Source organism: Spermophilus citellus, assembly GCF_964194105.1.
Source record: "Spermophilus citellus genome assembly, chromosome: 12".
Lineage (NCBI taxonomy): Eukaryota > Metazoa > Chordata > Mammalia > Rodentia > Sciuridae > Spermophilus > Spermophilus citellus.
Window position 1 is genome coordinate 122,348,205 of NC_138198.1, and position 130,878 is coordinate 122,479,082.

At 37.7% G+C, this 130,878-nt stretch overlaps 3 protein-coding genes and 1 long non-coding RNA gene across 13 annotated transcripts in view; 2 read left to right on the forward strand and 2 right to left on the reverse strand.

Moving 5' to 3' along the window:
* Positions 1–2,601, reverse strand: part of LOC308631591 (uncharacterized protein) — an 89,638-nt gene extending 87,037 nt beyond the window's left edge. For 3 of the 7 annotated variants that reach the window (XR_014018277.1, XR_014018279.1, XM_081262950.1), the window contains exons 1-2: positions 2,482–2,601; positions 1,210–1,283 (exon numbers count right to left, since the gene is read on the reverse strand). Coding sequence is in view for 2 of the 7 variants with exons in the window: in XM_081262950.1 (XP_081119076.1) it covers positions 1,210–1,239 (30 nt within the window). In the remaining 5 variants the exon portion in view is untranslated. The remainder of the gene's footprint in view (positions 1–1,209; positions 1,284–2,481) is intronic. The other 4 variants (XM_081262951.1, XR_014018276.1, XR_014018278.1 and 1 more) reach the window with 4 other exon arrangements.
* Positions 1–6,307, forward strand: part of LOC308631593 — a 7,195-nt gene extending 888 nt beyond the window's left edge. The window contains exons 2-3 of the long non-coding RNA XR_014018281.1: positions 2,538–2,609; positions 3,549–6,307. This is a non-coding gene — a long non-coding RNA (uncharacterized lncRNA). The remainder of the gene's footprint in view (positions 1–2,537; positions 2,610–3,548) is intronic.
* Positions 6,308–22,653: 16,346 nt separating this feature from the next.
* Positions 22,654–24,048, forward strand: LOC308631677 (sperm motility kinase 2B-like; the record flags this gene model as incomplete). Its single annotated transcript, XM_081263063.1, has 1 exon — positions 22,654–24,048. One exon carries the CDS (start codon positions 22,654–22,656, stop codon positions 24,046–24,048), a length of 1,395 nt encoding a protein of 464 aa, XP_081119189.1.
* A 12,822-nt stretch (positions 24,049–36,870) lies between these two features.
* TMX3 (thioredoxin related transmembrane protein 3) lies at positions 36,871–111,139 on the reverse strand. 4 transcript variants are annotated; one of them, XM_081262955.1, is made up of 16 exons: positions 110,994–111,139; positions 110,050–110,104; positions 107,002–107,041; positions 105,352–105,475; positions 97,895–97,940; positions 96,542–96,622; positions 94,195–94,294; positions 93,416–93,493; positions 89,462–89,528; positions 85,140–85,238; positions 83,394–83,451; positions 83,158–83,211; positions 81,815–81,871; positions 80,263–80,392; positions 78,827–78,895; positions 36,871–36,976 (listed from the first exon to the last, which is right to left on the reverse strand). In XM_081262955.1, exons 1-16 carry the CDS (start codon positions 111,046–111,048, stop codon positions 36,950–36,952), a joined length of 1,140 nt encoding a protein of 379 aa, XP_081119081.1. In that variant the 5' UTR covers positions 111,049–111,139; the 3' UTR covers positions 36,871–36,949. The 4 variants fall into 4 exon arrangements, with proteins under 4 accessions (XP_081119081.1, XP_081119079.1, XP_081119080.1 ...); XM_081262953.1 differs by lacking the exon at positions 36,871–36,976 and adding an exon at positions 75,964–76,684; XM_081262954.1 differs by lacking the exon at positions 36,871–36,976 and adding an exon at positions 75,964–76,684 and having other exon boundaries at positions 110,972–111,054.
* Positions 111,140–130,878: the final 19,739 nt, after the last annotated feature.

The window sequence follows — 130,878 nt, forward strand, 5'->3', positions numbered from 1 at the left end:
GTCCAAACTACCTGACAAGAACAACTTGGAGAAGGAAAGGTCTATTTTGGCTCACCATTTCAGAGGTTTGATCCATGGTGGGCTGACCCATTGCTCTGCACCCGAGATGAACGAAACATCTTGGTGGAAGGGCCCAGTGGAGGAAAGCCACTCAGCTTGAAGTCCCCGAGAAGCAGTGAGGCAGTAAGGGGTCACGGAGAAGATACCTTTCCATGGTAGGCCCTGGGGCCTACCTCCTCCAGCTATGCCCACACCTGCCTTTCACTTCAGAACTATTACTGCATTTACACAGGAGTTCTGGGGACCCCACAGATCCAAACCAACTCCCATCCTTCCTCTAGTGACTCGAGTCATACATATTTAGGCAGCTGGAAGTCAGTGGACAGCTCACCTATACTGTTTATTCTTCATTTATTTCTCCGAGTTTCATTGAGATAGTTTCTTTTGCCGTCTTCAAATTCACTAATCTTTTCTATTCAATGATCGTTCTGCTATTAACACAATACAATGAATTTTTATCTCAGAGTTACATTCTTCTACAGAAGTTCAATTTTGTCCTTTGTTAGACTTTTGATGCTCTACTTAACATGCCAGTCTTTCCTCTAGCTCTTTTATATGTAATCCAATTAAAATAACGTTTAATGTTCTCATCTGCTAATCTTACATCTGTGCTCATTATACATTGTTTCAAATTAATTAAATTTTCTCATACTTTGGTCATATTTTCCACTTCTTTACATGAGCAGTGTTAACATTATGGTTTGGAATTGGAATGTTCCCCCAAAGTTTCATGAGTTGGGGGCTCCGTCCCATTGTACCAATGTTCAGAGGTGAGGCATTTGGGAAGCGATTGGTTTATGAGGACTCTGACCTCATGAATTGATTAATCCATTGGTGAAACTGCAGGAGGTGGAACCTACTTAAAGGAATAGTTCCTTGGTGGCATGCCCTTAGGGACTATAACTTCTCCCCAACCCCTTCTTCACCCTTTCTGCTTTCTGTCTTTGGGGTAGGTGAGCAGATTTTCTCCAACATGGGCCCCTGTCATGAAGTCATGTCCACAGCAATGGGGCCAAGCAGCTGTATACGATTTCTGAAACCTCGAGCCAAAATAGATTTTTCCTCCTTTTAAGATGTTTATGTCAAGGACACTGTCACAGTGACGGAAAGCTGAATGACATACATAGCAATCATTTTTAATATCCTTACCTTGGTGGGTATTGGATATTTTGGGGTCATAGAGCATTCTCAAGATTTCTTCCAGGATGTAGAGTTAGCTTAATCTCAAACAGTTTGATCCTTTAGGGTCTTGCTTTTAAGGTTTGTTAGACTTAACAGTCTATTTTGAAGGGCTAATTATTCATTTGGTTGCCAAATTTAGAAAATAGATATATACTATGCCTAGTTAAATTTGAATTTAAAATAAACAACAAAGAATTCTTTGATAAAAAGATATCTCGCACTGTATTTAGGATAGACACAAATGACAGCAACCCATTTCTACTCGTAGCAGCACTATTTGTAATGGCCATGTGACATCTGGTACATATTTATACTACATATCTATTAGCTATTTTTTTTAAATTCAAATTTAACTGGATATACTATAGTTTATCTGACAACTAAAATTATTCCCTATAATTGAAGCAAGACCTTCAAAGGTGTACGTGTGAGTTATAAAATTTTGCAGTCTGGCTGGTAAGAACAAGCTCTCCTATTTGTGCCTTGTGAATGTTGGGTGCTGCTACTTCTCAAGTTGCTGTGTGGGAGCTCTCTCACCTGCAGGCACCCATCAGCACTCTGCTGAGTGCTCCAGTAAGACTCTCTAAATAGCTCCAGAGGCCCATCTACACTTCTTGGCTCCCTCTGGTACTCCGTTTCACAACCTCCACTTTTATCCCTGGATTCTCAGATCCGTTTTCACAACTCATGGAGTTTTTAGTCTCCCCTGAGGTCCTCCCTTCCTTCAAAAATGCTGGAAACTCTCAAGAGAGGAAGCTAGCCAATGCAGGGTTCTCCTATTTCGGTTCCTGTTCCTCAGGGATTGCTGTACTTTATAGCTTAATATGTAATGACTCTAAAATTCTCATATACTTTGTCCAGTTTTCTTTTCTTGCTTGTTTTTGTTTTGTGGTGCTGGGATTAAACCCGGGACCTCATGCACGCTGGGCAAGAGCTCTACACTGAACTACATACCTAGTCCTCACCAGTGTTTTTGATGTTTTGAGTGATACAGTATATGTCGTTTTGCTACTTCAAATGGGCCAGAATTGCTTAATATAGAGAACACAAGCTATAATAAAAAATGATATGTAAATAAAATGTGTTACATGTAAAATACAAATGAGCCCCTACAGATAAAAAAATAAATGCACAGACAACCAAATATTAGCAAATTGGTAAAATATTTGAACAGACAAAACACACACACAAAAATGTTTAAATGCAGAATAAGCATAGGAAAAACTCTGGATACTATACCTCACCAGGGAAATGAAAGCTAAAACAATCATGAAATCTCTTCCACCACCAGAAAGGCTCAATTTTAAAAGACTGGCAGCATCTGGTGTCATTACAGATATGGAGCAACTGACATTCAGACTTCTAAGGTGAGTATAAGTTAGGAAAGAGTGTAACGTTATCCACTGGTTTGAGCTAGCAAATCAACTACTAGATTAACAAATAAACATCCAAGCACATGAGCACAAGAGACACAAAATAATGTTCACAAAAGCATTATTTGTAATGGTTTAGAATTTGAAAAATCTCAAATAATTTTCCTACCACAAATTGAAGAAATAAGATGCGTTATAGTTGGAAATACATCAGGGCAATAAAAATCAACACACACATTGATACAGAACAAGATGACCAGGCACAGTGGTGCACGCCTGTAATCCCAGTGACTCAAGAGGCTGAGGCAAAGGGATTGCAAGTCTGAGGCCAACCTCAGCAACTCCAGGAGAACCTGTTTCAAAGAAAAAAGGAGGTGGGTGGTAGCTGGTGATGCAGTTCAGTGGAAAAGCAACAGTGGGTTCAATCCCAGTTACAAACAAAAAATAAATTCCCCGCATGATAAGGAGTAGAAGCTAGACAAATAGTCTATATTTAAGCCTGAAAACATAAGAGTTCTATGGATGCATGATTAATTGGTAAAATTATAAAGTAAAGCAATAAAAATGATGGTGATAAATTGGATACCTTCATATGAGAGGGATGAGGTATAGTTGGAAAAGGGAACACAAGGAGTTTCTGATATATGGTAAAACTGTTTTTATAATATGGCAATCTATTGAACTTTATATTATGCACTTTTTTACATGTCTTTATTTCACTAAAAGAATATATGGTTAAAAAAATCTCTTCAGCTCAGAAGGTATGAATCAGTTGTCATTCCATCTGGTGTGTGCCATAATCTCTGTCACAATTGCACCTATGGAGTGAAAAAGATCAATCTCCTCTACCATAACTTAGGTATTCAGAAGAAAACTGGATGTTAAGAAATAAATAATTTTTAAAAATTACATGTTTCCCTTGTTTCCCCTAAGTGAAAACCAAGCGGAAGGAGTGCTCGAGGTCCACTGGCAACGCACATGTCGCATGTTTGCATGCACAGAGAGGTCCAGGGAGCTGCATACCTTCACCTATAAAATGTGTTACATGTAAAATACAAATATTTTACATATAGTCTTTTGCATTCTTTTTATTTTTAAATTAAAAGCAGAGGTTCTGGTCCAACTTGGTGTAGAGGGAAACATTTTTGGAGGAGGACCCACCAGGCTTTTATTTTCAGCTCCATTGTTCATAAATTGTGTGACTTTGGACAAATCACCCAGCATCTGTGAACCAATGGCATTGTTTAAAAAGGGAGACTTGGAGACTGTGTACAGCACCCAACACCCTTGCCTAAAGTCAGCGATTGCTTATGAAATGCTACCTATTGGAACATGGCTTCTGCAGAGGTGACCAAATCATCCCACATCTAAAACATAAGCAGTAGCCACATCAGGTGATCAAGGGGCTGTCCTAAGCCATCCTGTACCCAACCCCAAATTGGTTGATTCTATTACAGTAGATCACAAGAAAAGTGAATTATGGGGGAAACAATGTCAGTCTCTATTTTAGGGCAGCACTACTTGATATTGATAGTAAGGAAGATATCAGACTGGCAGAGATTGACAAGTGCCAATCAGATAGGTTTTAAAACTAATTTTTCATGTAGATTCAATTTATATGTTTATGAATCTTCAGTGACCTATTTGGGACCTGGGAGGCTGAGGGAGAATATAGTGAAGTAGAATGTCTTTTTTTGCTTTGGGAACCTATAACCTAGGTAGGAGACAAAAAATTACTATAAAATAACATTAAGCAATATATATAAAAGTGTTGACACTATTTTAGAGGTTTGGCCCAATGCCAGAAAAACATGTAAAAAATATCTTTATATGAATGATTACTTATAAAAATTTATTTTGGCACATTTTAAAGTATATCATTAAAGTGTGACTTGGTTGGAGAACACACCACAGTGCTTTGCCCAGGGTGGATGTTTAATAAATCCATGATGACATTTGCCCCAGGCAACTTATACAAGTCTAGGTCTGCATACAAGCATCTTAGTTGTAGTAAACTGTCCTCCTGACACCATTCTAAGAGTGAAGCATGCAATTAGATCCACCTGTTTCATTACTGCAGAGGCAGGAATTCCAGTTCACAATTATTCCTTCTCAACCTTAAATAAACTTACCATCAAGAATCCAAAAAAAAACCATGACTGAGTTTCCAAATATGTCTACCTTAAGCAACTGAAATTGAACAATAAACATACTCCCCAGATCTCCTATTATGTTTCCTTCCTCAGTCAGTTATATAGAAATGTGGGGGAAAAAAGATTATTTAAAACTGTACTAATACAGGGAAATGAATAAGAACTATATATTGCTTATACTCCAACAGTTCATTAACTTTGAGTTAACCCCCAAACTCAATATCAGCTGAAATTAGTTATGCTCTCATTAGTGAAATAATTACAGAGAAAAATCTACAAGTTTAACAAATGTTTTGTTTTGCAAGAAAAGATGTTAAGTACACACACACACACACACACACACACACACACACACAGACATGTATAAAATAGGGAGTAGAGAAAAATTGAGTACCCCAATTCAAATATCTAAAATTTGACTTCCTTAATAAGAGTCTTATAGCACAAGAATTAAAACCAAAAATCAATAAATGGGATGGATTCAAACTAAAAAGTTCCTTCTCAGCAAAAGAAACAATCTGTGAGGTGAATAGAGAGCCTACTAATTGGAAGCACATTTGTACCCCTCACACAGAGCACTAATCTCTAGGGTATATAAAGAACTCAAAAAGCTATAAACACCAAAAAAATAATAATAATAACCCAATAAATAAGTGGACCAAGGAACTGAACAGAAGATGACATGGAATCAATCAACAAATATATGAAAAAAATGTTCATCATCACTAGCAATTAGAGAAATGCAAATCAAAACTACCCTAAGATTTTCTCACTCCAGTCAGAATGGCAGCTATTATGAAGACAAACAACAAAAAGTCTTTGCAAGGATGTGGGGAAAAAGGCACACTCCACACTGCTGGTGGCACTGCAAATTGTTGCAGCCAATATGAAAAACAATATAGAGATCCTTGAAAATTTTGGAATGGAACCAGCATTTGACCCAGCTATCCCTCTCCATTTAAAATTCAGAATCCTCCAAAATTCAAAACATTTTGTGCACCAATTTATACAACAGGTAGAAAATTTCACACTTAACCTCAAGTGACAGGTTTAGTAAACAATAAGCAGAATGCACTGAGTTTATTCAGTGTTCCCAGAGGGTAAAATACCCTCCCCCAGCCCCCTTCTGCTGTGATGCATGTTTTCATGCACATCCACACCCCACGGGTGGCCAAGACAGTGACTTGTTTTCAGAGGGTTCAATGTACACAAACAGTTCTCATTATGCACAAAATTATTTAAAATTGTATAAAACTGTTCAGGCAATGTGTATAAGGTATACATGATACAAATCCTGTGTTTAGACATGAATCCCATCCTCAAATTATCTCACTTTATGTATATGTGTATTTATATTTACATATATTACATATATATTTACATGTAATTAAATGTATATATGTGTACATATTCTTCTCAGATTTTGGACTATTTAAATATCTAAAATCAGACTTCTGGTTTGAAGCATTTTGGATACAGGGTATTTAACCTGTGTGGGAAGCCACTCCTGAGCTATTTAGTATTTTCACTTGGCCTTGAGCCAAGGAGAGTTTGGTCTGGCACTGCACAGTGTTTTGTGGCACCTCCCACTTAATGGATTACACAAAGCATGGGACTTCAGTCTGCAGTGGGCTAGAAGACTGATCTTCTGTAGATCTGGAGTTGGGCGTGACCCTTTGGGACAGCCCACCTCCTACCTTAAATGGCTAAGAACTTTCTGTAGAAAGCCTTTGAAGTTCCCCCATATAAATACAGCAAACAGGGGCTCTCCTTCCAGTGTCGAAGCTGGACCCTTAAGGTCAAAGAGCCACCCTGCCTCCCCCCTACAACTTTAAAACTATTTTCTGTATTGTGTGATTTTTTCACGTATTTCTCAGCCAGCCTACTCACACAGGGGAACTCGGCTTCCATCGCCCGAGTGGGCCACAGGCAAGATACCTGGGTGTTGGGAGTGTATTAAACTAGTAGGCATTGTAGTTTGATGTAGGATCCATTTAAGTCAAAATTAATTTCACTTTTAATAATGGTGCTTTTCTCAAGACAAACAACACTACTTGTAGTCATCTTCTAAATCTCAGAGCAAGATCTGTGTCTACTGCAGAAATTTCATAGGAACATCCCTCTAATTTAAAATTTTTATTTGGTAGGAAAGATACATATTTGGTTTAAGAAGTGTAAATGGTGAAATGCTTTGAGAAATATGTTTTCCATGTGGTTGCCTGATAGATTTCTGAGGAGAGTTTGCTCTTCACTGGCCAGTGACAAGAAGCCAAGAGGAGGCAATGCTTACGTGCAGTGGAAACAAGCAATGTCTAAAGATGTATGGGATAAAAATTCACTAGAAGTCTAACTGTGGGCTGAGAAGTACTGTAAAAAATCTGTAGCCTTCTAACATCTTTCATTTTCAAGAAAATACTGAGGATAACCACTCCCCCCAAAAAATATTCAGTCATGTCCTTCTTTATGTTATTAACTTTTAGGTGATTTCACAGATAAAAATACCAATTTTTAAATGTGTATATTACATTTATGAAAACAACATAAAAGCAGTATGCACAGAGGAACAGTTAATATTCCAGGACCTAATTAACATTCTAGAGGTTAACAATATGCACCTTCTCTTCTCCTTGATACCATCTCTCTATTTACATAAACTGGATGCTATTTTCACACAAATCATGGTATCTTTAATGAAATGTCTAATTTTCATGTGTCTCTTTGTTACTTTGCACAAAACTTTCAAATGCATGATTTACATAAAGAAAATTCTGCAACCTTCATTGTTGCTAAAACATTCGATACTTAACCCCTGACATAGAACCATTTCATTTAGTAAGTTGCCCACAGCAACAGCTAATAACTTCGAAGTTCTTTCAGAAGATGAAAAGCTCCCAGCTGGGCTGTCAGATGCTGCAAGTACATGGAGAGATGGGTGTGGAGAATTGCTTCCTTTTCCTGGGGTGATTGACCTCCAGAACAAGACATTCCCTCACCATGCAGCCTCAGCCTACAGAACTTTCCAATACACAGCACTTGCACAATTGTAAGATGAAATTAAAGGGCCTGTGATCTACTCTCCTAAAAATTATAAAGTTGTTCAATTTTATTTTTTTCTTTGAATAAATGATTTATCTCCCATTTTCTCTGAGTAAATTTCTCTAATAATTATTTGCATGATTTGTTTTAAAGACAAAATTGATCTCAAGTAATCTAATTATCTATAACATTTCATATTACAAATAACTTTGAAAACTGCTTTTCCATAGTCCATAGGAGCCAAGCTTTACCACTTACCAATTGCATGTTAGTATCTCCTTTGTGTTTGTGTCATCTTACACTGAAAAAAAGCCGATTTAAAACATCTCTGGTTTAAAATGAAAATGGCCGGTAGAAATCAATGTTAAAAATTGTTAACACTTTATTGTTAATAGTGATACACTAAATTAAAATATATATAACAATAAACACAATGATGTACTCACACAACAGAATATTATACAACATTAAAAGTCTTTGAGATTTTTAAGGTCACGAAAAGTGTTGCCAATACAATACACAGTAAAAGCCAGCACTGCTCAAAGCAGATGCAATAATTATGACATTAAGAGGTGGGAATGGTGTTTTCAAGGTGGTGGAATAGAGGAGGTCACTTTCCTAGTGGCTCCATGGGATGAAACCAAGAAAGCAGACAGGCACCTCATCAGCAAGTGAGGTACTGGAAACATTCAGGGACCCTACAACTCCAAAGGGTAGAAACTGCACTGCCTCAGATACATACTATTAGATGGGTAGACACACAAACAACAAAAAAACCAAGGGAACAAATCACGCCAAACCAAGATACTCCAATAACAGAATCCATCAACACAATAATGGAAGCAATGTCAGAGAAGGAGTTTAGAATGTACATAGTTAAACTGATCTGTGAAGTAAAGGATGGTATAAGGAGTGAAATCAGAGAACATACAGGAAGTGAAAGAACCCTTCAATAAAGAGATTTAAAAAAAAAAAAGAAATCCTCAAAATGAAGGAATCAAAGCCAAATTAAAAAGTCAACAAAAAGCATCACCAACAAACTATATCACTTGGAAGTCAGAGTTTTAGACAATTAAGACAATATATATAATCTTGAAAACAAAATTGACCATGGAGAAAAGATGTAAAGAGACCATGAATAGAACTTCCAAGATATGTGGGATATTGAAAAGACCAAATTTAAGGATTATTGGGATAGATGAAGATTAAAAAAATAAAGAAATGCAAAATATTTTCAATGAAATAGAAAATTTCTCAAACCTAAAGAATGAAATAGAAAATCAAATACAGAAGGCTTATAGGACCCCAAATATACAAAATTATAACAGACCCACTCCAAGGCACATTCTTATGAAAATACCTTACATACAGAATAAGGTTAGAATTTTAAAGGCTATCAGGAAAGCCACAGGTAACATTTAGGGGGAAACCAATGGGATTTCAGCTCATCTCAGCCCAGATCCTCAAAGCTAGGTAGTCTTGGAATGATATATACCAAGCTCTGAAAGAAGACGGGTGCCAGCCAACAATAGTGTACCCAGCAAAATTAAGCCTCAGAATTGACAAAATAAAAACATTTCATAGTAAACAAAAGTTAAAAAAAATACTCAGTAAGATATTTCATGAAGAAGAAATGAAAAATAAAAGTGAAAACTAGCAAAGGAGGGCACTGTACTAAAAGAACAGTAAGTCAATAGAAAAACCAATTCAAATGTGAAACCAGAAATAGCCAGGTGCTATTTCTGTGGTTCACACCTATAATCCCAGGCTGAGGCAGGAAGATCATGAGTTCAAAACCAGACCCAGCTACAGTGAGGTACTAAGCAACTCAGACTCTGTCTCTAAATAAAATACAAAATAGGGCTGGGGACATGGCTTAGTGATTGAGTGCCTCTTAGTTCAATCCTGGGCATAAAAATGAAAAAATAAATAAATAACTAGGAATAAATCAAAATGACAAAATAAAAGTCATATCTCAATAATAACATTGAATATAAATGGCCTAAACTCATCAATTTAAACAGATTGGCAGATAGGATTAGAAACCAAGACCCAAAAATTTGCTGTCTCCAAGAGATTCACATCATAGTCAAAGATTTCCAAAGACTAAAGGTAAAAGGATGGGGAAAAAAAACATATCGTTCCCATGGATCTCGTAAACAAGCAGGGTTTTCTATCCTTATATCCGATAAACTTTGGCTTAAAGTCCACTTTATCAGAAGGGACAAAGAAGGACATTTCATACTGCTTAAGGAAAGAATACATCAACAAGACATAACAATCATAAATATTTATGGCCCAAACAATGGAACATCTGTATACATAAAAAAAAAAATCCTTCTCAATTTTAAGAAGCAAATAGACCACAACACAATAATACTGGGTGAGTTTAACACACATCTCTCCCCACTAGACAGATCCTCCAAACAAAAACTGAATAAAAAACTATAGGACTAAAAATACAATTAATAATTTAGACTTAACAGACATCTATAGAATATTTCATCCATCAACAAGCAAATATACTTTCTGCTTGGCAGCACATAGATCCTTCTCTAAAATAGACCATACCTTAGGACCCAAAGCAACTATTAGCAAATACAAAAAATATATAGAAAATACCTTGCATTCTATCAGATTATGATGGATTGAAATTAGAAATCAACAATTAAAAATAGAAGCTACTCTAACACCTGGAGACTAAATAACATGCTATTTAATGATGAATGGATAGCAGATAAAACTCTGGTGGAATAAAAAAAAGAGGTAAATGAGAAGAACAATAAAACATTAAAATTTGGGCTGGGGATGTGGGTCAAGCGGTAGCGTGCTCGCCTGGCACGTGTGCAGCCCGGGTTCGATCCTCAGCACCACATACAAAGATGTTGTGTCCCCCGAAAACTAAAAAATAAATATTAAAAAAAGTATTCATTCTCTCAAAAAAAAAACATTAAAATTTCTAGGACACCATGAAGGCAGTGATAAGAGGAAAGTTTATTGCATTGAGATTATTCATTAAAAGAATAGAAAGTCAATGCATAAATGATCTAACATTACATCTCAAAGTCTGAGATAAAGAACAAATCAACACCAAGAGCAGAAGACAGGAAATAATCCAAAAATTGATAAAACAAAAAGTTGGTTCTTTTAAAAAAGGAATCAATAAAGTTGATAATTCTTTGGACAAGCTAACCAAGAGAAAGAGAAAACTCAAAATAAATTTGTAATGAAAAAGAAAATATCACAATGGAAGCCACTGAAAGAGATGATAATCAGAACCCATTTTTAAAATTTACACAGTAAAATAGAAAATCTTGAAAAAGGAACTGAATAGGCCCTTTACAGAAGAAATACAATAGACCAACAAATATATTTTAAAAACTGTTCAACATCTCTAGCAATTAGAGTAGTTTTGATTTGTATTTCTCCAAGATTTCATCTCACTCTAGTCAGAATGGCAATCATCAAGAATAAAAGCAACAACAAATGTTGGCAATGATGTGGGGGGAAAGGTACACTCATATATTGCTGGTGGGACTGCAATTTGGTACAACCATTATGAAAAGTGGTATGGGAAGTCCTCAGGAAACTTGGAGTGAAATCATCATTTGGCCCAGCTATCCCACTCCTCAGCATATACCCAAACAACTGAAAATGAGCATACTATAGTGATATGGCCACATCAATGTTCATAATATCCCCAATTCATAATAGCTAAGCTATGGAACCAACCTCGGTTCCCTTCAATAGATGAATGGATAAGAAAATGTGGTATATATACACAATAGAATATTACTCAGCCACAAAGAATAATGGAATTATGGCATTTGCTGATAAATGGATGGAACTGGAGACTCTCATGCTAAACAAAATAAGCCAATCCCCCAAAACTGAATATTCCCTCTAAAATGTGGATCTGACTCACAATAGGTAGGGGTGGGAGGGAGGAAAGGAGGTTCTCCAGATGGGACAGGGGGAAATGGAGGGAAGGGAGAAAGGATGGGAATTCTCTTTAATATTCTTGCAGTTTTTTTTTTTTTTTTTTGGCAAACTAAAGATTACTAAAACAAATAGTCAAAATGGATAGTCATAGCAACCTGGTCGCCTGGATAACTGGAAAACAAATTTTGTCTAAGATTTCCTTCTATGTTCAGAAGTTTCTTCTGTCATATGCTCCTCCCCTAGAAATTTCAGTGAGTATCCAAGGATTGATCTGTTCTACGTATCTGCCCCCAGGGACACATATCACCATCTCAGCAAGTCTCTCTCCACACCTCTGACCAGCTGGAGCCCACAGACCGCCTCGTGCTTCTCCAGGATGGAGCCGCTTTCTCTGCACCATTTCCATTTCTCCTCGAGTGCTGTGATGGAGAATTTTAGGAGCCAAGTTAGCCCAGCCACGCTGGACCACAGTGCCCAGCTTTTAATCAAAAACTACTCTGGATACTTCTGTGGGGGAGTTTTTGAATGAGATTTTCCTGTAAATCTGTGGACAATGAGTAAAGTGTTTTGCTCTCCAAAACGTGGGTTTGCCTCCTCTGATGAATTGAAGTCCTTAGAACAAAGACTAACCCTCCCTGAGCAATCGGGAACTCTGCAGCAGACAACCTTCAGACTTGCACTGCAATATCAACTCCGTCTCTGGGACACCAGCCCATGGGCACGCCCTGCAAATTTTGGATTTGGCATTTTCTATAATCCTGTGAGTGGTTAAAGTCTGTTTAAAATTCTCTTCCCCCGCCCCAGATAGAAATATGTTTATATAAATATATACAAATGTTACATGTATGTACACATACATAGATGATCAACGAGATGTGTGTGTGTGCAGAAAGAGATAAAGAGATATAAGACACGCAAATCCTGTAATTCTGTTTGCTTCTTTGAAAAAAATTGTACTGGGGATAGAATTCAGGGGCACTCAACCACTGAGCCACATCCCCAGTCCTACTTTGTATTTTATTTAGAGACACCATCTCACCCAGTTGCTTAGTGCCTCACTTTTCCTGAGGCTGGCTTTGAAATGGTGATCCTCCTGCCTCAGCCTCCGAAGCCACTGGGATTACAGGTGTGGGTCACCACATCCAGTGCTCTGAAAAGCTTTGACCACTACAAGGGGCTAGCAAAAACCCAAGAATACCTGGGTTGAAGTTATTTACATACCTTTTCTTAAGCTCAATGTAATCCCAAAAATAATGATTTACAGCTACTAGGGTAAGAGGCTGCATTGGGACCATGAAAGGCTCCAACCCTGAAGCTCTGTGGAGGATAGGAGGCAGTTATGTCCTGAATGCTTCTAACACCATCTGCCTTGGATCTTCACTTTGTAGAAACTGCACTTCAGGGAAGAATGGAGTCTCCCTTCCCGTGGTCTTAAGGTCTTTTCTACCCGATTGGCAGTAAAGCTATTCGTGTTCCTTTAAGGAAAACTTCTATTTTCATTCAAAACTGTAATCCAGCTCCATTTCTCAGGAAGGATACTCCCATTTTATTTTTAAATTTTTCTACATTTCTCAAGTTTTCAATAATAATCATACAGTACACTTGATATCATAAAAACATTTTAATGAGATGCCTCTGCATTAAGTTTGAGCATACCACTCAACAAATGGAAGATACTTTTGTAACTTTCCTACCACATGGACCACAAAGTAAACTGTGTAACTCCTATTATAGAATTTAGTTATTTATAGACTCTGGTCCAGATACATTGCTGAAGCACGAGTGCTTTCTTTACAGCCCATAAATCTTGTGATTCAGAATATACTTCCCATAGACTCTCCAACAGATTGCAACAACAAAACAGGTGTGTGTCACTCAGTTCAGCCCCCATACATAGGGGGATTTCGCATAAAATCTCTCCTAGACTTTCAGGGGAGGGAGTATCACAGTGAGCCTGCATAAAGACTAAAGGAGAACTAGAGGCACCTGACCTCCAACTCCCCCTCCCAACAGCAGCCAAAACAAAACCTGTCTAGCCAGCGCTGGGGGAGGGGCAAGCAGAAAAAATCAAAACCATAGAGTGCCGGGGATCCCAAAAGCCAACGGTGTGACCCCGGGGATCCAGGCTATCTGATTCTGGCGGCCTGCCCCGCGGCTACAGAAGGTGTGGTGCTGCAGAGAAGGGATTAACTAGCAAGCAGGGAGATAAGTGGTTGCCACAAAGTGGAATCCCGCCAGCCAAGCCCGCACTGACCCCCGGGCTGAGTACGGGATTTCAGACGGGGAAGGAAGCGGTACAGTTCTATTCCCCACAAGGGAAACAAAACAATAGAGTGCCGGGGTTCCCAATAGCCACCCTCCACACCCAACAAACGGCAGGCCGAGAGTACAGTTTGAACTGCCGAGAACCATCACTCAGGGGAAATCTGGTCTAGCAGGAGAAACCAAGACTAGCAGGAGAAACCAGGAGACTAGAGGCAAGGCCCTCGCGACTGGGCAGCTGTAAACTGCAGGCCCGCCGGCGACAGCTCACCCACTGCCTGCGTAACTGGGCGGTAGGAGAACGCCCACCCGCTGGCGTCTGATCACCTGCCCGCGGCCTGTGATACTGGGCGGCTGGAGACTGCCCGCCTGCCACGACAGGGAGCTGGAAGCAAACAGAGACAGTCCAGTCACACCCCCCCATTAGGGCACCCCGGCAAGGAGACTGGGGCCCATCATAGCAGAGTAGTGTCGTCACTGGAGCTCGGATGTCGGAATTCCTTCCCAGGGGAATCCACATTAGCAGGCATAGTTTAACAACACAAAGGAGAGACATCAGAGTAATACAGAAACAAAACAAATCTATAGAAGAGAACAGAAACACGACAATCAAAAAGATCTGGAAAGTAACGTGGACAACAAGAGAAAACAAGGGAAAAAAGGATTACAAACAATGCAAGACAACTCAATTCTACAGGAGGACATAGAAACATCAGAAACAGGGATAGGGAAAGAACTCAAGGCATACCTAACTCGAATGGAAAGGAATATTAGAGAAGACATGAGACAGCAAGTCCAAGAAATAAAAGTATATTTTGAAAATGAATTAAACAAACAAATTCAAATGGCAAAGAATGAGCTCTACCAGGAGATAGAGATCTTAAAAAAAAATCAAACAATAATCCTAGAATTGCAGGAAACTATAAACCAAATTAAAAACTCAAACGAGAATATTACAAATAGACTTGATCAAGTAGAAGTCAGAACATCAGATAATGAAGACAAGGTTTATCAACTTGAAAAGAATATAGTCAACACAGAAAAGATGCTTAAATCCCACGAGCAATCTATTCAAGAGATATGGGATGTCATAAAAAAACCAAATCTGAGAGTCATAGGGATAGAAGAAGGCACAGAGTTTCAAACCAAAGGAATGGACAGTATATTAAATGAAATAATTCTAGAAAACTTCCCAGAGATGAAAGATGGAATGGATTGCCAAATCCTGGAAGCCTACAGGACCCCAAACATTCAAAACCATAATAGACCAACTCCAAGACATATAATTATGAAGATAGCCAACATACAGTACAAGGAGAGAATATTAAAAGCTACGAGAGAAAAGAGGCAGATTATATTCAGGGGTAAACCAATTAGGTTAATGACCGATTTCTTATCACAAACTTTGAAAGCGAGAAGATCCTGGAATAATGTATTTCAAACGCTGAAAAATAATGGATTTCAACCAAGAATACTATATCCAGCAAAATTGAGCTTCAAATTTGACAATGAAATTAAAATCTTTCACGATAAACAAAAGCTAAAAGAATTTGCAGCAAGAAAACCAGCTCTGCAAAGCATTTTGAACAAAACACTACAAGAAGGGCAATTGAAAAATAGTGCCCAAAACTAACAGCAGGAGGTATCTCAGTAAATGGGGAGGAAAATAACCAAAAAGCAAAACTAGCCAAACTAAAATAAATAAATAAAGAAGCATGACTGGAAGTACAAATCATATCTCAATTGTAACCTTAAATGTTAATGGCCTAAACTCACCAATCAAGAGACATAGGCTAGTAACCTGGATCAAAAAAACAAATCCAACAATATGCTGCCTTCAGGAGACTCATATGATAGGAAAAGACATACACAGGCTGAAAGTAAAAGGTTGGGAAAAATCATACCACTCACATGGCCCTCGGAAGCAAGCAGGAGTGGCCATACTCATATCGAATAAAATCAACTTCAAACCTAAGTTAATCAAGAAGGATAAAGAAGGTCACTATATACTGTTAAAAGGAACCATCCACCAACAAGACATAACAATCATCAATTTGTATGCACCAAACAATGGAGCTGCAACGTTCATAAAACAAACTCTCCTCAAGTTCAAGAGTCAAATAGACCATAACACAATAATTATGGGTGACTTCAACACACCGCTCTCGCTATTAGACAGATCCTCTAGACAAAAGCTGAATAAAGAAACTATAGAACTCAACAGCACTATCAATAACCTAGACTTAACTGACATATATAGAATATATCAACCATCATCAAGTGGATACACGTTCTTCTCAGCAGCACATGGATCCTACTCAAAGATAGACCATATATTATGCCATAAGGCAACTCTTAGTAAATATAAAGGTGTGGAGATAATACCATGCACCATATCTGATCATAATGGAATGAAATTGGAAATCAATGATAAAAGAAGGAAGGAAAAATCCTACACCACATGGAAAATGAACAATATGTTATTGAATGATCAATGGGTTATAGAAGACATAAAGGAGGAGATGAAAAAATTCTTAGAATCAAATTATAACACAGACACAACATACCGGAATCTATGGGACACAATGAAAGCAGTTTTAAGAGGGAAATTCATTTCTTGGAGTTCTTACCTCAAAAAAAGAAAAAACCAACAAATAAATGAACTCATGCAACACCTCAAAAACCTAGAAAAGGAAGAGCAAAACAACAGCAAATGTAGTAGAAGACAAGAAATAATTAAAATTAGAGCAGAAATCAACGAAATTGAAACAAAAGAAACCATTGAAAAAATTGATAAAACTAAAAGTTGGTTCTTTGAAAAAATAAATAAGATAGACAAGCCCTTAGCCATGCTAATGAAAAGAAGAAGAGAGAGAACTCAAATTACTAACATACGGGATGAAAAAGGCAATATCACAACAGACACTACAGAAATACAGAAGATAATTAGAAAGTATTTTGAAATCCTATATTCCAATAAACTAGAAGATAATGAAGATATCGATAAATTTCTTAAGGCATATGATTTGCCCAGATTGAGACAGGAAGACACACACAATTTAAACAGACCAATAACAAAGGAAGAAATAGAAGAAGCCATCAAAAGACTACCAACCAAGAAAAGCCCTGGACCGGATGGGTATACAGTGGAGTTCTACAAAACCTTCAAAGAAGAATTAATACCAATACTTTTCAAGCTATTTCAAGAAATAGAAAAAGAAGGAGCTCTTCCAAATTCATTCTATGAGGCCAACATCACTTTGATCCCAAAACCAGACAAAGATACTTCAAAGAAAGAAAACTAAAGACCAATATCTCTAATGAACTTGGATGCAAAAATTCTCAATAAAATTCTGGCGAATCGAATACAAAAATATATCAGAAAACTTGTGCACCATGATCAAGTAGGATTCATTCCTGGGATGCAAGACTGGTTCAATATACGGAGATCAATAAATGCTATTCACCACATCAATAGACTTAAAGACAAGAACCACATGATCATCTCGATGGATGCAGAAAAAGCATTTGACAAAGTACAGCAACCCTTTATGTTCAAAACATTAGAAAAACTAGGGATAACAGGAACTTACCTCAACATTGTAAAAGCTATATATGCTAAACCTCAGGCTAGCATCATCCTAAATGGAGAAAAACTGAAGGCATTTCCTCTAAAATCTGGAACAAGACAGGGATGCCCTCTATCACCACTTCTATTCAATTTAGTTCTCGAAGTACTAGCCAGAGCAATTAGACAGACAAAAGAAATTAAAGGCATAAAAATAGGAAAAGAAGAAATTAAACTATCGCTATTTGCGGATGACATGATAATATACTTAACAGACCCAAAAGAGTCTACAAAGAAGCTGCTAGAGTTAATAAATGAATTCAGCAAAGTGGCAGGTTATAAAATCAACACGCATAAATCAAAGGCATTCCTGTATATCAGCAACAAAACCTCTGAAATGGAAATAAGGAAAACCACTCCATTCACAATATCCTCAAAGAAAATAAGATACTTGGGAATCAACCTAACAAAAGAGGTGAAAGATTTATACAATGAAAACTACAGAACCCTAAAGAGAGAGAGAGAAGAAGATCTCAGAAGATGGAAAAATGTACCCTGTTCATGGATAGGCAGAACTAACATCATCAAAATGGCGATATTACCCAAAGTTCTCTACAGGTTTAATGCGATGCCAATCAAAATTCCAATGGCATATCTTGTAGAAATAGACAAAGCAATCATGAAATTCATATGGAAAAACCCAGAATAGCAAAAGCAATTCTAAGCAGGAAGTGTGAATCTGGAGGTATAGCGATACCGGAGGTGAAACTGTACTACAAAGCAATAGTAACAAAAACAGCATGGTACTGGTACCAAAACAGGCAGGTGAACCAATGGTACAGAATAGAAGACACAGAGACTAATCCACAAAGTTACAACTATCTTATATTTGATAAAGGGGCTAAAAGCATGCAATGGAGGAAGGATAGCATCTTCAACAAATGGTGCTGGGAAAATTGGAAATCCATATGCAACAAAATGAAATTGAATCCCTTTCTCTTGCCATCCACCAAAATTAACTCAAAATGGATCAGGGAGCTAGATATCAAATCAGAGACACTGCGTCTGATAGAAGAAAAAGTTGGATACGATATACATATTGTGGGGTCGGGCTCTAAATTCCTTAATAGGACACCCATAGCCCAAGAGTTAACAACAAGAATAAACAAATGGGACTTACTTAAACTAAAAAGTTTTTTCTCAGCAAGAGAAACAATAAAAGAGGTAAATAGAGAGCCTACATCCTGGGAACAAATTTTTACCCCCCACACCTCCGATAGAGCCCTAATATCCAGAATGTACAAAGAACTCAAAAAATTAAACAATAAGATAACAAATAACCCAATTAACAAATGGGCCAAGGACCTGAACAGACACTTCTCAGAGGAGGACATACAATCAATCACCAAGTACATGAAAAAATGCTCACCATCTCTAGCAATCAGAGAAATGCAAATCAAAACCACCCTAAGATACCATCTCACTCCAGTAAGATTGGCAGCCATTATGAAGTCAAACAACAATAAGTGTTGGCGAGGATGTGGGGAAAAGGGCACACTTATACACTGCTGGTGGGGCTGCAAAATGGTGAGGCCAATTTGGAAAGCAGTATGGAGATTCCTGGGAAAGCTGGGAATGGATCCACCATTTGACCCAGCTATCGCACTTCTCGGACTATTCCCAGAGGACCTTAAAAAAGCGCTCTATAGGGATACGGCTGCATCAATGATTATAGCGGCACAATTCACAATAGCTAGACTGTGGAACCAATCTAGATGCCCCTCAATAGATGAATGGATAAAAAAAATGTGGCATCTATACACAATGGAGTATTATGCAGCACTAAGAAATGACAAAATCATAGAATTTGCAGGGAAATGGATGGCATTAGAACAGATTATGCTAAGTGAAGCTAGCCAAGCCCTAAAAAACAAATGCCAAATGTCTGCTTTGATATAATGAGAACAACTAAGAACAGAACAGGAAGGAAGAGCATGAGGAAAAGACTACAGTAAACAAAGACGAATGGGGGGAGAGCAACGGGGAGAGAAGGGAAAGCACATGGAAATGGTAGGAGACCTTCAATGATACATAAAATTATAAGAGGTTATGAGGGGCAAGGGGGAGGGAAAAAGAGCGAGAGAATTGAACAACAGTAGGGGAGGTAGAGAGGGAAGATGGGAGGGGAGGGGGGATAGTAGGGGATAGGAAAGGTAGCAGAATACAACAGTCACTAATATGGCATTATGTAAAAATGTGAATATGTAACAGATGTGATTCTGCAATCTGTATTTGGGGTGAAATTGGGAGTTCAAAACACAATTTGAGTCAAATGTATGAAAGATGATATATCATGAACTATGTAAGGCTTTAAATAATCAATAAAAAATATATAAAAAAATGCAACTAAAATTGAAATTAAAAAAAAAAAAATATCCAACAAAAAAATATGTCAATATAAACAATATCCCTTGCCATGAAGCAAAGTTACCAAATTGCAAAGAACTAAAATTATACTCAGGGTATTCTTTCACTTATTATAAAATTATACTCAGGGTATTCTTTATTCTTATTATACTCAGGGTATTCTTTCACTACAAAGAACTGAAACTTTAGAAATCAGTAAGAAAGATAAAAGAAAATTTCCAAACCTTAGGGGGAAAAGCACACTTCTAAATAATCTATAGGTCAAGAAAGTTCCCAGAGAATAAAAATATACACTTAACCTAGTGAAAAATGATATTTAAAAATTTGTAGAACACATTTAAAGCAGTACTTGAAAATCGATAGCATTAAAAACACATTACAAATAAGGAATAGTCACAATTTAATAATGTAACTGGGAAATCTTGGTGTTGAGGGCAGGGTGTTTGAAGGGCAAATAAACCAAAATCAAGCAGAAGAAAGACTTAATGAAGATCAGAGATTAATTAAAGTAGAGACAATGGAAGAAATCAGGGAGATAAAGAGCTGCTTGCTTGAAATGATTAATAAAATTTACAAATTATAATAACATTGATGAAGGAAAGAAGAGACAAATTTTCAACATCAAGTATTAAATGGAATATTAATTATGACAGACCCTGAAGACATCAACAACTTTTTAAGGAAATAGTGTCCCCTCCTTCCCCCCCAGAGGGTTCTGTGTTGGCAGCTTTGTCCTCAGGGTGCTGATGTTGGCCAGTAGAATTGTTAAGAGGTGGAACAAGTGAAGGGTTACTGGGTCATGGGCATCAGGACTTGGCAAGACCATACCCGCTAAAGATATGCACTTCAGTCATGAGCCCAGGATGTCAGATGATTGAATGGGTGGATGCAGAAGCGTCATAAGACAAAATTCCATACCTATGGATAAAAGCTCTTAGAAAAATAGGAATGGAGCAAATTATGGTTTAATTATATCTCTCAGAGCCGTTGTATAGGTTCTAATCCTGCACCTAGGAATAAGGCCTTTTTTTCAGAAATAGCAATATTATGATGTAATTACCTAAGATGGGGTCATAAGGGAGTAGGACAAGCTGTTGTTTCAGTGAGACATGTGACCTTATAAGGAGAGCAGGGCAGGCTACTGATTCACTGTGCCTTATATCCTGATTATCTTCTTTCCTATCTAATAGATTTTTTATGTAAAATATTTGAATATCCATCCCTTTGGTTTTATGTATGTCCTAGGGGTACCTCTGTGCAGTGTCCCTGGTGAGAACCTATATAGATAGCATCATAGCTTCAGGGTGATGACAAAACCAGACCTGTTTATGAAATGAAATTATAAAAATGTTATGGTGAGAAACCCATGCCTGGGGAAGGGGTCAGTTCCCTTTCCCTTGCTCAGAAAACCTGATGGACCATGGGTCCCCACCTTCTGGATTGTAAATAAGTTCCCTTGGGAGTCTGACTCCTCCCCTTTGATCTGTAAATGTGGAAGCTCTGGGCCCAAGGAAGAAAATTTATCAAAGGCCTTCTAAGAGGAGCCAATTCTTCCCCATATCACACTCTGCTTCTATAAACATGCTACCTCTAGAAACCACTTGCACAATTCTATGTCAAGTAGACTATAAAATTTATGACACTAGATACCTATAAATATTGTTACAAACTGGGCATAGGGGCTCAGAATTTGTTTTGTTTTCCTCTGGGCCTGCTGGTATAAAATAAAATTTGGAGTTCTTCCCATTGACTGCTGCTTGATGCTTCTGGACCAGTTTCCCTCAGCATCAGTACCACAAAATGCTGATCTTGTGCATCTCTACCAATCTCCATCAATTACTAGTGTCACCTTGGAATAAATATGCATTGTGTTTAGGACTGTATGGAGAAATTATGAGAAACTTTTCCCCATCTAACCCCCATAGGTGTTAATACTGTGCTCTGTGGTGTCTTAGGGAACAGAGAATCTTATCACAGTATCACATGTGACTGAGGCGCTACCATCCTTTAAATAGCAGTTATTAGAAGTTGGAAGAAAAAAGGAATTGAATACCTTGAGCATAGATATGTTCTGGTCTTACAAAGCCAAAAGTTATTACAGATTTTTAGAGTGAAAATGAAAAGTACATTGAAATTATATACAAATATTAATTCTTAAAAAATTAAATATCATCCTAAAAACTTCTAAAGCAAAAAAAAAAAAAAAAATGTCTGGAGTACTTTCTTATTTCTATTCCGAAATGGAAGCAGTCTGGAGGCCCAAAAGGGAGATGACCACTGGGAGTTATGGCCAGGCATGCCTGGGCCACTGCTTGCTCTGATGTCACAAGGATCCATTGTGAGCAAGTGTCAAAGTGCAGGTATATAAGAGAGTGGCTTTGGCTGAGTTTTTGTCCACAAGTACAGGAAGCTCTTGGTGGTGACCTGTCGGACTCCCAGATAGTTAGTGCGTTTGGTGGTTGGTGGTTGGCGGTTGTTGGTGGTGGTCTTTGGATATTGGTTCTTTGGTTTGGGTTTGTTGTTTTGTCTTGTTTTTGTTTTTGGTTTGGGTTTGTTGTTTTGTCTTGTTTTTGGTTTTGATTTGGGTTTGTTGTTTTAGTCTGTTATTTTTTTTTTAAGCTAGCATCCTTAGTTGGTGTTCCTGCTTAGGATGGATAGCCAGAGTAGTGAGAGTAGTGGAGTGGGGCAGGGGCCTAGCTCCTGCAAGACTATTGTCCTGAGGGACCAGTATGAGGTCCTGAGGGACATTGGGCATGGTGGGTTTGGCCAGATCAAACTAGCCCGCCATTGCCTCACTGGGGCACAGGTGGCAGTGAAAGTCCTGCAGAAGAAAGGGAAGAGACTCCAGCTCCTCTCTGAACTGAATATAATGAAGAGCCTGGAACATCCCAACGTTATTCAGTTATTTCAGGTCATTGAGACCCGAAGAAATATCTACCTGGTGATGGAGCACGCAGGTGGGGGCCAGCTATTGGACCAAGTCCCGCTGGGTGGCATGCAGGAGGAAGAAGCACGCAGACTGTTCCGGGAGGTAGTGTGTGCTGTAGCCTACTGCCATGACAAGGGCATGGTGCACCGAGACCTGAAGCCACAGAACTTCGTGCTGGATGCCAAAGGTCACATTAAACTTATCGATTTTGGCTTCAGCACCTGGGTCACACCAGGCCAGAAACTGAAGGAGCTCTGGGGCACTCTCTCACACCTTGCCCCGGAAATTATCCAGAGGCGAGTATACGAGGGCCCCCCAGTGGACATCTGGAGCCTGGGCGTCACTCTGTATTTTATGTTGACAGGGAAGCTCCCATTTATGGGATCCACCCGTAAGGAGACGATGCGGCAGATCGTGCGGGGATGCTTCCGTGACCCTCCCCACGTTTCTCTGGCAGCACGGATGCTCACTTACCAAATGCTGACCCTGGACCCCAGGAAGCGGCCCACAGCCAAGCAGATCCTTCAGCACATATGGCTGATGCAAGGTGAGCAGCATTTACCCCCTCATTATGATGAGGCACTCCTCAAACAGCCAGACCCCGAAATACTGACCATAATGTTTGATATGGGTTATGATCTACGCAAGACCTGGATGTCCCTGGCCAAGAGAAAGTTCAATGCGGCCATGGCTACCTACCTTCTGCTCCAGCACCAGAAAAGCCAGGGGCAGGGCTTCATGTTCCAGGGAAAGCCTGTGCCTCCCTTGGTTAAGCCTCAGCCATGCCCCCTGGATCCTTCCCATTCCCTTGTCCTCCCAATAAGGAGCCCCAGTGAGCCTGCCCTTCGCACCTTCTCCTTGCCCTGTGAGCTTCCTCTGCCTGAGGAGGCCAACCGCTTAGGGCAGAAGCACGTCAGGAGGGCCAGCCAGCCGCCTATTCACTTCCATTTCCCGCCTGCAAGAACCCCAACACCTGGGTTAGCCTCCCAGTCTGACTCTGGGCAACTCCACGCCAGCAGAAAGCTCTGGAAGAGGGTAACTAGGGGGATTGCTACCTGTGTCCGACAACTGTGCTGTTGCATACCACGTGTCAGCAATCGGGTGGCTCCAATGTAAGAGCAGAAACCTGCCAGATTCATGAAGTGAGGCTCCAATGAAGCGGAGAGCTGACCAGACAATACCAGGGGGCAGCCAGAGGACCCTGTTCTCTGTGGATCCTGACACCTTATTTGGGTTCTCAATCAAGTGGACTCTAAACAGCTGCAGGAGAAGATGTGCCAACTACCTCAGGTGTCTCTGCATGGGTTCCAGCCCAGAGTACTTCTGCATCCACCTGGACATCAGGAGTCTCCTCTTCCCCCACCTGCAGAAGACATCAGAGGTGGCTCCCCTGGGACACTCCCCCCTGCACTGCTCCTCTGTCCTTTCTCCCATTCTCCTGAGGCATTTCTTAAATATTTTTCAAATTTTGTAATAAAAGTATTGTTCAAAATAAAAAAAAAGAATATACTTTCCATAGAAAGTCTGCAACATTTGAGAAATTTCCATTGATTTCTAAAATCATGCCTTACCTGGCACTTTGCTGCCTATTCTGTGTGAACTAGATCTGTGCAGAGTCTTTGTCTACACCTTTATTTTCACTTTTCTAAACGGAGGCACCTCCATTATGCCATGGTGACTCATGAAGCTACAGGACACAGATAGCGATGCTTTCAATCAGAGCTGGACTTGACCTCATGGCCAGCTGCCCAGAAATAGCCAAGCTAAGGAGGAACCAGGGTAAGCAGCCATGGGAAGCCTCCCATGGCCAGTCTGCACCCAGGAGGATGCCGCAGGGAGGAACATGCCCTGGTCTGGAAGGGACTGAGCCTGCTCCAGCCACTCTGTACAGGGCTACACCATCAGAACTACTCCCATCAGTCCAGAAAGCCCAGCCATTGCTTGAGCCCCTTTCACTACAGCAAATATTGGGGCCAGGGTGATTTCCCTGGGTAACTAGGCAGTAACTGGGCCCGACAATATCACTTACACTTGTAGTTTCAGCACTGGAATAACCCCTGTGCTATTGCAACATCCTTGGGTACCAAATAGTATTTTTACCGTCTTAATTATTTTTATGTGTACAGAATAATAGTGCTAAGTATCTTCGTACTTCTGTGAAATATATTGCTATAAAATTTTCATCTGGCAAATCTGAAACTTTACATAATACAGCATGACCTCCCTTTCTGCCCTTCCCTCAGCCCCTGGTCACCATCCCTCTACTTTCTATTGACTAAATACCTTAAGTGACATTTTGTAGTAATCACCTTTCTGTGTCTGGTTTATTTTACTTTGCATCATGCACCAAAGGTTCATCCATGTTGTTGCAGATGACAGGATTTCCTTCTTCCTTGGGGCTTTGTAGTATTTCATTGTGCGTATATTGCCACACTTTCTTTATCCACTTAGCTGTTAAGGTTGATTCCCTATTTTGGCTATTGCAAATAATGCTGCAATGCACACAGAGAAGGAGGCATCTGCTCAACAAACTGATTTTACCTCCTTTGAATTGAATTCAAAATTGAAATTGCTTGATGAGGTATAATTATGTTTTTAAATTTTTGAAGAACCTTCATACCGCTTTCCAAAATAGTGGCACCATTTCACAATCCCCTAACACTGCACTAGGGGTTCAATGTCTCCAGGACCTCATTAACATTTGCTATTTCATGCAGCTCATTGCTTGTTTTTTTACAGCGGCCATCCTAACAGGTATGAGGTGATGGCTCATTATGGTGTGGGTCCACATTTCTCTGATGATCAGTGATGTGGAGCCTCTTCTACAATCATTGTCCCTTTGTATATCTTTGAATAAATGCCTGTTCAAGTTCTCTGTTCATGTTTTGCTCAGATGGTTTGTTGTTGGGTAGAAGAATTCCTTCAGACTTTCTGCAGTTGTTTCCTGTGAATTTGGTGACATAGCCAAGAAATCATCGCCCATTGCAATGTCATGGGGTTTTACCCTGTGTCTTCTTCCAGAAGTTCTGTTCAGGTCCTTCCATTTGGGACTTGGATTCATTTTGAGTGAATTTATGCATATGGCATAAGGCAGGGTCCCACTTCACTTTTGCATGTGGATTTTTAGTTTTGACAGCTCGTTGAGGGATTCTTTCTCTATTGCAAGGTCTTAGACCTCTTGTTAAATATCATTTGACCATATTCACTCTGGGCTGTTCCTTCTATTTGCCAATTCTGTTTTTATATGGGTACCACAATGTTTGATTGCTGTAGTTTTCTAATTTTTCAAATCAAGAAGTGTTAACCCTTCAACTTTATTATTTTTTTTCAAACTATTTTGGCTATTTGAGATCTCTTGAGATTCCATGTGAATTTTAGGATAATTTTTTTTCTGCAAAGAATGCCATTGGGATTTTTGTAGAAATTGCATTGAATCTTTATAGATCACTGTGGGTAGCAGTAATGTGGGTATTGGGAAACAATATTAAGTTTTCCAATCCATGAACAAGATGCCTTTTAATTTATTTTTGTCTTTAATTTTTTGAAGCAATGTTGTGTAGTTCTCAGTATACCAGTCTTTCACCTCCTTGGTTAAGAGTATTTCAAAGTACATTATCCTTGTTAATGCTATTATCAATGAAATTGCTTACTTAAATTCTTTTTCAGATTGTTTATGAGTGTTCACTCTTTATCTTATGAATTTGCCAATTTTGTTTTTTAGTTCTAATAGGTTTTCTTTTGGAGGGGTAGAATCTTTGGCAGTTTTTGCACTTAAGACTGATCAAATCATCTATATAAAGATAATTCACTTTTTCCTTTCTTGGGAGAATATTTCCACTGAAGCCCCAAGTGGCTGGTGACTTTCCTGTGTTAAAAGGGTGCACTAGCAAGAGAACCAATACTCTATTTCCATAAATTTAGCTGTGGAAGGAAAGAATGATGGGACAAAGCCATACAGTTAAGGGAGGACTTCCTTATTCCTATTGAGATAGAAGAAATATGCAAGTAACTTCAGCAAATATAGCTACATCACAGCCACCAAATGGGCAGGCATACTCCAGGGAGAAGGCCTACACACACCATTTAGAAATATACATTTAAACAAATCAAAATGAATTCTTACTTGGGATTTGGCTTCTGGTACTCTGCACACTCAGTATCACCTACTGTGTTTTCACAAAGATGACACTTCTTTGAAGACATTCCCACTCGGGACAGGTAGTAGCCAAGGAGTGCTGTCATGCCTCTGTGGAAGCAGTGCCAGACACAGCTGCAATCAAGGACCAGCAGTGACCTCTGTGAACGTGAGTGTGACCCTAAAGCCAGGCAGAGCCTCTGCTGGCAATGCACCCACCAACAGAAGGCAAGCGGTTTGATCTCCAAAATTTTCCTCAGATAAACAGCTCCATAAATAATACAAGGAATCTTCCCCCTTGCTCAGAAACTTGGCAAGGGGCAAGGAAATCATTTTCTCCAGTTCCTTTGAAAATATTTGTATTGTTTCATGTCTGTCTTCTTTCTCATACTGGGTATTTGGATTAACAGGACACACAACCAGCATTGCTAGATTATACAGACACCCAACACCTAAGCACAGGAGGTTAAAGACGGAGGCTTGTTCCAAAGGCTCTGGATGACTATTCAATTTTTCCATTCCATTTCTAGTTCCATCCCCATCTTTTACTGGAAAATGTTAACCCACTTTGATGTTCAAGGACCTAAGAAGTTGGGATACAAATTCCTTTACCCACATAAAGGAATCATTCAAACCAACTGGTTTACCTGACTAGCTCCAAGTCTTTTTTTCATGGAACTGAAGAATCCACTCCATTATTTCTCATTCACTTCTCTACAATCCAGTCCCACAACTATTCCAAATGTCATCTCTGAACACTCGGTCTGGGGAAGTCTTCCCCACCTTCTCTTCGTTCCTTATTGTACAACATTTTATATCAACTTGTACTAATATCATGCATAGCTTCCAATTACATTCCATGTATTTACTCGACAAATACTGAGAAGTTTGTAGTGCTGTGTAATCAGAAGTTCTTGTCCTCTTGGAATTACAGTCCTAGTGGGACATATGAAGAACAATTGCACAATTGTCATCCTAATTCACAGCTTTTGACTCCCAGCTAAACAGAGGGCTCTGGAAGACAGGTGCTATACTCTGTCAAGCATGGACTTTGGAATTAGACAAACTAGTTCAAGCCTTAACCCTGTAAAATAAGCTAAGCCAATTACCTTCTCTGTGCCTCATTTTTCTCATTTGTGAAATAAAGCCATTGCTACTTCTTTTTTAGGTGCTTTGAGAAGATTAGCTACTATATGCAAACTTTTCTTATACTCAGTGGGTGCTCATTAAACATGTACTGAATGAATCTTTAGGTTTCTGTGAAGTGACTAACGTGGCATATATAAATGAAAACAAGGTTTCATGATCAAAAGAAATTCAACAATTTTTAATCCCCAAAACTAAAGAAACAAACTTTTTATCTTATAATTTTGCATTTATGAAAAAAATCTAAAATAAATGAATAAATTGTTCCAGTACTATTATTTATGAGTGATTATTATGTGCTGGGAGTTAGGCTAAATATTTAATTGTATTACCTCTTTTTGATTTCAAACAATCTGTGAAGAGCCATATATATAGATATAAAATTAAGGCTTAGAAAGGCAGGTAACAGAGCTAGTATATCCAAACTGTTTATGTATACCTTACTGCCCAGAATACTGACCATAAAATCAGATTTTTTGACAAATGCATAAAATTTTCACAAACATGTTAAAACAAAGTACACCAAAGTCACAACTCTATGAAATCCTCACATTTTCTATGTTTGGCTAACCAATTGGCACTCATTGGGAGGCTCAGTAAATATTCACTAAATGAGTCAAGTTTGGCTCTAAATAAATGTCAATTCAAACTAGTTTTCAATTATTATAGGAATTTCAAGTACTCTTTTTGAAATCCTCAAAAGATAGTTTCTTTACAATTTGTATCAGTTTGCGTGTGTGTGTGTGTCTGTGTGTGTGAAGTTGGCGATTTCTCATCTTCTAAAAGTCAGTCTGATGTCTGAAGACAGTAGAAACTCAAAGCCAATACTGAAACATAAGAAGTTTGAGCACTGGTGAAGCCATACAACAGTTTCACTTCATGGTATTTAGATAAAGGGAATGAGGTAAATATTCATCTTCTACCATGTACATCACCTCACACTGCAGAGTAGCCCGATAGCATCCATGGGAATTGGTTCGACTAACCCATAGATACTATATCAGAAGATGCCGAATCCCTTATATAAAATGGCATGGTATTTGTACATACCCTATGCATCTCTTCCTTTATACTTTAAATTATCTCTATATTCCATATTATAACTACTAAAGCACAAGCACTAGGCAAATAGTTGTTATACTGCATTGTTTAGGGAATAATGTTTACATATATAAAGTCATTATTCCCTAAATCATTATCCCCTAAACAGAGCAGTATAAAATCTATTTGCCTAGTACTTGTGCTATAATAGTTATTATAAATTACTACTCTATATATTACAACTATATATCTATATAGTTGTAATATTTACAAATATATATAAATTATTATACATATTATATATAATGTATGATATATTATACAATTTTTATATATTATATAATTTATATATTATATAAATTATATAATTATATACTATATATAATTTATATAATTTTATATAGTTGTAATAGTTTTATAAATGGGTCTGCACTGAATTGCTCTACCTAACGTTTAAGAACTGTTTAGATCTATGGTTGGTTGAATCTTCGAATGTGAAACCCACAGATAACAGAGGACTGACTGTCCTCAATAGTGTGATTGATTTGAGTGATGTACAAAAGATGACAAAGTGAAATTTGGCTCCATCTTTATTTTCTGCCCCTTGGAGGATATGCATAATCAGCACCAGGTATAATCACTTACGCCATCGTTCTGAAACACCACCTTCCTCTGGCACTGAAGGTTGTAACACTGCATTTGCAGAGTGATTTATCGTTTTGACACACTCGGCAGTTAGTTAACTTCGCAGCCCCTTTTAAGTACAGTGATTGATATTTTTACCTCCATTTTTTTTTCTCCTAAGCATTACAAAGACATTTCTCTCACAGGTTCTGCCCCTTCACTCTAAAATCTTGGAAATTAAGTAATTATCTTTGTGGGTTTTATTTTGTGTTTTTAATGAACTCGACTGTTTATTTTGTTTTCACTTGACTTCACATTTTACCTATTACATTATCATGTATTTTTCAGAAATCCGGGTCAACATCAGCATACATAGCAAAACAGTTACACTAGTAACAAAAAGACAGACTAAATGGATACAAAATTCAAAAGCAAAACATCTTCAGGTAGAAGTGTTTGTCACAGGTAAAGTCAAAGACAGAGGAAAACAATAATATCACTTGACATTGACATTTGATATGACATTGTAAGTTATCATACTTCATACTTCTATGGTAATTTGTGATTTGCACACAGCAAGATGATACATCAACGTACAACTATGGCAATCTGTAATATAACTGCCATGGTTGCTTCTTAATTTTTGCAATGCTTACTATGTGCCCTTCCTGTGACATGGCACCCAGATGTACTCCCAGGATCTTGGCAACATGCTGCTGCTGGTAACTGAATAGCAGCCGCCAATGTGACATCATCTCAAAGCTGCCAGGTAGAAACAAGGTGCAGTACCTAGCAACATGAGAAATGGATTTTTGAGAGCATTCACACTATGCTGAATTACAAAAAAAAAAAAAAAATGGAAAGCAAGTCCAGAAACTCAACAAACAGATGGGCTAACAATATAGACAGTTCACAGAAAAGTGAGCTTATGGCCACATGAAAGGATGCCGAGCTTCCTCAAAATAAAAGAAACATAAGTTGAAATTACACCGAGGTACCATTTCTCAAATATCAAAGTGGCAAAAAAGATCCAAGTTTGATAAAAGATTTCATGGGTAAACTAGAAGAGAAACAGGCACTGCCACTCACTTCTAGTGCATAGACAGATGGTGCAGAGCTCAACGGGAGTGAACTTGGCAGTACTTATCAAAATTGCATATGCATTTATCCTTTGATCTGGCAATACTGCTTCTGGAGAAATATCTTTAGTGTACACATGCAATTATTCAGAGTGATGCCTGTATAAAGATGTTTATCTTGGAATTATTAGTAATGAATCAAAAAATCATCCAAATATCCATTAGTAGATATTTAATGAACTTGGTACCTCCACAGTGTTCTTTGGAGAAGGGAAATCTTCCTTAGCTCCGTTTATAATAAGAGCCTTGGAGCAAAGACAGATTAGAAGCAATATACACCATTATGTTCTGGAATTGCACTCTCTAAATATTATTTTCAATTTTAAAGAGTAAGCAATTCCTTACAGAAACAGCTATTGCTAGGTCTTCAGCAGGAAATTCATAAAATAATCTCAGGACATGTTCTTGTGCCAGAGAGTCAGGAGGTTACCTTTCACTAATGGAATTATGGTGAAAGAACACAAGAAGCATCTGCAATAATGGCAAGGGGTGGAAAGACATTAGAGATGTTAAAATGCATGGCTTATTACTACTACTAAGAATAACAAATATACTGATGTGTCCTTGCAAGAGGCTGCCATGGTCCTACATGATGACTTTGGTAATTGATAAAGGCACCCGATTACAATTTCCATTAGCTACATGGAAAGGTGGCCAAGAGACTAAGTTTACTCATATTCTATTCCTTTACTGAAGATAAAAGAGGTGGGTGGTGGGGGAGCTGGAGACACATGGTGAAAGCCCATTAGGATTTGAAAATAAAGCAGAAAGCATCTTTCATTAAAGACAGAAGTGAGAAAAAGACCAATATAGCTGATTCCTAAACAAATTTTAAAAAGCCATTTGCAGGTTTTATTTGCCATCAATGCCTGTATGCAGTTGTGTTTTTAAGAAAGAAAATGAAGACCTTGACAACCTTGCTTAAGAGCTTTGGTCTCAATGTCACTGCTGTGTTCCACCAAGAAGGAAAAGCAATTTCATAGCGGGTCAGATGTTTCAGGCTCTTGTCAGAGCCCTTCACACCATCTCCCATCACAACAGCCTCGCAGAGAGTGACACCGCATCCCAGTGGCCTAAGAGTCACAGAAGGAAGTTTTCAGCGAGTTCCACGTGCTGCAGCTGAAAGTTCTTAAGAAGTGGGGGTTAGAAGCAGGGATCAAGACCACCTAAGTTAGGCAAAGTCGGAAAGTAAATGAGCAGACAAAGAAGTGGGCAGGGCAGAAACACAAAGTTTTTAAAAGAGAAAAACCTGAAAAAGTTATCAGACTTTGATCTCTCTCAATTTCTGGATCTCTGAGACCAGCTTGTCCACATTTCCCAAAGGACGTTTGAGAGTTCCTACACTCTAAAAATGATCATTGTTTAATTTGATTTAGCTTGAGTGACTTTTGTTGCTGTTAACACAAGGAGATATAATTTAAAGACTGTTCATTGTACTCAACATGAAACCCAAGTATGAAAGAGATCTCCCAGCAATCTGCCTTCCAAAGGGGCTTAGAATAGATGCCTTAAGAGTGGAGTGTGGGCCCTAGACAGAGGCCATTGCAGTGCCTGGCAGAGAGGGCAGAACTCCAGTCTGGGGTGAAGGAATAAATGCAAGGTGTATTTGGGAAGTCTAGCCAACCATCTTAGTAAGAGATGAAGTATTAAAGAAAAAGGATCCTCAGGGATGATTTCAGAGTTTCTGGTTTTAATGCTTACACAGATTGTCATGCCATTAATAACATGCATAAGTCTGGGGATTGTTAGGATGATGAACATTGTATTTTTTTTTTTTTTGACAATTTAAATTTGAAATTCCCAGGCTGGGGTTGTGGCTCAGAGGTACAGTATTCACCTAGCATGTGTGAGGCACTGGGTTCAATCCTCAGCACCGCATAAAAAAATAAGATAAAGATATTGTGTCCACCTATAACTAAAAAAATAAAAATAAATAAATCACATTCTCATGCTGCATCTAGGCAGAGCTGGCAAATAGACATTCCATGTATGACTCAGCAACTTAGAAAATTCTGAGAGAAACGTAACCATAGGTATTACTGCCAACTAGAGAATATTTTAAACCAAGGGAATGGTAGGATCACAGCTCCATAAGAGCAGAGAAAGGCAGGGACCCAGGATGACCTCTAGGGACTGAAAGGGTGTTGCTGCCCCACGTGTTAGGATCACAGGAGTGAAGACAGAAAAAATCTGAGACAGGGTGGTTCATGAATGAAGGGAAACCACCAGAAATGGGCAGGTGCGGCAGTGAGGAGGGCGAACCATCTGTGCTGCTGTCGGGAAGTGTTGGGATGGCTGGAGGGTTCCCCCTCTCCACCGGGAACTGCTAGAGGAGCAGCATTCTCAGGAGCATCCGTCAGCTAACGCAGGAGGTAAAAAGGCAGCTGCCAGGGTGCTGACCAAGGAAGTGGGAGGGTGGTGGGTGGGCACAATCTAAATGCATTCAGAGCTGTGTGTCTAATAGAATCCCAGCATTTTCAGTGTTTTCATCTCTGTGACCAAAAGACCTGACAAGAAGGATTCAGAGGAAGAAAAATTTATTTTGGCTCATGGCTTCAGAGACTCAGTGCATAGTTGGCCAACTCAATACCTATGGGCCTGAAGTGAGGCAAGACATCAGGTGGAAGGGCAGGGAGGGGGAAGGTACTCAGAGAGCTTGAGTACAAGTCAGGGATAAGATAGTCCCCGTAATCACGCCCCCAGTGTCCCACTTCCAGTAGTCACATCCTACTTGCCTAGAATTACCACCTATTAATCCATTCAAATTGTTACTCTACCAAGTGGATTAATCCACTAATTAAATCACAGCTCTTAGTCACTTCACCTCTGAAAACTTAGTGCAGGGGACACTTTGTATCCACATCATAACACCCAGGTAACCAGATACTCTCCAGAAAGACTCGGACAACTGGCAGTCAGTTAAATGGTGATATAAGACCTGAAGGAATTAGTTCAGAAAATGGCCGAGAGAACATGTCTCTAATCTTTCATTCCCATTCTTGTTTCCTTCTGAAGTTCTATATCAATGTAAAGGCCAACAATTTACTACAACACCTATATATCATTTTGTAGAACATGAGCAGTATAATCCTGAAAAAGTTTTTCAAGCCCTAAAACCCAATAATCTAAAAGAGAACAACATGAATAAAGAAGCACATGAAGACCCTCCTGCACCATACGAACCTAAGCAAAGTATGTTACCTTTAAGTCATAATCTCCTTATCTCTAAACTGGGGTACTAACAGCAACCTCATAAATTTGGGGAATGCCAAAGTCAGGCAAAATATATTCTAAGTATCCCCAATGTTGGAAAGAAGTGAAAAACTTTCATCCCAACCAAGAAAACCTATCTACAAAGGTAGAAGAGAAAACAATGTTAATATTGGATAAACATGAAACCGGAACATGGGGTATTACCACAGGTGTCCCCTAAAAGACTTCAAGGATTAAAATAAATCTCATACCACTTGATAATGCCAAGCAGTTGCCACTCACTCCAGCCAGATTCTCATGGCCCACAAGAACTGATCCTCAACTTAGAGGATTTGATGCTATCTTTTGTCTCACAGGTGCATGTAAATTCACTGATTGGGATGACCATCTGTGTTTGCCAATTGGCTTTATGGAAAAGAAAAATAAGTTCCTCATAACTTGGTCATCAGAGATGGTGTTACAGAGAAGCGCAGAAGCTGGGCCCTTGCACCTCTTGGAAGCCAGCAGGGGGAGGGCCTGGCTTCCCTGCTGATTACATATCAAAGGGTCACTCCCAAGCACTTGAGGAAGACAATCTGTAATCCTAAAAGGAATGTCTGCTTTGATATAAAGAGAACAACTAAGAACAGAACAGGAAGGAAGAGCATGAGGAAAAGACTACAGTAAACAAAGACGAATGGGGGGAGAGAAACGGAGAGAGAAGGGAAAGCATATGGAAATGATAGGAGACCTTCAATGACACATAAAATTATAAGAGGTTATGAGGGGCAAGGGGAAGGGAAAAAAGGGGAGAGAATTGAACAATAGCAGGGAGGTAGAGAGGGAAGATGGGAGGGGAGGGGAGGGGAGGGGAGGGGAGGGGGGATGGGAGGGGAGGGGAGGGGAGGGGAGGGGAGGGGAAGGGAGGGGAGGGGGGATAGTAGGGGATAGGAAAGGTAGCAAAATACAACAGTCACTAATATGGCATTATGTAAAAATGTGAATATGTAACAGATGTGATTCTGCAATCTGTATTTGGGGTGAAAATGGGAGTTCAAAACACAATTTGAGTCAAATGTATGAAAGATGATATATCATGAGCTATGTAATGCTTTAAATAATCAATTAAAAAAATTAAAAAAAGGAAAGGGTTTTTTGCTTGGCATGGTGGTGCACACCTGTGGTCCTAGCAACTCAGGAGGCTAAGGCAAGAGGATCACAAGTTCAAAGCCAAACTCTTGTTGCTTAGTGAGGCCATAAGCAACTTAACAAGACTGTCTCAAAATAAATAAAAAGGGCTGGAGATATGGTTCAGTGGTTAAGTACCTTGGGTTCAATTTTCAGCACCAAAAAGAAAAATAGGTTTATAGACATTTCAAAGAGACAAGAATTTTCTAAGTTCTAAGACAATATCTTTGTCTTGTTTATTTATCTTTATGTGGTACTGAGGATTGAACCCAGTGCCTCACATGTGCAAGGCAAGTGCTCTGCCACTGAGCCACAACTCCTGCCCAAGCCCAGGTTTTGATGGTGGTGAGGTTATTAGTGATCTTAGTAAGGGAAAATTAAGGTCAGGTGTGAAGGTGTGGAGAAGTCTCTTCAAAGGGAGAATTTAGTGTCTGATTTTTATGAGTATTTTCCCTTACTAAGATCACTAATAACCACACCACCATCACCACCATCATCAAAACCTGGGCTTGGGCCGGGGTTGTGGCTCAGTGGCAGAGCACTTGCCTTGCACATGTGAGGCACTGGGTTCAATCCTCAGCACCACATAAAGATAAATAAGCAAGACAAAGATATTGTGTCCATGTATAACTAAGGGGAAAAAAAAAAAAAACGGGGCTCAGTGGAGAGATCTTATTCAGCAAGAGTCCTGCAATAGGGAGAAACTTTCCATCTCAGAAACCAGCAGAGTCTCCTACTCAAGGAGAGAAGGCTTCTCATTCCCAGGACACGAGAGGAATATTGCCAACAGTTTTGGGGAAGGTTGGGCATGAAAGAAGCGTCTGACCGGACACGTCTCGCCAGGTCCCTGATATGCAGGAGAAGCTGGCCTTGGGGCGGTGTCTCCAGTTTAGTGCTTACTCAGTTTGAAGAGAAAGGACGGCCAACTAAAGATTGGCCAAGACAAACCAGAGGCTAAGACACAGGCCTTGTAAGCACTTGGTCAGTGGTAATTATGGTGGCCATGACAAATAGAGCATCTGCAAAACACACATTCAGTACTCTTTTAGTCAGCTTCTTTGCTGCTGTGACTAAATGACCTGATCTGTAGAGGAGGAAGAGTTTATATGAGCGCTCACGGTTTCAGAGGTCTTAGTCCATAGACAGCTGACTCCATCCTCAGGGCTCCGGTGAGGCAGGAACAACATGGTAGAGGGGTGTAGCAGAGGGAAGCAGCTTAGTGGTGATCAGGAAACAGAGTCTCTCCTTGCCAGGTACAAATATATACCCCAAAGCCACGCCTCAATTCCCACCTCCCCCAGCCACCTTGTCAGTTACCAGTTAATCCCTATCAGGACATTAAGCCACTGATTGACTTCACACTCTCGGAGCCAAATCGCTTCACCTGTGAATCTTCTTGCATTGCCTTACCTGTGAGCAAACCATAACAAGTCTTAAGTACCTTAAGACTTCGTGTTCCCACACAGCCAGTTCTTAGGACGGATGGACATTTGACATACCACCGCTCGTTTGTTTATTCCAAAATCCCTGGTGTGCTGATGCTGATATGGTTTCACGAAATCAACTGTAGAGTTTCTTCCTAGACCATGTTATGCCAAAAAATGTAATTAGATACACCAAGAAAGTGAGTTTTCTCTCTATATTTTCTAAAACGTGTTGTGGTGATCACCCACCCCAGCCACCCAGTGTTCTGAAGAAAAGGAGTAAGAAGCTGTGCTCAGGACTGAAGCTGTCAAGAGCAGCCTCCATTCTTTCTCCAGCTGTGGTCGCTGACTCACTCTGACCTCGGGCAGCATCACTGAATGATAATCAATAAGTAATAAACACAGGCTCTTTAAGTGATAAGATGCCTCTCAAATCCCCAAGATTTATTTGATAAATTATCATTTCCATAGCAACATTAATTTGCACCTTCTCTAAATTTCCACCCGAATTTGCTCTCAGGTACAAAAAAAAAAAAAAAAAAACATAAATTAACAGGCTGAGAGACGGACTAGGCTGGTACGGCAGATAAGGTCAATCTGGACAATGTGTGTGCTATGAATTTATTTCATGAAATTAATCAAAAGAATGTCATGTGAGAAATATATTAAAATTAAAAGTGAGAGGAGGAAAACAGAGATAAAAATTAAAACATCAAATGGGGTGAGCTTGGGAACTGCCTTTTCAGTCTCTGGAAACAGTTTCACGTGGATCCTTCGTCATTACGTGGACTCACTCTCCTGTGTATTATTTAGGATGTTGGGCTACAATAGTGGTAGGTAAGACTTATTAAAATTGCTCTGGGTGCCAGGCATGATTTGAAGTCCGTTGGTTTTATTGATTTCACTTTCACAGAACCACAGAAGGTTCCAGAGTCGTGGGCGGTGGAGGGTTGGGGGGATGGGACACTGCAGAGTTCTTTTGGCTCGTAATTCCACAAGTGGAAACCAATGTTTCAGCTCTTAACTGAAACAATTTCAAATTAAAGTTAAAATCCTCCTGGAGAAAATTACATTATGAAGTTCTGGTGTCGTGTTTCAACGTAAGAGATTCATCACACTCTCCCTGAGAATTGATTCTAAATATGAGAAAGCTGGAAGACATTTACTCTGATGGAAGAAAGAAAGAAAGAAGAAAAAAGGTCCCCAAAAGCTCCACACTCTCATGAAAGCAGCCCCTGAAAATAATTAGCAGCAGCTCCAATCTTTTGAGAAGTTTCTTTGACAAATGATAAACCATTTTTGTAAAATTAAATGAATACATATCAGAATAATGATAAAGCAAATCTTACCTTCAGAAAAAAAAGCTGAGGTTTGGGGGACTCCAACTATTTCACTAGTATGTATTTGCAAGAAACACTACCTAAAACACCTATATTACTTTATTCTCAATGTTGTTCAATTTCTGCTACTGTGTTGTATTGTCTTCCAACTTTTTTGAAATGCCCTAAAAATTACTAGAGATTATAACCATGGAAAAGTCACACATCCAGTTATGCAAAACTTTCTAATATATTTGTAAAAGAACTGTTACTGACTCAGTTGTGTCCTCTAAAATTCATACGTTGACATTCTGAACTCTGTCACCTCAGAATATGGCAATGTCTTTATAGAGCTAATTAAGTTAAAAATGAAGCCTATAGGAAGATGTTAATGAAATGTAACTGGTGTCCATATAAGAAGAGGAATAATTGGTCACAAGTACTTACAGCTGAAGCTGATGTGAATTTACCTGGAGAAAATGGCATCTATATGTAAAAGAGACAGGTCAGAGACAGACCTTTCTTCCCTCCTTATAACCCTCAGAAGTACCCCCCACCCTTGATCTCAGATATCCAGACCCCAGAACATTGAGGTAATAAATCTGTTGTTTAAACAACCTAGTCCTGGGCACATTTTTATATCAGCCCTAGCAAACTAATCCAAGGATTGGGTCACAGCTTGGTCCAAATGGCGATTTATGATTAATACTTAGAACTTGGTGGGGCAGCATCCACGTCAAGACTAAAACAGACATTAAATATTATATGAGACAACAAGGTCCGGACAAGGATTTCACTGTGAAGGCTAGATATGAATGTGGAAACTAGAACCCATTTAGTCATGAGACCACATGCTAAAGATTTTCTCTGGGCATGTAGATATTGTTTTGTTTTTTTTTTTTTCTGGAAACTTCCAGGGACTTTTGCCATCATTTTATTAGAAAACAAAGACCTTGGTTACTACTGCAGACATCGGAGGGACTCCATCTCATGCCACTTCTAAACAGAAAACTCAGCCTAGTATTGGCAACAAAAATTAAATGGCACAATTCTTATTTACTTCTGTGTGTATCTTTAAATGTACTGTGCATTTCAGAAGCTTTAAGATTGGCGTGAATCATCTGAATTGTATAATAGAACAGACGAGAACTGTGCGCCTTTTTCCCAGTAAGAGAATATGTATCAGAAAAAAAGCAGTTGTTTGATGATGTGTGGGGCACAGGCAGATGTATTTGTATTCTGCCCTTTGAAACATTCCTTGTAGGTACATATTTTTCATGCCTTACAGCTCAAGGGCTGGTGATTATCTCATTTAAAGGAACTGCTAACCATTTCAGGAGATTGTTGAATATAATATCTGAAAATGATTTCAGAGTGTGAAAACATTTTATACACTTTGCAAATCAAATGCATTTGGCTGGAAGGGACTAGCTTATGTTGCTGGCTCTATTTTGCATGCTTTTAATACTTAAGAGTTAAATGGTTTAATCTGGTTTCTTTGATAAGATGCAGGTGCAATTACATTGATACACTTCAGTAAGTATCCTCCCTCAATGTGAGTTTTTGGGTTTGCCACATGACAGGATACTTTCTGCTAATGGCAAAATACTAAGAAAATTAATGGGTCTTTTTCCTAAAGGTTTTATCCTGCTTCCAGTCACACCTAGAGTTAATGAACACAAAAAGTTCACTCGGAATTGATCCAGAAAGAAAAGAGAAAAAGGAAACAGTAGAATTGCAAGAAAAGATCTCTAACAAATTTGGGCTTGAAGCCAATTTTAAAGTAAAGACCTAATTAGCTCATTTTGCTGACAAGAACAAAATCCAAACAAAGAATAAAAACATTCATTCATCGCCATCAGCCAGAAGTTACTGCTTTGGTCAACTTGCAACTTAGTGACCTGGTGGATCTTATCACATTCCTGAGACAGAATTTGAATCTGGTCTCTATTCTCTAATAAGTTGCATTATTTAAAAATACAAAATTCCAGTCAGCAAGAGGCAGTGTTAAGAGAATGGAAAAACAAGCCACAGTCCAGGAAGAAATATCAGCACAACAAATATAAGATAAAGAAATAGTACAAAAATATACAAAGAAACCTTAAATCCCAAAGCGAAAGTGAATGAACCAATTTAAAAGGCACAGAAGATCTGAACAAATAGCTTTCCAGAAAGGTTATACTGATATATGCAAATAGGCATATCAAAAATTCTAAACATGACACAACATTAGGAAATTGCAAACTAAAACAAAAATGCACTATTACTACCTATGCATCAGAGCAGGTAAAGTCTAAAACATTGACAAAACCAAATGGTGACAAGATCTGGATCAACAGAAGCCCATTCATTCAGTGCTGTTCGGAACATAAAATGGGACAGGTGCTTTGGAAGAGAGCTTGGCAATTTCTCACAAAATTAAACATGTTTAACTGTATAATCTAGCAATCATGGTTTTTGATATTTACCAAAATTAGATGAAAATGTGTATCCACACACCTGCACTGAAGATTTCTTAGCAGTTTTATTCATAATCATTGAAGTTCAGAAGCAACCTGGATGTCTTTTAATAGGTGAGGTGATACAGATTAACCATGGTACATCCATGTATAGGAACATCATTTAGCTTAAAAGGAAATGAGCTACCAAGTCATTAAAAGACATGGGTGAGATTAAACTATCCATAAAATTAACATTTGTTAGTGATCATAACATTAAAAAGAAATGAAGGGAAGCACCTGTTCTATAGTCATTGTGTAAACTCCAGCTTCTTCCTTTCTATCCTGTTAGGGAATAATGGGGAAAAAATCTTCTAATAAAATATTTACAGAAAATTATAATGTCTTTGGTTGTGTTTTAGTCAGCTTTTTCGCTGCTCTAACTAAAAGACCTGATAAGAACAACATAGAGGAGGAAAATTTTATTTGGGGGCTCATGGTTTCAGAGGTCTCAGTCCTTAGACATCTGGCTCCATTCCAGGTGAGGTAGAACATCATGGCAGAAGACTGTGGCAGAAGGAAGTGGCCCACATGATGATCAGGAGGCAGAGAGAGACTCCACTCACCAGAAACAACATGTATATCCCAAAGGCACACCCCCATTGCCCCACCTCCTCCAGCCACCTACCTGCCTTGGTTACCATTGGGGGGGGGGGTAATTCACTGGCTGGGTTAAGGATCTCATAACCCAATCATTTCTCCTCTAAACCTTCTTGCATTGTGTCACACATGAGCTTTTGGGGGACACCTCACATCCAGATCATAACAGGTTGTAACAAATGCCTCAAGAGCAGTCATGGAAGCTGACCATGATTTTCCATCACCTTCTGCATAGGATCATCTCATCCACTAAGACACACAGGAGTTTCAGGAAGTAAGGTGCAAACCTGTGGTCCACATATTTAGATTGGTCCTTCCAAACTCTCGCCCTCTTTCTTCATTTTCTTTTCTGTGACATATTTTTCCAGCTGTATTTTTTCTTCTTCCTCCCCTCTCTCCCAATTATTTTTGCCAAGATCTCCCCCCCCCCCCCCAGAAAACTGGCTCCTGGTTTAATGAGAGCTTTCTATTTGCATGTTCATTATTGTCCACTTTCTATTACACTCTTTTCTTCTTTTCTCCTATTAACCCTGCTGTACTGCTTACTTTGGATTTATTTTGTGTTCCTTAATTTGTATTTTGAACACTTGTCCAATTTTCTTTCACTTCATTTCTTCTAAAAGAAATTATTTACTGCTACATGATTTTTTCTCATATCAGTTTTATTATTTTTCACTTTTCTTAAATTACAGTTATCACTTTATTTTTAAATCATCTGGGATTTTAAATTTGATAAACTATAAAGCAATATTTTTAGAAATGTATTTTAAATATAGCTCATAGGCTTTATTTTTTATTATCTCTGTTGTTGATGATAAGTAGATTTCTTAGTACTCAGAGCACATTGTTTCTCTGGGGAGTTAACAATATAGTTTGCAGCTTAACTCAGGGTCAATTTCTGAGACTGCTTATCAGTGTTTAAAAATAATGCAAAGTTGCCCTTGCATGTGTGTACTCCTGAATGCTTAAGCATAATGGTACTGTTCAAATCCACAGTATACATACTTATTTTTTCTCTACTTGTTCTGTCTCTTGCCGAAGAATTTTTAGTTTCCCACTTTGATTATTTATTTCCATAGTCATGTATTTTCATCATTTTCTATTTTGGATGTTTAAAATTTGCAATATGCATGAACATTCATGACTTTTATATTTCCTTATTGGATTTAACATTCTATCAATATGAAATATGTTTCTGAATTCCCTTTACATATTTTAATATACAATTCTAGGTTGTGAAAGAATACTACCAAATCTGCTTCTTTTAAGTACTTGCCAAATATTATTACTTTCCTTTCTTCTCTTTTTATCCATTTCTCATTCTTGTGCGCTTTCTCTCTCTTTCTCTCCCCCACCCCTGTTTCTCTCTCTCTCTCTCTCTCTCTCTCTCTCTCTCATTTTTCAGTTTCATAAAATGATAAAAGCTAGGACAAAAGTAAAATTGTACTAACGGGCAAATGAAATTGTTTTCCTCTTAATCAAAATCTCTTCAATCTTCAGTGTATTTTAAAATTAGAAATCTAGATCATTAATATATATCATTTTATCTAAGCATTGTGATTTCAAGAGTTATAACTATGATTTTTAAAGACTTCTTCTAAAATAAGGATCGTTTTGCAGGCAATTACAGTTTTTCTATCCTGATGAAATTTCAAAATCCAAATTTTTCCAATTCTCATTCTCTGCTCAGTAGGAAACAGGGACGTGATTATTTAACATCGCAGACTTGACAGGAAGTATGAACAAGAGGAAATGGTGATCGTTTTAAAATTCCAACTTTTTTTCATTTCTTTTTTTTTTTCCTTTCTTTTTAAGGAGAGAACGAAAATTTCAGAGGTTAAGGGAAGAAAGGGAACCCCACAGACTCCCACGAGCTGCGCAGCTGGCGCAAGTGTCCTCTTGATGGCGTTTGCTGCCCCCTGTTGGTCGGCGCTGAATGCAAAAGAAAAAGAGGAACAGGAACAGGGGCTAAGAGGCCATCTCTAGGGACAATTCAAGTGCTGGGGAAACCCCTCTGTAGAGGAATCCGCGAACCTGCGGCCGCCCCACCCTCAGCCCCTCCGGGAGAAAACCAGTAGGGATCCCGCGGCGGGGACTGTCACTCTGTGTTATCTGACTGCACGTCCCCACCTGCGCTGGCTCCCCCTTCCAGCCGCCGTCTACACAGCACAGGTTGGACTGGAGAGCGTGAACCCCACTCAGAACTGCACAGTAAAAGCCCTTCGTGTTGAAAAAAATGGTGAAGTCATTTTGCAGGACTACTAAGAGCAGTATCGGAAAGAGAAGCAGCCAACAAAGGTTGAACTAGGAAAGCCAGAAGCGGAAATTGAGAGGGAAGGGTGGGGAGGGAGGGTCAGGAGACATCAGAGAGAAGTTGAACTGGGAAAAAATAAATAAATAAAGAGTTCACTACAGCAAGTTAACAGACATCCAATATCCAGTTCTGAGGGGACACTGAGGCTACTGTCATGCCCAGAAAGGAATTCCAGCTCCAAAGGACACCTGTTTGAGAGACTTAAAATACTGAGATGATTCCCTATACATTTTTTACTGATTTATTCTTACGTTTTAACTAAGGGGACTTAAATATGTTTTCTTCTATGTGGCTTAAAAGCCTGTGATATCTTTCTCTTCTATTATTTTATGTAATCTAAATCTTTAAATTAAATATGCAAAGGTATTACATTTTTTAATATGTAACAAGGCCCCTACATATGGTAATAAGAAAAGATCTGGCCCTGCTATCAATTTTTAGGAAATACAATTCAATAACAGTGAAATTATCATTCATACCATATGCATGTGGGGAGGGGGGTATTTCCATAGAAAGTAAGTTGAATTGGGAGTCTAATCTTAGGAAAGTAGTTTAATTTCTCGAGTTTTGTACTGATTAACTATTGCTACTGTTCTACTACTTTAGATGATTGAGGAATTGAACAAAAACCGCTTGATAAACCGCAAAGTACTGTTTGGATAAAGTATTATAACAGTAAGGGTACATGACCTATCTTACATGAAGAGTGAGGATATAATAACAGATGTTTGTTTATCCACAAAACAAATGATTACTGAGTACCTCATTCACTGACTACAGTCTTCAGCCTCTATTCTCATCTAAACCCACTGCAATTAGGCAGAGATGACTGATTGCCCCCAAACACATGTGCTTTTCCTATGCACTGAGCTCCCTTTATTTGAGAAATAATCTACTTGGTAGGCAGGTGTGGCCATCCAAATGAGCTCTGGCAGATGGAATGTACACACAAAGAAAGCCTCAGTAGTCTCTCCTGGCTGGCCCACAGTGCTTCCTACCCAAGATCTTCTTAGCTTTTTGATCTCCACTGGCTTGATATCCGAAAACATATAGGGATCTGTGTTGACACTTTAGGAGCCACAGGGCATAAGGCTCCTGAGTTCTTGTGTCACCATTCAGAGAAATCCTGTAAAGTAAAAACAACTGTGTTTTACTTAAAGTGAGAAAAAAACAACTGCTTCTGTCGTCTTGAGGATCACCCACTTTGAGGTTTACTTCTCATAGCAGCTAGTCTTACTCTAATACAAACTCTAATGACCCTACTGAATATGTTCTGTTAAAGGCTCCCAAAAATGATCTGAAAGGCTAATCCAAAACCCTCATGTGGGAAGTTGCTATGCAACTGGGCACAGATTCAGTTATGTGAGATGAACAAGTTCTGGACATCTGCTATACAACAAAGTTATAAGGAAAAGGAAATGTGAGACAATAATTTTATTCCCATTGATTTTTTTCTAAAAGTATGAAAGGAAATACTTTCAAGCACACATAACTCAGGGAGCACAGGACTCATGAACTCCTCTTAAAAGAAAAAAAAAATGTATTTTTAGGTGAAATGCAGTCAACCCAGAACTGCGTAAAACAATCTCTGGAAGGGAATGTCGGCCACCATCCTGGGGAGGAGTATTGGGTTGATTTACAAGCACAGCCACTGCTCACCAACCGTGGAACGTGGTTCCTGAACAGAATGTAGAAATTACACACCCTGTTAAAATTAAGCCATAAAATCAGGAGTGTAGGAGGGAGGCATGGGACAAAGGGTAAGTATGTTGTTGTCCTCATTTTTCATAACAAGGAGTCTATAGAGGTGTCCAATTTTAATAGTCATTAGCTGACTTTCACCTCCTCCACTCTTATTCAGGATCTTTGTTCCTAACTTGAGGGGAACTTCTCAGGAAAAAAATACCTCTTATCCTGAAAGCCTTTGTTTGATTTCCCTGTATTCCTGCAGCTCCACTGGAAGATTCAAGAGAAATGATTTTATGCTTACTGTTTAAAATTATATATATATAGAAAATTAATATCCATCCTACAATGAAAAATAGCATTATTATTATGAAGAAAAGTATGAAATAGCATACTCCAGGCTTCCAGGAACTTATTCAATTTTTGCAGTGCCTGTTTTCAAAAGGCAATCCCTGCTGAATCATATCTTCACTTCTAGAGAAAAAATGCAATTGGTGACATTAATCTGTGTGGTCTGGTACCTTGAATTGTGATAGTCTGATATGATAAACATAAGTCAGTGTCTCTTTGCAGTGATACCCTGATGCAGAATCCTAGGTGACATTGTAATGTCAAAAGTTTACTGCTCAACTATAAAATTACTGGGACATAAAACGAACGGATACGCTGCTTTTCACCTGTTGCTGCTGGAGATTAGGAATGTAACACGTACCTCTGTGGTGAGAATACCAGCCTAGTAGTATTGAAACAAGCACCTGTGAGAATCTGTCCTTTAGGGGAAGGACACTGTCTATCCCCATGCCACACAGTGGCTCTGGAAGACCCACTCCTACACTTCAGGGAGAAAAACTTGAAATGCTAGTTTCTTAACCAGGCAAATCAACATGCAGATAGCCACACCTGGGGACCCAGAGTCAGCCCAGACCTCAACCCAAATTGCTCATCCTTACTTCCTGCTTTCTTTATTGTCATAGTTCTCACTAGCATCCTATATTTTCTGATTTATCTCATTTGTCATGTGCCTCTGTCACCTACACAGGTAGTCATGGAGGGGAGAACTTTTGCTTTTGTTCAGTCCTATGCGCCCAGAAGGAAGAAATAATGACTGTCACATACTAAAGTGTATTAAATGTTTGTTGACTGAACAACTGCATCCATCAATCCATGAGCTATAATCACAAGTTATCTGCAATAAAAAAATATATTGTAAGGAATCTTCTATTCCCAAAAGGAGCTGTGACTCCAGGGTAGGCACATGCTACCCCTATTCTATGCCTCCAGCATTGGATAGAATCCTTTTAATGCTGAGTGTGTCATCCAATTTGGAAAATTGGTGGCTCTGAATTTCTGTTGTGAACGGCATCAGGGGCTACCATCGGGTGGAGGGGGTAGGAGGGTCAGGCAATAGGACAGCTAAGGAGTGGATCTGCACTTTTTTATTTCATAACAACACATATTTGAGGGCACTGATGGAGATCCTGGTGGAATAAAAATGGCCTCAAACTTTCTTGGGTCCCCAATTAGCATAGAGAAGCAAACTGCCCTTTAACTCACAATGCTGTGTCCCCTGCACCTTGACCTGGAGTGTGGTGGGTAGTTGAGAGGCAGCCGTTCTGTTCAGAACTTGGCTGCTGAGAGCAGGAACTAGCTAATTCTGCTGGCTTCCTGGGTTCCCCCACACTCTCTCTTTGGATTCTCTGATGCTTCTTTTGTAATGCTGCAGACGTCAGTAGGAAAACCCGCATCTGTCAAGCCTTCATCCTTCCCTCTGCAGGATCTCACCTGCTTATGTTTTAGTCCCTGTCAAGAGTAGGTGACAGTGAGCCCTGCCAGATGCTGCCTTCCGGGTATCCATGGAATGCCCTGATCCCACGGGCCTGCCAGGGAGGATGGCAGATGGGCTATCTGGGGTTTGCGCCCCCTTCTCAGGGAGTCCCAATCTGAAGTGGAGCGTGTGGTCCGTGGTCAGCATGTGGCGGCTTTGTGTCCTTGCTGTGACTCTGCCTCCTCTCTTCAAAGGATCTGGGTGAGCTGCCATTTTATTTTAGACACACTGCTCAGCCCGGCTCACAGACAATCCACTTTGCTGGGGGCTGGTCTGTCCCTGGAAACCTGCTCTTTAAAAGTTTTGTGGTATTTTATTGGAGAGTCACAGAGTTCGAACCAGTTCCTCCAGATATAATCTCTCTCTCTAAATAACCACCCAATAATATGCGGTTAGAGATGAGTGACAGGATGTAATGAGAACATTTGTTTGCTCAACCGCTGCACTTTTTTTTTTTCCTGAGGAGGAACTATAAAGCTAAATAATTCATGTAACGTTACTGACTCCCACACTATTGATTATAGTCGCTGTCGTCAATTGCTGCCCCTCCAGCCATCCCAACAGGTTATTACTTACAGATTGTGTTATGACTTGCTGCCAGGATTCCATTTTTAAAAATAAGTATTAACAACAGGAGCAAGGATTTAGCACCAGAGAGTTCCTATCCTCTCCAAAATCACATAAGCTCTCTCTCTGGCTTTTAATTAATCAGATGCCAAGAGTTGATCATAAAATTTCAAGTAGGATCAAAATGAGTGGCAGGTGATAAGACTGAAATAATTACTACGGGAAGGGAAGAAGATTATTAGAATTTTTTTTTTTTTTTTTGTAATTTAAGACCAATGCCAAAGAAACAAACATTGATCATTATTATTGAAAAAAGACTAAGATTAAATGGAACATATTCACTTAATGGACAATGAGATAACTACAATCTTATAGTAAGATAAAGGTGGGTTCAGAGATAACAGACAGAAGAACACAGCTATCTCTAAACATTATTTATTAGCACTTAGGAGAGGGCTTACCTTGAGTTTCTTGCATTCTTTAGAAATCTGAGAAATTTCTACTTATGCTGCTTCAATAGCCAGAATAATAACAACCAATCTAACATGTCAATACACCAATCTGCTGAAGGTAAGACTAGGAAAAAACACCATCACATAATACAACAAAAATGTTCTATACAATACATATAAAATAGTACAAAAGTGCTGATTTTTTTTAAATGCTTAGTTTTACTAAGCTGTTCATTCTGTCACACAGGCAATCAGAATTCTAATAATTTTTAAGTCCTGAATTTCTTGATGCTAGAATATGGTTTGTAACTGGAAGATTCTCACAATTTATTCTAAAATTTTTAAGAAGTCATGCTATTCTTCAAAATTATTTCTAGGTACTGTGTTAGTCAGCTTTTCATTGCTGTGACCAAAAACCTGACAAGGACAATTTATAGGAGGAGAAGATTATTTTGGCTCATGGTTTCAGAGGATCAGTCGGTGGTTGGCCAGCTCCATTGCTCGCAGCCTGAAGTGAGGCAGAGCATCATGGCAGAAGGGCAGGGAGGGGGAAAGAAGGCAGTGCATGGTGGTCAGGAAGGAGAGGGAGAAGAGAGAGAGAGAGAGAGAGAGAGAGAGAGAGAGAGAGAGAGAGAGAGAGAGAGAGAGAGAGAGGCAACAGAGACAAAATATCAACACCAAAGATGCAAGTAGGGTCAAAATGAGTGGCAGGTGATAAGACTGAAGTAACTACTACTGGAAGGGAAGAAGATCATTATTATTGGAACACCCCACATGCCTACAGGAATTCCAGTCATTACTCTAGCAGATATAGCAGTCCTCTGGTGAGGTCATAGCTCTCATAATCAAAGCACCTCACCTCTGAACACTCCTGCCTTATCCAATATGCGCTTTGGGAAGACACCTCATATCCCAAACCATCACAATTACAACCTCAACTAAAGATGATGTAAGATTTCAAGAAGCCACTAAAACAGCACCAACACTAACAGCAACCCAAGGCAGGATTCAAGTCCAGTTCTCGCCCTGCGGGTGAGTGCAGGTACATGTAAGGGTAGGTGCCCTGGCATCTGTGTGTCCACAGGGGAACAGCTGTTCTACACTCTGCTGTGGCGTAAATGAGTCCCTCAGGAAGCATGTGTTAGAAACGTGATCCCCACTGCAGGAGCGAGGGAGGTGGGACCCTGTGAGCAGCCATGAGGTTGTGTGGCCTCTGCCCTCATGAGTGGACTGGCACCGTTATCAAGAAGTGGGCTCCTTCTGGAAAGACAGGTTCAGCCTCTCTCTGTCCCTCCATCCCTCTCTCCTTGCCCTTCTGCCATGGGAGGACACAGCAAGAGGGCCATTGCCATATCCTAGGTCATGGACTTCCTCCCCTCCAGGAAAAGATTTCTACTTATCATAAATTACCCAGTGCCATGTATTTTGTTAGAGCAGCAAAAAATGTACCAAGACATAGTAAAACCACATTTTATTATAATTTTCCCATTTATGTATCTGTCATCCCCTCAAGACTGAGAGGGCCGCTAAGGTTTAAATACTTTTTTCTACTCTGGTTTTCAAACATAGTACTTGTTGTAGAATGGATGACATGCAAACCCTAGTTACATCAAATTCAGTTGAAACTACCCAACTTAGGGGATAAGATTTTTAAAAATAAAATTATTGGAGTAGTTTATCTCTCACCTTTCTGTTCATCATGTACACACACACACACACACACACACACACACACACATTCACCCTCTCTCCATCACACTGGTGCCTTTGAACTCTACTACTGAAAGTCCCTTTGTTCTCCCTTAAAGAATGAAATGCATTCTCAGTTACTTGACAAATCACACATCAATCACCTGGTAAGCTTTGGCACGTCATTTAGCATTTCTACATCACTCTGGATATGCTAAATGCTTCGTGATAATTTTTATTCCCTTGGCTATCATACTTTTGGTAGGCAGACGTATTTCAAGTGCATCTCGGTTGCTCCTGTACATCACTAAAGGGAGAAACACAGATCTTAGGGGATGTCTGTGCACAACATGCATTTGAGAATTCTACTCAGAGTTTGAATATTTCAACCAAGTGGGAAACTTTGGAACAAACGGCACCCTGTGAGTTAAATCACCATTACGTTCCTATAATTTAGATTTTTTATTCCTCAGGGGAAACCAATGCAGCATCCTCTGGGTACTCGGTTTCTAAAGCTAACTTCCTCGTGAGTCAGATCTGTCAGCCATTCCCTGATGGCTTTTCAGATTCTGTGCCACTTTGTTTTTTCTTTTACATCAGATCATGGTCTCTGAGCCTCTTGAGATCATCCTATTACATCTTCAACTAAAGAATGAAAACCTAGGGATATGGAGTGGCATTTAGATTTAGCAGGGCTCTCTATAAATATATTGTTTCTGAAATACATCCTTCACGAATCATGAGACCTGTAGCGTTTCATCATCATTTGCTTATATCTACACCCTGTTTACACATCAGTCTATCTCAGGAGCTCCAAAGAGGTTACACCACACTGTTACAAACTGAACGTGCAAATCTAGGAGCGGTAACCATCACTGCTTGTTCAACATGCTATTGGTCACCACTGGGAACCACCTATGAGGAGCCTCTGGCTGCACAGGCCAGCTGACTGTCCATTAGCAGCACAGGGGCTCGGCAGCTGCCCAGTTATATCCCCTTACCTTGGGTTTTTTCCCCGTCACCAATGCTCATTTAAATACCTGAAATCATTTCATACTCAACGTTAAGAAACGCTCACTTAAACATGAACTTCAGCTCTTCAGGTCTCACAGGTTTTGTTCCGGAGCGCGCCCTAAGAAGCCCGAACCCTGACTCCTGCCTGGCTGCTGATTCCTTTAGCACTGGGAATTTCATTTATTTCGCTTAACCTCAGTTTCCTCATTTGTAAAAGTAAATGAGAATCATACCTATTTTTCAAATCTATGATTATTCTAAAGCGAAACAATTCAAGGAAAAAGAATCACCCAAATTTATCACATGAAAATTGATTTTAAATCTCTGCACACTACTCCGCCCCTTGGAGTCAATGAGTAACACCAGTTGAATAACATAATGTATGCTGTTGGTATAAAGCCCTGCACAGCTCAAAAGTGTGTACAGCAGTCGTGTTTTTACTGCATCACGTGCAGAACAGTGCAGGTCAGACACTTGGGTCAGGAAAACCTGATTATAGATGGATTGGTTCTTTCTCTAATTCATTAAACTCAAAGTAGATTCAAAAACAAATTTAACTTGATAGCTCTCATTTGTCATTTCAATGTCTCTTTTCTTCAAAAGTCATTAAGGCATTTGTGGTGTTAGTTTCTTTTTGAAACCAAACAGTGAAAGAGGTAAATAAACCAAAGAACATTTTTGTTTTTGTTTTTGTTTTTTTGCCTTGTTGGAAACTAAACAGAACTTTAGGATAAAAATCATTGAAGAGAAAATCAATGAGAAAAAGCGAAACTGCAGAGAAGATTCCCAAGAAAGGAAAGAGAATTTGAAAATGCTCTTCCCAAGACAACTCCAAATCCCAGCTACGTGGAGAGGGAAAGCTGCAGGATTGGTGAGTCCTTGGGGAGTGGCTTAGATCCCCTGATCACAGGTTTCCTGGTGGATGGCATGGGGTATAATAATATTGGGTTCTTAAGACTCAGCATAATTATAAGCAGTTACTAATTTTATCAAAAAGAAAGAATTCTGATTAATTATCTTTGGTAAATGCCTTTTAAAACATCAAATAACTTTAGAAGAGCCCATTCAGAGCAGGTTATTCACTGACATGTTTAAGCAGATACCCAGGGCCTTCACTTCTTCTTCAGGAGCAAGTGAAAACTCAACTTTTAGGTCCTATGTAGCATGCCTTCTGGAAGTTTCCTAGCACCAAATAAACTATGCAGTGATCTGCAAAGATCCCATGTGATGACATTTTAAAAATCTCTTTAAAACTTTATTTGATTAGATCCCTCACAAAAATTAACTCAAAGAGATCTTAGATCTAAATGTAAAATGCAAAACTACCAAAATTCTAATGATAAAATAGAGAAATTCTCAATGACCCTGATTTTGGCGATGATTTATATAGCACCAAATGAAGGCCCAACCCCTGAAAGAAAGAATTGATAAGTTGCATTTCATTAAAATTAAGATTTTCTGCTCTGCCATAGACATTGTCAGTAGGTAGGTAAAAACGAGCTAAAGACTAGGAGAGAAAATATTTGTAAGACACAAATTTGGTATTTTGAATCCAAATTAAGCAAAAAGCTCTCAAAACTGAACAATAAGAAAGTTAAAAACCCAATTAAAATAGGACCTAAAGATTTGAACAGACACCTAAGCAAAGAAGAACTACAGATAACAAATAAGCACATGTAAACATGCCCCATATGACATGTCACTTGGGAACTGCAAATTAAAACAACAGTGAGATATTGTTGCTTACCTGTGAGAATGCGTAATCTGGACACTGACCTCACCAAATGCTGGCGAGAACGTGGAATAACAGGAGCTCTTGTTCATTACTGGTGAGGATGCAAAATGGCACAGAGATTTTGGAAGACGTTTTAGCAGTTTCTTACAAAATCCTATGTACTCTTGTCATGCAATCCAGACATGGTATCTACACACTTGAGTTGGAAATATAGCCATAAAAACCCTGCACATAAAGGTTTAGAAAAGCTTGATTCGTAATTGTCCAAATTTGGAAGCAACCAAATGTCCTTCAATGGGCGAATAGGAAAATAAACTAATAGGCACAAATGATGGAAGGAGCTACCAAGCTGTAAAAGACATGGAGCACATTGACATGCATCTGATCAAGAGGTCGATCAGAGAAGGTATCAAATGCATAATTTCAACTGTACAGCATTTGGTTAAGGGCAAACCATGGAGACAGTGAAAAGATGACCAAGTACAGGGAGGTCGGAGAGACTGGAGGCTGAGCAGAGCACGAGGGATTTTCAGGACAGTGAGACCAGCCCCCGGTACTACGGAGGCAGACACACATCTTTCCAGATCCATAGAGTGAGCAGCATGGAGTGAACCTGATGCAGACTATATGGAATTCTGGGTCATGATGGTGTGTCAGTGTGGGTTCCTCAATCATGACGAAAGAGCCTCCCTGGAGGGGGACACTGTGATGGGAATCTACATGTTTTAGGGCAGGGAGTATATGGGAACTCTCTGTACTTACTGCTTGATTTTGCTAGAAACCTAAAACTGTTCCAAAAAATAAAGTTTACTTTTGAAAAATTTTTATCAGGTCTCCACGGAGGTGCATTCAAGTGCACATTGCTAGTGATGTTTAGGACAACTGCCAATCTAGTTTTGCTGAGAGTTAGCACCTGCTCCTGAGTCAGGTGAAGGAGACAGCCCAGGAGCAGTCTGGGTGTCAGGGCTCCACGTGATCCTTCCGGGTCTGGTCTGTAGATATGAAATTTTATAATTCCTTTTCTTATTGCTCTGGCTGCTTTGGTTCCTGGCTACATCTTGTCTCTGTTTACCTCAGAGAAACCAGCAATATAAATCCTGCCCATATAAATCCTGGGCATAAATCAGTCTACGGGAAATATGTACCTAGATGGTGATGACTATTCTCTCAGAAGGATTAAATATAATTCACTTCTATACACTTCCAGGTTTAATTTTCAAATATAACTTTTCAATGTATTAAAATAGCAAAAGACTTTATAACTTGTAAAATAGACTGCATAACTGTCGGGAAAATATATTTCACATATTTCTATTATCTGCCTCTATTTATCCAAAATAATTATAACCAATTAATAGAAACAGCAATGGCAGCAGTGAGAAATACACATCTTCACACAGAGAAGAAGAGAGAAACAGGTAGAAAATTTCAAAAGTTGTCTGGGTTCTATTTGTTCTTCAATGTTCCCCATAAACCTGTTGAGGACAGTGTAGGATTTAAGATGCATCCAGCTGCCAGTAATAGGAAACCACATCCTAAGCTCCACTAAACTACAAGAAAAATGAGGTTTCTTGTGGAGCAAGAAGTACTCAGACGAGCAATCTTAGGCTATTTGAGGCAACAGCTTACACTTCAACCCATCATCATGACCCTGGTCTCCCTTCATCCATCTATACAGCTTGCCTGGCCCTCAGTTCAGTGGTGCATAGTCACAAGAGGGCTGGGAGAGTCCCAGTCATCACATGCTCACCTACCTCACAGTTACAGGAAAGCAATGGGATATCTTCCTGTATGTCTTTTGTTCTGGGGGTAAGTACCTTTGGGGACAATTGACAGAAATGTGCCCCATGCCTATTTCTAAATCAGTCACTGGCAAAGGAAAGGAGATTGCCGTGGCTGACTTAGGGACTCACATGAAGAAGGTGAATTTTGGAATCCATCAATGTCTTTAGCTAGGAGTATATTCTGCAGTTCTGGCACCAAGAAACAAGTTATAATAAATAACTGAGGCATATTATTTATTCCTTGCTACATGACCCTAATTTTGTGTATTCCTTTATGTTTGGTTTTGCATACTTCAGGCTTAAATTCATTATTTTGAAGATAATCTACTTATACGTTAAGTGTACACTTATGCAGTAAATATTTTTTTGCAATTCATTACATTGTGATTTAATAACTCATAAGCAAAATACTCCAGGGGTTGGCAGAAGCAGTATGCCTCCAGTTGTAAGCTTCAGTGAACAGTGCTGATTAAAGTTAATGCAGGGGACGGCGGCAGTGAGTTCCCAGAAGCATCATGTTCAAGAAACAGTCATTTATTTCTTATTCGCCTAAAGCCACACCTCCTGTCATGTCAGTGGTGTGCCCACATTCATGCTGTCATTTCTGACCCCGTCTTCTACTCCCTAGTTGTCCATCCTTTGATGAGCTGGAGTAGGCACGCAGTAGAGAAGGGTCCTATGCCCTGGGTGAGGAAGTGGCACGAGTCACTTCCTCCCATCCCACTGTCTAGAACCCAGAAGTCGGGTCCCAGGGAATCAGAAGGCATGGGGGCTTAGTTACAGCAGGAGGAGGACACAGAGGTAGCTGGACTCTCAGGCATACACAGATCACGATGCTTAACTGGTAATAGCCCAACACACAAACCTGAGGAACACTCCCTCGCTGCCAAGGACAGAGTGGACGCACTTAATAGGTCAGCCAAATCTGTTTTACATTCAGCACTGGAGCCTGGAATAAAATTCCCAAATTTCATTCTTTTTTATGTTACACTATTCAATTCTCTAGAGGAAATGAACTTTAGTTGTTTGTACCTCAAAAGAAGTTTTCTCAATGTCAGTGCATTTTGTTTCCACAAATTTCCAACTGCCAAGGGCTGTCCCTTGTGCAGGAGGCCAGGCCAGGCTGGAAGTGCCAAGGAATGAACAGCTGCCACCCGCACACAGCCCTGGATGACACTTTTGGGAGCTGGTGTGCAGCCACCCAGCTCCCTCCTCCCTCAGGTGCGATGCTTCCCAGGCCTGGGCTCCACACCATTTCCCAGAGTTCCCTGCAAAACAAAGCCTCAGTCACCCTCTGAGCCTGATGTCTCAATGCGCACCCCTTACTGGCTTCCTCTGGCCTCTCCATCACCCCACATTCACCTCCTCGTTTTCTCAGAACTTTCTATGCAAAACTATTTTCTTCAAACCTCTATTTCAGGGCCTGCTTCTGGGAGAACTCAACTAAGACAACAGTTCTCAAAAGCTTGCGTGAAAGAAGAACACACGTGGGAGAATTCATGGACTTCCATACCGTTATGTAAAGGTTAGAGACAGAATTAAATAAAACATCAGGCAGGGATTCCTACGTACATGGTAAGTCCCTTCAGAAAGGAGTGCAGGAGGTTGAGCAGTGTGGCACCCCGTGGGAGGGCAGGAAGAGCTACCTTCTGAGATGACAGGGACTTCAGTGGTACTGGGGACGTCCCAGTCTTTCTCAGATGGAGACTGAACTATGTTTCTTCCTCACTGTGCTTCAGAACTTACAAGTGAACAACACATATTCATCAGTATGGAAAGAATAATACAGGATTTCAAAATGAATCATGAGGAGGAAGGAGGGTGGGGAGGAAGAGCTGGGAAAGCTTGACTCGAGGGGCTCTAAGTGTGAGCTGAAGAGGGGTGTGCAGCTCTGGGGTGCTGTCGCAGGGCAGGGTGACTGCAGACCACACCCTCCAGAAAGCCAGAAGACATGATCTTGTTAGAGTCTGTAAACAAGTCAGGATGGCGCCTGGCATTTTGCCAGGGGGAGTGGTTTGTGAGGTGGCGCCAGCGAGCCATTGAGTGTGGAGATTCCTTATTGGTTGGCTGCTGTATCTAGTTTATGTTAATTAAGATAAGCTGTGTGGAATGTATACATACCCCTCCTGTCCTACAATAAACGGCTCCCACTCCTGCTGTATCAATGTACACAAGTTGCTCGTCACCCCCCGGCTATTTTGCTGCAGCTGGACTGCGGCAGATCTGAACACCTTCCCCACAAAGAAATGATAAGCGTGTGAGGAGATCACTGCCTATGTCCAGACTGCAACATTACACAATGCAGATGTATTGAGACATTCCTTGGTACCCCATCATATGTATGAGTTTTATCTTTTTAGGTATTGGTTTAAAAATAAATTTAAAGATAAAAAGTTTGAGCTACATAAATAAATAGCAAAATGAATCCATGAACATAACAGAAAAAGCCCGATGGGCTGCTCGATGAGGTGAGTGGAACAGGTGCCAGCCTGAATCTCTGAGCTGAGATGAGGGCACGAGTGTCCCTGGGCAGCATCTGTGACAACACTTGTACGTGGAGAGGTGAAGAGAGTCGAAGCCCCAGAGAACCCAGCCTGCTCGTCTGACTGCCGATGCCAGAAAACATACAGGGGCCCACCTCAGTGTTCACTCAGCCAATCATGGAATGACATTTTAACATAATATGACCCTGGTATGTCCCCTCATTTTATGGTGACATCCATTTTATTTATCTTTAGTCCAATGGAATGCAACTTTCTTATTTTCTTACTTCAAATATTGCATGGACATCACACAAAACACTTTTTGATGATCTGAAATTTGAGTGTAGCTGGGCATCCTGGTTTCACCAAATCTTCCAACTCTATCAAAAAGGCTGCCCCACCAGCATTCATCCAATTCTAACCTACTAGCTGTTAAGTGAAACACAGTAGATAGTTCCTTTGTCTCCCCTATTTGCCAAGCGTGAGTCAATTAAGATCTATGTGGAAATTAAATGAAATCATAACCTAAGCAATGTTGATTTTAGAGTAACTTGAGTCTTGCTTCTATGGGTCTTTTTCTTTTGTGTCATCCAATTTACAAGGTTTTTATTTTTATTTTTGTCACTACAAATTTATTAACTATGTTAAGCAATGACGAAATGAACATTAATTAAATTCCAGTTCTTTGCACCCTTAAGCACTTAGCAGCTGTCACATAATTCTTAGGGGTGTAGAAAATGTGATCAACAGAAATTTACCCAGGATGAAACTATTGAAATTCTGGTTTTAGGAGTGAAATTCATCAACTTGAAGATTATACACACATATCACCACATTTCAATTCTATATCATTTAGTGAAAATTGAGTATTAAATCTTTACTCCAAAGGTGTAATAAAAATAAATACTAGAAGATGACATTAAAAAAAAAGTAGCACTCCTTCCAGTGTGTTGATTTTATTTTCAGGCACCTTAATTATAAAATAAGTCAAATCAAATGAGGTAAGCCGGTTAAAAAATAGGAAGGATGCTAAAATTAATGAAGACAAGAGTGAACTATTACTTTAAACTCTAAGTCACATTAGATTTTCATATTGAATATCAAAGATGGACAATGCAAAAAATACATTGTGTCCAATTACCATTTTTATATTTTCTCTTAAATTCTCTAAGAAAAATGATGTTTAAATTGCATTATTCTGTTTACAATAAAACTGACTAGGTCTAGGAGAGAGATGTTATGGAAAATTTAATGATGATGTTGACACTCACAGCTAATATGTAGTAATTGTTTTTATATGTGCCCAATAAAGGCTAAATAATATATTATATCATTTAATCCTCGGACTGACACTGTGAATTTCCTCCATTACACAGATAAGAAAACAGAACCAGAGACATTAAGTGATTTCCCAAGGACAAACCTAGGAAGTAATTCAACAAGATCAACTCCCATAAAGTATGACTTTATGTTGAAGGAATCCATAGATGTAATTATCTTACTGGTGCCTTGACCAATAGATACTCTCCAAAATGCATTATTTTTCAAAGTAAAGGCAGTATAATAAGTAATGCATAATCTACCATGTTTTGCATGTTCCCACAATACTGATAATGTAACTGTATCCATTTTACAGAAAAATTGACCAAAATAAAGGTTAACAAATTTGTCTAGGACCACACAGCTAGTCAGTGTCAAGCATAATGTGGTAGTTGGTCTCCCAAGTCCATAGGTCAGCCACTTTTGCTAAGAGACTATGCCAACAGCACCAGTCCAAAGTTGAGAGTGTCTAAAGATTATATCCTAGAATTTTATTAAAATTTAGGGCAAAGTTTCCTCCGACCTATACACCTGTAACTTCCTTAATGGGATTGAAATCAGAAAGGAGTATGGTTGAACGTCGCATAGATAACAAGGTAAAGGTGGGCAAGGTGTGGCATGCCTGTAATCCCAGTGGCTTGGGAGGCTGAGGCAGGAGGATAGCGAGTTCAGATCCAACCTCAGAAAAAGCGAGACACTAAGCAACTCACTGAGACCCTGTCTCTAAATAAAATACAAAATAGGGCTGGGGATGTGGCTGAGAAGTTGAATACCGAGTTCAATCCCTAGTACCCTCGCCCCCCAAGAAAGGTAAAAATCCTTCTCTCCCTTTAGCGAGGTGGAAAGGACCCAATTATTGTAGACCTACCCTTTAGCCTAAGTGCCCATCTTATCAGTACAACCACTTCTATCTTTTTCTGGAAACACGACATGTCCATCTGACTCATGAGTCCCTTCTCCTACAAACAAACTGAACTGCATATTATAACCATATCGGACCCTAGGAGAAACGAAGAAGTCCCCTAGGAGAATTAAAATTCTAAGACTGTCCCATGGAGCATGTTCGGGATATCTGCTATTCTTTCAAGTTACCCAAAAGAGAAATCCCATTCCATGCTTTGAACCTGTACAGAAAGGTAGCTGGGGTTGGAGGTAGAGATCCCTTCCCTTAAAGAAGACAAGGATCCACTTTCCTGGCTGATACTGTACCCCTGGTACTGTACCCAGGTGACCGCGGGACCTAGCTCTCCAAACAAATGCACTTCTGCCAAATTTGACTAGAGATTTAATCAGAGAATCAGATGCTGCATGCAACCTCCTCCTGCAAGGACTATAGCAGCAGCAAAGTGAAGGGCTTCCCATAGTGACCCTGCCTGGAGTCCTGCAGCACCCAGTGTCCAGCCTCAGTGCACTGGCCGCTGAGTGACACCATCAGGTTTTACGGAGTCAGTTGTGCGGATGACGTGGACACTGTGTGGCTCTGCTGCATTCAACGCTGCTTCTCTAGTCTTCCCGGGGACTCCATGAGCATCCCATGTCCTTTAATGAGTTGGTTTTTGTTTAAATTAGGCACAGCAGGTTTCAGTGGTTAGCAATTAAGAATATTTACTGACAGAATGTGGGAATCATAAGCCTTGAAATTAATTTAAAAACACTTCTCTACACACGAACTCATTAGAACCTTATAAAAGCCAATCTGTGAACGTTCTTATAAAGATCCTTCCTCAGGCCAAGGATGAAAAATTCAATAAAGGACAAATTATCAAATATAAGATCACAGCAAAAAAAAATGCTACATAAACAAGAAAATAAAGTATCATGAAAAAAATGTATAGACGCATATGAAGAAATGATGATCCAAGAACAAGAAAAATAGGGGAATGTAAAATAGACTAAAAAATGCTTATAATAATTAAAGAGTTTTAAAAAGGAATAGAGACCTGGGGATGTAGCTCAGTGGTAGAGTGCTTGCCTAGCATGTGTGAGGTCCTAGTACCATTCCCATTCCTAGAACTACAAAAAAAAAAAAAAAAAAAAAGGAAAGGAAAAAAGAGGTCAGATATTAAATCACCCATTTATAATTTGCTTTCAGTGCTGCGGATTGAACACAGGAATGCTCTACCACTGAGCTACACCCTAAGTCCTTTTTAAAAATTGTAAGACAGGCTCTAAGTTGCCCAGGCTGTCCTCAAACAAATGGTCGACCTGCCTTGGTTTCCTTAGTGTCTGGGATTACAGGCGTTGGCCACCATACCTGATTATACATAACGTTTTCTTGCATGTGGCAGGTTCACAACACAGAAGCCTCCTCAAACTTGAAGAGCCTCTTTTGCTCAAGTTGGGATATCAATTAGGAGTAATGAAATCGTGAAAATTGGCACAAGAACAGGTGGACAGACTGCTACTGAAATGGGCACTTCAAACACTGGGGTCCCAATGCACCCTCTTGGCAATGGAAGCTGTTCTTCCAACTCTGTGAGGAGGTTGGCACCTTGGCACAAGGGCCTGACATGGTCAACGGGCCCTCCGTCAGAAGAAACCAAATGTGACCCAGGAAGAGGTGCAAAACAAACTGAAAGAATGGCATTAGGTTGCAAATTTATATTGACTGAAATCAAAGACTCATATCAGAACATAGAGATGGCTATTAAAATGCAATAATTTTTAAAAAAAGTTTTTGAAAATGGGCAAAGGCTCTGAATAGATATTTATCAAAAAATACGAAGAAGTCAATAAACATGAGAGATAACTCAATATTATTCATCACACACCCTGTGAGATGTCTAAGATGGCAGAGCCCAATGCTAACAAGTGCTGTCCTTGACGTGAAGAAACCGAGACCTTTATATGGAAGGCATTTAGAAGTTGTCTAGAGCTGGCTTGTGAGGAACAGGAAGTGAATCTAAATGAGCCGGGATCTTACTGTTGTGATGAAAATGTTCTAAAATTAGATAGTGTGGGGAGGTATATAACGAAGGGAACACACTCATACAACAACACAGAATTGTACAGTTTAAAAGGCTGAATTTCGTGGTATATGAATTATATTTCAATCAAGTTGTCCGAAGAAAAAGGCTTAGAAACATTAGAAGGTTAGAATCACAGGGTGAACTTATTTTGTAAGAGCTGTTCTGGAAAAGCCTAGAAGACATATCGTTTTTTTTTTTTTTTCAACTCTGAGAAATAAACTCATGAGGAGAGTTGCAGCACTTTTGATGATCCAGGTGGTCTCTGTCCTCCATGAGTTGGAAATTACAAGGGCACTGAAGTGGGCTCTCCAAGAAATGGGAGAAAGGGAGCCAAGGGTAATGGGAACCAAGTGAAGGCACTCAAATGAAGAGGCCGGTTCCCTTTGAGAAAGACACCACTACACAGCAAAATGAAAAAAATAATTTGTATCTATAAATAAGCTTCTTTGCTCTCACACAAAGGGTCTCACATGGTGATAGGTCTGGATGAGGAAACACTCAGAGATGAAGGATTTGTTGACATTGGTTTCAAACTAGTGGTACCTGCTGTGGTCACTGGTCTGAGTAAGAAGTTATGGAGATCAGATGGTGGCCGTCATTCCTGCAGGAATCCATCTCACAGCAGACCCACCCTACCATCACCTGCTTAGGGCCAGAATGGATCAATGAGTGGAAGGACACCATCTTGCAGAATTCCCATGTCACCTGATTATGGAGTGAGAGTGGTAACAGAGAACACAGTGAAGCACTAGCCACCTGTGCCTTTGAAAATACAAAGCCAAAGCAAGGCCACATTTCTGGGGGAGCAACAGAGATTACTTCCTCCACCAGGGACTCAAAGGATGCAGGTTTGGCAATTCTATTCCAATCACCTATCTTGGGTGCATCGAGTGCAGATGGATATTGAAGAATGAAAGCAGAATATTGAAAATTTAATCAGGTGGTGACTCCAATTGCAGCGGCTGTTCCAGATGTAATTTCTTTGCTGGATCAAATTAACATATCCCCTTGTATCTGGTGTGTGACTATAATCTGGTGAACACTTTTTATCTCTATACAAGGCACACTTACAGGCAGAATCCAGCTTGCAGCCTGCTTTTGGAGAGTCCCTGGCTTAGAAAGGTCTTTACATTTCTAAAGAGTCAAAACAAACAAACAAGCAAAAAATGTGGTCACAATCCCTATGTGGATTCCAAAGACTAAATTACTTATTGTCTGCCCCTTTGCAGAAAAAGTTGCTGACCCCTAGTGCTCCAGCTTCCTGCTCCCCACCACCTCAAGTCCACCTTCCCTTCTTCAGAGCTAGGACTGTAGAAGTCAAGCTCAGGCATCAAAGGCAAAGTACAGGCCTAAAGAGCTGGTTCCACCAGACTCCTCTAGAAAATTCCTGTGGGATGTGTGTGTTTCTGTGTGTGTACTCCATATTTCAACCTCCCTTGTGGAGGTCGAAAGAATATATTTCTATGCTATGTTTCTGCACTAAACAAATTAGACCGAAACTTGGGACCCAGACTAAAAACAGCCCAGGAAAGTGATTTTTTTACTGGATACACAGGAATTCTGAGAGCTTTACTACCTGGAGCGTTTGTCTTCACTCCAAGTGGTGCTTCAGTGGCTCAGAGTCAACCCTGGTTGCTGATCTGGACAGAAGGACGGTGTCTCTCCACTGGCGGGACTCATTTACATTTCAAAGGGTTGGAATGAGAACTCTAAATCCTTTCCTCTCAGGGGAGAGCTGGACAACATGTACAGAAGCACACAGACTCTTCTCTGTGTCTTGCCTACCATACAAACTCCATACATCAAATCAAATAAAATCAAATCAAATGCATCAAACTTTCATCTCTTCGTCCCAGGGTTAGGAATTTGGGCACAAGGAAAACTTAAAATTATTGATTGCTGTGAATAATGATGAGTCCATTGTACTGAAGGTACCTTGTGGATGCATTCAGGATGAAATTAATAAATATCTGCTTTAAGCTGGTGAAGGCAGCCATACACATTATTGTTTTCCCTCAAGTTTTTCAGTCATGTGCCAGAATCTGGCTTTCGGGAATCCTCGTGGATTTTTCTTCCTGGGAATGTACACTGGTGTGGGACATTGATGACACTTCTATCAGTGTTCTAGGACTACCATAAGACAGACCGCAGGCTGGAAGGCTTAAACGACACAACTTTATTTCCTCACCATTCTTAAAGCAATCAGTGGGAGATGAAGGTGAGGGCAGAGTTGGTTCTTTGTGAAGTCTCTCTCCTTGGTTTGTAAAAGCCAATTCTCTCTGTATCTGTATGTGGTGGTTATGAGAACCCCTTTCAGTTTGAAATGAATATATATATATATTATATGAATGCCCACACATGATATGTATCTTGTAAATATCTGGGGGTCTCTAGTCCCTCTGATTCCCTTACATTTAATATAAGTGGTGTTAATGACAGTGAACATTTTATGTCAGTATTTAAATTACAAAATTTAAAATGAGGTATGTGAACCAACAGCAGCAGAATGAATACCTCCCAAAGACAGAAAAAGAACTCAGGATCCTCTTCTACGGAAAGAGGTATCATATTACTGATTTGGGAAGAGTGCTTAGATATGACTTAGAGATGTCTATCCCGGGTGACAGTGTATGGCATCATGTGTGTGGGAGCCAGTGACAGCAGGTGGCTGTTCCTGGCTTTGCACCATGCCCATCTGGTAGGCAGAACACTTTCAGAATTCCCTGTGTGGCAGGATGCTGAGAAGGTGAGCCACCAGAGGGACCTCTGGTGAGATTTGGAGGGTGGAAGTAAAGCCCAGGTATTTATAGGTCATTGACATAGCTGATGAGGTAAGGCTGGACCTGCACATGTGCACCTTTCCTTCAGGCTTCCTGTAGTTCTGTGTCTCCTGGGCCACATGTTTAGGTTCAGCACCATTGAAAAGGCGTTGGAAGGACTCTCACACCACCAGGTGCAGAAGCAGCAAGAACTGGGATGGGTCTCAGTCCATCCTGTGGGCTCCAGCTTCCTGCTCCCCTCCACCTCATGTCCACCTTCCCTTCTTCAGGGCTAGGACTGTAGAAGTCAAGCTCAGGCATTACAGGCAAAGTACAGTGCACCATTAACCAAGGTACCATTATCGAGCAGGTTCCACCAGCCTCCTGTAGAGAATTCCTGTGTGTACGTGTGTTTCTCTGTGTGTGTGTGTGTGTGTGTGTGTGTGTGTGTGTGTACTCCATATCTGCTAGTAGTTTTGCTTCAAAGCAACACTACATGTATTTTATTTAACTGTCTCTGCACACATGACATTTTCCTGTTTTCATGGAAATACAGTGAAAACGTTGCCTTATTATAGCCGACATATGAGAAACATCATTTTATTTGTATGTATGTGTGTACAGTTGCTCCTAAGCAACTGCCAATGAAGACAGTAACCTCTATTTGGATGTTCTTTTGGAGGAAGTGTGGTTTGTGTCTTTATAAACTTGTTTTTATCTTTTTAAAAAGTCTAACTCATATTTCCATTCACTGAGTCAATCATTCCTTCTTCCAAACTCTTAAGAACACGGGGCTCAGGCAACACAATTTCAATTCTTAAAAATGTCATTAGATTTTCAAGAGGTGTGTTATTACATAAATGGATTTAATTAATCAATAGTGGAATTCTGTACATTAAACATAAAATCTAAGTTTATACAATGTACCATTCATTAACCAAGATGAAGGAAAAAAATAACACCTACAGAAGTTAGAGAACACTTCAAAGATGTGCTGATTTCTGATTTGACCTGGAGTTTTAAACAGTAATGATACTCTGATATAAACTAAGCAAGAGTAACCAGATATTACATTTCTGACAAAAGTTGTAATTAGGAGTTTACTTATGTGATTATTTTTCCAAGTTGAATAAAAGGGATAAAATTTCCAACCTGTGTGCATGGTTTCTGAATATAATTTATTCACTTATTATTAATAGCAAAAGACCTTTTTAAGTACCCTTGAGCCGATCTGTTGAAACTTTTCATGTGCATCTTTGATATGAAGGTTTTCATTTCACATAAACCCCTTTCTCATCTGTTGTATAATACTTTCATAAATCCATGCATAATGCTGCCATAGTCTATCTTATCCAAAGCTCCCTGTATATTTCTATCATATTTGATATTCTAGAAATCTCTGGTTGTGTTTGAATATACAATCAATTGGTGCATTGAAAAAATAATTTATTATATTGGTTATCATATTTACATTTTTCTAAGTATTTTGAAACATTTCAACCTACATAAACGTTGAAAGAGTTATTGGTGATTCAAGGAGAAGGGTAAGGAATTGCAGGTGAAGGGCAGATAATTACTGTAAATGTTTAGCCACAATTGCTTTGCCTATTTGTCTAAATATGCACATAAGAAGGCTTTATAAAGTATTTTTATACCTTTATATTTTATAACGTTTTTTTATACCTTTATTTTTTTTTATTTCTATGTGGTGCTGAGGATCAAACCCAGTGCCTCACACATGTAAGGCAAGTATTGGTATCTACCACTGACCTACAGCCCCATTCCCATAATGTGTTTTGATTAAAGCAGAACACATACAATCTGCCTTCTGTATTTGTGAGGTCTGTATTTGTGAGGTCTGTGTGTTCAAAAAACCATGAACAGAAAAAAAAAAAACTGCATGTATAGTGACCTGTGCAGACGTTTCTGACATTTTTTTCCTCCACAATACAGTGCAACAGCTATTTGCATAGCATTGACATGGTGTAGGGATAACCTATTAGTAATCTAGAGATGACAGGAAGTACATAGGATGTGGGTAGGTTTTACACACATATCATGCCATATATAAGGGTGCTGAGCTTCCATGGGATTTTGGCGTCCACTATCCACAGAGGTCCTAGAATCAGTCGGAGGATGCCAAGGGACAACTCAACTTGAAGTAGCACAACTGTGGTTAAAGTCATGGTACTTTCTCCTCTTCTAGCAGGAGTCGTCAAACTGGGTGGGGGCAGGTAGGGATTTTAGTTTCTCCTTTTCTCTTCTACACTCAGTGGAAGAACTGACTTCCCTCACAAAAGTCAAACTTATATTTAGAATCTGGCAATGGTCATTACGTCTTGTAGAAGACAAAAGCAGCTTGTGAATATGTTTGCATTTAAAATATATGTTTGCAATTTAAATGGCTCATGAAGAGCAGGAGAGAGAGCACTTCGGTAGAGACCCCTCTCGAGGGCTGCTCTGCAGCGGGTGTCCCCAGCAGCAAAGGCTGATGGAGTCATTTGAGCTATTGCTCATCTCCAGAGCAGGAGTGGAGCGAGCGTGTGGCCCCAGTTGGAGCGCCCTGCCTTCCCACCCACAGGAGGGGAAATGGCTCTCCTGAAGCAAGGCTGTGGTGCCTGCCGGCTCATAGTATTTGAGGGGTGGAGAATTATTTGGTTATGTAAATATTTCCATAGTAGTTGACATCTATTCTTATTTATCCAAAGGTTAACTAAAAAAGTCTTCCCATATTAATGTAGATTACTTTGAAAGCTATGACTATTTTAATCATTCTTATTTCTTATTCATAGCAATCAGTATTTGACACTTTGAAATCATGCATTTAAAACCTTCAACTTGAATGATATATATACTATTGATTTTTTACTCAAAAACCTTCAACTAGTAACACTCTGGTGATAAAACCATTATCATCATTCACTCCTTGCTTACTGAATGCATACTACATGCCAAGCATGTTTAAAAACCAGGATGACAGCCTTGAAGAAATAGTCTCTGACCACTTAGAATCTTCAGTTAAAAAGTGTAATTGAGGGATGAAGTCACTATAAAAGAAGCACTTATAAGAATAAAGCAGCAATCTTTGTATAGGGTTGGAAAGGACGGGAGACTGGGAGGTCTCATGTATATGGAGTGGTAAATAAAGGCATCGATGACAAGATGACCTGAAGTAAGGCGGAGAGGAACCCACGTGGAACTCAGAACAGCCTCCAGTCTGAGGAACAGCAAGTGCCAGGGAGGATTCTCAGTGTCCCAAGGCAAATAAAGGAGCAGGAAGCTGAGATGAATTCTGCAAGCTGCAGGTGGGAACAGGTGGTAATGGTGGGAAGCAGGGAGACTGTTACAAAGCATCATATAAGCCATATAGGCTTGTTAGGGCTGTCATAACAAAGTATCACAATAGGAGTGGCTTAATTGGAATTTACTGTCTCAGTCCTGAAGGCTGGAAGTCCAAAGGGGTGGGAGGGTTGGTTCTTTAGCCAAGGTTATGAGGAAAAAATCTGTTTCAAGCTCCTCCTGGCTCCTGGGGATGTGCTACCATCTTTGGCATGCCTTCTGGAAACATCAGCTGAACTCTGCCTATATGCCTACGTGGATGGCACTCTCCCAGTATGCACGTCTGCTTGTAAAAGTGCCCTTTACAGAAGGACACTGGTTATACTGGAGATAGTCCACCTACTCCAGTATGACCTCACTTTAATTACACAATTACACCTTCTTAGTTACATCTGCAACAAACACGTCCAAATGAGGTCACATTCTGAGGTCCTGGGGGTTAGGACTGCAACGTAAAGAATTTTCACAAGACACTGTACAACCTGGGGCACAGGCCATGGTAAGGACCTTGGCTTTTACACTGAGTTTGAATGTTTTGAACAGAAAAAGGTGTGAGTTTGCACTGTAGAAAGATCTCCTTAGTGGCTTTGTAGAAAGCAGACCACAGTCACGCAATGGCAGAAGCAAAAAATCCTGGTAATGCACTGATGATGGCAGTCTGAAGCAGGAGCCTGAACTCGAGTGTGGTGCAAAGTGTGCAAGGCAAGACAAACAGCGTTTCTCACATCTAATGTGGGGTTTTGAAGGAAAGAAGACAGATCCAGGGGTTTGGGTTTGAGTAATTAAAATAATGAAGTTACCATTTACTGAGACCAGACTGAGCAGAGGCAGGCATTTTGTGGAGATAGCAAAGGTGCTATGGTCATGTCCTTTAAATTGCACATTAACCACCCAGGTGGAGATATCGATCGCACACACATTTGAAATTCAAGATAAAAAATGATGAAATAAACATGTATAGATTTTTAAAGCCAAGAGACTGAATGAGCAACGATGCTAAGCACCTGTTTAGAGGCTTATTAGCTATATGGCTCCCTCCGCCCTTTGGTAAATTCTTAATTGTGTCTTTTGCTTGCTGCTTTTATTGGATTATCTTTCCTTATTGATTGAAAGGTATCCTTTATATATTCTGCAGAAGTCCTTTGGTAGATGAGGATTTTGTGAATACCACCTCCCAGTTTCTCTCCTCCCTTTTCACTATTTTATTAATTAACTAATTTTACTTAGGTATATCTGACAACAGAATGCATTTTGATTCACTGTACACAACTGCAGCACAACTTTTCACTTCTCTGGCCATGCCCCCATGCACTCTCTCCACCCCTTCCTCCCCTTTGCCCAAAGTTCCTCCATTTTTCCCATGTCCCTCCATTCCCACTCCTCTCCACCCGCCCGACCCCCCATTATGGATCAGCATCAACTTATCAGAGGGAACATTTGGCCTTTGTTTTTTTGGGACTGGATCACATCACTTAGCCTGATGTTCTCCAACTGCATTCATTTACCAGCAAAAGCCATAATTTTATTCTCTTTTAATGCTGAGTAATATTCTATTTTATACATATATTAGTTTCTTTATCCTTTCATCTACTGAAGGGCATCTAAGTTGCTTCCACAGTTTAGCTATTGTGAATTGAGCTGCTGAAAACATTGATGTGGCTTCCTTTTCACTGTTAATGGTATCATTTGATTAACAGAAATTCTCACTTTTAATGAAATCCAATTGATAACTCCTCCCAATAATATGCATGCTATTTCTGTTCTCTTTACCCAATTATTTTCAACTAGAGTCATAGATTCTTTCCCAGGTTTCTCCAAAAAGTTATTGTTTCATTTTACACATTAGGTCTGTTATTTATCTTGAATTTCTGTGAACAGTGTTACAGAGGGGTCAACGTTCACTTTTCATTTCAGAGATATTGAATATATGTAAATTGTATAATTTCACATATACAGTGTACAATTAAATGAACATTTACTGAAATCCTTCTCCCACAGGAGTTTACCTAAAACAACATATGGTGGATACAACCTCCTAGAAACACCTGACTGAGCAAAGACAGCATAGCTTGGCAGTATGGTGAGCTCATTTAGATATCCTCCACCTAAAGGAGGATTAGGATAAGATTTTGAGTTACGGAGCATCATTTCAGTGTTGAGGAATTAGTAGATCTTTTATATTAATCTCTGGGAATATAGCTCCCATAAAAATTTAGTTCAGCTACTTGTTTTTTAAGATTTCCAGGGAATCCATGACCAATGACCAAAGTCAGGGATTTTCTGGGGTCTTGGCCTTTCAATCTGTATACCATCTTTACAAGTGGTTGAAATCTCAGATCTGGAAGATGAGTTAGTCACGGTGCCCTGCTGTGTAGCCTGCTGGTGGTGGAGGGGAATGGCAAAGCATGCAGCAAGTGCTGGGTCAAGGGTCAGAGGGTGGCAAGTGGGGCTGCCTTCAGGTTTCCAGTGCCTGCGGGGGTACCAATTATGTCAGTACTTCACTCTCTTCATTAATTTGACCTTGAGCAAGAAATCTGTTTGCAGGTAAAACAGGAAAACAGCTTGCTTCCTGGCACGCTGCACTGCTCTGTCTAGGCAGGAGGCTCTGAGTGTTCACCTTCCTGTTCTCCTGTCCTCTCTTTCTTGACCAGACCTTCCCGAAGGCCCCAGGAAGTGGTCAGCACAGTCCAATATCCTGTTTTTCTACCATGTCCCATACAATTCCAACCTCTGTGTGGATCACACACCATCAACAGGTTAACATTTCGGCTTCATTGCTGGGAGCCAGGAGACTGCTCCCATCCAATTTTTAATTCAGCCAATGAGATAACAATGAAGAAACGTTAAGTGTTCAAATTAAACAATTATTGAATGATTATACTCAGATATCAATTTATCTCCCAAGAGTCCTTTGAATCATAATCCAACTCTTAAAAAAACTGAATGACTGTTTTTCCTCAGTAATACTTCTGAATAATGCCTCATACTTTCCTATGTAACTGCATCCCTACAATGATGGAGATCCAGTGTTAGGGGAGGGAGACAACAGAAATTCTATGAGGTGGAATACTATGAAATATTATTTGGGAGAAAAATATTTCTAATATTTTCAAAGCTAGCAATTCAGTTTTTTCAGAGTATCTGAGATTATGACATCAACAACTTTAAAGAACTGCAGTCTAAGTTTAAAAATAAATCACAAACAAAAAAAACATAAAATATTCTCAAATGTTTAGTCTATCCATTTGTGTATAAGCAATCAATGTCAATTGATCCAACGAACTATTTAAAAACATTGTTATTCCATCCATTTGGTAATTTTAAGTAATATGATTTCATTGTAATTTACATCCTAGTGTTCAGACTGTGAACTTCATGCTCGTCCTCTAAAGTCAATGAACTTGTATCGCAGTGTCTTCCAGAGCACTAGAATTCAAAATCTTCCCCCACACAAACTACTACACAACTGTTGATATTCTTTAATGCAAACTGAACATGCTAAGCATGGTGCTTATCAGTAGTAATTCTATCCTTCTCAAGAAGGATAACTGGATAATTGGATAATTGGGGTGGAAATTTATGATCATCTTAGCAAACTAACAAGTTAGTCTTTAATGAAAAGCGTTAAGTCACCTATATCCAAATATGAGGTGAACGGATTTTAAATTTATTTACTCTTCCAAAATTATTCCTTGATAGTAACCTTTAAATCCTTACAAAAATCCTTCATATTTTAAGTCATTCCCTCAATTACTTGATTTACAGTTATGATGTATTATTGTTCAGAGAAGTTATATAATCTTGTAATCTCAATAATGCCAATTCAGAATGCTTATAAAAATGTTCTGATGGTCAGTTTAAAGAGGGAAAAAAGACAAAAGAATTTAACAGGTTAGTTACACAGATTATTTGTTCATAGCTCACAATCTTAAGTGCTGTCCTATAAGCCATTAACATCTGTTTACTGTATTTTTGGCTGGGTTCTTAGAATGGCAAGAAAATTTTCAGTGACAACATCAGACATAGAAACTGTGATATATCAAACGATTCTGTTAGAACAAAACCAGTCATATACATCACCAGGTGACCCTGGTCACTTACGAAGACAATAATGAGGATTTCTGTGAAAAATTTCCAGAGTGAAGGAATATTCTGAGTTTCTAGGGATTCTTCAGGTTCACTGAATTGTCTTAGCCATCCACCTAAAACTGAATACATCAGATTTGGCTAAGAACCTTCTTGACTTTCTCTGTTGGAAAGAGAAGGGACTGTTGTGTACAACAGAATCTCAGACCAAAAGGAACCAGTACCAAAGGACAGTCTGGCTTATGCTTGGTCATTTTCAGTGTGGGGATCCTGAGCCTCCAACATTCTCTCTCTGGACAGTTCCTTTATTGTTTCCTTACTTTGAACTGCATTCCATCTCCCTTTATCTCCATCCCTGGTACCACCACAGTTGCAGACATGCAGAATAAATCCAACTCTCCATTATTTGAAGAAAACTGACAATAAATTCTCTTTGGCCCTGGTCACCAATACTGTCCCAAAGATACAACAATGCTTTTATGTTGAAAAATGGATTGCAAAAGAAGGGAAATTAAGAAAAACAGAAAAATAGAATTGAAAGTTTTAAATAAAAGTGGATTGGCAATTACAGTAGCTTAAAACTCCATGAGGATTGGGACCTGTCTTTGAATGCTGCAATCTTGGTGGTACAAAGACAATATTTAATAAACATTTGTTGAAAGATTAGGTCACAGAAAATCACTGCCAATTTTTCACTAGATTAAAACACCATTCCAGTTTGTAGGAGATGGGCTTAGTAAATACTGGAATACTTTGCAGGAATCTTTGCAGGAAAATAATCTTTTCATTTGTATGCAACATGCATTCATATCCTAATTCCAAATCACATATTTACCTATCTAAACAAACATTCACAGAAATCAATCAATTATTCTACCAGATACTTACATTTTCTTTGTGTTTATTCATTTTGTTTCAATAAAAAAGCACAAAGACCAGAGGCTTTTTCAGAGATGTCTAAACCTAAATATTTATAATTGTTTAATTTCAATGTTAAATACTTTTTTTTCCACTTTGATTCAGAATGTTAAAACTTAAGTTGCTGAAAGTAGCCAAGCAAATTTAAACATAAAGATTTTATATTCATAATGACTTGCCTTTTCTCTGCGGTAAACAACTATAAAATTCTAAATGAAGTGAGAAATCAAGTCCCTGTTCCAAATATGCTTCATTTAATCTTCACAATCCAAGGAAATAGGTGTCATTATCCCCAATCATATTTGACTCAGGAGCAGAGGGGTCAAGTGGTTTATCCAACTTCACACAGCACACGAGGGAGAGAAAGTATGAACCAGGCAGCATGGCACGGGAGCTCCTGTCGAGACAGGGTGCCTCTGCCACACTTCTGTGGAGCTCAACGTGCTAGGCCCTTCTCAGAAGCACCTATCCTAACCAGCTAGTCAGTGCAAATTCATAAATTCACAGGTTCATTTTTGTTGACTGTTATCCTTGTGCCAGTTATTCCCATTAAAACACATGCTCTTGGTATAGAATGACAAATTTTAAAATTAACTTGTATAAATTTATGTTTTGTAATATACTCTCAACCGATGCCATTTCAAAAAAACAAAACACTGAGGATTTGAATTCTCACTTCATTGACAATACAGTGAGGGGGCTGAGGCCATGTTGTACCAAGATCATAACTTTACAGCAGACTTAAGAATACAAATTCAATTCTTCTATCTTTAAATGTTGTAAAAAGCAGGTGAGGCACCCTTTTAGAAAAATCAGTGTGTAAAAGATACCAAGTTTTACAAATACAAAATATACCAAACTCATGAATCCCAAGTTCTAAATCTATCAGGGAATAAGATTACAATCTGATCTCAAATCTGCTTAAATTCTAAAACTTAAAATTATGAATTACTTAAAATTTTAACAAAAGAAATAAAAACTGTATGAAGATCAGTATTAGTTGCTGTCTTTGCTCCTACAGAACTATTCATGTGGCAAACTGCCAAAGGACACATAGTAAAAATAATAGACAACTACGTTTTGAATTACTTTATTTTAGAAAAACAAATGTTTACAACTGATGCTATAAGACAGAATATCATGAATTCAACAAGTTAGTAATACAGACTTTCAAAAACCACCAGAGGTTAGTCCAAAGAAGAAAAGTATTTTTTGTCCACTCTTGGACTCACACATTCAGGAAAAAAAAATATAAAAATAAAATGGTAAACTTAACCCTACCAATTAATTGATAGTCATAATATCTCACACTCTCACACTGGTTTATTTCAACAAGTTCTGCTTAATAAGAATAGCTAAGTAGTTTTTCCACCTTGTCCTACCTCTTGGTCATACAGAACAATGATGAAATTATTCATATTAGTTTTTACAAAACCAAAACAAACAAACAAACAAAAAAAGCCCCAAAATCAAAACACAAGGAACATCATTAACAATAAAATCCACCAAACAGCTGTTTTAACTACTCACATAGACCCTTCCTTCAACCTTAAAACATTTGGCATCTTAAATGTTATTTCTAAATCAGATACCAGGAAGCACTGTGAGGAAGAAAATGAAAATTCCAGATGTAATACCCTTAAAACAAGTTTCAGACAGTAGCTAGAGAAATACTGATGCATACAGTGAAACAAAAAAGGTTGTGCGCTACCATGGGGTGCAGAGGGTACATGATAAAAATATGCACTTTCCCTCGGAATATTGGTAATATTGTTCAAGGATCTAGAATTTTGAATTCCAGAAAATAGATATGGAACTTTGCTGCAACTGAAAGAGAAAGTGGGACTCCAGTTTCCTGAAGGATTCTATTAAAGATATGTAATCATGTAATTCATCATCTGAATTATCACTGTGTCTACCAGATTTACTTATTAAGAGATACACCTTTATTTTGAAATAATTTTTCCTGAAATGAAAACAGCATTCAGAGTAAAGCTCTGATAATCACATTGAAGGGAAAAAGCACACAAGTGAACCATTTTTTTTTTTTTTTTTTGGTGAGGAATCTGACAAAGTAATATTCTAAAACAGAAACAAGTTAAAAGCAAAATTTTAATACAAAAAGAAAAAAAAATTCACTTATCAAACAACCTATACATTTTGTTTTCTCAATAAACACACTTAAACAGTGCAAAGAGCACATGAGGCAAGGGCACAGAGTTGTGCAAAGGATGACAGAGATCTAAGGCCATGAACTAAAGGGCCATGTCCCAGAATACAAAGGATCATCACTGGATTTTTGCTTCCTGAACTTTACTCTTTTCCCTACAGAGGTGTTCTGTATAGGTGATGACTAATAACACAAAAATATGCAAACTAACATCTGATAGTGATAAACATGAAGGAAAAAAAATCAATGACATTTTCTGTAATTTTATTTCACTTCTTTACTAAACTGAGTCTTAAATGAGGCATCTATACTTAGATAAGTTTTTTCTACTGCAAAACCAGTCTGATCACTGGGAACATTATTATCTTCCCAAAGATACTCTCTGTATTCTATGCAGAGGAATCTCCTTTTTGAATTAACAGCATTTATGTCCAATTTCCATTTGAGAACTTTTCATTTTAGTATTTCCTGAAATTCTCTCTGACTACGTACTTATTTCATTATTAAAAAAGTTAATAAGGGGTCAAACATTAAAGATGGATATTTAATTATTATATGCTAAAAGAACACATGAACACAACAAAACAATTATTTGTAATTCTGCAGCATTTAAGATACAAGAGTTTCAGTTAGTCCAGATTAGTATGGCATCAGAAACAACCAAAAGCTGCCTTTGGCAATCAAAGCCCTAAATAACTTCAGTGTAAGGACCATAAATTACATATTTTTAAAATGATTAAACATTTTTAATACAATCAAGACAATCTTTACAATGGATAATAAAACTAAAGAATAAGTACTTAAATAAGTTACCTAGTAAAAATTCCAAACTTACGTAAACGAAGGCCTCAAAAATAACAAATTAATCCACAATAAGCATATCAAGCTTACTGCAAAATACCAATTTTTAGATATTACTGTGTTAGAATTCCTACACTGTTTCATTATAAGTGAGATTAGAGATACTCACTGAAATGAATGACAGAACTCAGAGAACAGAGAAAGTAACCAGCCATCTCTATTTTTCTCACTGTGCATGACACACTGCTTGACATGCTAATTATGTCACTCATTACTCATTATGAACATGTGTTCATAATGGCATTACAAAATAGATGTGCGATAATTCAGATTTTAAATTGCTATAAAGTAAACTTACCACAAACAAAAATATGATATATTACTTTTCAAAAGCCAGATTTTTTAATCAAATGAAATTTTAGAAGAAATTTCAATATACAAAATAAAAAAGAAAGAACACAAAAATCCTAAGCTGCTTTGGCTAAAGCTAAGCAAGACAGGATTGACATAGCTCCTTTCCTTCCTGGAATGACTGATGAAGACAAGTGGTTAGAGAGCATTCCCAGGAACGGGCTGAAGTTACTGTTCCCTGCACAACCTGGTTATTTTGTAAAGGTCAACCACAAAACTCCCCCCACACACTATACAGGCTCATATGAAAATCTTATAATAATGCAACCAAGTATAAAGTTAAAAAGTAACATTTCCTCTCCTTTAAAAATAACTAACAAAATAAAAGCACTATGCTATATATAAAACCACATCACTTTTAACCTTGTAATCTTAATGTGATACATGGAAAAAGTTATTAGTTTTTCTTAAAGTGTCTAACTTTTAAAGACTTACATTGTCCATACAAATCTTATGCAAAATATATGAGAATGGATAGCTGTAGGTAGATGTGTTATTTTTTTCTCTATCAGACATGTACTTTCTACCTGAATGACCAATTTAAATATTCTCTCCAAGAATCCTAACTTTGTCACAGAATATTCAGATAGAGAAACATGCAAATAAAACTGACCTATTATAATAACATCTATAAGGTAAACTCTGATGGAGTGGTTTGATTCTGTTTGTTTTAGATACACCGTTTCTTTACTCCAAATATCTCCCCTTTGTAGAAGGACTACTTGAATCCATGCAGTTGATATTAGCAAAGTACAAATAACATGTTCTCTTCTGTAAAGATCATGATTAAATATCTATATCCAATAAATAGACTCTTTAATGATTTGAAATCCTATCAAATGTTTTATACTCGTTAAGTCTCAGTCTTTCTTTTTCTCTAACACATCCTTGGGCTCTTGGGCAGTAGGTGCTGTAGAATCTCCACCGTTTGGCTCTTGATCTGTGTTCTCCTCTGGCTGTTCTTGGATTTCAAATTCACTTTTAGACATTTCATATCGCTCTTCCATATAACCTCCATCTGAGTCTGTGTCAGCTGTGTAGATTCCATAGCACATGATACTGATGACACCCAGTGGCAGGCCAAAGAGAAAGCAGCCCATAAGTGGCGAGCTCCTGAATATCGACTGAGGAAAGATAATTAAAACTCAGTTGCCCTCAGATGTAATTCTGATATAAAAAGCACACAATAAATTTAAAACCACTGCAAATTTCTTCTTGTTGCTTATCAACTTTCTTGAAGTGTCAATATTTAAATGTCAACACTTAAACAATAACTACCATGCTAAAGACACCATAAGAGAGAGATTCAGCATCCATGCATGTAAATGTGCACACACACATGCTTTTGTGTGTGTGTGTGTGTGTGTACCAAATTGCTTAAATCCCTTTTTAAAAAACTCATTTTTCTCATTTTAACTGAAAGGTCTCTTTAAGGTGATTACTATGCCTGCCAGTTTTTGAGCCATTCATTGAACTATAGGAATCTGATGCTCATGGCAAAGGCGGAGTTATTTACCATGAAGAGAGTATATACATATTCCCTTCACATGATGTTTTTATCATTTATTACTCATCTGGTAAGCAGTAAAGCATCATTCACTTATTAGTTTCCCTCATGTTATATGTAATCTCCTTAGCTCCCACAAAAACAGAAGTAATTTTACAAAATGTTTTTTCCACTACATTGTATTTTATGGGTTGCATTTGTAACTCACAAGAACAATATACACAAGTTCAGAAAGATCATTATTTTGGATTAAGATAACAGAAGAAGGCTACACAGAGTCAGGGTATATTTTGAGGTAGAAATAGGAAAAGGAAGAAAGAGGCAGAACAAGGCATAATGTGAGTACTTGCAATTAGATCCAGGAAACTTTGTGCAACATTTTAAAAACAATGAGAAAGTATTTTAGATGGACAGGGTTCATTCACATTCTGATGTGCATCCCTGGAAAAAGGATGAACAATGGCCAAAGTTGATAATTTTAGAAGCATTAGTGGTTTACAGAATGGAATGGAGACCAATAAGAGCGAAGTGTGGAGACCAGGTAAAGAGGAGAAATAGTTTGATAATGTGTAATCCATGTTGGTGGCAACAGGAAAATTAAGAAATGCCACTGATAAACTGAAGAAACAGTATGTTATGCATGGTAAGCCATAGATTATGAGAGTCACTTCTCAGAATAGAGAAGGCTAGCTATAGTTGCATGCCTGCTTTCAGCTAGGAAGAGTGAAAATGCTGATGGCATGGCTCATGATAGATAATTAAAACTAAGTTTAGGCCTCGAGCAAATTTTAACAGGCTCTACTGTCAAGGTGACTAAGAATTGAAGCTGGGGAATGAGAATGAGCTTTTAGAATACACTTACAAGCAAGAAGGCTCAGCTCCAAGGACTCAAGTGGGCAACAGAAAGAGACACTGGAAAGGCATGGATTATTGGAGAAATGGGGTGGAAGTGGGGGAAGTAGTAAGTATCACAGCAGCAGGGAAAGGAGAATGGCGAAGAAGAGATTCCTTGAAGAAATCCAAAGGAATATACACCAGAAGACTCAACTATCAGCAGGCAATCAGTGAGACTGCATGGCAGTTTCATATGGTAAAAACAGATGGAAATTAGAATGGCAGAAAAAATCAGGTAAGAAGTGAGTGAATAAAGCTAAGGAAACATATTTCAAAAATGAAACTATAAAAGGAAAGATCTGGGTAAACTATACAAATCACAGGGATGCCTAAAACTTTAAGATCTGGAAGTTTACTTTGAATATTGCAAAAAAAAAAAAAAAAGGAATTCTTGAGACATTTTTTTTCAACAAAAATGACCAATTCACAGGAAACAATGCTTAGTAGAAATAAAAATTTCCTATTATCTAAATTTTCAGTAGGTTGGAGAAATAGTTTTTTAGTGCATTTAGTGATTCTGAATTTCAGTAATCTCTTCAATCATATGGAATTAATTAGAGAAACTTAATTTCTGGGGTTGGAGATGTGGCTCAAGCTGTAGCGCTCTCGCCTGGTATGCGCGGGGCGCTGGGTTCGATCCTCAGCACCACATAAAAATAAAATAAAGTTGTTGTATTCACTGAAAACTAAAAAATAAATATTAAAAAAAAGAAACTTAATTTCTATGATGGATGCAGTTCATACCCTTCAAACTGAAGACACACTTTGAACAAATCCTTTGAAATTCTCTATTTCACCCTCATTAGACATGAAGAACCCATACTTTCTAAGCTTCCAATGACACTAAACAAACTGTCCAACTTACCACAACAGTAGACTTGGCATCAAATAGTACTCTTTTCAATCTCTGCAAAATGCTATCACCTCCTTGGGCCTTCAATTTAATAAGAAAACAAAAATTAAAATGTTATCGGAGGCCAAAAGGTTGACTATAAAATGTTTCATAAAACACCTGAAAAAGCCATTTTAACACATTTGCTGTTTTTTTTTTTTTTTTTTGTCTTCTTGTGTTAACACAACCTGATTCTCTTCTGAAGAATTTCATTCTCTCCTATTCATAATCCATGCAGCTTAGTTGAACCTGACCTACTCCCTAAATCCAGGCATGCCCAATTTTTGAGTTTAGATCTGGGACTGCTGAACTAGAACTACTATAGGATACCTTTGTTATCATTTGGGGAAAGTCTCCCTGAGGACAAAGCTCAAAAGGAAGTGCTGAAAGGCAAAGAGAAAAAAACTTCCTGATGAAAATCAATCCAATCCCTGCTCTCAGCCATCCAAGAACTCTGGCCCACTCTGAATCACCAACCTATGAGGACCAGTGTAATCTCTGTATTATTAAACAGTTCAAGCCATCCGCTCACTTACAATGGAAGGGTTCTCATTCATACAGACAAGTTTCATTTGAACCAAAATACTATTTCTGCAAACATAAAATTCCCACTATGTGATTAAGAGGGTTTTACAAACTTCTCGACTTTGATGCAAGGTAGATATGCATATTATGTTTCAAATAAGGTTTGTGTAAAGCTGAAAATGAATATCTACAGAAAATAATAATAATTAAACTTCATGAAAGCAATAAAGTCTCTTATTTTCTTTGAGTCTATTAAGATGTGTGCTAGTTACAACCTGTGACCTGGAAGGAAAAACATGATCCTTTAATGCTAAGGGTGGCAACCCACTTAAGATTTATAGAAAAACAAAAAACCAATACATTACTAAGGCAATTTATTCACTTATTTCTGAGATATATTTTATAAGATTATATCTGAAATTCTCCACAGGGGTTTGATTCTTAATGAATATCCTTACCTCTTAAGAAACTGTAGTCTTCTTCACAAATTTTCCTAGAAAACTCATCCTCATAACTTAATTCAATGGTCCTTTTGGAACTAAGCAGTATTTAGAGTCAGGGATTACCTCACACAATATAGGACCTCTGAGCATTCAGAGCCAACTCTAAAAGCCAGTATCACCTCCCCCATCACTGTGGCACCCCAAATGTCTCCAAATTACCCTCCAATGGGGCATTCCCACCTGTTAGCTACTTCCATAGAAGATCTTCTATGTCTGAGAGAATGTGACAATGCCTATGAAAGGAGAGACCATCACATGGAAGAATGTTCCCTCTCACCCCTCAGCAAGGGCCTGCTATTCCTTTCAGAATCAGAAGTATGAAAACAACTTGCTTCTCTTCTACTTCCTATCATTCCTCTGAAAGAGAACTGAAACACTTACTTCTACTGAGCCATCCAAAATGTTATTAATGAACTCGATCAAGTCTTTGGCATCTGAAATCTGTCTATCTAGCACAAAGTATTGTTGGTTTGATGTGTTCAGTACAACTACAGTTGGGACTTTCAATTCACTGAAAACATAAAAAGAAATCAAATAAACATTAAACATATTGATAACAAATATTCTGGAATTTTTATATCTCAATAATTACAGAAAAAGGAAGCTGTATCAATAGCTTCACCTATAATTTCAAATTGTGTATCAATTTGAAATTAAATTATATGAAATAATATATAATTTATTATATAAGTTAAATTATATGAAAAACATTCTAATGTATAATATAACAGAGAGCTGAGTAATCATGATTAAATGTAAAGATAAACATTATGATATATGATATGTCAATTGCTGGGACAGATTCTTCCTTGTCATAAGTCCACTTCAAATACTATCATTGTTAATCATACACAACCCACCTTAGCTACACAGCATTCAGAAAATCAGGCTAAGAGTGTGGCCTCTAGAGGCCCACTTCGAATGTTCAAATTTGGAGCTTTCCCTGAAAGTTACAGTATGTCAGGCAAGTAACTAAGCTTCACACACACAACATTTTTCATTTGGAACAAAGCGGGCAACGCTACAAAAATTATACGAGATAACTCAAGCCTAGCATTCTGCATGTACCTTATCATACGTAGTCAAGAAAACACTATTGCAAATTCTCTGTTCTCCCTTTGTCACACTGTGTAGGAACTTTACCCAACAACATCAGAACACATGTATTTTTCAAGTGTACTTGGAACCCTCAACAAGGCAAATTGTATCCTGGGACATGAAAATATAATTCTATTGCAGAGTGTCCCCTTCATAAACTTCTCTTAGGTTGATGAGGTCAACCATACACTTCCTAAAACCAACAGGTATCCTATAACAATGGGAGAGCATAAAAAAACCTGTTTTTCCACTTTGAGTATTAAAAAATTTAGGGTCAGCTATTTCAAATACTCTACAGAGAAACTGTGCTTTTTCATTCTCTTGATTTCATTGTATTCTATATGTGGTCCACAACATAGTTCGGCAAACTACTCTCAAATCCTTATTAGAATGAGAGAGTTAATATCAAATAGTTACAAAAACATACTAGGTTAAATAATTATAAAATCACATTTTTCCCTACATAGTTATTTTAATCTATTAAAATAAATTCTTGTATAATTGCAGTTCGTTCTTGAATGTTCAAAATTTTATATTTAATAGTTATAACTACCTATTAAAAATGAACTTGTTAAAGTATGTAAATCAGAGTTTCTGAATAATGTCATTTCAGAATAGTATGAATTATAACACTGAGCTGGGAGACAAATATTTTTAGTATACAGCAATACTAAAACACAGTAAGTTTCATATACAGAATTTAGAAACTAAAGTAAAATAATGAAAGACTGCTGTCATCAGAATATACCAACAGCTTTTTATTTTAACTGTTAAACCTATCTCTCAAAAACAAATTTAAAGATGTGATAGCAAAATCACCCAGCACTTTACTCACTCCATCAGCAAGGTATTGATGTAATCATTTCCATCCATGTGGCCAAACTGAAAATCCCTAACAAACAACAACAAAAACCAAGAGCATGATATTTAAAAAAATAAAAAAAGCCAACCAATACAACAAATAGCTTCAGGGCTTGATAAGTATATAAGCTGTAAATATCTACTGAATGAATCACATAATATACATACATAGGAAATCTGACTTCTACTGGATTTTGAGACAAATATATGAGTAGCACTAACAAATTCTAAGACATCTCCATTTATAAATGGTTAGATGTGTGGAAATAAAATCCTGTCTAACAGAAATATGTTTTAAGATAAAATACCTATTTACTCTAAAACTGGACCATTCAGAAGATACAACCCACTGTGTATTTTGTAGGCTTACTAACCTTTCACTAGATTTGGAATAAGATAATAAAAATCAAATAATATAAAACGACACATTGTCTTTTTACATTTTTTTAGTTGTAGATGGACACAATACCTTTATTTTTATTTATTTTTATTTTTGAACCCAGTGCCTCACACATGCTAGGCATACGCTCTACCACTGAGCCACAACTCCAGACCCTCACAGTCTTTTTTGACAGCAACATACAGAATGATTTGGCAAATAGCAAAAGTATTTCTGATGACATTTTTATATTGTTATTCTTTGAGTTCTTGTTATAATTATCTTTATAGTTTTGTTCTAACTTTTGACAGCTCACGTAACATAACCTCAAATTTATGAATATCTGAGCATCTATTTCCTTCCATAAAACCTGTCTCAATACTATAAGGAAGCAGGTATGATACAAATTATAAATAAGGCTGCATTCTTTTCCTAACTTGTAAGACACACTATCAATCAATTTCAAGATCCAGAAAACTCTGAAATGCTACAAGCTACCATTTACTTCAGTTCCCTGATTTACCTTGGGAAGTCCAGAATACAGACTGAGCACCCTTACCTGAAATGTTCACAACCAGTCATGCTTCAGATTTTTTTTATCATTTTGAAAAATTTACATATACATAATGAAATATATGGGAGGCAGAAACCAAATCCAGACATGAAATTCATTTGTTTCATACATACCTCAATCAGCTTGAAGGGAATGCGACACAATATGTTAAGTGCACCTGCATTTTGACTGTTACCCATGAAATGAAGTCAAATGTGAGATTTTCCATTTGAAGTGACATGTCAGAGCTGAGAAAGTCTTATATTTTAGAGCATTTCAATATTCAGACTAGGGATGCTCAAACTATACTACCACTTTTGCTTTACTATATTACAAAATAAAACTAAACAAAAATAAGTAAATCTTCCAGAATGTAAGCACATACCTACTGAAGTGGCCTTTGTATTCTCTTGCAACTTCCTGAATAATTGACTTTAATCTGTAGAACAAATACATAAATATTTCAATTCATCACTTGAAACATATAAATATCAAATATCTTCCACCTTGTTTAAGGGCAGTAGCAAAAGTAAAATACTACTGTATCAGGTTGACTTAAAGCCACATGTAGTCTGAATTAGATGACATTATAAGCTTAAAACTATTTCAAGGCAACTATACCTGGTATGTTCAATTGATGCATTTTTCTCATCAATAACTGCAATAGCCACAAGCTTTCCTGAAATTAAGAATGACATATCTAAGTTCAATAACTCTTTTTAAACAACTTTTAAACTATCATTTTCATTGAGAATAAGGAATTATAGCAAAAAATGTTTTTAAAATTTAATTACAATTATCGTACATGTTAAACTTTCTTAAACTAGCACATTATAGTATAACATGCATTTGAATCAGAGAGAATCAGTGAATTAGTCAACTTCAAGTGATAATTTCTCTCCAAGCACTCACTCACAAAATGTTAATAGTAAATCTATTAACAATTTATATACCCAAATTGTGTTTTCACACTACCTACAAAATGATTAAGATCAATTTTTTATTAAAAGCTGAAACCATAAGAAGTGAATTGGTAAAAAGTTTACTAAGAATTGTTATAGTTGTTAGTAAAAAGAAAATGAATGTAACAGTAAGATGGTTTTTATGTAGCCTATTTGCCAGTAATAATAAACAGAATTAAATGTCTCATGTTAATCTTAAATAGAACATGAATCAAATGTATGTGATTAAGCTCTAGGAGGATTAGCATGATATAATCATCAGTGCTGGACATTATGTTCTTGGCACTATTCAAGCCCTGGGAGAGCAATGGTAAGGTTCAGTTGAGTATTAGCTATGTAACAACTTCAGCAAGCTTCAGTTTACTCCAAGAAATTAGTATCTATTTTATAGAGTCATTGAGAGGAAAATGAGATTATATACACAAAAATACTGGGATACTATGTGGCTCCTAGCAGGTATACAAAGCAAGATTAAGTTAATAGTCTTTCAATATCCTCCTCACATTACACATGGCTTCTATTGCCCCCAATGTTGCTTACACACATCTCTAAAGTCCACACAATCTTGAATACTTTTAACACTCTGCTGAAAACATTAGTTCACAGTGATTATTTCCATTCTTAAAATATTTCACTTACTATTCAGTGTTTGCTTTTTTACCATGTGCTTCTTAGTTTTTACATGCCTCATTAGTTTCCTTTATTCACAATGTCTACAACATGTACGAAAAAGATTCAAGAAACACAGGAACAGTTTTTCATGTTAATTTACCAATTACTGAGTGCCAAATAATGTGCCAGACACTAGGCTATTTACAGAAGGCTTAATCTTAACATTGTGAATTAAAACAAAAATGGCAAGAGAAGCCATGATTTCTCATTTGCTGTATATTTGCAAAACGATTCTGCTTAAAACTTATGATATAAGTTTTGCAGTTTGCATCTATAAAACTATGTAATTAACTTCTTGTAACTTCCATTTTTATGTTCATATTTGCTTTGTCTGTCATTTTTAATCATGTAACTTTAAGAAATTGCCAGTTTGATTCATTCCCCCAACCCACCATAAGTACAAGTAGACCTTATAATAAGGTTCTGATAAGTTTTACTTCAACTCCTATACAAAACCTGTGGATAGCCTCTTGGTAGATAACTTTTTCAAATCCCTTCCTATCCAGGCCTTTTGACTTCCTGTCATCAGTTTGATTAGTAAGCCCTGTATTTAGCTAATCTTTGACCTGCCCCCCACAAGTATATTTGGTAATAAGTTTCTATTCTCAAAAGCAGTACTAACATTTAAGTTTACTTCATGAAATGGAGATAATGATCCATCTCTTTTAGAAATCGATTTTAGTCAATTAAGGAATCCCAAAGAGTAATGAAGAGCTGTACATATGCTTGTTACCTGTGTCTCCGAGTTCATACAAGAGGAAGCCATCCATAGTAAGATAAGTCTGAAACCTCTCCCTGTTGATCCATCCTGACAGGTCACCATCCTCATATTCTTAAAAACAAAACAAAGTGACTAAATTGTAGTACCAGTATGTTTAACAAAGTTGTAATGTTTTAATCTGACAATACATATAAAATATCTGACAAAGAATATAATCTTAAATCCATAAATAGTACTTTTAGAAATTTATGGTAAGCAAGCAATCAGATATACAAAAAGATCAAAGCACAAAGCAACTTATAACATCACTAAAACAACAAAAAATAATTTGAAGTAAGAAAAACAATTGAAATGCCCTAAATCAAAATAAGTGCATATTGGTACATGCTGGGAAGGATGATTTATAAATTTTAAAAATTTAATAAATTTTAATATAAATGAATGAGCATTATAACTAACTTTGCAAAGTTAAACAAGATAGTAACAAAGGACAAAATAAAAGCATAGGGACTGGGAATGTGGCTCAAGAGGTAGGGCGCTCGCCTGGTATGCGCAAGGCGCTGGGTTCGATCTTCAGTACCACATAAAAAAACGTAAAAATAAAGGATGTTGTATCCACCGAAAACAAAAAAATAAATATTAAAAAATTCTCTCTCTCAATAAATAAATAAATAAATAAAAGCATGTACTCCTAAATGGTTATCCTTCACTTGTATGATGGATGGCATTTTTATTACAATTTTTTTGCTCATCTCTATTTTATGAATTTTTCTTAGTTTAGAAATCTTTTTTGTATGTACAACTTAAACACACACATAAAACCAGAGCATATCAGCTTTTTTCCAACATCAAATACTTCCTGTGGAAAGCAGATAGAGAAGATAGTATTCAAAAGAAATATTATATCTTGATTAAAAATATAATTCAAGTAATTCTGAAGTAATTACAATTGTATGGAAAAAAAGCCAATTGTAAACATCTTTTAAAGCCTATCAATAATTCTGGCTGAAAACTGTATTATACTGACTTCTTGAAAGGTATGCTTTATGTCACTTGCATTGCTAAACAAACGTTTTCAAGTTATCAAAATATAAGTAGTATAATGCAAATCTGAAAGTATTTATGCATTTGGACTTATAAATCAGAAAAGTAAACCTAAAACTAGAAGTTGCTTTCTGGGACACAATCTTCACTCTATGTCAAAAGCAAATTTTGTACAGATTTCTCAAAGTGATAAACTGGAAACTCATTAGAAAATAAACCATCCTCCTAAACCCTTAACCCAATGCTTCTAAACATATTATCAATAATTATTAAAATAAATATTTAAAGGATAACCCCTTGTCTATCTGAAGGCTCCAAGCAGGCTCTAAATACCATCTACTCCATGTTAGAAAAGCTTGGCCTTTATTAATGTAGAAACCTCACGTTAATCCTGTCTCAAGCACAGAAGTCTCCACAGCTGAAGAAAACACAGAGAAATGAGAATAGGGTACTTTCTTATGCAGACTCAAAGAATAATCTAAATCTAAATTGATGTCTTCCCCCCAAAAAAACAAAGAAACAAAGTTGCTTTCTACGTTGTTAAGAAACTCATATAAGATGAGAGTAAGAAATTTGTGTGATCAACATTGATCCCAATGACTACACATTTTAACTTGGGGGGAAAAATTTCTTCATGCTTTAATCAATTTGTAAATTACTAAGAATATTAATCTTAACTGATTATTTTAATAAATAATATACAGAAAATGCTTATACAAAGAGAATTATAATCAAAGAGTAGACAGAACAGATAAAAACTATCTCCCTCTCTTTTCATATATGCGAGTTCCTCTTAAGTTCCTTTTTAAGCTTGATGTCTAACATAGATATTTAATAAACATTCTAATGAATGACTGAACACTCCACATAAAAAACTAATTGTACATGCTTCTACCATCTAACATTATCAGTTACCTGCCCTGAATTTTAGGACATTAATCAATCCTCAGATTACTTTGAGGATAAAAGGACAACCTCAGGTTAAGTAGAGAGATAGCATGCCCTCTATACACTTCTACTACAAGAAACTAAATTCAGTTCTTATAATTAAAGATAATTAACATTAGAAATGCTCAACTTTCATATGACTATCAAAAGAAAATGTTCCTTTTAATTAAAAACATTCTTTCACTGGATACTCTTCTGTTACATTTGAATTAAGAAATTCAAAGTCTATTGTTCTCAATTAGTTCTGGTTTTCTTTCTGTTCCATAGTATAATTAATTCAACAAGAAAAACAACCACACTCTACAATGTTCTGGTAGTGAACAGAATGCTCCATATTTGTGCTCTCCAACACAGTAGCCACAAGTGACTGGCTAGTGAGAATGAGAAACTCAATTTTTTGTTAAACTTTAACTGAGACGGCTGCTAAGACTGCATTTACTTTCATCTTGGAGCAGTTATGTAGTGTCCAACAGATGTCTTGTTCTTCCCCTTCCCCTAATTATCTCCTGGGGTCCCAGGTAGTCAGGTGCACTACCTACAGTACTCAGCAGTCTGGGAACCATGGGGGTAGGGATTGATGGTATTAGGGAATTATAATCATCCAAGTTGTTCTAACAGCATGAGGCTATCTAAGACATATGGCTCACATTTTAAAAGACTGGTATATGAAGCACCAAAGTGATAAAATAACACTGGGATTTGCGTTAAAATATTTCAAGAAGGGGAAAAAAAAACCAAAACAGCTGAAGTAAATGTGGTAAAAAACCTTGCTGACTGTACACAATGTAGCATCACATCACATGTGCGGTCATACATGTACCTTGAGTAATGATGTCCATCTCATTTCACCATCTTTCCTGTACCTATTCACCATTCACCCTCCCTAACCCCCCTCCAAACCCCCCCTCCCCTTTGCCCAAAGTTCCTCCATTTCTCCCATGCCCTCGTCCCATTATGAATCAGCATCCAATTATCAGAGAAAAATTTGGCCTTTGGTATTTGGGATTGGCTTACTTCGCTTAGCATGATATTCTCCAACTCCATCCATTTACCTGCAAATGCCATAATTTTATTCTTTTTTAATGCTGAGTAATATTTCATTGTGTATATATACCAGTTTCTTAATCCATTCATCTACTGAAGGGCATCTAGGTTGGTTCCACAGTTTAGCTACTGTGAATTGAGCTATGAGCATTGACGTAGCTGTGTTACTATAGTATGCTGATTTTAAGTCCTTTGGGTATAGACCAAGAAGTGGGATAGCTGGGTCAAATGATGGTCATTCTAAGTATTCTAAGGAATCTCCATACAGCTTTCCAGATTGGTTCTACCAATCTGCAGCCCCACCAGCAATGTATGAGTGTGCCTTTTTCCCCACATTCTCACCAAAACTTACTGTTGTCTGTATTCTTGATAAATACAAGAGAAATGAAAAGCTGTGCTGCAATTGTGTACAATGAATCAAAATGCATTCTGCTGTCATATATACCTAATTAAAATAAATAAAATAATAAAAAAGAAAAAAAAAAGAAAAAGTGGCTAAAGTTAACTCTCTTTGCATCATGTTATGTCTTTAACTGTCATATATTAGAGATTCTGTTCCTGCTTTTGTATAGTGCTTCAAGTATATGGGTTATGAATTTTATTATATATGTTAGGGGATTCAACTCAGTTTACCATTTTTTACGTTGCTATTTTAAATAATGTTGCAGCTACTATTTTTTAGGAGTTTATAAAATGTCTCTTGGGGTTTTTTGTTTCTTTGTTTGTTTTTAATATATAAAGAGGGTTAGGTTTTCCTTTAGTTACATTTTTTAGTTCTGTGCTTGGGGGTGAAAAAAAAAAAACCTTGCTGATAAGTATGCAGGATTTCATCATATCATTCTCTTTATAATGTACATCTGACATCAAAATAATACTTTTTAAAACAGATCAAGTATTTGTTCAATGAATGGGTTTCTCTGATGAAGGAGAGATGCAGCTGGAAAGGAATTTATGAAGGCTTTACTACGGAAGATGTTTTATTATTTCATCTTTTTATATATCTGAAATATTAGGTATTGGCTAAGATTAATTCAGAACATTTTTGTAAAGTAATGTATAGAAATTGCACATGGTTTACTTCTCAAAATGTCATATAATTTGACAAAAAATTACTATTTTTTAATTTTTTTTATTCTAAATTCAGAATAAAAGTATAAGAAATGGAAAAACTAAAATTGAAGGGCAAAAACACATTAGTCATTCAACTATTAAAAAATCTTATCAACGCCTCCTGTAATTGACAATATATAGCATATAATTTTAAAATGTTCTGCATGGATTAAAACTTTGGAACTTACCATCATAAACAAAGTAATTCTCATCTTTGAAAACAAGCACAGCGGGCACCTCTTTTAGGGTCACATACTGCAAAACATCAGAAATGTAAATAACTTTTATCACTAAAAAATTTTAATTGATAGCTATGGTTTCAAGTATTGAAAGATACCAAGTGTGCATTGCATAAGCTTACACAAACCACCACCCCCCCTCAAGAGAAAGGTAAGTTAGGAATTTAGTTATCAAAACATTTCAAAGTTAAAAAAGTAGCATCAATCCAAGATTCACCTAAAGATTGGGTCTGAATTTCCTTACACACACTGGCACACTGTCCAGTTGACAATGGTGAAAGCAATGGATTTATTCTTAAAACTGAGAACAGACCTAAAGGTACCATCATGAGAATCACAGCACTCAGCAGAACAGCAAGGGCACAGTGCCAATCAGCCCATCTGGGTTGATCTTCCCAGCCACTCACCAGTTGTGTGATAATGAGCCAAACACTTTTTCTAGAGGAATCTGCCTCCTCCTCTGTGAGATAAGGACATTCAGACCACTTCCCCCCACAGGGCACTTATGAGTTCTATTAGATAATGAATGAGAGCATGTTTAAACTATAAAGTGTTTTATAAGCAATTTACAACAGTCTCAATAATAATGAATTCATTCAGGAAGTAATTGCTTCTTATACCTACATGGTACTAATTTTAAAGGAGTAAAATTATAGTAGAGAATCAGAATGAGATCAGAAGATAAAGCCACTGAGAATTATTATGAGCATGGCAAAATGAAAGTAATTACAAATAAAGGAAAGGAGAAGATAAGATACAATGATTTGGTTACATTACCACTAAAAAAATGATATAGCACCAGAAAAAATAAATAAATTTAAAAAACACCTACTTACAGGCAGTGGTAAAGCTCTTAGGTGGGGCTCTATAATCCACATGCCCCATTTACCTGCTCTTGTCAACTGACCCACACAGATGTATGAAATAATTTTTCACCATTCAGCATGTCTCTCTTTCAAAGACATATGAGTGGTTTGTCCTAGAACACGACTAAAGTAGTCTGAAGACTTCTACCTATCCAGGATCACATACTTCAGTCTACTTTTCTCCCCTGAGCTCCTTTAAACTCACTATCTTATACTGCAGTCATCTGTCTACATGTCACTCTTCTACATACACATTTAAGTATTCTGAAGTCAGAAACTATCTTAATTCACCCCTCTTATCCTCCTACAACACCAACTAGAATTTTCATAAATCCTAACTGTAAAGGTAATAAAACTCTGGCAAAACACTAATATTCAAAATATGGATGAACTATAAAAATCATGGACTTAGCCCTTTTTAGATTTCTCTCTACTGGAGTAAAACTCCTTATAATATTTTGCAATAACCATTATTTCCCCAAGCACTCTTTGCCAACTAGATACTCAGAACTAAGAGATGACAAAGACTGATATTTCCAAGAATAATTTAAAACTGCTTAAAGAAACTAGTTGTCAGAGCTAATAACAACATCAACCGTAATACATAATAACCAAGTGTGCCCATGTAGCAGATGCTATCTGTGCCTACTCAGAGCCCTGGTGTCTAAGAGAAAGTGCCAAGAAGACTCTATAGATAAGGATTCACCACAAACTCTCTAATATTAAAAAGAATGTTCCACTGGACTTAGGAGATAACAAACAATTAAAAGTTCTAGTTCAAGTTCATTTTAGGCTTTATATCACATATTGGCATTCCATACGTAAACGTAACCTTTTGAGACACTTGTTTGAGATCTGATGGCAAAGTTGGCCCTTTTTCCATTCCATCTTCCCCTGTCTGCCAAAAGTAAAAGTATAAACAAAGAATATGTTGCAAAATAACTTGAATTACACCTAACTACATAAACTAAAAGTGAGTTTAGATTGACCAAAACTTGCCTGCGGTACTCTAAGGAGTTGAAAATCAGATCAGAGTACATATTTATAGCATAAACACCTGCATATACATTGCAGGAAACATTAAATGTAGCTTCTAGGTAAGTCTGTAATCTTCTTACATCAAAATATTTAAACATTAAGACATTTTAAAAATATTTACAAGTAATAATATGACTTACCTTTGTGAAAATAAAAATATTTCAACATTTTGATAACTTATACTAGTTAAAAAAAAAAAAAGCTCCTTTGATATCCTTCATGTTTCCCTTGTTACTGTCAAATTTCTCAGGTACCCTGCAAAGCAAAAATTTTCATACTGTGGTCTCCATGTTCTTATCTGCCATTGATCTCTCAAATGACACCATATAATATCTATCCCCATTACTCCTCTCAAAAACAACCACATCCAGGTGGACACTGTGGTTACTTCCTCACCTTGATTACTTCCTAAGCAGGTGACACAATTACTTACTCCTTTGTTTTCCTACTTTATTGGTTATTTCTACTCATTTTTCTTTGCTGTCGTTGGGTTCTGGGACTACTTGTTTCTTTAAAATATTGCATCCCCTGTCTATGAAGTTTATTCATGCAGCCTTGTCTTATCTCTAGACCTCTATATCCAACTGTTATATTTAACACTTGAAATCAGATGCCTGACAAGTTATGCCAAATCAAATTAAAAAGAAAATTTCAAGTTCTTTATCATTATTCTACTTCCCAACCATTCTTCCCAACATTCCCCAAGCTCATAAATACCACCACCACTGACTGTGGTGTTCCAACCAAACACTCAGGGCTCACCTTAAGTCCACCCTTTTACCTCCACATCAAGCCCTGACAATTCTACCTCCTAAACACACCAATCCTTTCACTTCCCCCAGTTCTTTACTAACCCCCAAGCCCAAACTCTGGAGATTACTACAAAAGTTCAACTGACCTCCCTGGATTTTCTTTCCTATGTATCCAATTTACAATTCAGTCTGCATTTAGCACAGATGTCCTTAAAATGAGCATCAGAGGAGATTGGGCGCGTTCAGGGTGGCCAAATGTTTTCTTTGATATAAGGAAGCTGATTCCTAGTGGGATAGGGAGGGGGAGCATGGGAGGAATAGACGAACTCTAGACAGAGCAGAGGGGTGGGAGGGGAAGGGAGGGGGCATGAGGTAATTAATGATGGTGGAATGTGATGGTCATTATTATCCAAAGTACAGATATGAGTACACAAACTGGTGTGAGTATACTATGTACACAACCAAAGATATGAAAAATTGATCTCTATATATGTAATAAGAGTGGTAATGCATTCTGCTGTTTTATATAAATATATACTTTTTTTAAAAAAGAGAGAGTCTACATTAAAAAAAAATGAGTATCAAACCATGTTCTCCATCAACCTTAGCCTCATCACCAGTAAGTGCCCACTCCTATCTCCTCTTTCACATCACCACAGTCACTTTGGTCTACTGTTTGGTTCCTCAGATATGCTGGGAATGTTCTTATCTTGGTATTTGTATTATCTTTGCATGACTCTTTCACATCATCTTTAGTCCTTTTTACCTATTTTTTTCTCATATAAACATTTCTTAATTAACCAACTTACAGCAACTATCTCACCCCCCCTATGTCCCACTATCACACTGCTGCTTTTTTGTTTTACAGAATTTATGAGATCCTGTTTATAGATTTGTTTACTGAGAACTGCTATCTTAGGATCCAAACAGTAGACTTCATGTATAACACACAAGCATGTGCACAGACCCAAGTTAATCTACTACTTATGAACAACTACTTATGAACAACCTTAGAGTGTGAGATATCATTTGTTACCAGCTTTGTTATTTAAAAAGGAAAAAAAAAACTATAATAATAATTCCTAAATTTCATGAATCTGGCGATATTTGTTTATTAATAATAAGCAGTCTGTCACCAGCAGTAAAGAGTAAACATGTTTACTCTATGCCTCACAATAAATAAATCAGATAAAATCAAGTAAAATTAAAAAATAAAACTGTCATTAAAATACAATTTTAAATGTTACCTCAGGAACCACCTCTTCTGAAGCAGAAAAGAAGTATGAATAAACAATCAATTCTGAAGCAGCTTCTATGTATTTCTCCTGTAACAATATAAAGAGGAAAAAAAGGCCTTTTTAGAATATCAAAAGATGAAAATTTATTATTCATTAAACAATCAGAGCTACCTTATGTAGTAAGTAGTAGTGTTGCAATTTGCTAGCACATTGAGTGAAAAGATGAAATACAAGCAAATGAAATGAATTGTTTCTAGGGCAAAAGATAATTGTAACCAAGTGTTTTTATCCTCCTCCAAATATATTTGATTGTTTATTTGATATTTAATTTTAAACTTGATTCAATATATTAATTTAAGTTAGATTAACAATGTATAATAATGACAGTGATGATTATAAGGAAGATATGTGTGAGCACACATACACATAAAATAACTTAAGACAATAACGGCCTTTTGCCTTTAGAGAGTTGATATTCACACTGCAATTTGTAGTCTTAAAGATGTACAATGCTAAAAAGCAATGTGAATTTTAAATAACCAGGTCAGTAATGAAAGAAACACTAAGGCAGGTGGCATCCACCGATGTTTTTACCAACTTCTGTTGAAAGCAGCAAACACCACAGAAGGTATCCAAGAAAATGTTTTTATTACAAAAAATACTTAAGATTGAACTGAAAGATTTCCTGTAAAAATGGGAGTAAATTTTGAGGCTCTGACTAAGTCTTAACTATTAAGCACATTTAATTATAATCGTATGTTTTTATAGATCAAGAAATAATTTCATACTTTCAAAGGTGATTCTCCACCTATATAAACAAAAAATACACGATGTCTCTTCTGCACATGTTCAAACATCTGCTGACTTGGAAGTGGCCGAATTAGAGCTCTGTGTGAAAACAAAACAAGCATGAACTAAAGATAGTACATGATTTACTCTACTCCTACCTATGAGGGCTGGTCATGTCTACAGTGAAAAAGCTTTAATAATATATCAATTCATTATCCCCAAATCCATACAGCAAATAAAGCTTCAACCCATGACTATGATTATTTCCACATATTGACAATATATATACACCTACAATTTAACCTACCAATTGGAAAACAAGTTTCAAATACATCTCTTCAGAGAATATCACCACTGCCAACATTTTGATAGGTAAAAACAGAATTATCATCTATTTACAGCCCTTGGTTAAAAACAAAACAATTCACGTGAGAATGTTTTTCCCCTTTTAAAAGAACATTCACAAAACATACTGTGAAATACCATCCCAGGAGTATACGGCATTTAAAAATATTTATATAATATTCTGTCAATTTAAATGTTAGTTTCTAAGTAATCTACAGAGGTTAAAACCTGACAAGTTCCAGAACAGATTATTACTTATTTTCAGAAAAAATAAAATAGCATGCATTATAGTGCATAAAAACCTTGTAGATAGAAAACAGAACTCTACAGCTTTGTTAGTATTTTTCAAAAGCAAACAGAAATGAATCACATCAAAATTATTATAAAACGTATCACCTATAAATGTAATTAAATAACTAAAAGAAGAATTATCTTTTTAAAATGGTATATATTGTCAGACTTTCACCCCACAAAATTCATAAAAGGAACAGAAAACACTTTGCAAAAGGAAACATTTTCAAAATGCACAATTCTTGGGATTCATTGCATCACTTTCCCTCAACCTCTATTCTAATGCTCAGTAATTAACTAGCAAGTGATGCAACTCCAGAACTGACTCCTGAAATTTCAGTTGCAATAAAGTCAACCCAAGTTACATCAGAAGCCATTCTTAAGCTTAAACCAAAAAGCATTAAAAACCGTCAAAACCTGTAGACTAATAAGTCATGGGGGAGTAAAGCCCATTCCCCAAAACATTCCCTTCATATAAAAGTTATTTCAAAATTTATTTACAAAGCAAAGAAAGGAAATAAAACATGCAATCAATAAATAAATACACCAGAAAGCATCCTAAACTTCTACAAAAATATAAAAATTTTGTGAATTTTCTCAAATAATTTGAGACAGTATCATAATAAAATATCATAATAAAATCAATCTTATTCTAATAAAGCTATTAGGAATATCAATATATCCAGTCAAGCTCAAATGCTTTAAAGTCAATGTTTGTTAACCTAGCTTGATAAATGTTCTCTTCAAGAGGTTCCACATAATCACATTAAATAATTACAACCATAGATAATCACATTAAATTATTATTCCTAAGCAAGATAGATTTTAAAAAAATATCACTTTCAAATCAATAATTAGGTTGTAAGAAAATTTCAGCATAAACAATTTTGAGTTGTGCACCATTCTAATTAGTGTGGTGAAATCTCACACAGTCCCACTTCACCCTGTCTAGGGTGTGAGTTATCCCTTTTTCCAGCATGTGGATGCTGTATAGACTACTTGCGTACTAGTCACTTAGCGGCCCTTTTCATTGTCAGATGGACTGTGAAAGTACCACAGTAATTGTGTTCAAATAATTCTTAATTTACTTGATAATGGCTTCAATGTGCAAGAGTAGTGATGCTGGAAATTTGGATACCAGAGATAAGCCTTATAGAATTTGCTTTAAGTGAAAAGGTAAAAGTAGAATAAGATATTGAGAAAAAGAAGAAAAGACACCACATTCACATAACCATCATTACAGTATATTTCTAGAATTGCTGTTTGATTTAATCTTTTGCTGTGCTTATTTTATAAATTAAACTTTATCACAGGTAAGGATATGTTAGAAAAAACACAGCATATACAGGGTGTGGTATTATGTACAGTTTCAAGAATTTGCTGGGGGTTCTGGGACGTACCACCCATGAATGAGGGAGGACTGCCTGGTAAGTAATGCAAAGTTTGAAAATATATTAAAATTCACTTTAGAAAATTTCTTCTATACACAAAGTGAATTTAAATGTGAGATTAACAAATATGTAATACAAAACACTATCTCTTTAAAATATCTCTTTGCTTAAGCTACATAACTACCTTCCACAAATAAATCAGGAAATGAATACTTCTTATTTAAGTCCCTAAAATATGTGCATTCTAAGTGGTTTATTACGATATATCTAATTTTCAAATGTTAGTGTTAAATACAGGTTTTTCCTGATAAGAACTTACCCAGATACTCTGTGAGCAAATTCAATAATATCATCTTTTGTACGTGGTCCTCTGTAATTATATGCCAAGTTCCCCTTTAATCTTAAGTAAATAAATAAAAGAACATGAATTATTTTAAATTTTAATAGTTAATGTTAATAACTATTATAGCATAAACTTAAAGTACATGAAATAGTAATTGCAGAAGACTTTTACAAGTAGTATAGTCATGTAAAATATAGCAGGCAACTGGCTTCAGAGGATCAGCAACTCAAAATATACAGGAGAAGGCTGCATTCTAATAAATTATACAAAATATTTGACTCTGTATTACACTGAGCCTATGCCTTTGAAAAGTGAGTAATCTACATATTCATGGTCAAGAGCTTCAAAGCACTATGATTCTATCTTATCTGTCAAAAGGAGGAAATTAAGAATATTTTAGTAAAGCCATTCAAATTTAAACAACAAATATCATAGTTATTTAACATATGCTCTAATATCTACCATAAAAATTACATACAATTACTTTTCTAAAAATTTAGATAATTCTTCAAAAGCCTGCTGATATGTGTCTAATTAACAGAAATTACCAAAAAGAAAATTAGGAAGTATAACAGAACACCTATAATTAAACACAAAAGAAAGGAAAATTAAACTCAAAAAGTAAAAGAGGCTTAGCAAACATTTTGAAAAGGTGAAAGAAAGAAATCAACATAATACCAAATATATAATGAATTTAAGTTACTCAAATTTTGATATTTGAGATTTTAAAATACTGAAAAAAAACTTTCATTATAAAAATAACTTTTAAAACAATTCCTCACCTATCCTCATTACCAACATAAGGGCAATGAATATCCTGAGAAATTAAATAAAAGTTCTTTAGAATTATCACACCATTTCTTCCAATTTGTACACTCTGTTAGACTTGATCAATTACCTACAAATTAAACTTAATGACCATCAATTTTGATTCCCTTCATGTCTTTTATCCCTAATGAAGTAAATTTGATCATACAATCATTAAATCTGTTAGGAGACAGGATTTACAGAGAGAAAGCAGAAAACATACTTGAGCATCTCAAGAATAAGAGACATTTCATAATTTATGACTGTATATCATGTCTTGCCCAGGACATGTCACACAGTAAAGCACTCAAAAGACACTTATTGAATCAGCCATAAACAATGTATTGACTTAAAAATGAAGAGCATTCCTCTCCTTTGAATACAAATTTTATCTTAAAAAAAAAGGCAGCTGAACCCAATCCTCAATCCACCAGTGAAATTTTACTAGAAATGAACGTATTAAAACGTAAGCAGAGTGAACTAATAAAAAATACACATATGAACATACAACACTTAACTTACAGCTTAATTGTTGGATAACCTCGAACTCCAAACTCTGAAGCAAGGCCTTAATAAGAAAAAGAATAAATAATTCTAAATATTTTATTTAAGAAACTAGATAACAATGAGTCTTTTACTTAAAAAAATATATATTTATATAAGCCCTTGCAGATATGTTGCAATTGATTGCTAAAAAGAAACTCACATAGAAAAATAAAAAACATGACATTCTCATTGAAATCAATTACTTAACAATCCAATCCATGGCAGGAAATAAATATTCTGATAAAATAAAAAATGCCAAAAGAATAGTTCAAAATTTATCTCCAGAGTAATCATTCTAAAAGACATTCTGGTTACTATTATTATTAATATTTTAAAGTACTCAGGTACTTTTCTTTTGACTTTATTTCCAGGACAAGCATTTCTTCCTAGATCTAACTCATTTTTCTAAAAAAAAAAAAAAAAAAAAGACCCATCTCTTCCTTTATTGTTTACTACATTTAAAACCACTAATTGTAATTAACTGCAGTAAATATATGATTGAAACGCAAGTTTATATTTTGTAAGTTTCTGCTTCTGTAATAACCTAGAATAATTCCAATAAACTCAAATGATTATTCTGAAATCCTCACAAGTGATTAAAATGAGAAGGATTTGCTCCAATGGCATCTTTTGAGACAAAAGAAGAAATAAACACAACCAAGTAAATGCCAATAAAGAATTAGGACTTTCAGAAGTATAAAAAACATTCATCAAATTAATACTATACTCAGGGCAACAAGGAGAGAATAAATATTCTCAGTGGACATTATACAATATAAAACATTTGCAAAGCTATACTAGTATTTGTGCAGAGTGTACCATGTTTACCCCCAAACTTCTCCCTTTGTCATCTCCTCTATTTCCAGTATATGCAAGTATATGTGTACTGCAGTTGGGGAGAAGGAAACTGCTCGGCCATGGCTCTCAGCACTGAGCTCCAGTTAACACTCACTTCATGTCCAGTTTCTTATTATATGTCACCAATTCAGAATAACAAGGAAAATCTGTAGCAAAATAACACCCCAATCTCTCTGCCTTCCCTTATCACCTTAGAGTTCTTCCCGAGGCACACGGAGGGAGGTGACCATAATAGTCTGGACAATGAACAATACCTATGTTCATAAGAGGTACCATAAACAGCAAAGCTAATGAAAATTCAAGTTTTGGAGGTCCTGTCTCTGAATATCCACGTGAACTTTGAGCAACTACACAATTTGTGCCCATCTCTAACTTAAAACTTAATTCTGTAAAGTGTATTCTAACTAAATATGATTGTGACTACCAAGACGGCAAAAACACTGATTTGGGAGAGATTACATGAGTAAACCCTGTCCTTCCCAAATTACGGAGGCAAATAAATATAAGCCTATATCATCTTCACCTAAAAATTGATTAAAATCTGCCAAAACATGAGAATATAACTGATTGGAGGAGGGAGTTATATCCTACTAATTAATCAATCCACACAAATTGTTTTAAGTTATTTATGTACAAATCCAATAAAGAAAGTACACACTGACAAATATAGTGATGGTATCTCACAGCATGAGGTGAATCTCTTTAACAGGTTTCAGAGCAAAAATCCTTGCTCCACATTGAACTCTATCAATCTCTTTGACCTCAGTTTTCATATCTAGAAGTTTTCATATCACCTATCCTAAAAGCCCCTTGCCTCCTTGATCTTCATGTCTGATAGAATTTCAATTGACAATGACTGTCTTAGCTTCCCCTAGAGGGGAATGACAATATAATGAAAAGCACACAAGCAAAGGCTAGGTTGTAGACATACAATGACCCAGGTTAAGATTCTGCTCCATTTATTATCGAGTGCAATGCTGGATGATTCAACTTCTCTGATTCTGCTTCAGAAGATACTACTTCTTAAGATACAACTCACCTTTCAGGACTACAGGTAGAATTTTTAAATATGAAAATATGTAGAAAAGTGTCTAACACAGAGTCTGGCACATAAATGATCCTTAAATGTTAGAGCCATTTCCTTCCTACTCTTGTTCTTGACCTCACTGTTAGTAACTATCTGCTGATATATCAACGTGTAAATAATATTAAAATACTAATATGTACAAATTTTAACAGGTTTTAATATCCTTCCACTGAACTTTGAAACATTTTTGTTTGGAGGGAAAAAATACTGCAAATTCAAATTAAAGAAAACTTTTGAAAATGTGGTAACTTGTTTGAAAACAACAAATTAGGAAGCAAGGTTGCAACTGAGACTCGGTCTAAGTTTTCATTCTCTACATTTTATATTAAAGAATAATAATATTGATTTCTTTAGAAACAGAAGATCCAGTTTATAAAATGAATAACTTCCTCTGAAGTTGTATAATTTTAAATATTTTTAAATATTTCTAAAATGAGATTAAATATGAAGCAATCTTTTATTTCTGGCTTCTTGAAATTATAATAATTTGATGGCAGAGACAGGTAAAGATATGAATCATGGTAATCTTGAATTCTGGGCATAATTCTATCTCAAATTCTGGTATGTATAATTATTCTCATGCCACTTAGTTACCATGCTACTTAACCTATAAACTGGAGGTGGGGGGACGTAGCAAGGAGTTAGCCTCAAACTCTCAATCTCTATTTCAGCTGAAAAATACTATCTGTCTTAGTACTCTCTAAGTATCACTATATATCCAACATGAAAAGGACATAAAAGACAATAGTGATTGTCAATCAAATGGAGACATTTTTCATTGACACAATGTGGTGATGGGAGTGGGCAGTGAGGAGGTGGTATACTAGTATCTAGTGGGTAGAGGCAAGAAACAATGCTAAAAAAAAATTCCTACAATGCACAGAACCTCTGTACCCCTCCCCCCCAAAAGAGACCCCAGAATTATCTGGCCCCAAATGCTGATAATACAAGGTAAGAAAACTTGAAATGTAATCACTGATCAAACAGAGCTTACAATCTAGAAAGTAAAATTAATTTGTAAATATAATCTGTAAACATGAAGTCAGAATAAGAATTTTATTGTTCAAACACCACGGCATGTTTAGGCATCAAGAGAGGTAAACTATGATCTTTTTCATACAACCATATCTAGAGACTAAACATAATTCCATTGGTTCCACAATAAAATCAGCATCCCACTACAGGGCACACAATATCACAATTTAACTACTGAATGAGAAACTTCCAATATTTATTCTTGAAGGAATACATACAAAAAAGAAAGGCTAAAATATGTATCTGAATTTACAGTGATCACATACAGCTTTTTTATTAAATTTGATATTAGTTACTGTGCATGAAGGGATTAATATAGTATATACACCTGGGATCCCAGCATCTAGGGAGGCTGAAGCAGGTGGATCACAAGTCTGAATCCAGCTTCAGCAACTTAGGGAGACCCTTAGCAACTTAGAAAGACTCTGTCTCAAAAATAAAAAGTAAAGAGGACTGGGGTTGTAGCTTAATAATAAAGCAACCTTGGGTTCAACCCCTAGTACCAAAAAAAGTAAACAAAACAAAAACAAAACCATGCATCAAGAAGTTTCTGGTACAATTCTAAACACAGAGAACTGAATAAACATACAGTTCAAATTTCTCCACTTCAAAAGTTCTACAAACAGATATGTTGGATTGAGTTTGATGGCATTTGCTTTCAACCACTACAAAGAGATGAATAAGAAATAAGATATCATCAAAGAATCTTAGAGACTTTTGCTGCACTTGATCACTTTGAATAATCCTACCTCACTCTGAAACAAAGTCCAGTAACTATCTATTAATCAAATTAATATTCTTCTTTGTGGTTCTTCAACTTACGTGTGCAGCAAAATCACTTGAAGTACATGTTCAAAATATACTTTCTTGACCAAATCTGAAAGATTTCCATTTGGTACAGTGGTGTAGGCCTCAGGATCCTGAACTGACAATGAATTCCCACGTCATCCTAATGCATGTCATAAGTCTACAGACTATAGGCCAAGAAACAGAAGTGGGTTGTGCGGATGGAAGAGGTATTAGTAAAATAGCCAAATCATTAACATTCTATAGTAAGACAGAATAATGCCAACAGATTCAATTTCTTTGTCTATTTAACTCTAAATTCCACTAAAATGCCTAAATTTGAACTGCCTTAGAGTATTTAAAGAAACAAAGTATAAGCCAAAAATGTATTTGTAATGTCTCCACAGTGGTTCTGAATATTTATCAACTTTTTTTAAATACTAGGAAGATAAAATTTCTTTCTGTCTACAGCAGGGAAAAGCATCCATGACTAACATGAAATACTGACTATTCACTCATGTTTATATTGATTATTTTTGTCTCTCTCCATAAAAATGCAAGCTCTACAAGAGCAGAAATTTTTGTTCGTTTTGCTCACTAACAAATTACCAACACCTAGAATGTTCCTGTCTTGCCCCAATACGTGATATTTAATGAATGTGACTCAGTAACTTTCTTACAAAGGAATGACTTTTTTGAATAAACCATGTTTCAATTATTCAAGGAGCCACAATTATTCACAAGAACACATCATTATGTAGGTTGAGGTGCAAGCTGGGGTGGTATATAAAAAATACCTATCCCAAAACCTGGCAGATAGTGGCCTCAGTATATATCAGTTCCTCTTTTCCTTTTTCCCAAAGCTAGGTGGCTTGTGTGAGATAATGTGTTGTATGTATATTTCCTTCAAAGCAATCTCTATAGTGGTTTTTCCTCCCCATTAATCCAATATAACATGTAATATGATGTTAAGATGATTTCTAATCAAGACATAAGGAATAAAATCTGCAACAATCATGAAATTATAGGCAAAAACCAAATCTCTGGTTTATGAAAAACAAAAAAAGTCCCAGTCCCATTTTAAAATTAAAATTCAAAAACAACATATAGTATATATATGTATACAGTGTGTTTGTGTGTGGATACTCTTGACTTATATACACATTATATTCTGAAGATGCAGAAAAAAATACTGATTTTTAATCGAAGCATTTAAAATACTTCTCTAAGTTACTCAGGAGAAATGCATGGGCTTTTTTTTTTTTTTTTTGGTAGTGCTAGGGATGAAAACTAGGACCTTTTGCATACGAGGCAAGTGCTATAACATTGAGCTACATACCCAGCCCTTGAATATCTATTTTGCCTCTAATCAGAGTTTCAATGTAATAATGGCACACAGAAACACTTAATAAATAGTACATTGATGAATTAGATATTATAATGAATTGTAACAATGTAAATTGTTAACTATCACTGAAACATCACATGACCAGTTTACCATAAAAATTTTTACTAACTTATATGAACTACTTTTTCAATGACTATTTTTTTGTATATTTCCACTTTGCTTTATACATTATTACTCCACTCAATGATTCAAGTGATCATAAGAATTTACAGTTCTTATGACTTTTTTACACTTACTGCTTTGTTTATCTTTCTACCTCTATAAGGCTGTATTATAAGCATTTCCAAAACAGGCAGGATGTGTTTGAGTCTTTCTTTAATCTCTGGAGACTTGGTGGTTTATAAACAGTAGTTAAGAAATAATAATTGAGTGAACTAATAAAGGACTGCATCTATGATCAATGTGTATACATTTCTAATCAAGACATAAGAACCTATTTTATGTGTAACTACTGAAGGAATGCCTTATAAAGGGATTCCTTCAGTAGTTACACATGAAGTTAAAAGTTTATTTAAAAGTTTATTTCAAGAAATAGCAACTCAAGAATATTATTCTCTCCCTTTGACAATGTCCTGTCTTATTTCAAAGTTGCAAAAACTGATGTGTGATCAGTAACTCCAGCTCTAAGCACGCAAATGAACTCTAGTTCCTCGAGTCAGAAACATGAATGAAGCAATGGCTCCAATTCAAGTGAGGTTGAAAACGCACACAAAATCAAACTTTTCATTCTTTTCCACATGACAGTAGTAGTACAGGTGAGTGAATATAATGAAGCATTGTCAAACTATCTCATCTGCTACTTCAGCCTTGAACATGATATAAGAATTCCTTCTTCACTTTACTGCTTCTACCCCAGCCTAAGCTCCTAGTGACCCACACCAGGACACATAAAAAAATTCACTCACGTGATTTTCTTGTCTCTACCTGCTCTTCTTTTTCATTTACAAGTTGCTGCCAAAAAAATTCTATCAAATAATTTGTCTTCTCAAAAATGTGTATAACTTCCTTAAGGACAACTAATAAAATGCAAAACATTCTGCCCTGGGAGGTTCTAACAATCTGAAATCATCCTTTACCACTGTATATATGCTATTGCAATAGGGGGTTCTGAACATAAAACAGTAATAAAATCTTCACAACCTTGAAAATATCACTGTCCCTTACAGACATGGAAACTAAGTATTTTAAGTATTTTCCCAAAACCACAAAAGTAGAACATGAGAAACTTGAAATTAAAACATAGGTATGATCCAAAATATGCAGCTGATTTCCTAAAAAGAAATACATATTACACAGTTCAACTTTCTTTTTCAGCTAAAAGAAAAGGAAATATATATTTATAACATACAATGGATTTTGCAAACACAACATCATTCAAGCTTCAGAATAACCAATAAAAGCTGCATTACAATTAATTATGTACCAATATGGAATTCAAAGCTTAGAAGCCTTAAGAAACCTTCCCTGTGTCACACAGCAGTAGTAGCAGGCAAAGCCAGGCTTACTTCTAGAGTCATGCTCTTTTTAAATTTCCATGATAATTCATACTTCTCTAAACTCAATTTTTTCTTTGCCTAAATCCTTTAAGAGAGCACTTTTTTCTATAATGGATTAGATAATAAATATTTTAGGTTTTGGGGAACATGTAGTTTTCGTCATATCTACTGAATTTTGACACTGGTGCATCAACACTGTCTAAACAACTGTAAATAAACAAGTGTAGCCATGTTCCAATAATTCTATTTACAAAACAAACAGGAGGACAGATCTGTTCTGCTTCATTTTATTTTGTGTACATACTCATTAAGCTCATTTTCAGTTCTGATTTTTGTTCTTATATTCTTTTCAGCATGAATACCTTCCTGATTCTCATATTCATCCTAATTCATCTTTAAGTTCTTATGTACTTCTCTACCATACCATCTATCTACTCAGACAATAAACTATCATTCACTTAACTTATATCAACAATGAAACATTCAACTTTCTATAGTTGCCTCATGTAAACTAAGTACCTAAGTTGGGTTCAAATACGAATACACAATGGCTTGTATGTTTATGTTAGGCCTAGGACTATCACAGGTTGTATAGTAAATACTCAATGGCTAATTCATTTAATTTATAAAGTATAGTCTTAAACTAAGATAATTTTACAAGAGCAGAAAATTAGGTTTTCTTCCACCTTGAATACTGCTGCATATAAATAAAACATTTTCTTTATATGAGAAAAGTAAAATAATAAACTACATCAAGACTTACTAGAATAGGAAGTAGCATCCATCTTTCCAACTTTAACTGGAGAACCAATGCTTTTCATCTCAAGGCCAACTTCATTCCAAATTGGTTCCAGTTTTTTACAATGGCCACACCATGGTGCATAAAACTACCCAAAGGGGGAAAAAAAATCACTAAAAATGTTGTACTACTGTAACTATCAATCTTAATATTTAAAGAATCTCTTTGATTAAATAATTGCTAATAATCTATTTGGAACTAAATGTTTAAATATATTTCCTAAATGGTTATGCAGCAAAATATAAAAGACACACAGAAATCTAGATAGGCTAACTACTAAGTCATACCTCAAATATAATACTAACTTAAGTTCATTTTAATAGATTATTGATACCTATTTAAAACAGATATATGAATTTTAATAAAATGTCTTTGCTTCCAAGTGAATGTATCCATGTTCTTCAAAAAAAAAAAAGAAAGAAAGAAACCAGTAAATAAAAATGCATATGTCATACCATGTGCACATCCAAATGTTAATGATAAACAATCTATTTTTATTACAAAAATCCCAACAAAGTGAGTGCCTTTGCTGAGTTTATTGTATCTACTGGCAAGATACAGGAGACCATTAAGACAATTGGCTTAGCATTGGAATTCAAAGCTTAGAAGCCTTAAGAAACCTTCCCTGTGTCACATAGCAGTAGTAGCAGTAGTGACAAATCTGACTGATAAAACTAAAATCACAGACCAGAATCAGCAAATGGTGGGGGTAATACTTAGAACCCAAGCTAACAAACTGCTTATTGCATTTTCATGAAGTAATATTTCTTTTTAAATTTTTACCATGGGAATGTTAAAATATACAAAAGGAGAAAAAACTGAACAGTGGACTCTCATATCCCATCACATAGCTTCAATAATCCCTAACACTACCATCTTTATTTCATTTCTTTTGCAGCGGCTACTCTACTTTTGCTGAGGCAATGTTAAAACAAATATTCAATGTCATGAGGTTAAAATTTATTCTAAACTAGAAAGTGAGGAAAGGATGCTAAATATTTAATTTTGTTCACTATTAAGATCAAAGTACGGCTGAGCATGGTGGCGTACACCTATAATCCCAGCAGCTCAGGAGACTGAGGCAGAATTCCAAGTTCAAAATCAGCCTCCGCAAAAGCAAGACACTAAGCAACTCAGTGAGACCCTGTCTCGAAATAAAATACAAAATAGGGCTGGGGATGTGGCTCAGTAGTTGAGTACCCCTGAGTTTAATCCCCAGAATCCAAAAAACAAAAAGGATGAAAGTATGACTGTGACTAAATGATATTAATATATTCAATATCTTGGAAAACAAGAAGAAATGAGTGCATTCTGTAATAAAATCATATCATAATCTCCTAAAGACATAATCTATAAATTTGCCGCATTATAAGATAGGGTACTAGCTTCCCATCTTAATACTCTCACCCCCAAAATTTCAATAAAATAAGTCCCTTAAACCTTAAAGCTCTAAGGTTCATTTTAACAGAAAAACCAAAACAATACTATCTGCAAAAACAAATTAAAAAGATACATAAGTACTAACTATATATTGCCTTCTTTGCATGAAAGAGAATAAAAAAGAGTCTTTAAAATGGTAGGGGCAGGTAATTAACATAAAATTTACATACTCACATCTATAAGCCAAATGTCATCTTTTCGATTTTCTTTAAACCTAAAAACAAAAGCAGATCTCTGATTTTTATGTTTGTGTTCACTTTACAAATGTATCATAAGGGTAGGGATAATAAATTGATAAATACAGAAACATGAAACAAATTCTTTCAATAAATGTGTGTAAAATTTTTCCTCAGTGACCTCCACATCTTATCCTATTCTTTGAATTTTTAAAAAGAACCACTCAAAGAAGAGGAATAAAGAATTCAACAACAACAAAAAAAGTGGAACTAAGGTTTTTCTGGGAGAAATACAAATGTAATTGGTTTTCCTCATCTGTGGATCACTAACTAAGACCTGAAAATACTTGGTGGGACGTAGGATAGCAAACTGCCTCTCTAATTCTGTAATGAACATGTTCAGGTTTTCTTCGCTTTAATTTTCTTTCTTTCTTTTTTTTTTTTTTAACACTCTTAAGTCTACAGAACGGTTTGTCTGATGGAAGAGAGAACCCTAATGCCAGAATAGTAGTTGAGTACCCCTGAGTTCTTGCTATAGCAAGCTCAAATTGTTTCAGACAGTTTTGATCATCTGACAGAGTGTTGCTTGCAAGGTTTTCTTCTCTTGAAATTATACCCTAGACAACAGAAAATAACAACTACTTATATGACATTTACATTAAATACTATAAATAATTTAAATGATATAAACTATACAGGTGGATGTGCACAGAGCACCGTACCACTTATATAAGGTCCCTAAGCATCCAGATTTTCGTATCTACAAGGAGTTGTAGAACCTATCCCCATGGATACCAAGGGATGACACTGTATACCTAAGTTCTTCACCCTTTTATTACATTTTATACCTCTAGAGAAAAGTTAATATAGCAAAGCCTAAGTTTGCTATGCTTGGAAAATCCTGTTTACAAACTGGCGGTTTTTAATCTGTTGTTTTTAATCTGAGAGGTTGGATTCTAGGAGGATTCCCATCATTTCCTGCTGGCTCAGTTTTAATGTTTGAGAAAAGTACCCAATTGATACTGCATTGAAATAACTCAGTAAATGTGTAGTCCAGGCGGGGGTAAAGTTGTACATTGTCATCAGCTGTCCATTAAAATGTTCAACCATCCCTATGAATTGGAGTGATCTGGAGCATAGAGAGTGCACTGTATGCCCAAGATCTGTCCCACCAATGTATAGGCTGAGCCATCAGATACAGTAATCTTGAGAGAATGTGAACAAGAAGCAAATGTGGTCATGTCAGGGTCTAGACAGTGTGGCTCAAGACAGTGGAACGCATGTGGATGGCTAAGGCAAATCCAGAGAAGCATCAATTCCAGTTGGGATCCAGAGCACTATTAATGGAATAAGGGGTCCAGTGTTCTCTATTTGGTAAGAATACCCTCACCCATGAGCTTGAGGAATCTGTCCCTGGGGAAGTACTTTTAGCTTTGATCATGGTGAGACAAGTGGAACACCTTTTCAATGCTGTTTTGGTGCCTTCTCAAAATAATGGCATTCCATGCTTGGTCCAGAATCTTACCAGAATCTTCATGGCCCCTGTCTTACGGATCCAGGAAACAACTGATGGCACATGTGCTTACTCGACTGTGAGGAACAAGTTTCCACATTTATCTCATAAGCATGTTATGCTCTTGGAAATGTTCCCCAGTGTAGGGGCCTTTCCAGTAAGCATCTACACAGCTAATGGAATGATCAGCAGGAGCATAACTCCTCCTTCCTCCTCAGGCAGTCAGCACTGCCAGAATAAGCTGAAAACTGTAATGACACACCCCATTGGGTATCACTAAATTCAATAAGGTTACTTCTTTGTACCTAATTGTTTTCCTCAGCACCAGAAAGTTTCTATAAGCAATCTGCAAGTACTCCCAAGATACATCAGCATGCCTGGTACACATAGGATCTTAGGTTTTGCTCTTCTGTAACAACATTGTGCTCAACTGACCAGCCTGAACACCACACTGATTCTGTCATGCAATCAGGTTTTCAGAAGGTAAATTAGGACAATCAGCTAGACTGGAAGTAATAATCAAGCCTTTATTCACTTACTTTCACAATGTGAGCCAAGAGACATAAAAGAGGTGCCAGCTCCTCGATGTACCATTTTAATACATGAAAGAGCACTAACAGAGAATCAGGTTGATGCAGCAGACAGGGAAATTCATCTCACTGCTGAGAAGAGCTGAACAAAAGGGTTCTGCCTCTTTATGAGTGACTATTGATGAGGAGGTCTTGGCATAAGTATCTGAGAAATGCCTCAGATGAAGCTCCAAATAAAGAGGTCTCCACACAGAACTGGGCTAGGAGCACACATATACATATGAACATGGTTGGCCCAGGAGGTCTGAATCCTTGATTACAAGACGCTCCAGAGACTGCAATAAACTATGCAACTAAATTTGGTGTGGGGAGGGCACCTTCCCCCTGTGGCTTGGCAGGAAAGGCATTGTTGTCACCTTCACTCAAGCCAAATCACACATAGGATTTTTGTTTGGAGCTAGACAGCTCACCCACTATAAGCAAGGCCTTGTGATTAAGGCTGATACTATGAAAATAAACACTAAGCATGGTGGTGCATGCCTGTACCTCCAGGCTCAGGTGGCTGAAGCAGGAGAATTGTGAGTTCAAAGCCAGCCTAAACAAAAGCGAGGATCTAAGCAACTCAGTGAGACCCTGTCTCTAAATAAAATAAAAAATAAGGCTGGGGATGTGGTCCAGTGCCCCTGAGTTCAATATCCAGTACACCCCTCCCCCCAAAAGGAGAAAGTAAATTCCAGTACCCACTCTATATGATTAGAGTACAAAGAAATAAATACAAGGTAAAATGATGTTTGCCAGTTTTCTGATCTTTTAACTATTAGTATAAATATTTGGGGTACATATATAGTATTTAGAACAATTCCTGAAAAAAAAAAGTAGCAACATATAAACACTGGTCATTACTGCCCCTATCATTTAAAGAAAAGATTCACATGCAAATATTTAGATAAAAGCTCAAGTTTTTAAAGTTAAAATAACAGTTTAAATATATATATATACTCACGAGTCATCTAAATCTTGTACAACACTTTTACAAAAAGCCATATCGAGCAAAATAACTGCAAAACAAAAAGAGAAGACAAAATTTAATGATTTATCATTTGCCTCTTACCATGTTTAGTCACCTATAAAATATTTTGATTCTTTGTTACGGTCTACCATGAATCAATGATTCATTCCAAGGATTGAGTGATACAGAAGAATTACAGTGATGCAAATGAATTACATCCATTTAACAAACATTCACTCTGTGTGCAATCATCCTGCAACTAGCAAATGCTATGTAGGCTAATCCACCTATGACATGGTGCCATTTTCTATGTATGTTTTTTTTTTTTTTCCACTACCTTCTGGATGTAGACAAAACTCGCTTCTCTTATTTTTTTTCTTTTTTGCAAGCAATCACCTCTCTTCATTAAAAACTCCAAACGTTACTGAAAATACTATTTTTTAAAAAAGGAGAGAGAGAAGAAACCAAAGCCGAGCTACCCCTCTGATACTCATTGCCCACAGAATGGAGGCTGGCACACCGCAAGTTCTAATGGTGGCCGAATCATCCAGCAACGAGAGCCAGGGCGCCCTGGGAAAGGCTAACCAACACCATCAAGTCACGTCTCACAGCGCACAATCCTGGCGATCGGACCACGGTCAGTCCTTGACCCTCTCTCCCACCCCGGTGGTAAACACCCTTGAAGGTGACAGGCAGACCCTCGAGCCAAGGCAAGGTCTGCAGGAACACCGGCATTCCCATCGCCCACCAAAGGAGTCAGCGCTGCCCCTGCAGTAAAAAGCCAAGGAGCAGCAGCCGCATCTTCCCAACACCCCGCGCCAAGTCTCCAGAACGCCGGTGCCAAAGCCTCTGAAGACATCCGCAGTGTCGGCCCCCGCGGCGACCCCGGCCCGCCAGGCCCAGCCTGGCCGCGCACCTGGCCTCAGTGCACTTGTTACCTGTGGCGCAGAGACCCAGCGCCGCCCGGCTCCCCAGGCCCGCCACGCTCGCCATGGTGGGCTGCAGCAGCTCAGCGTGAAGGGGAGAGAAGACAACGCAGGTAACGACCGGTCGTCTGCCAGAGGGGGGGGTGTGGGGAAACAAGCCGACGCGGTGCGGAAGAAAAGCTCCGCACTCACACCGGGGGCGGGGCGCTTCAGCTCCGTTACCCTCCGAGCTCTCCCAGGCCTCTGCCTCAGAGCATGCGCGGCACTGCGACGCATGCGCATTCCACGGCGCAAGCGCGGTGGCATTCTCCGGGTTAATTTGCCCTGCGGCAGTTTACGAAAGCGTGGGAACCCGGCTAGGGGGCGCTCCCCGTGCAGACGGTGCGGGCCGCGGCACGCTGGGGGGTGGACGCCTGGGATGCCCGTCAAAGTTGAATTTATTGGATCTTTTTATTTTCTACAGTGAGCGCACCTGCGCTTTTGGTCTTGGACAAAACTCGTGGGAAATCGTGCGTTAGCCTTGCGTGCGTGGAAAGTGGAAATCTGTGGGTTGCCGAGCTGTGCATCCGTCCGTGTGTTTTTAAGATGTATTTGAAACATCTTAAACGTTGTTTGCAAAACGGGGGCTCATACAGCCGCAAGCTCCTTCAGTTGACCAACTAAAGGAACCCCTCTTTAAAATTTGTTTCCATGGAATCCTGGAAAACTGAAGTTGAGCTTAAGATTTTTTTTTGTTTTAGATGATTTTTTTTTTTTGCTATCAGTTTTTCCCCCATACATGCATGATATATAAGAACGATACTCTATTACATAACAGTTCCCGCACCTGTCACTACATATTACTTAAATGAAATTTTTATAGTACAAACAGTACCAAAGTATCCTTGAAATTCTTGCAACTTAAGAGAACAGCAGAAAGAGATTAGGATGTCAACTGATTCACTCTACGTTCATAATTAAAACAGACAAACAAACCTCCTTGGACAGTATTACAAGAAGTTTATAAGTTACACGCATCTGAGAACAAGCATCCAGTTTCACCCCTTATTGTATACAGCATGGTATTCAGTGCAGCCTCTCACAAACTCAAATATGTATATATGCATAGATATATATTAAAAAGTACACGAAGAAAGTAAGGTGACTATTGAGGTGATGAAAGTGTTCTACAAGGTGATAAAATACCTAGATATATAGTGTAAGATTTGACATCTCTGGAGGAAACTGAGGGGTGTGTGTGTGTGTGTGTGTGTGTGTGTGTGTGCATTCTCATCTATTTCAAAATTCACTGCTACAGCCTGTAAAAGAAAATATTTTCACTTGAAACTTAATTCAAGCTGTTCAAAACAGTAAAACCCACTGGAGCTATACCTATGCCTTCCAATGGGATACCTATCTTTAACTATCTTTAAATGTGGCTAGTGTGGCAGAGTAACCAAGTATTTAATTTTAGTAAACTTGTAAACTGACACAATTTAGTTATTGGAAATAATTTTGTGGTTGGAACAACTAGGGTATATGAATCTACTCCCTCCTCCCTCATTACTGGGAATTGAACTCCAGGCCTTGCCCTTCCTAGGCAAGTTGTCTACCACTGAGCCATATCCCCAGCCCATTTTGTTTTACTTTTTTGAATTAGGAATTGACTAAGTTGCCCAGGCTGGCCTGCAATTTGTAATGCTCCTGCCTCAGCTTCTCAGTTTCTGAGATAACAGATGTGTGCCCAGCACCTTAAATATTATTTTCTACTGTAAATTTTATGAAATCTAAATACTAATCAAGAATTAGTATTTTGAAATTTTAGAGTCTGTAATGAAATGTGTTATAAATGTAAAATGTTGGGTTTTCATCTATTGAGTTAATAAAACATTGTATTGATTTCAATTTTACATTTTTTCAATTTGACTAATAAAAAACATGAAATTACATATGTGACTTGTGTTATATTTTCATTGCACATCACTAACCTAGGGAATCTGAAAATGGTAAAAAAAATGCATTAATCTGATAATGATCAAAACAAACTTTAGGATTCTTGTGCAGAAAATATATTACCTTTCCATATGGTAAAACTTATACTAAGTAAGTTCTTAGTACTTACTCATCTGTCTCAAGTAGTGATGAATACCCTTAATATTTAAAAGTTTTTATAATTGTGACAAGTGTTTTTTTTCTGAAAAAGACTTTCAGATGAGCAATGGATGCATACATATGCTTTTTTATATTTCGCATGCACATTGCTATGGTCTAAATATCAAAATATCAAAATTTATATGTTGAATTTTATTGCTTATGTAATAATAAGAGATGGGGACCAACAGGGGTAATAAATTCGTGATAGTGGAACCTTCATGAATGGGGTTAGTGTCCTTATAAAAAAGGTTAAAAGGAGCATTCTAGTCCCTTTTTTGCGTCTAACTTCTGCCATCTGAACACACAGCAAGAAAGTGCCACCTTGAAAGCAGAGAAGACACCCAGTCTGCGGACACCTTGATAATGAACTTCTCAGCCTCCAGCACTGAGAAATATTATTTTTAGTTATTTGTAAGTCACCCAATCTGAATTATTTTGATGTAGTAACAGAAGCAGGCTAAGACTTACATCTTCACCAAAAGGTGTGTATGAGGATATCTATAATAGAATTGTTTCTGTGAAAGATTAACAACTAAAATGTCCAATAATAGGATGGATAAATTGTGTTGTTCTCCTATAGCTACAAGAACAAATGAACTTTTGTATAGGGAACTTACAACGATACATATAATAAATGTCAAGCAAGAAAAGCCATTTTATTATGATTTTATTTTTTGTTTTTATCTATTTGTTTTGGGTCCAAGGGATTGAACTCAGGGGCACTTGACCACTGAGCCACATCCCCAACCCTATTTTGTATTTTATTTGGAGACAGGTTCTCACTGAGTAGCTTAGTGCCTCACTTTTGCTGAAGCTGGCTTTGAACTTATGTTCCTCTTGCCTCAGCCTCCTGAGCCTCTTGGATTACAGAGGTGCACCACAACAACTGGCATGATTTTATTTTCATAAGCTCAAAACTAGTGGAACAATAGCACTGAAATTCAGGGATTACAGGTAAATGTTGTTTCTCAATCTGGGTTTGTGGAAATGCATCAGACTCTTAGTGTTTGCATACTTTTCAGTGTGTACACTCTAACAAGAACAGTTTAAAACAGAATAATAAATAAAATGATTCAGGGTTATGTTTTTCAATAAAAATATATAATGTTCAATGGTGCTTCTCAAATTCTACTATGCACTAGTTGTTGCACAGCAAAGATTGAAAAGAGGAACAGTTTTATAAAAATGCATATTAAAAACTTAAAAGTCAGAATTCTAAAAATATAATGAAAATTGATTGAAGAATGAAAAAGATTTGAGGTTGGATAGGCATTAAAGAAGTTGAGTCAAAAGGTTGAAATTATCTCATAAGAAAACATTAGACCTAATTTCTAAGATGTCTATCTTAATGGAAAAAAACATATATACTATACGTGTACACACGCACACACACTATATATATATATGTTTGTGTTAGTCATGACATTCAAGAGATATAAAACCAATAGGAAGAGATTAATTATTGGGAATTGGCACACACTACTATGATGACCAACATGTCCCATGTTCTGCCACCTGTAAGCTCCAGAACAAGGAAAGCAGATGATACAAATGAGTTCAAGTCCAAGTACCTAAGAACTGAGAGCCAGTGATGTTAAGACCTAGTCCGAATTTCAAAACCCAAGAACTGGCAGCAGGTACAATGGCAAGAGAAGGTGTATGTCTCGGCTCAAGCAGAGGGAGTAAATTCACCTTCCCTGCATCATTTTGTTCTCTTCAAGATGTATGCGGGTGATGCCCACCCACACTGGAGAAAGCCATCTGCTTATTCAGTTCCTGATTAAAATGCTAAGCTTTTCCAGAAACATCTTCAAAAATACTCCCCAAAATAATGTTTTACCACCTATCTGGGTATCCTTTAACTCACTCTTGTTGACACATACAATTAACTAGCAAATTATTGTTACAAACTCTATAAGAGCACAAAAATGAAGAACATTCACCAGCTCATTCAATGAGGCGGCTATCAACTGGAACTATACCAGAAAAGGCATATGTGAGAAAGGAAATTATGCATGTGAAATTTCACAAACAAAAGCAGAAAACTTTCCCTCTAAAATACCAGCAAACCATATCTAAGGGTACCAAAAAGACAATACATCATGACTAAAGTATATTTTCCAGAAATACAAGCATGGTTTAACATTAGATGAAACGTTAAATGTAATTTTCTGTAGTAACCTTTGAAAAATGAAAAATAAATCATTTAAGTAAGTGCAGTAAAATAATTTTTATATATTTAAATTTCTAATCAAAATAGTAAAACTAGGAACAGGAAGTCAATTTTATAACATGCTGTGAAGGGTAATTTGCATCAGTTCTGGAATTGCCCAGACCTGTTGTGCTTAATTTCCTGCATGACACTAGCCTCTAGTCAAGATCTCAAACATGCTAATTAATAAATAACATTGCTTTTGTAATCTTGGATTCAAAGAATTTCCAGTGTTTGCCTTTTTTGTTCCTCTGTTTTGTTTGCCTGATTGTCAGCATTGTTTATTAGAGTGAGACAGTGGACTTACATTTGGTATCAGCGAGACCCCAGAGAGTTCTATGGTTGGGGCTGATTTTGTTGCAGAAATATGGTAAGTAAGCAGTATTATATTTAAAAACCCAACTAAAATTCCACTTTGGAATCCCTAGTTCCACAGTGTTCTATGTATATGTAAGTGGTTCCTGATTCCAGACAGAAAGTGCACATACCTATGAACCTTACAGAAAAAAAGATCTACATGCTCACCTGCTCTCTTTTCCAAACCACTTGCAGTGAGACAGTGATACTGTGATCCATATCATTGTTTCAATGCTGTTGTTATATTGTATCCTTTTCCTGCAGTTAATTGGTTGCTCAACATCCTTACTTAGAATCCTGTGAAGGTTTTTTTGAGCAATTGAACTGCTTTTGTATAACCAGTATTAGAAATGAGATTACTAAATATATTCCTGGCTTATTCTTTGCCCAAAATATCACTTAGGTATTACTTAGAAAAAAATGATGCTGATAAACTGGATAAAACAGTACTATTTATAGAGATAATTATCAAGCTATGCTTGGTTTGAAATAGCACAGTCTTTAAAATTGTTATATGTGACAACAGAATGCTTTACAATTCATATTACACATATAGAGTACAATTTTTTACATCTCTGGTTGTACACAAAGTAGAGTCACATCCTTTGTGTCTTCATACATGAACTTAGGGTAATGATGACCATCACATTCCACTGTCTTTCCTATCCCTATGCCCCCTCTCTTCCCCTCCCTTCCTTTTCCCCTGTCTAGAGTTCATTTAATCCTCCCATTCCCCTCATTCTTGCAGCATATTATGAATCAGAATCCTTAAATCAGAGAAATCATTCAGCATTTGGTTTTGAGGGGTTGGCTAATTTGACTTAGTATTATATTCTCCAGCTCCATCCATTTACCTGCAAATGCCATGATTTTATTCTCCTTTAATGCTAAATAATATTCCATTGTGTATATATACCACCTTTTCTTTATCCATTCATCTACTGAAGGGCATCTAGGTTGGTTCCACAGTTTAGCTATTTTGAATTGTACTGCTATGAACATTGATGTGGCTGTGTCCCTGTAGTATGTTGTTTTAAGTCCTTAGGGTATAGACCGAGGAGAGGGATAGGTGGGTTAAATGGTGGTTCCATTCCCAATTTTCCAAGAAATTTCTATACTTCTTTCCATATTGGCTGCACCAATTTGCAGTTTCACCAGCAATGTATGAGTGTACCTTTTTCCCAGCATCCTCACAAACACTTATTGTTGTTTGTCTTCATAATAGCTGCCATTCTGACTGGAGTGAGATGAAATCTTGGAGTGGTTTTGATTTGCATTTCTCTAACTGCTAGTAATGATGAAAACTTTTTCATGTATTTGTTGATTGTACATCATCTTCTAAGAAGTGTCTCTTCAGGTCCTTTACCCATTTATTGATTGGTTATTACTTTTGTGTGTGTGTGTTGTTTTTTTTGTTGTTGTTGTTGTTGTTTTTGGTGTTTAGCTTTTTTTCTTTTTTTTATTGGTTGTTCAAAACATTACAATGGTCTTGACATATCATATTTCACACATTTGATTCAGGTGGTGTTTAGCTTTTTGAGTTCTTTATATACTCTAGAGATTAGTGCTCTATCTGATATGTGAGGGGTAAAGAGTTGCTCCCAATATGTAGGCTCTATATTCACCTCACAGATTGTTTCCTTTGCTGAGAAGAAACATTTTAGTTTGAGTTCATCCCATTTATTGATTCTTGATTTTAATTCTTGTGCCACAGGAGTTTTATTAAGGAAGTTGGGGCCTAAACCCATATGATGGAGATTAGGCCAAATAAATCCTTATGCCTTTGTGGCAAGGAACATCACGTGATATGTTACAACTTAACCCTCCTAACCTTTCATTTGTTTTGAACTCGTTACTTTCCCTTATTGATGAGTAAACTAAGATTCAGGAAACAAATCACCAAAAACTTTCCTGAAATGAAAATTAATCTAGGAGGTCTTCCAACTAGCCATTTAGGTTTAGCCATTGAAAGGGAAATCATGCACCTGATTGCCTGGGTTTACTCCTTTCACTTTGTGATGAGTTCTGCCTCCTGAAAGCGAAGATGGATTTTATCAGCTTGGAAAAACATTTAGGTTCCAATATTTTTTTTAGGAATAAGTGATTACTTATGCTGAGACTGTGTGTCTCAGTATCAGAGAGCAAGGCTTGAACAATTCACTTCACCCATATATCTATCTGTATTTCCCAGGAAGGACCACAGACACATGTGAATGTAGCAATAACAAACCCCCTACTTGGTCCAGAATAACAATTTATGATGAAAAAAAAAAAAAGCCAAGCTCCTCAAGACAGGGGTTTGGGAACTGAAATCTTCTGGAATAATATTTTTGCCAAAAAACCCCTACATGACTAAGCTTAAAAAGTCAGAGAGAAAGCAGTGAGCAGTGGTTGCTATAGTATCCAATACGCACCTGTCCTCTGGGAAGAAGAATGGAGAATAGTGTGCTGCCGCAGGGAAGCTGGCTTTAGGGCTCATTAAAGACACCTATGACAGGACATGCTCAGCTCTAAAAAAGACAAACAGCTAGAGAAGTGTCCATCTGTAAATACTTTTATTACCATCAGCGCATAGAGAGTAGGCCAAACAGCAGGGTTTCAATGCCTGTATTGTTTCAAAATCTGAACTGCATTTTACAGTCAGCATGACGCAGCGTGCTTTGACTGCCTCCGTGGAACAACAGTGAGGGACTGCTGTCATCACCTCGCTGGGGAGAAATTTTATGCACCACATATACTTAAACCACAAAGAGAAATCCAGAAATGCCAAGGGCCTTATGTGTAGTGATTCAAATGCCACCATTTTAAGTCTACTTAAGATGTAAAGCAACACCTCCTAATTCAGTATTCTGAAAATGAGTACCTTTTTTTATTCCTTCATACCTTTACAAATGTCAACCTTTTCAGAATTTTCTTCAGGCTAGAGGTCACAACCATTTAAGTACATGTCTTGAAAAAAACACTTGATAATTTTAGCCTCCATTTTCTAGATGTTTTCCATCTTATTTTTTGCAGCTTGGCAGGACAGAGACAAAGTGTAAGAATGGCTGAATAGCTCCTTTGCCGTCACTTTCCTCAACCTGCTGATATTTTATGAAAATTTAGACTAAGATTTTATAGATAGTCTTCCTTTAATATTTTTTAATAATTGGGTTTTTTTTGATCCCAAAATACTTTGTGGTATAATTTGACCAATCTTACTGCCTCATGGCAAATCATTTTAGTATTCTCTTCACGAATGTCTATGAATGGCTTCTTTACGTACAAACATTTCCGAAACCTTGCATTGCCAAGATCATATTTTATGATAACAGTATTTGAAAAGGACCTCTGCTTGTGTGTACATACAGAATTTTCTATCCAACACTTTCTCCCTTAAATACATAAAAAAAGAATCAAGACTGAATTATAAAAAGCTCTATATGTTTCTGTGTCTTTGGTGTTCTTTAAATTTCACTATACCATTTCCAGACATGGGTTTTTCCCTGTGTATCCTATTGGCAGGAAGGCACACATGACAAGGAGACTCAAGTGCACAGGCCCTGACTCACCTTCTTACCAGATGTCCTCACCTAGCTGCCCAGAACTTTTCAAGGGGTTCCATTTTTTCATAAGGAACACACAATATCCAGTGTAAATTCCCCAATTCGAAACACCCTGTGTTGTAAGCTGTGTGGCTCTGTTGTTTTAGCTGAGTATTTGAATCTGCAAAGGTTGACACTTGCTTCTGAAGGCCTTTTCCACCCTGGAACCTTGTGCTGGAGGGACGCCCGTGGTAGCCTGACGTTGTGTAGGCTTGTCAGCTTTATTGCCACCCAACCACTTTTCTCCCTAGAGACCAACTAGCCTTAGTCACCACAGACACTTCGTCCCACAGTTCTCTTAGGCCAAATACCACACATCTTATAACCAGGCAATATTTTTTCACTGTATAATAGCTTCAATTATTTAAATGAAAACATGTTTGGGCTGAGGCTATGGCTCAGTGGTAGCGCACTTGCCTGGCATGTATGAGGCACTGGGTTCAATTCTCAGCACCACATATAAATAAATAAAGGTCTACCAACAACTAAAAAGATTTTTAAAAATATTTTTAAAAAAGAAAAAGAAAACATGTTTTACAAATAAATACAGGGAACAGCAATTCTAAAGGCTGTGTTAGGGCACACACTGATCAAAAGTATAAAAATTCATTAACGCAAGTCAGTTTTGAGAGTACCTTAAATTTAAAGTTGTTCAACATTTGAATCTTAGTCACATCTTTAAAAATGCGATTCATCATATGAGGCATCATATCATCAGTGATGATAATCTTAAATATTGAATCCAAGAGTAGCTCTTAGAAACACAAAGATGTTTCTCCAGCTTCACAGTGAATTAATGTTAACAGTATAAACTAACATATGCTTGTGAGCTCAAATTATGTTTTTCTGGCTTCTTGGTAAAACTGATGATTCGTGTCACTACACATGCATATCCCTTTATCACTCTGTCCTAACACTATGAGTTAAGTAAGCATGTGGTTTTTATAGAACTTTTTTTTTTTTCTGGATGCAAGTGCAAATTGTTATATGTGTGCTGTGTTTTCTCATGTTTTTATTTCAATGATTTACATTCTGTCTAGTTATAGCACATTGAAGAACAAACATCAAGCTTTGGTTCCTAGCAGAGTCTAGGCGGGATTCTTGGCAAGTGATTTGGTGAGGAATGTTCTCAGAAGAGCATCAGGGATTTGGGACATGGGAATTCAGCTCAGCAAGAACGTGTGAGAGCTGATCCCTGGGGAGGCTCTAGAGCAATCCCATCCAGGAGAAGTATATGACAAGCACACTGCACAGCGATGCCTCTCTTCGTGAGCTGGTCCACCTGCCGAGGAGAACAAGAGAAGCAACAAGCTGAGGGGTGACTGGAGTCTACATCCACAGCAGAGTAAATACCTGTGCATCTTTATCTACTTTCCCAGCTATGAAATAGAAGGAAACAGGGAGGGTCAGGCTTGAAACCTGTTAGTGGTCAAACCTGAAAAAATACAGTCAGACTGTGTATTAGTTCCCAAAGCTATTGCAACAAGTTACCACAAACTAGCTGAGTCAAAAGAACAGAAATTTATTGCCTCACAGTTCTGGAGGATGGAATCTCATGCCAGGCTTCCTGCAGGATGGCTTCCTTCTGGGATCTGAGGGAGAATCTACTTCTTGCCCTCTTCCCAGCTTCTGGTGCTGCTGGCTATGAATGCAAAGTCTTGGCTTTCAGCAGCATAGCTCCAGTTTCTGACTCCGTCTTTATGTGGGTTTCTTCCTGAGTCCATCCCTGTGATTTTGTCCTTTTGTAAGGGTACCAGTCACTTAGTGATTCCACTACAATCTCATTTTAACTTACTACTTCTCTGTTTCTCTAAAGACCCTATTTCCAAATAAGGCCATCTTCACAGGTGCTAGGGATTAGGTGTTCATATCTTTTGGGGAGACACATTTCAACCCATATGAGACTAATAAATTTCCAATGCTACCCTTTGATATATTAATGCTTTGATAAAAGATAAACTTAATGACATAAATAATTTATCAATAGATAATGCCATGAACCACTAACACAGATTAGTGGCTGTCATGGTAGAGCTGAAAGCATTGATTTTCTCCATTCACTGACACCTTGATGCCATTGAGTTCCTGCTAAGGTCTTTGCTGTCTCCAGAAACTCCATCATGGAAATGAAATTTGGCCTCCCTACCTGCTTTAGAGAACACAGCCTGCTTTGTTTTCTACCTTTCCTGGACATAGGGACAGTTTAAACACTCTTCTCTTTATGAGAGGGACTGTCATTAACACAATTGACAGCTGGTTTGTAACAGCTCTAGCTTTATATCTGGGGAGGCCTGGATATCTGGCTTTGACTTTTAGCCAAGAGTGATGTAAATTAATACATCTGTTTAAGTTCTGGTCTTATGGAATACTTTTACCTTGTGATTTTTTACTGGCATGACGGGTTAGATGATTTGGTCTTACTATGGATCATAGTGCATTAAGATCTTCTCTTGGAGCTTCTGCCTTGAGCTCTCTGGAAGGCTAGCTTCATAATATACATCTTGATGGCTCAATTCAGAAAGTGCATTGGTGTGTGAGTAAGGAGTGGGAGTTAACATTTGCATGTCTCTCAAATTCCCAGTGCTTGGGGAACTCTCTTATCTTTCTCTTACAGAATCATATGTGTTGCCACTAAGCAAATTTCTGTATGAGTAAGGCATGGGCAGCCTTATCCTACCAGACACTTCAAGTCATGATACCTTTGCAGAGGCTGATGGAAGACTTGGGACTGAACTAACAAGCTTCTGAGGCTTAAAGGAAACTTAATCATTTCAGCAGGAGATGCCCCAGATGTCAGCTGCCAGAAAAACCACAAGCTCATCAAGATTTTAAGAATTTTTTTTAAAGTTAAATCTGAGCAAAAGAAAATTGAGGAGGAATCAATTTCTTTGAACTTTTAATTGTCAGGGCAAAAAAATTTTTACTTTGGATTTAATTCTTTTGGATTTTAATGTCTTTGGTCTTGAACACTTAGCATTTGCATTTAATTTCTTGCTGGGAATATTTTTAATGAGAAACTATAGTCAACATATTGGACATTTCTATAGTATTGTAAATTTTATTAGAGTATCTCTAGTCAAACTACTATCTGAACATCTTGCTGTCTAAGTTCATTGCAGGTTGCAGATCTTGTGATGTGCTCTGTTGAAAGTCTTAACTGGTCACAGGTTGTGTGGGATATGCAACAAAGAAGCGATTTTCCACTATGGTGGTAGACTTGTCTTGGGGCTTTATTAATATGACCTTCTGATTAATTTTATGTTCTTAAGCAACAAAATAAAATTTAACAACAGACTGGAAGTTATAAATTATGACTGATAGTCTTTGATACTCGTTTTATGAGCTCAGGGCTTATGTGTATTCCTCTTTAACATAGTTCTTGCTTGTAAGGACAGATTGCAGTGGAGTGCCTAACTTCTGGGCTTAGGTAGGTCAGCAAAGGCCACACAGCTTATCCTAGTTCTGGGACACTTGTTTTCAAATCAGCATGGAGTTGTTAGATAAGAAGTCCACCTGCGTTGACATGGCAAGCCGTGAAGAACCCTGGCCCGCACAGTCAGTGTGTAGGTGTTCTGGCTCACAGCACAGTTGAAGTCCCTGCTGACAGATTCAGCCACCTGGGATCAATCTGCAGACGTGTGAAGACATTTCCAAATTACCCCTCAGCTCTCTAGTGACCTCCATCTGTCAATTCACCCCAGCCAAGACAGCAGAGATGGGAGAGCGAGACAAGGCACTCACCCTGCATCAGCCTGTGGACAGTAAAACCCACTGCTGTGCAGCACCATGTTTTGAGTGATTAATTCTGCAGCTGTGTAACCAGAGCAGGGTCTCAAAAGTACCCATAGAGGAGGAGTTGACATTGGAGATATGATCCAGTCAAGGCTGAGGCCGGGCACCCAGACTGACATGGGTTTCATGTCTCTAAGAGAACAGCCTCAACCCTTATTGACTGTGGGATTAGCACAGAGAGCAGAGAAAGTGAGCAGCGCTTTGGGCAGGCTTGTGCTCCCTTACTCCTGTGCCTGGAGTCAGGAGAAGAGGCACTAAGCCCTCCCCCGGACTCCTTCCAGTTCCTGTCCCTCCCCACAGAGGTAGGAGAAAAGGCAGTGGAAGTCATGTACTTGTTAGAGATGTGTGAATAAGAAATGGGGTGTGCTTAGTTCAAATCACAACCCTCGGCTTTCTTTTCTGGGAGCCACCCTGACCACGGAGATCTGAGCGTCCTCTGCTCATTTAATCACAGAGTACTGAGAGAGCCCAGCTCAAGGGAGAATCAGTCTTGAAGTCAGCGTGCCCCTGCCCCACCACATACCCTGTATGCTACCTTGTAGAACTTAGTTTATAAATAATAAAGATGCTTTGCTCTCCAACAGCCTCTTTCCTCACCTAATTAAAAGAATTATTGGTGCATTAAGGATATTTTTACTAGTAGGATATATTGTGACATACATGCACTTAATATAATCTAGCCTATTTCATCCCCCAGTACCTCCTTTTCCCTTCCTGCCCTGCCATTTCAGTCCTCTATTCTGTTGGTTTCCCTTCTATTCCTCCCCCAGCCTTTTTTAAAAAAACTCTCTAACTTCCATATATGAGACAAGACATTCTGAGTCTGGCTTATTTTACTTGGCATGATGCTCTGCTGTTCCATCTATCTACCAGCATAAGAAATAATTTATTCTTTCTTTATAGTTGAGTAACACTTCATTATGTATATATACCACAATCTACCTGTCCATTGATGGACACTTGGGCTGGTTCTGTAACTTGGCTACTGTGAATTGCACATGCTATAAATATGTTGTGGTACTATAGTGTGGTAGTAGAAGCAAATGTGACTCCATTTTGTTTTATGACTTCATCCCTGTAAAACAACCATGCCAAGTAGAAGAGTCATGACTGGGGCAAGATGTTCTTTTCCTTTTGCTATAGAAACCTGTAAGAACACAGAACTACCTAATGGGGTATTGTTTCTGTAACTAGGGTAATGGGGCTGTATCTGTAACTGGGGTGACTGGGCTAACTGTGATTGGTTAGGCTTCCCTCCGCTTGACTGCATTGTCCCGCTTCTGTAACCTGGCTTGCATGCATTGGCTAGACCCCCCCGAACATCCCTTTTGCAGTTTTCAAGCTTATAAGGAGTGCCCTTGCAATTGCTGATCAGGGGAACAGCTTTATGTTCTGGTCAGCTGCCACCAGTGTGCTTCAATAAAGGCTTGATTCAATTATACGTAAGTGGTCTGGAAGTCAGTTTATGAAACCCTGGGACGAAGCTTTAACTATAACAACAGTATGTGACTTCAATTCTTTTGGGTAAATACCAAGGAGAGAGATAGCTGGGTCATATGATGTTTCTATTCTTAGTCTTTTGAGGAAGCTCCATACAGATTTTCATAGAGTTTGTGATCATTGACAATTCCACCAACAATACATGAGTGTTCCTTTCCCCCCATATCCTTGCCAGAATGTATTATTTGTATTCTTGATGGTTATCATTCTAACTGGAGTGAGATCAACTCTCAGTGTAATTTTGATTTTCATTTCCCTAATGGCCAAAAATGTTGAACATTATTTTTTTTCTTACGTTTGTCAGTAATGTGTGTTTCTTCTTTTTAGAAATGTTTATTTATTTGCTCATTTGTTGATTGTTTTTGTTAAGTTGTTTGTGTTCTTTAATCCTCAGTTGGAAAAGTTGCTGGCCAAGATTATCTCCCATTCTGTAAGATCTCTCTCTTCACACTCTTGCTTCCTTTGCTGTAAAGAAGCTTTTAATTTGGATATCATGAGTTTGTATCTAATTGAGTTAGCATTTTCAAGACTTCTATATGGTTCTTTTTCAGAAAAACTATCTCTTTACTGAAATGCTTTTTCATTTTCTGCATTTTCTTTCTTAGTTCACACTTTAACTCTTTTTTCTAGTTCATTGGTCATTTAAATATTCAACTTTTGCATTTCTTTCCCTGACATTTCCTTTACTTTATGCCTATAGTAGCAGTTACTGGAGGGTTAGGAACTCTGGGAGGCACTACCTTGCTTTATTATAGTTCCTGGGTTTTTTATGTTGATTTTTGGCACATCAACTGGAGTGATTATCTTTTCTACTTTGCTAAGACAAGAGAATTTTTAATGAGTTTATTTATCTTTGCTGTGTGCCTCAGAATGAGTGTATATCTGTGTCAAAACCCCCACTCAAGTGGCCACATGCTGTGTCAGTCCCCAGGACTACTTGAAGAGTCACCAGTAACTCTGACCTTTCAGAAGGAAGCCATGTAGTAATAAACCTTAAGAAAACTTACTGTAAATATTCTCCACAACTCCACTAATCCCAAAGCAGAAAAAATCAATAATGCTCTAGGATAGGCTGAGAAATTAGGCAATAATATAGTATTACTTTTGAAGAATGATACATGGCATGATATGAAAAAGAGAAAAATAAGAAAAGAAAAAAAAATGGGGATATTAGAGACAGGGGCAGATAATGCAAGAAGAAAACAATCAACACTTTAGAACATTGAAAGAAATCCACAAAAATGAATTAAGGAATGCAGTATCCAATAATAGGGAGAAACTATGAAATCAATACAGAAAATAACATCTGTGAAATCAAAATCTGATGCTAGAGAGGTTTAAGTTATTCCATTCTGAACTATCATGATGGAGAGATTTCTTTTTGGGGGAGGGTAGATACCAGGGATTGAAATCAGGGGCACTCAACCACTGAGCCACATGCCCAGCCCTATTATGTATCATTTAAAAAATATTTTTTAGTTGTTGATGAACCTTTATTTTTTATTTATTTATATGTGGTTCTAAGGATCAAACCCAGTGCCTCACACATGCTAGGCAAGCGCTCTGCCACTGAGCCACAACCCCAGCTCTCCTATTTTGTATTTTATTTAGAGATAGGGTCTCACTGAGTTGCTTAGCTCCTCATTTTTGCCGAGGGTAGCTTTGAACTCATGATCCTCCTGCTTCAGCCTCCTGAGCTGCTGGTAGGTATGACAGGCATGTGCCACCACACCTGGCTGGAGAGATTTCTTGGTGGGCCCTACAGATTTGGATCCCATCAGGTTTGAGAAGGGTTAGCAAATGCCCACAACCCTTGACTCTACCTCTCAGTTTCTCTGTATGTGGAGTCTCACCCTCACTAGCTCCCATTTAATGCAAATCTAAGAGGCTCCCTGTGATCATTGGTGTGTCCAGGCACCTAATAGCTTTTGGTAGGTAAAGAGGAAATAAGCCCTAATTGTCTGTCACCTAGTAGCCAGGTCTCTCCCTAATAGGGGATGTAGTCTTGGGTCTCCACACACAGAAAAGTTTCTTGTGCCCAGAGCTATTAAAACAGGTGTGAGCTCCCCTGTATAGACTTCAGGGTGTACAGAGCGTGATGCTGCGTGGCAGAGGTGCAGTGGCCCAGTGGCAGTGTTTCTGGGTGGTATGTGGGGGGAGTGAAGTAGTTGCACATACAAAGTGCACCTGTGTCTGGAAGTGCTCTGTCCTGTTCATTTTCTGTAGGGTATGTCCTTCCACTTGCCTCTGTGGCGTGCATGGTACTGCTTCTGCCTGCAGCTCAGGTCAGCAAGGCTTACTTCAGCAGGCTTGTGTCTGGGTGTGTACACATCTGCAGGCTGGCTCTGTTGGACTGCTGGGGCCTACGCAGCTTCTGATAGCTAGTGGGGATAGCTGTTCGGGTATGCTCAGTGGGGCCAGCATCCGTGGTGCACAGCATACTGCTGGGGCCCAGGCAGGTTCTGTCATCTGCTGAGGCTTCGGCAGCTAGGACCAGCAGCTGGGGCACTTGCTTCTCCCTAGTGGTTGAACTCCCTGAGAATGACTTGGTCTCTGCTCCACTCTACCTCAATCCCGTCAACAGGGATGAGAGTTAGCAACTGTCAGCTGTCTGGGATCCCTCTAAACAGATATGGAGACATCCCATCTCAAAGCTGTTCCCTATAATAGTAAACTGCTCTGTGTAGGTGGGCTGAAGCTCTATAGATTTAATTTCTTCTAGAAAAGTGGGCTTAGGCGTGGCCTCCCCAAAATGGAGGCCCACCACAGTTTTCTGCCAGCAATTTGAGATAAGCTACGCTGTGCTTGCTCTCTAAGTGGCTTTGCCGCTCCTGCCCCAGCTTAACTTGCCTATTGTTGTTTTTGAAGGGAGCTTTTCCACTTTGCCTCTCCCTCCTTCCAGAATTTTCTAGTCCCTCCAAGTCTGTGAATGTCGAATATGGTGTCTTAGTGCTTTCCCTCTGTCACCCACATCTCTCATCGGCTGTTCTCTCAGTGCACTGATTCCAGACTGCGGATGAGTCCACATTCGCTGCCTAGCTCCACTCCACTGTCTTGCCTCTCTCTTACACTAATTCTTACTAGGTTCAGAACTTGGATGAGTATGAAAGGTACCATTTACAGAGTACTATGGTTTAAATGTGTGCCTCAGAGTTCACATGTTAGAACAATCTCCAGTGCCTTCATAAAATGATTAATGTCCTTATTGCAGAAGTGACTTAGCTATCATGGGAGAGGGAGTTATTATAGTAGTGAGTTCAGATCTCCCCTATTCTTTCACTCTTGTCCTTGCTTACCCTTCTGTCTCTGCCATGGGATGATGCAACAAGAAGGCCCTCACCCAATGCACACCCCTTGACCGTGGACTTTCCAACCTCCAGAACTTTAAAAAATGAATCCCTATTCTTTTTAAATCACCCAGTCTCAATATTCCTGTTGTAGTCACACAAAATGGACTAGGAATTTGAGCTTCTTAGCATATACAAGAAAATTCCTCTATATTTGTATCAGACACTCAATCATATTATTTACAGTGTCATATGAATTGTCTAACCACAAAGCAGAGTAAACCTTTAATGTTATTACTAACTTATATCATATTAAAAATTTATGCAGTGTATGACATGTTGTCCTTATGCTTAGAAATAGACTCCAGATGTGTGCTTGGGAGCCAGACTGCCAATATATCACTATCATATTAAGAACTTATTACAAAAGAGCTGAACTTTGCATAATTTCTAGGCCCTTGAAGTTACCCTTACTTCAGCTATTTCTGAATATAGTGTGTCACTTAAAGAGGTGAGAAAACATTTGCAGATTACTAAGAAAAACAGTTAAAGCATTTTCAGATGGGAATCCTTTTCTATCCAAAAGACATTTCAAAGGGCTGTTGGAAGATGTATAAACTTTTTCTCAGAAAGGAATCTTAAGCAGTTTGTTACCTAATGTGATGTGCTTCTTTCATAATCCAAACCATACCAGGATTGCACAAAGGAATGACGAAGTCCCTAGTCATAGAATTTCTGGTGAACAGTAATATTACGGGTTTAGAACAAGCAATGGTTCAATATCTTCTTTGATCATAAGAAAATTCAGTCATAACTTTACCTTAACAGACACAGGTTTTCTTCTGTTACTCTCCTTTTTAGGTTTGTTTTTATACCCCACTGCTACAAACATTTTCCCCTAAATTAGCTACACTTTTAGTTGCACAGATTCTATATTATTAATGAGTTATCATATTATAAAAATTAACAGCTTTATTGCAGTATAATTGATATACTAAAACAGAACCTATTTAATGTATACAATTTGATGAGTTTGGATGTAGGTTTATGTCCTTGAATCCATTATCATGATGAAGGTAAAGAACATAATTTTCACATTAAACCCCTCCCTTTTAAGGTAAGAACACTGAACATGCAAGCTACTCCCTCAACAGATTTTAAGTGCACAAGGCAGCATTATTAACTGTAGGCATTGTGCTGTAAGAGGATCTCCAGAAGTTACTCATCTCATGTGACCGACTGTATACCCATCCATCAACTTCCTACTTCCCCTCCCCCTCCAGCGACTGCTAACCACCATTCAACTCTCTATGAGTTGGGGACTATTTTAAACACTGCACATGTGTGGCATTCATCAAGTGTCAGGTTTTATGTGACTGGCTCATCAGCATAATGTTCTCCAGGTTCACCCATGTTGTCACATGTGGAAGAACATCTTTATTAAGATCAAGTAAAACTCCATTGTATGTATGTGTTAGTCCCAGTAATCACTGTGGAAAAAATACCTGAGACAATCAACTTCTAAAGAGGAAAGGTTCTTTGGGCTCACAGGTTCGGATGTTTCAGCCCATGCCTGGCTGGCCCTGTTGCTTTGGGGCCTGTGTCGAGCCAGTACCTCATGGCAGAAGCACATGGCAGAGGAAGCTGCTCATGTCCTGGCCTCCTGAAAGCAAAGAGGGAAGAAGGGCACAGGACCCAACATCTGCTTCACGGGGCACTCTCCCGGTGACTTGACTTCCTTCAACTAAGCGCCACCTTTTAAAGGTTCCACCACCCTCCAAGTGTGCAATAGGCCAGGACCAAGCCTTTAACGCCTGGGCTTTGGGGGACATTCCAGACCAAACAACAGCACTGGACATACCATGTTTTTCTGTGATGGATGGGCACTGCTGCAGTGAATGTAGGCGTGTGTGTTTCCCTTCCTCACGCTGGTTCCAATTCCTCTGATTGCATAGTGGTTGCACAGTTTTACATTTCCACCAATGGTGTTCAGGGGCTCAAGTTTTCCATGTGTTCACTGACACTTCTCTTTTTGCAGTTGATGATAATCAACCTAAAAGATGTGAGATGACATTTCACAGTGGTTTTGGTTTGTGTTTTCCTGATGATAATGGCTTTGTGCCCCTTTTCACATAACTAAACACTTTTTTTTATGATTTGGGAGTAATGTCTGCTTAAATACTTTGCCCATTTTTGAGTTGGCTTACTTGTTTTGGTCTGTTGTTTGTTGTAGAATTCCCTTACGTATTTTGGATTTTAACCCCTTATCTTACTTTCTAAGCTAGAATCCAGATGAGACAGGATTTTCCACTTGTGTGCACCTTGATGAGACTCTGCCTGAACACAGAAGCTTGAGCCTGAGCAGACAGGCTGAGTGCTAGGTGTGCATTTTTCTAACCGGCAGACTTGCAATCTGCAGTGGTGGCCAAAATTTCCTAATGAGGCAGCTACATATAGTTGTTTTTCCAAGTGAGTAATTTGCAGTTCTCTGACTCACTGTAGCGGTGGCAGTTCCTGTGTCAGCATGTCCTGGCGGCACAATAGCAGATAACCCAGAGGCTGCACAGGCAGCGTGGTAGCTGGCTCAAGCCGGTCCTTCAGTGCTTCCTGTTTTGAAAGCAGTTTACCGAATACTAATAAATCCTCTTTTCAACCTGGCAAGAACAGACTCTGTGTTTCCTGTGATGAACTCCTACCTGATAAGTTGCCTAGGTGGTAAAAGTATAGCAACATGTATATGAAAGTCAGATTCTAACTCCAGGATAATGGTTGTCACTAGCACTCTGATGGGGGAATAAGAATGAAGAACACAGATAATTTCACTGTATTATTCTTTACTTTTTATTTCTTAAATAGCTTGTGAATACCTGGGATTTATAATAGCAACATCTATTCTTTTTGCATGTTAGAAATTTTTTCTTTAAAATATCTGACTGGGCATTCTTTTGGACTCTTTGGGTATGTTTGTCCAGCCAAAGGAAAAAGTGGATCTTCATTTTCTTTGGTTGAACTCATCTTGAAACTTGGAGATT

Bases quoted from the DNA above. Each gene is read 5' to 3' on its own strand.
- TMX3 (XM_081262953.1), bottom strand. From the start codon at position 111,048: ATGGCGAGCGTGGCGGGCCTGGGGAGCCGGGCGGCGCTGGGTCTCTGC. The intron at 89,529-93,415 runs GTAACATTTAAA...GATGTTTTGCAG, and splicing joins CAGAAGAGGTGGTTCCTGAG to TATGTGACCCTAAAAGAGGT. The intron at 83,212-83,393 runs GTATAGTTGCCT...TTTGTTCTACAG, and splicing joins GCATCAATTGAACATACCAG to ATTAAAGTCAATTATTCAGG.